The sequence below is a fragment of the Phalangium opilio genome, unplaced genomic scaffold, assembly GCF_054372755.1.
Source record: "Phalangium opilio isolate 3A_F unplaced genomic scaffold, DU_Popi_V2 ptg000013l_1, whole genome shotgun sequence".
NCBI lineage: Eukaryota > Metazoa > Arthropoda > Arachnida > Opiliones > Phalangiidae > Phalangium > Phalangium opilio.
In genome coordinates this window covers 12,143,580-12,250,000 of record NW_028324148.1, presented here as the reverse complement: position 1 = coordinate 12,250,000, position 106,421 = coordinate 12,143,580, and the positions used below count along the sequence as shown (strand labels likewise).

Below are 106,421 nucleotides of genomic sequence, written 5' to 3'. Positions count from 1 at the left end.
TTATTATTAAGACCAGAGTTGTTTCGAAAGTAAAAATGCGAAAACGAACCAAAAAACAGTATATTTACCAGGTATCGTACATGGCCTTTCGAATCGATTGATACATTTACCTTCTCTAACTACCGCGGATCATGCACTACCGAATTGCATCATTAACACACCATGTTGATTTACTCTTGATAAAAGTAATTTAAGAAATATAAGATAAAAATTCCTGAGCTAGGAGTCGACAGACTTTCCATTTCTGTAGTTTATTATTTTTATCATGCAATGAGCCTTAGAGTGAATGGCTAGATTAGGAACAGTGTAATTAAGAACTCATTAAAGCCCACGACCAAAACTGAGAGTTCAAATGAAGTTAAACGGTTAAATTAATTTTAATAAAATGTTTAAGACTACACTGTTGATGGTCCTGTGAATATTTACAACTCTTGACCGGTTAGTATAATAATCCACTTAATATTAATATGAAAATGTAAAGTGCTTATAATAGTGAATAATTATTCAAAATGTAAAGTGTTTATAATAGTGAATAATTACTCAAAATATAAAGTGCTTATAATAGTGAATAATTATTCAAAATGTAAAGTGTTTATAATAGTGAATAATTACTCAAAATATAAAGTGCTTATAATAGTGAATAATTACTCAAAATGTAAAGTGCTTATAATAGTGAATAATTACTCAAAATGTAAAGTGCTTATAATAGTGAATAATTACTCAAATTGTAAGTGCTTTTCGTGTGCCTTGATATTTAAAGTTACTATTATATCTTAATTCGTATAAATTGATTAAACCAATTGTATGTCAGCATTATCATTTCGACAAGGGTTAACATCATCCAAATATATCTGTTTAAGTTAAAATCCGCTTCTTAAATATGAATCGAAGATATTAAGTTAAGGGTTAATTTAATTTTAATAAAAAGTTGAAGGTTAAAGTATTGATGGTCTCGTGAATATTTACGACTGTTGATCAGTTAGTATAATTGGATTAAACATTATTAGATTCCGTTGAATTTTTTTAAACTGTTCTTTATAATTAAAAGGACAAACAATGATGATACAATTACGAAAAATTTTGATTATGTTACACAATCCTTGGGCATAATATATGTATCTGATTTTCGTTGGATGTGATATTTTCAGCAATTACAATCATGGTTAAATTACGGATATTCGCAGTGAAAGTTCAATAAGTTAAAAAAATCTTTTCTAAAAATTGCTTATGGAGTTTTATAGTGTTCAATTTCTTCGAAATAGAATTTTACCATTTATTGTATTTGTAAGTCAGTCTACGTATCCAATAAGAAACATCTGTCGGTGACATGTGTTGTGACAAAACTATTGGAACAAAAAATGGCTTCTAGAGATAACACCCATATTAAAACCTTACTCTAATTCATATTAGGCATTTTTTTAGCCACATCGTATGATGAACATCTACGACGTGGGTCTTATTTTGACCTGGGACCCTATTCTGTAATTTTCTCGATCCTTCCCGTAAACATTACGGTTCCCGTTAAGTTTACAGTTTTCCGTTTTTGGCATAACGGCCAAATGAAAATTCGAGAAAAATGCTATTCTATAACTTTTCCGTTAAGTAAAAACATTTTTCCCGTTAATTTTTAAATTCCCGTTGAAATTTCATCATACCGTTTTCGTTAGGCTTAAGTTGAACTATTGACAGATTGTTGGCTTGGTATTTCTTCACTATTTAATTATTTATAAATTGTCAACTTAATTAAATTAACTTTTATTTATCACGGAAAACGCGTTGACACGCAAAGCATTGCCTTCTTTCTTGCACAGCAACGCGAAGAATTTCCATTTGTATTTATCGGTAGGCCCATTTAAATATCACTCTCGAAACGTAATTGAAATTATTGCCAAAAATGAACACATATGTAAACAATTAAGTTTATACCACTATAATGGTGTTTTTGAAATAGGCTTAACAATGCTTTTTTAAACCGTAAAATCCCTAACGGATGCCTTCGAGCTCACGAAAAGTTAACGTTTACCGTTACCGTTAAGTTTTCGTCCAAAAAGTTACAGAATAGACTTTTTCACCAAACGGTTTTTGCCGACCGTAATCTTTACGGTTCACGAAAACTTTACGGGCAAAAACGCTTACAGAATAGGTTCCCGGGCCTGTTGTTGTTGTCGGGGGTGGGGGCCGCGGCGTCGTTGTCGTGAAAGAGTGCCGCATTTAGCAGTATAAAATTTTTCATTCGTCATTGGAGGGAGAGTGAATGGGAGTTGAGTTTTACGTTTGTTCGATATATTTAAAGCGAGAGAGAGCATTATTTTATTGCCTTAATTTAAATGGGAGGTTTCCTACCCTTAAATTTTCTGTCACCCGTCGACAATAAGGATTGAACGCTTTCAATCACGCTCCCCTATCCCCTATTTCAACATTCAAAGAAATCGAGGGAAATTTTAAAAGCAAAAGCAAGTATATACTGATGCTATTTTTAGAATGGTTTTAAGGCACCGTGATATTTCAATTATTGGGTGTTTTACCGAATTATTTCTCTTTCAAGCGCTTCTGGCCATAAGTTCATGTTAGAAATTTATAGGATGCGAAAATTATGCGTCGGCATAAGTCTATGTTGTAAACTAAAACTTTCCGTACGTTTAGTAATTGAGCGATAAGTACGTAATCATTTTAGCACTGTTAATGGTAACTCGATCATCGAGGGGTAATCACTAAAACTTTCTCTCCTTCAATAAACGGTTACTTGTGTGTAATCATTATAGCATTGTTGTTTTTAGAATGGTCTTACGGGAAATCATTTTAGCAATGTTAAGGGTAGCGCGTTGAGGGGCTACTCACTCAAAATTTCTCTTTGTGTAGCACTATTACAATTATAACATAAATAAATTTATTGAATCATTTTAGCACAGTTAAAAGTAGCGCATCGAGGGGCTTTTCACATAAACTTTATGTACGCCTGTTAATTAGGGTACGATCTGGCTACAATTACGAGCCCTTGGGTCGTCTTGTTCTATTGAAAACCATGCGTAATTCATCCGATTTTTATCTAGCGAAAAAAAGAGCCCATACTTGAAATATTTACTGTATAAATCAAATACTGCGACACGGAACAGAAAGTATTAGTGAATAGCCCCTCGATAGTTTTAGAAAGTAAATCCCGTCACCCAGATCAAACTATTAATATTTTTAGTGACAAACTGTTGAACTAAGAACGAGTGAATTCTTTCTATTTCTAGGTAAGAAGCGTAATTCGATTTCACTGTTAAGTTTGAAAAGGGGAATCGAAAGGTAAGTTCCTTAAGAAAGTGTTTTAGATCTAATATTTCTCAACACAATGAATATTTAAACGGATTTTTAAAGGCCATATACTAACAGCGGGAATAGATTTAATTTTAGAAGTAGGAATGGAGAACAGAGGAATCTGGGGCCTCTGGGCGCGCGTCAAAGTCCCGGACCCCCTTCCACGGGACGGATGGGTATGAAGAAAGAGGCGGGTCATAGCGACAGAGGTAAAAAGGAATTACGTATTTTTCGCCGTTCCGTCAGCAACGTCATCAAATATTTTTCTTTACGTGTTGGAGGGAGGGACTCTATACTGGGCTATGAGTCGGACTAACTAAATATACTAACCGTTCTCCATTCCTACTTCTAAAATTAAATCTATCCCTGCTAACAGATATTGTAAACAGCTAGCGTTAGTTAACCTGACTACATAATAAACTGATCATTCAGATTTCAGAGTGCTTGGGTTAATTTTCTTCTTTTCCTTTCCATTGATCATGCACGCTGACAAAATCTCCAATGCCACGACGACACAAGAGACGACTAAACCCTTGACCCAGAATTCGAAAGGCAGAGACACGGTGCTGAGGTTTAACGGCTTGACTTTTGGTTCTGGTTTTTTCCAAGTAACGAGGTCCAACAGCGCCTTCGATTCAGGGGTAGTCCAACGAACAAATTGATGTTCCGTGTCGAATAACACACTGAAAATTGGATAATTCAATTTCTAAAACTGAATAAATTTAGAATAACGGAACTAACACTTTTCTGAGAAGTTCAATCTTTACGGTGTCGTTCATGTGACTCGAAAGCGGCATGTATCTGAATTCGGAGTACGGCGGTTCTTGTTTAACGTGAACCGACTCGGGGTAAAACCATTTGTTTGTTGTTTTGATAGAGTTCATGTTATCTTTAAAGTCGTCTTCTTTGATGAGATAGGCTCCTCGCCCTTCGTTCAATAATTTCACAATACATTTGCTTTTATTAGGAATTGGTATCACATGCGGAACCCCCTTAGGCAAGGGGTTTTTCTCTACCTGTCCAATAAGCGAACATTGAAAAAAGAGTAAAGAGGGAATCGAAACAACATAAAACTTTACCCATTGCCGGTAAAAAGCGTGTTCAAATGATCCGTCAGTAACATAGCCTTGTAGCTTCGGTCCAGTGCCATCTTTAGCAAAAATATCCGTAAACTTATCCTGGGTTTTGTACTTTATTTCAGAAAATTGACCTCGCATGGTGGCGCCAACACAGGCAAGGATCACCGTAGAAGCTAATAACCAAGCTGCCAGAATTATTTCTTCAAATGGTTTCCCTTGTTTTTTCCTCGGATAAGCTGAAAAATATTGTGAAGTGGGGTGTACAAAATGGTAATTTCTTTTTTATTTATTTAGAGAAAAGTTAAAAATCTTCATTAAAACAATTATATTTTTTTCACGGGAATACGGAAACATTTCTTGAAGTGAGAGACGTTTGGAGGAAACGAGTTTCTATGTTATATTTTCTTGCCTAGATCTTACTCGGCTTCGAGGAAAGAACGGGAAAAAGTTGTTTTTCTTTCCAGACAATGACGGGAGTCAGTCTCAAAAACATTCTTATTCGAATGATCTCTTATCATCGCTTAAAAAGTTCCTAATTGAAGGATTGTCAAAAACCTTCGATCTCGTTTCAATTTTCACATATTTAAATAACACATAAAATATCGCTATATTTTGAGTTTGGTGGCGAAGTCCAAGATGCTATACCAAAATTTACCTTCATAGAATAATGTTGAGATCAAGTTCCAGATATTTTCGAAAGAATTTCTGAGGATTTTCGTGATAACAATTGACAACTTTGGTTTTCTACGTTTTGAGTTATCCAAATACAAGTGGACAGATTTTCTTAGCGACAAACAAGAAGATACGATGAAAAAGGAAACCACCAAAATAAAAACTGTCTACAGTGAAATTAAAAATTGTGACAGAATCAATTAATTGAAATACAGTCATCCAATTTGTCTATAAGCTTACATTGCCATCCATTTCTAAAAGTTGAGATACTTTTTTAATTTCCTGTTCGGGTTTTGAAGAAGCTGTGACGATCTTTTCGAAATGGTAATAACTTGGGTAAAACTTCGATGTAAAATCTTTGTAATGGTAACGCGCATCTTTCATCATCCAATACATATCCGTGACCTGAAATTGATTTGAGCTATGTAGACCGAAACAAGCATGATGTTTGATAATAGACCCAACCAACAATTCTTTTGAATTTTTATAACGGCTCAGATCTCGTTCGCGGGTTTTGAGACGAGAAAGGGATAACCTGATTGGCTTGGTTTTGCCATGCGCAGAATCTGTTTTACCCCAACAGTCAGACTAATCCAATCAGAATAATAAGAGATTTATTTTCGTCACTCAACGACAGGTGGTACTACAGTGAATTTCGTTAGTCACGTGATCCTATCCCTTAGATGGAGACGAGTCCAAGCCAACTTGTTTATTTGTTGGATAGACCCAACCAACAATTCTTTTGAATTTTTATAACGGCTCAGATCTCGTTCGCGGGTTTTGAGACGAGAAAGGGATAACCTGATTGGCTTGGTTTTGCCATGCGCAGAATCTGTTTTACCCCAACAGTCAGACTCTAATCCAATCAGAATAATAACTTAACAAGAGATTTATTTTCGTAACTCAACGACAGGTGGTACTACAGTGAATTTCGTTAGTCACGTGATCCTATCCCTTAGATGGAGACGAGTCCAAGCCAACTTGTTTATTTGTTGGTTGGGTCTATTTGATTAAAATAAAACCTTTGATTCATTCAAAAATAAGTTTTCAGCTGTTCAAAAGTACCTTTCCGTGTCCCATTATTTATAAATTTGAAATTTGGTAGAATAGTTTTATAGAAATTTAAATTTGGTCGAATTTTTGAACTTCACACTATTTGGTCAAATTATTTGGTCATTTTCCTATTCCGAGCCGAGAGATGGCTCCCAAAAACACTGCTATTTGGTATTCGACGAATACCTTAAAAAGTACTATTCGCGCAGCCCTAATAATAAGAGATTTATTTTCGTAACTCAACGACAGGTGGTACTACAGTGAATTTCGTTAGTCACGTGATCCTATCCCTTAGATGGAGACGAGTCCACGCCAACTTGTTTATTTGTTGGTTGGGTCTATTGCTAAATTTCAACTTTTCTAATTTAAAATATAAACATCCACTGAGATTTTAAACATACATTGGCCCAAAAAACGTAAAGTTTGTTGGTAATTTCGCACAACCTTATGACGAAATTTCTGAAAATAAAATGGAATATTTTTATAGAAGTAGTAACACTTCGTACTTTATAAATTGTCTGCCGATATCAAAATATTAAAGATAAGATGGTCAAAAACTCCTGATATTAGTGTCATAGACAAAGACCAGATGATGGTGGTGCTTGAATTGAATACAGATTTATAGTCGAAGACCTGTAGATGGTTGTGTTTAAAGTCAATAAGCTCAGATTGGTTCATAGCAGAGATCGTATTTTGAAAACCGATTGGGGACGGGTTGCCAATTTTGAAGTCAGTTTCTTTTTTTTTAAGTCAGGTTTTGTAATTTGGATAAATTTATATGTAATACAAATTTTCTTTTTAAAATATTTTTTCCAAAGTTTGAATTTGGAATTAAAGAATTAAATTATAAAACGTTAATAGCAATTTTTGGCTTCTACTCCCATTGTTAGGATTAAGAAGTACGCGGCGATCGGTTAGGGTTACGAGAAACGTCCAGCCTCCCAAGGGCAGGGCTTCCACCAAAGGTTCACGCAATTACGGGTTTTCTTATCATTCAATGTGACCCAATCGCCTTATAAACCCTAAATTTCCAAAAATTGTTAAAGAGGCATACGCTTGAATTATAAAGTCAACAATATCTATGTTTAAAATGATTTTATGAATAAAGTTTCTTGAAACGATTTAACTAGAATTAAGTTAAGTTAATGACGATTAAAATAATTATACCTATTTAATTATTTAAGAAAAACCTCTTAATTGCGTCTCGGGCTATAGTAGATTTAATCATCCTGCCACCGCGAGAATTATCCCCGTCGCTTCAAAGTTTTCAAGTACATTGCCATGTTAATTTGGATTTGAATTAAATATTCTAAACGTTCATACGCCTATACTATAAACATAGAATATTGAAACCAAAACCCAAACGCCGTGGAAACGTATCTTAAGAACTCGCGGACAGTATGGTTAACAAATACCTTCATCTTTTAATCCTATTTGTATATAATGACAATTGTATTTTACTTTTTGGTTACGTAGTCAAATGTCTCGTCTCTTCCGCCCCAAACTTCATTAATTCCGTTCTGAAATATTTAGATTTTTATAATAATGATCGCATACCGATATTCTTATTAAAGCTTCGCTAATGGTGGAAAACGGGTTTCGGGTTTATATGACATCTTTTGGGGGAATTTATGTTTAACTTGAAATAATAAACGGCCAAATAGATGCTTACATTGTAAGTGAACACCGTAATTAAGGACCCATTTAACCCATCATTTCTGGTACAAAGAAACAAAACAATAAATATGGTTTTCATAAATTTAAAATTAGTATTGGTACTTAAAGGCCGACTTCCAACGAAAAGGGTTCTTACAAACTGAAAACCGAGCATCGAGACTAACAATGGGGCGACCGTGCCGATTTTCCAGTTCATGCTGAGACCAAATTTTGAAGCGTTCTTACTAACTGAAAACCTTGCAAGGAGGGTTCTAGCGAACTGAAGATAAACAATAGAGGGTCTCTTAATATTTTTCCCCCAAATTTTCGCTAGAACCCTCCTTGCAAGGTTTTCAGTTAGTATGGACGCTTCTTTACCCCATCGTCACCCCATTGTTAGTTTCGATGCTCGGTTTTCAGTTCGTACGAACCCTTTTCGTTGGAAGTCGGCCTTTAATGGAGATCTTAAAAGATTTTATTTTAATTGAAACTTTAACACTGAAGCTTTCAGACCGTGGTTCCGCTTCAGACGTTATACTTTTCACATAATGATTAACTGAAGTTAATTATTGTTAATGGATTATTTTAAATACTTTTTAATAAAACCACGGATCGGTATTTTAATATTTATGTAATCATGAAATAAGTGGCCGGAATTCACAATGAATACAGTACCTATCGTTGGAGTAATTGAAACAAGGGAGTGAGATGTTTTCGAGATCCTAAAACGTTAAAAGCGTTACTTATTATCTTAGGAAACTAATTATTATTTGTCTTTAACTTGCCAAAGTGTATGGTGCACTGATAAGCATTTCGAATTAATTTTGTCTTGAAAACTGCTCTAAAATAAATTAGTAGTAAAATTCCACATGCAAAATGTGATAATTTAGAAAGAAATTCAGTTCAGTAATTTTAAGCCTTACTTAAATAAATCAGTCTTACTGTTTGGATTCTCTACTAAAGTTATATCTAGAAACTATCAAGTTCAATACAGTTTTTTCTTATATCGCCCTTTCTACAGAAAATATGGGAAACTGTTTTCCACTCTGACCAAGCGCACTCGCGTTTCCAACTCATTTCTTTGTAACGTAACGAAACTAAGTATGACAATCAAATAATTTAATGCAGCCCTGTTTCCAAATAGAACTCGACCAATTGCGAAGTTAGCCAACAGTTATAAACACCAATGAGTAATATTGCTTTATATTTGCACTTTCCTCTTGATATTTTGGCAAAACTCCCATATCTCCAAGAGAGACAGTTGGGAAGTAAGCTTGCTTAAGTGATCCTCAGTCTTGGAAAAATTCTATTGAAAGGGTCATACTTACTGTTTTTATGATAAGGGAGGTTTCTCATATTACTTCTGTTGCGTGTGTATGAACGTTACGCTCATTACTTTCATTATATTCTTAAATTTTTCATCATGATCTGAATTAAAGTTTAATGCTGTTTCCCACTTCTACGAAAAATAAAAGTTAATTAACACATTCTAAAGGCAGGTTTTCACTGACCAAAGTTTCACGGAACCGTAAAAACATCATGTATATTTTTGCGGAAAATTCCTCCAAATAAAAACTGACACTTGTAATATTAAAGAGCACGAGACCTATTGTGGAAGCCAGAATTACCTTTAATTTTGAAAATACACCAGTAGCTTAGCATTACTGTCTTTCTAAAAACATTCAGTTTTATCATATGAGTAAGACTAACTTCTTCATGAAATTCATCGGGATTTAACCCAAACGCTTTGACATGGCGTCGAAAAAAACTTCTCTCGAGCTAACCTAAACCACGCCTATGACGTCACGTATTTGTCGCTTCCTATTGGCCACCGCTTTCCTTTCCGTAAAAGTTTGTGGAATAATGGAAAATCAATTTTTGCTTGAAACCTAGATAATTTGCGGCAAGGTACCTCTGAAAAACGGCATGTTACGTCTAATTCCCTGCGTTTTGAGCCAGTGAAAACTAACCTTAACCATGTAGGAATCACAGGAACCCTATCGTGTGATATAGGGCAAACGAGGTGTTACCTGGCTATTTTCATTAAGGACATATTCGTTTCGAAAGTGAATAAGCGAGAGCGAATCAAGAAGCAGTACAATTCCAAAAAATCGAACATCGATTAAGAGTTTCACCTTCAAACCGCCGCTATCAACCTGTACTCCGAATAGCCTCTTTAACACTCTATGTTGATTTACTCTTGATAAAAGTAATTTAAGAAATATAATTTTATCCAGTATTGGCTTTTTTGAATAGAAACATTTGTGGAATATATAGCACGCTCATTATTTATAAATGATTTTACCCTTAAATATAGTCCATATTTATATAATCAAGACGAGACCAAGCCGCTTTTCCGCTGAAACTATAGTTTTCCGCAAACGTTACTCTTAAATAGCAGGAACACATTTAGGAAGGTTTTTGGAATGCGAACAGCATTGAAAAATGGCTTTTAAGAATGCAAGAAGCGATTCCTGCATAATAATGGACAATTTTAGCATAGTTTATTCCCTAAACTAAAGTGCGCAACTCGCACCTTGTACCATTTAAGATACGTTGCATAAATATAACAGCACTTATCCTTTGTAATGCTAGAGACTGCTTAGAGCTAGTTCGAAAACGACGCGAGAATTGACTTCAGTCTGTTTTGCAGTTCATCTTCCTATTTATTTTCAAGTAATTTCGTGTTGATAGCATATAATAACCGGTTGGGTAAATGAACTAATGTAGTACGAAGGGCAGTTGCAAATACATATCTATTTATTTCTCAAGACAGGAAAACGATAGTTCTTTTTTGTTCAGATGGAGAGAAGGCATGAACGTCGAACAGGTGTAATGGGGTAAGGCCAGCTTATATACAGAAGTCGAGATGTTCTGTGTAGTGACACCTAGGTGACACCATGGTCGAAGAGCTCGAATCATCCTGGGGGAGAGGTTCTAGTGGGCCTGTTTTACCCTAAGAGTCAGATTCTAATCCAATCAGAAAAATAAGATATTTATTTTCGTCGCTCAAGGACAGATGGTACTACAGTCAACTTTGTATGGTCACGTGACCTTAGATGGAGACGAGACCAATACAACTTGTTTAAGTTGTTTATTTGTTGGTTGGGTCTATTCGTAACTACCTCTACCTCCCTTGCCTGAAGGAGAAATACTTAAACATTAGTGAATAATAAAATCGTATTTAAGTGCTTCAGATTTATTCAATGGAATTTGTGGTATTTACAAGAACTTCCGCGTATAGTCATGTAAATTTTTATGACTGGGAAAGTAAACGGAAAGATCAGTAATTTAAATAATAATTTGTCCTCCGATGATACCAGCGTGAGCCAATGGGATACCGGCAGCACCAATTGGTACAATACCACGGTGAGCGATGTTGTTGATTTGGGCTTGAGCGGCAGCTACACGTCCCAAGTAGGCGTCACGGTTTCCTTGAGCGATGCCGATGGCTCCATTCAAGTCGGTGACGGTGATTCCGTTAGGCCCAGCGACGGCAACGCGACTGGCGATGTTAGCGGCTTGGGCTTGAGCGGCGGCAACGCGACCTAAGTAAGCGTCACGTTGACCTTGAGCGATACCGATGGCGCCAGTCAAATCGGTGGTGCCGACAGCAATTGGGGCGCCAGCGTAACTGATAACAGTAGCGCTAGTGTAAGCGGCCAAGCCGAGGAAAGCGATTACGACCTGAAAATACACAAATAATAATAAATTAGAATAGTCCAAGATAATCGGGTAGGTATCGATTTGAAAGATATCGTACAACGATGATCGGAATTGAAATTATGTAACCGTTGATCGGGGTGTGAAAATTGATTGAGGGAAGGAAATATTGTATAGTTTGATATGGGGTAAAATGTGTAGTTTTGATCGGATTATTATTAAAAAAAGATAGTGTTAATATGGTTCCAAAATTATATAGCTTTCGTAATTCTGTTATAAACTGTCAGTTCAAATGATGTTAAAGGGTTGAATTTATTTTAATGAAATGTTGAAACAATTATCTGTTAGCGTTCTTATTTTGATTAGGCTTAACATCATCCTAATATATCTATTTTAACTTTTATTAAAGTATAAACTACGCCTTTTAAATCTTAAATTTCTATGAACGTGTCTCCTTGATATTATTATTGGGCGTTTCCACTCTCTCATTTTGATGTAAAAACTTTTCAAGGGCACAAAGCCCAAGGCGTTTGAAACAAATTACGGTGTTTTAGCACCTGGCCATGGATTCCAAAACCATTTTAAATTCGATAGTCCTTGAGAGAAAGCGGATTTTACCGCTTTTATCTACCTCTAGTTATTTTAAATAATTCAAAAAACTTGTTTTATAGTTGAAATCAATCATAATTTTTATCCGAGATTGTTTTAATTACAGTCTTTGCAATTTGCAGAGAGATATTGGTTTTAGGACTAATGTAAAAATTCAATGCATATACATCTATTATTTCTAACTGTACCGCTGAATTACGTAATAAATAGTTCTGAACTCGCCCTGTATGTCAAATAGTTTTATTCATATTATATGGCCGATGTCGATAACGGTTTTGCCGATATCGAATTTTTACTGGAAACGATACCAATTTTAACCGATTGTTTAAAGTCGGTAAGGTAACCGATTATTTAATCGACCGATTTTACCGAATATAAACCGATGTTTATAGATTATTAATCAAATAAAAATCAGTAAATTAAGCTCGAACCGATTAATCTGGTAAATTAAGCTTGAACCGATTAATCTGGTAAATTAAGATCGAACCGATTAATCTGGTAAATTAAGATCGAACCGATTAATCTGGTAAATTAAGCTTGAACCGATTAATCTGGTAAATTAAGCTTGAACCGATTAATCTGGTAAATTAAGATCGAACCGATTAATCTGGTAAATTAAGCTCGAACCGATTAATCTGGTAAATTAAGCTCGAACCGATACATCGGTTAAAGTGGCATATCGGTCACCGATACCGATATCATAGCGGTTTGAGCCCTTCACTAATATTTTACATTCTGAAAACATAGAGCCTTTTCAATATTTTTCCACCCAAACAAAAAATGTGTGGTAAAAAAAGGCAATCAAGCTACACTTGGAAAATATTTTGGTCGTGGGATGGTTAACTGAATTTCCGGGATATGCCTTCAATGGAGCTACCTATCCTTATTTACACTAAAATGACGTTCATGTTCTAAACTATCATTTGTTACTGAAAATATTCACAAACCCACACCCCCAGTAACCATTAGAAACACTTACTCAAATCCCCGTTACCACGTCGTTACGTAATTTGTAAATAGTCATTTGGTCGAAGTTTTATCAAAATAAGGTTGCAACACAAATTAAAAATTTATATTTTCCAAATTATAAGTAATTTTGCAGTTTCTGAGGTCTATCTTGAACTGTCAGATATTTCGAAGCTATGCAGAAAGAACATTACTAAATTCTGCTACAGAAAGTCGAAGACATCGGTTACGGGTTACGCTAAAAACATTTTGCCCTGTCTAATGCAGAACTGGGTAAATTTAACCTTAGAGAGATGGAAAAACTTCATAGTAAAGAAAAACCTAATTGGAGCCAATAATAAACAATTTAACTATGAAATTAACTGCTAACAGGGTTCCGTGGTTCTCAAATCACAAATGCCGAATGTAGCTGTATTAAATAGCCGTTATTCTTAACAGTTACTCTCACATGCTTTTTTTAGTAAAAGTTAGAAAGTAAAAAGAAAATATATCTTACCAAGGAGTTCATGACGACGAGTGTTGTTGAGCTGAAGATATATCGCTTCAAAAACAAGAATACGAATGTTTTCGGTTATCCGAGAGAGGTCCTTTTTATACCGACGATCTTCAGTCAAGATCTCCAAATATTTTAATCAGGGTGGGGTGGTGAAACCCAGCCCTTTAACGGAATGTTGAACGATCGCAACCTTGATAATCATAAAAGCCCAATCTAATCTTTCCATATTTTCATTCATACAAGTTTGCTAATGACGTACTTTAGAAATTAAATTTCATTTTAAAAGGTCTTTGTTTCCAAATGTCAATTAGTTTTACAAGCGAGTAATAAAGACAAATTATTTATGATAGCGATAGCGATAGTAACGTAATAACAATAAGTATTCTAATAAACTTCTAAATTAAAATTATTTTTGGTAGTTTATATTTAAAGGACAAGTCTCATTTCAGCCGTAAAATTTTAAACATGCCAAAAGTTACTGGCAACCACAGAGGCTGAAGCCAATATAATGTGGTTTCACATTCTACGTCACAGGAAACTAAAGATGTGAAATTACCTTAATTTTTAATAATGGTAATTTACCATTTAACCAAATTAACGTTAAATTATACCAGAAGGGGATAATAGAAGAAGGATGACACTCTATATCCTCTTAATGCTTTAGTTATGTAACGTCATTCTTCCCAAGCTCACCCTTTTAGTTTGCTTTCCCGTAAGGTGAATTCTATAGTTGTTTGGTACTAAATCCCCAACAATCATCCCACAAACCTCGTCTTGACGTGGGACAAAAATGCACAAGCGCGTCTTGCCAAATATTTAAATGCTAATAGAGTAATGATGAGGGAACTATTTATCGTGTATGTGATTCGGTTTAGTAACCTTGCTCCAAATGATCCGATGTTGGGAAGAGTGACGTTACACTTACCCCGCCTTGTGCTTGTACACTTCTCTCGAAGAGAAGTATTATATACTTCTGATTATACGTAACTAGCAAAACAACCGAACTAAATACAGGGTGTTTCTGGAAAGTCTGGCACAAATTAACAGGCATGTTCCTTGGGTCAAAAGGAGTCCGAAAGGTCCTATGAAGTTTTGGGGTAAAGCGCTCCGTTGCGACGTTATGGGCTCTCAAAGGTAGGCCGAAAAACAAGGAGATTTTGCTGAATTATAGCACTAGTATTGTGGTTTTGACCCAATTGTTTTCGATTATTGAGCATAAGGCAATGATCGAAATAAATTCAAACCTAGTGGAAGACCGTGAACGTGTTAAACGGCCAAAAGCGTTAATCCCTTTGTTTTTATTAATGATTGTAATTAAAGGTAAGGAAAGTAGCTCAGATATCGGTTACTTGTTTGTTCAGATGTACTGGTAACTGACCAGTCTTTTATTCTTTATTTGAATTAGACACATTACTTTTACAATAATTCGAATGATCCCCATTACTTTTACAATATTAATTCGAATGAACCCCTTAACTTTTACAATAATTCGAATGAACCCCATTACTTTTACAATATTAATTCGAATGAACCCCTTAACCTTTACAATAATTCGAATGAACCCCTTATCTACATAATAAAAAGCCAGTCGTCGTCGTCGTCGTTCGTCGTCGTCGTCTCATCGCGCCTTTCAGAACGCGTTTTCACACCTTCTTTTCACAGCGTTAGGATCGCGTGACAGTTTCGAAAATTATTCTCCGGAAAGAATGCCTTTCCGTCTCAATCGCGCATTTCGATTTACACCCGTACCTCAATTAACCTTTTAATTAACATTAAATGAAAACCCTTTACAGACGCGTTTTTTCACGTTTTTCCTTTCTGAACGCGTTTTAACACCTTCTTTTCACAGCGTTACGATCGAGGGACGGTTTCGAACATTTTCGTCCGGAAAGAACACCTTTCCCTGTGAATCGCTGATTTCGATTTACACCCGTAACTCCATTAACTTTTTAATTAACTTTAAATGAAAACCCTTTACAGACGCGTTTTTCTCCCTCGCGATTTTATTCGTTTTCTCTCTGACTCTCCACGTTGAGGCTTTTGGGGGCAAGATATTGGGGGTCGTTTTCTCTCTTCCTCTCCGCGCGCCCTACGCTCTGACTCTCCACGTTGACGCTTTTGGGGGCAAGATATTGGGGGCAGAAACAAGTCAAGACAGTGATGATGTCCCATTAGCTTTATACATGTTTTCCGATAAAAGCATTCATTGTTAATTAGTTTCACTTTTTAGTAGCAACTAGCTGAGGCAGCCCGCCCGTAGGGCGGGCAACTCAGCTAGTGTTTTACAATAATTCGAATGAACCCCTTAAATTTTACAATAATTTGAATCGAACCCATTAATTTTACAATAATTCGAATTTCCCCTGCTGTGTTGGTCTAAACATTAGGGTAGTTTTCAACGTCAGAAGTTAGTAGGTTTTTTACAGACGGCTTAAATGTGTGTATTTTAACGTGCTTCATGGCGTACGTGCGCAAGTTTGCTTAAACGTTGATGGTGCCCATTTTGAACAATTTTTGTAGAACAATGTAATTGGGTTTCATTCGAATTATTGTAAAAGTAATAGGGTTCGATTCGAATTATTGTAAAAGTAATGGGGTTCATTAGAATTATTGTAAATGTAATGGGGTTCATTAGAATTGTAGTAAATGTATGGGGTTCATTAGAATTATTGTAAATGTATGGGGTTCATTAGAATTATTGTAAATGTAATGGGTTCATTCGAATTATTGTAAAATTAATGGATTCGATTCGATTTATTGTAAAATTTAAGGGGTTCATTCGAATAATTGTAAAATTAATGGATTCGATTCGATTTATTGTAAAATTTAAGGGGTTCATTCGAATTATTGTAAAACTTAAGGGGTTCATTCGAATTAATATTGTAAAAGTAATGGGGTTCATTCGAATTATTGTAAAAGTAATGTGTCTAATTCAAATAAAGAATAAAAGACTGGTCAGTTACCAGTACATCTGAACAAACAAGTAACCGATATCTGAGCTACTTTCTTTACCTTTAATTACAATCATTAATAAAATCAAAGGGATTAACGCTTTTGGCCGTTTAACACGTTCACGGTCTTCCACTAGCTTTGAACTTATTTCGATCATTGCCTTATGCTCAATAATCGAAAACCATTGGGTCAAAACCACAATACTAGTGCTATAATTCAGCAAAATCTCCTTGTTTTTCGGCCTACTTTTGAGAGCCCATAACGTCGCAACGGAGCGCTTTACCCCAAAACGTCATAGGACCTTTCGGACTCCTTTTGACCCAAGGAACATGCCTGTTAATTTGTGCCAGACTTTCCAGAAACACCCTGTATAAATAAGCATAAGTAACGCAATAATAATAAGTATGACAGATTCCATTGCTGTAATTATATCTTAGTGAAGGTTAGATTAGTCATGTGATCGGAAAGTAACCTGGCCCAAAAAATCGAGACGCCCTGGCTCGTTTGAGGCCACTACATGGTGTTTTCAAATGTGGATGAGAGGGAAAGTATGACAATGGCCATAGAGCATGTGTTAAAAAACGCGGACATCAAAGTTTCACCAATAACTATTTAGTTTACTAGTGACTGAAGGACTTACAAACTTGCGACTGAAAGTAGTTCAGACATTTATGCTCCTTGGTTTAACCATAGCCCACTCGATCACGCGCATCGCGACGCAAGCTGCTCGCGCTATAGCTAAATTACCGAGATTTGTTCTAAAAGTAACTAGTTTTATGTGCTCTTCTATTGCTTCGATAACATTACTTAAATCCGTATTATACCTTCAAATACCTTTTAAAACATTACCAGCTACTCTGTCCTGACTAGAAACACAAATCGAGGAAGTTCTAGCATACACAATAGCAGACGACGGTAGCCGCGTAACCGTGAATTAACACAAGACCTACTTTTTGGGAGTGAACAGGCCCAGTACAGCTACGCCAATAAAACGGTCAACTACGGCGAAACTCTGATGACTCGCGACTTTTGGCCATTTTCATACTTTTCCCCTCATCCACTTTTGGTGTTTTGCATTGAAAAATACGATTCCCTGTGTAGAGTCTCCCTACAGGTTTCAAATATTTTGACTGAAGGACCGTTATTATCGAAAATAATTTAAAAGAACTTATAGACATTGGACTGAGTTTTCAAGTGTAAGGAATTGGGAAACCTTTTAGAATAAAGATAATAACAACAAAATATTTAATTCATTCTAGGAATTTTATTAAAATCATATATACAATTTACATATATAATTAAGACACTGATTACATACAGATACTAAAAAATGTTAATTACATTAAAATTAGTATCTTAATGGTGTTCAATTATTACACCTTTACAATTTCGTTTAAGTAAAAAATATGCTGGGCTTTTGGATACTTAATTGTTAGGTTTAATATGGTTTAAGAGTATTCGCATTTGTGACCACAGCCAGTTGGACACAAGGAGTGAGTTTCCAGCCACTCCATTATGTGTTGAATATGACCTCCGTGGCAACAGCCTTGGCACCAAACATACAAGCCGCGCACCACCTCGTGACTTTAAAAGAAAGTAAATATCGAAACCATAAGTTTCAAAATAAAACTATTTTTACACGAAAACGAGAACATTAGAACATTGCAACTCTTAAAACTATACTACTCCTTGGTATTTATATCTACTGACACAGGGGGTTGACTACTTCTTCGAAAGCTATTTTTAAAGGGCTCCTTCGGACCCTTAGACACATAAATAAAATAAATAAATAAATAAATGCTTTATTTAGGATATCCTTTTAAGATAATATCTTGTTTACGAAAGGGTCCTATGATTAAGTTAAAAAATTTTTCATGACAAAATTAAAAATTTTTCACAAACGTATTGCGTTATTCGTTAAAGAGAGATAAGTTTTAAGTTCATTTTTAAAGATAGTAATATTATCCAATATTTTGATAGCCCTAGGTAGTTCGTTCCATAATTTAATTCCATTTTGCATAACACTCTTGGTCCTGAATTTAGATGGGAAAACTTCCACCACAAAATCGGTGTCACTAGCTCTAGTATTTTTATGATGGTCATGTGGAGGGAACCGTTCGACAATATATTGGGGCACCATTTTATGTTTAATTTTAAACATCAGTATTAATAAGTTTTTCATATAAATTGAATTTAACTCAATGATATTTGCACTTTTCCTCGCTAATGAGGCGGACGATTTCTTTGGCTGTTTCATAACTAACCTAGCACAATTATTTTGCATGATCTGCAATCTTTTTAAATTAGAGTTAGAAGCGTTATTATAGAAAATGTCGCCATACTCAAAAATAGGTCTAATAATTGAGTTATATAATAATGTTAATGTATCGTAATTAAGGTTTGTCTGAAGTGGCTTTAAAAGCCAGATACGCGTTTGAATTTTCTTAATTACATAGTCTATGTGGTAATTCCACGTTAACATTTCATCCAAGCAAATCCCTAAATATTTAAATGTAGATACTCTTTCTATTTTTCCTTCACATATAGTTTGGATAGTCAAGGCTTGCTTATTTACATTTTTGTTTGGACTAAAGATCATAAATTTTGTTTTAGATTCATTTAATATAAGGCCCTTAGAGAGTAATGAGTTTTTGATGTTTTTAATATCAGATTCCATATGGTCAATAGCCTCCAATAGATTTTCACTTGATAATAATAATGCAGAGTCATCGGCATATTCGTTTGAAGTGGTATGTTTCAGAGATTTATGTATTTTAGCCGTATAGACATTAAAAAGTAAAGGTCCCAGGACGCTGCCCTGGGGTACGCCTGTTTTAACATTCTTAGTTGAAGAGTATTGACCATTACAGTAAACCTTTTGTTGTCGATTTGTTAGATACGAACGGAACCAATCGAGTGCTTTAGAGCTTATTCCAGCTATTTCGAGATCGCGTATTAGAGTCTCGTGTTTAACCGTATCGAAAGCTTTCGAGAGGTCTATAAACGTCACAATGACAAATAGACCCCGGTTAAGACCATTTAGGATACCTTCATACAAATTAAAAATACAGGTGTTTGTCGAGTAACCTTTGCGGAAACCAGATTGTAATATATATAAGGAGTTACTTTCATTTAAGAATTGGTATGCTGATTTATAGACAACTTTTTCACAGATAGTTGCTAGGGTGGGTGTAACCGATATTGGTCTATAATTTTGTGGTTCTTGCGGATTACCCGCTTTATGTGCTGGCGTAACCTTTGCAACTTTCCACTGATTTGGGAAAAGTCCAAGAATCAAGGATTGGTTTATAATTAATGCAACTGTTTTTGCTATTACTGCAGCTAGTGACCGAAATATGGCAGGGGATAGGTCATCTATTCCAGCAGCCTTATTTTGTTTAAGTTTCTTAAGTAGGGTAAATACTTCATGTTCTGTAGTAAGTTCAAATGTGTCCAACCGATTAATGTCATTTGGGGTTTTCGTTAAGCTATTTTCATATCGAGGAAATTGTTTCCCTTTAGTCAATTCTTCAGCAACACCAATAAAATAGTTATTAAAACTTTCGGCAATATGTTTTGGATCATCTATTATGCCATCACTAGTTTTTAAAATTTTAGGCACTGTCTTGACACATGGCCCCGCGGATTTCCGAACCCCCCTACCTAGCCAGAGAGAGGGAGAGTACTGAGGAAGATCGTCTATGAAGAGGGGATGGAAATCCGCGGGGCCATGTGTCTAAGGGTCCGAAGGAGCCCTTTAATTGGCAAATACTAAGTTGGTCAGTGGAAATTGCGTTTTATTCAGAAAGACCTCCATTATCGCGTTTCTTCACTGTCATACTTATTGTTGTTCTGTTATCTATAATAACACCTAGAACCCATATAAGACCTGAGAAAGTAAATAATAGGTTTCCATTCGTTCCAAAAGAGCTATCTCATAAGCTTTAGTGTGACGTCACACATGCTATTTGCCCTTAAAACGAAAGCGGTACCAAACATGGCCGCCCACTGCCAAAGCTATATAACCACGTGTCTACCTTTCGTAATTTTTAAGTCCCAATCTCTTCATAAACTTTACTGAAATATTTGACATTTCTATTCAATCACTTCTTAACTATAATTTGGGTCAAACTCCCCCGAGGGGGCAGACACTTGAGAACTCAGCTGTACAATATGTCTTGGACTCAATGTACTGTCAAAGCTGAATTGTGAGTTCCGAAGGCTTTGAACTCAATACACTGTCAAAGCTGAACTCAGAGTTCCGAAGGCTTTGAACTCAATACACTGTCAAAGCTGAACTCAGAGTTCCGAAGGCTTTGAACTCAATACACTGTCAAAGCTGAACTCTTTTGAACTCAGGTGTACACAGAGATCCCGAGCGTCTACCCCCTCGACTCCCCTAGAAGCATCGACATCGACACTGAGGTTAATAGGATATTAACATCAATATTATCGTTTGAAACTTGAAAAGAAAACACCTCAAAAGGATTTAAATTTGTTAAGAGGGTTTTTTCATTGAGAAAAGCCTCTGTCATCTAAATTGGACTGGATCATTCCTACCTACCACTGGCAACAGGGTGTATAGAAGATTAGCAATCATGTTAGGGGCGCCACAGGAGCCGACAGTTGATTTAAAGTGAGGGTGAAAAGTAAAATAAGAAACAAACTCCATGCTTTAAGCGAGCTGGGCAAAAGTGATGGTGCCCAGAGGAAAAAACCATGGAAGAAAGTATGGAAGGCCAACTCCCCCTTTGAGATGTGAAAGGTGGTTTAAAAATAGCGACGGGTTCGCCCTCTGTCCGTCATACTGAAAGCGACCGTTTCCAGGCCGTCATCAAAAACTCATTACTCTCTAAGGGCCTTTTATTAAATGAATCTAAAACAAAATTTATGATCTTTAGTCCAAACAAAAATGTAAATAAGCAAGCCTTGACTATCCAAACTATATGTGAAGGAAAAATAGAAAGAGTATCTACATTTAAATATTTAGGGATTTGCTTGGATGAAATGTTAACGTGGAATTACCACATAGACTATGTAATTAAGAAAATTCAAACGCGTATCTGGCTTTTAAAGCCACTTCAGACAAACCTTAATTACGATACATTAACATTATTATATAACTCAATTATTAGACCTATTTTTGAGTATGGCGACATTTTCTATAATAACGCTTCTAACTCTAATTTAAAAAGATTGCAGATCATGCAAAATAATTGTGCTAGGTTAGTTATGAAACAGCCAAAGAAATCGTCCGCCTCATTAGCGAGGAAAAGTGCAAATATCATTGAGTTAAATTCAATTTATATGAAAAACTTATTAATACTGATGTTTAAAATTAAACATAAAATGGTGCCCCAATATATTGTCGAACGGTTCCCTCCACATGACCATCATAAAAATACTAGAGCTAGTGACACCGATTTTGTGGTGGAAGTTTTCCCATCTAAATTCAGGACCAAGAGTGTTATGCAAAATGGAATTAAATTATGGAACGAACTACCTAGGGCTATCAAAATATTGGATAATATTACTATCTTTAAAAATGAACTTAAAACTTATCTCTCTTTAACGAATAACGCAATACGTTTGTGAAAAATTTTTAATTTTGTCATGAAAAATTTTTTAACTTAATCATAGGACCCTTTCGTAAACAAGATATTATCTTAAAAGGATATCCTAAATAAAGCATTTATTTATTTATTTATTATTTATTTAAAAAAGGCGGGATTTTTAAAATTTCAAATTTCCCGCCATCCCGTTAATAAACCCACCCTTTTCACCAAAAGAAATAAGGAGGCCGCCATGTTTGTTTTCAGTATGACAGCTAGGGGCGCTGTAGTATGCAGGGCTACCGGTCACCTTTCAAAAAAAGGGCTGAGTTGGCCTTCCATACTTTCTTCCATGAAAAAACTATCTCTAAAGGAGAGTTACCTCTTGCTTTTGAATTACACGGACTCAAGGCAACCTACAGACTAGGAGAATTCATACCATTTACAAAAGAAGGCCTCCTTGTGCAAATGGTGTAAATCCTCCTAGTCTGTAAACTATGCTTCGCATTGGGGGTGTTTCTGAGAGCAGCTCGATGGAACCGAAAATTGTGAATCAACACGAACATGGTGTTTCAGCTGCTCTCAAGAACATTTTTCACTACAAGTCCTACCTGAACTTTGGTTTTAACAAGCTTTTACAGCCAAAAATTACAATGGTATTAAGCATTACAATTAGGTATTTCTAGAACAGATTTATTAAGGTGGAATTCATAAACGTCGGACGCAACGCAATTTAATACAGGCGAAGGCAGGGCGTCGCGCGCAAAAGGCAGGACGTTTTGCCCTGCCTTCGCCTGTACTAAATTTCGTCGCGTCCGACGTTTATGAATTCCACCAATAGTCTTCTGTTTTCACTAATAAGAAAAACTGCAACTATTACTCACCAAACGCTACACTGAGCAGGAAACATCTTGCAATTATGGCAGAATAGACTTCTAGTGAGGGCTTTTTTACACGAGGCACATTGAGTTTGTATCACGGTCGATTGCTGGTTCAGGCTATTCACGACTGATATACTGCTTAGCTGAATAACAGTGTTCGCTACGTTCCACAATTTGTACTGGTGTAACAGATCTGAAATATTAATTAGAAATATCGTTGCGCCAAGCATTAATTAGGAATAATAAGAATGGCATACAATCAAATTAACACCATGGCTTTAGGCTTGTGTACAACGGGTGTGGTTTTTTTATTGTAGAAGCAACCCCTTCAGGGCAAACTTACTAAAATCACACAAATTTCCATGAATTCTACTATGAATTCTAAATTTCCATGAATTTTACTATAAATTCTAAATTTCCATGAATTTTACTATAAATTCTAAATTTCCATGAATTTTACTATAAATTCTAAATATCCATGAATTTTAATATAAATTCTAAATATCCATGAATTTTACTATGAATTCTAAATTTCCCTGAATTTTACTATAAATTCTAAATTTCCCTGAATTTTACTATAAATTCTAAATTTCCCTGAATTTTACTATGAATTCTAAATTTCCCTGAATTTTACTATAAATTCTAAATTTCCATGAATTTTACTATAAATTCCAAATTTCCCTGAATTTTACTATAAATTCTAAATTTCCATGAATTTTACTATAAATTCTAAATTTCCATGAATTTTACTATAAATTCTAAATTTCCATGAATTTTACTATAAATTCTAAATTTCCATGAATTTTACTATAAATTCTAAATTTCCCTGAATTTCACTATAAATTCTAAATTTCCCTGAATTTCACTATAAATTCTAAATTTCCCTGAGTTTCACTATGAATTCTAAATTACCCTGAGTTTCTTTGTACACTATTTATTTCCCTGAGTTTTCCAGGTTTGTATGAACCCTGAATAACGTCTGATTTCACTAGTATTTAGTACACTGTTTCCCTGCATTCAATAGATGGGCTTTACAGCTTTTGGGCTTCGATTTGCCGCCATCTTTAAAAATGGCGACCCGACAGCAATAAAAATGTCTCAACAGGCTGATATAGGCAACTCCGGATGCCTTTTTACAAGTTTAATATAACAAACCAATGGAAATTATCGTACTTACTGTCACTATTTCACATATGAACTTACCAATATAGGAAGTGAACCAATGTTCTTGAATTAGATCATCAATATTTTTAGTTATGCGATCTCCCAGAATTATAAGCATCGAAACCGCAGTTTGAACATCACCCTTAAACCATTGCAAATTGGAATTAAATTAAATGCTTCATAACTAAAATTAAAACTCCGCCTTACTCTATTGGACAGAAAATGAAGTAGATCTTTAACACTGTCCGAACAATTCCAACTTGGAACTGTCGGTTCGGTTAGTATGGAGGCTTGAGTTAGGAACTTGGCATGGTCATCGATGTCACTTAAATTGCCATTCATTTCGACTTCATATTCATCGTCTTCGAAACTAGTTGGAGAGCTTGGAATATTACCCACGTCATCAGGTGGGGAACAATCGTCTCGAATTTGGTGACGTGGTTGAAAGGCTTCGGTCGGAAGATCGTATTCTTGGTTATTGTCCATCGGTGGTAGTAACGAATTGAATTCGAAGACAGCTAGATTATCCGTATCTCCGTCGCCAAAGAAGAAATCACCTTGAACCGTGTTCGAACCCATTCCTAAATCGATTAATAAATGTGTGGTGTTTGAGGTGTTAATTAATCACACAAATACCTTGCACCTTTTTCCTTAGAAAACAATTTTGTTAATTAACTTATGTTTATGTATACAAATATAAGCTTAAATTTAACAAATTCATTAAGTATAATGTTGGAGCTGATTGGTAGTACAGAATGACAAGGCATATAATCAGTCTGTCCCTACTCTTTAATAGCTAACTATATTAGAGCATTGGGACTAGACCGTAAACCAAATTTCACAGAGCTTCATTAATTTTGAATACTTAAAGCAAGTCTTAGCAGAAGCCGATTAAGCTTTACACATGAAGTACGTAATATGTGCCTGGGGAGCTACACGATATTCTGTAAGCTCCTAGGAGAGAACCTCCACTTACGCGGAGAAAAATAATTCGGTAACGCGGCTCATTCTTATCTATCCTATCCTTCCCCCTAAAGGACCGATTTACCAGGTACATAAATTAAGGAACTACTATAAAGACTGAGTAGGGTGTCTAAAATATTCTTTAGATAAAACTATTCACGATACCAAAGATTATTTGGGAGTAAGGCACGAAAATCTTATAAATCTGGGTAGCTTTTGCTTGGACTATAATAAGACTCCGTGCATCTGTTTTTAACGAGGTATTTTTTCTGTTCTAGCCGTTACGGCAAGCCCGGCCGCCGGCGGCTCGAGATGCGCCGCTAGGCCTCGGCCGCTGATACCAAGCCAAGGCTTAGTGTAGTTTTCGAGTCTAAATTTATTTGCAGAGCTATTTTTCCGTTGAAATTTTAAAAAAATCTTATAATATTTAGTTGAAGACTTAAATGTCTCGAAAAATTTCGAAACTTGAGCTTTAAAACGTTGAATATTTTATAACGACTACCGAACGATACCGCAAATTCGCCTTCCGAGCTTCCCAGTTAGGTCGACGGCGAGGTCGAGTCGGGGTTCGATGCAAGAAAATAGTACTGTAGCCGTCGCCGATTGGTCTGGCATTAAAGAGGTTGTGTACAGAAAAGTGCTTATGATTGGTTGAGAGCTTTTTTTGTTCGTCTGCTTAGTCTTTACTTCGGGAATGTCATGAAATCAATGGCCAAAGCTATGGAAAACAGGAAAAGTGGGACTTACGTACTTAGTGTGTAAAGCATAATCCGCTTTTGGTCTTAGTTACTAAACCAATAGCGTCGCAGTAGTCCTCTTTTTAAAGCTAATTAACTGGTAATTATTTTATAATTAGAGATCATTTATTTATTTTTTAATATTTTTCCTATTATATTTTGAAAACGGCCGTTATGTTTGCTGAAATTTTCATTTAAAAACCAAACTTACAAAAGACTATGTTACCTATGATTTCACGAAGTACTTAATTTAAAAAGACCAAAAATAAAAAGCGCATTGTAGAAAAAAGAAGAAAAAAAAAACCACAACAAGCAAAATTGTTTCGGGGTGAAAGCAAAATGAACAAAAGCCAAAAAAATGGGAATGCGTATGGGGCACGGGCAGGGGCAGGGAGCGCATCGAAAAATAATTAAAAACTTGCCCGTATTGACTCGTCCAATACTAAACAGGCTAGAAGTGGTAGCCTGATAGGGACCCTGAGACCGCCGCTCTAAAAGGCAAAATCGCTTAAAGTTAAGAAAACAAATCTCTGCAGAAAAACGTTACCACCTATTACTTTTAAAATTATAAATATAATTGAAAACATTCAAAGAAACATTAAAAACGAAATGAAGAATAATCATGTTAATTGCATGTGAAAGTGTCTGCATTTTGTGTAGGTTGGGAGCAAGCGCGATAAATAATACCAATAAGTTCGTAAGATATGTTCCATAAGTTTGTTAATGGTTACAAACTGGAGCTTGTCATGAAGTGACGTAGGTCATAGATTCGAGGTAAAGCGACATCTGGTGAGGCGCTGTCAAAGGCTTAAAGGGACTGCAAAGAAGGCATCGACGGGTGGGTAAAAATTATTTGAAATACGTCACAGACATCACGTGATGCCAAGATACAAAGACTCCTCATGGAGTGGAACTGGGCATCTAGTCCTTGTTTTTCGCGAGATTGGAGCGCCAATTCCATGAAGTGGTGGTTTTCGAAATAAAACGAACTAAGCTTCTTTGAACCACGCCTCTCCTTGGTCACGTGCCTCTGACGTATTTCAAATAATTTTTACCCACCCGCCGATGCCTTCTTTACAGTCCCTTTAAAGCAAAGGGCGGCTCCGTTGATGCCCCTGAAAGATGCCTTTTCTGCTACACGTTGGCTAAGCTTGGCAAAGGCAAGTTAAACCAAAGGCAGGAACCAATGGGACCTAGTGCATTAGGTCTGATTGGTTCTTGCCTTTGGCAAGGTAAAATCCGTGTCCAGAAGATTAGCCAGCATGCTAGGGGTGATCATGGAGCCGCCTGTTACTTTAATACAGACTAAGTAGGAAAATGGACTGTGAAACCGAGTGTAGCCATTCAATTCTCGCTTGTCGTTCTTGAACTAGCTCGAGCTGTAAGTCTCTAGCATTACGAAGTGTCACATTTATGGAACATATCTTATGAACTTTTGATCACCTTACTTCTTCATGTCTAGATGTGTTAGTTCATGACCCGGGGGGGGGGGGGGTTTCAATTACTATCCTCTAATCTTACCTAACCTATGATGACTAAAGTCAGGAATCCATAAGCTAATAGAAATCATAATGCCCCCATATCTTCCATGTTAATTTCTATACTGGCTTTGTGGACGGGCTTTGAGTGCTCTCCATCACGCGTCATAAATCTGACGTCTTTCTTATCAAACCGTGATTTCATAGGTTGGTCGTCTGCTTACATTCCTTGGGCAATAAAAGCCGCGAGCCCGATGACTGTGAAATAGCAACCCGAGGTCAGGACATATATTGATCTATCTCAGTTGTGACGTCAGTGCCTAGGTAAAACGTAACGGGCTTAGCTACGGCAGTGGGCGGCCATGTTTGGTAACACTATGGTAATTCTATGGGCAAATAGCATGGGTGACGTCATACTAAGGCTTCTGAGATAGCTCTATTATTCTGGACGCAAAATTTATCATACATAATGATTAGACTATCTCTTCTCTCAAAGCTCGCCTAGATAAGTTTAGAAAATGGCTACACAATGAAACCTATTAGCTTATGAATTCCTGGCAAACTCTAATTCATGACCGTATCCCATGATACTACTTGGTTGAATATGTTCTCAAAATAAAACAATACTCACCACTGACAATATTGGTTAGAGTTCTGTCATGTTCCTCATCAGTGACATCAGAATCGGCATCGCTTCCAACGCCGCTTCCCCCATGCATAGTAGGTTGTCGGTCATTACTACTAGGGGCTCCGCTCACGTGACGACTTCCCCTGTGCATTGTGTTCCCGCTATTATGACGACTAGAATGATGATTACTTCCGTCATGAGAGGCATCCATGCCTATTTAAAACAAATACAAGAGCCAAAGATCAAGCAACCATTCAATTAAAGCTAATGCATCGGCTCCTGTGGCACTCCTAACATTCTTGCTTTTACCTTGCTAAAGGCAGGAGCCAATCAAAACTCGTTAATATCAAGGGGGCGGAGCTTAAACTAGCATTTGCTAAGCTTGATTTTAAAATTCACCTTTATCAGCGTTGCTGGATGACCAAAGAGTATCGGCTAAGGTTGAGCTTCCATTCGTGACCCCAACTACATCCGGAAGTTCGTAATGCGCTTTAAGCAATTTCCAAAATTGAGATAAATCAACCCTGTTGAGGTCTAGCGCTACACTCGCATTGATATCGCAAAGTTCTCCAAATGTTTTGCCGCGTAAGTTGTAGCCCTCCGCCATTTTCACAAAGGAATCCTGTCATAGTAAGAGAAAATTCAGATAGATGGCTTGGTTTTTCTCTAACAGCGTATTCCTGCTCCGAGATATGTCACAATTTGCTTAGCCATGCAATTTTGTCACAAAATTTATTAGAGACCACCAAATCTCAATGTGTTCAAATTAGCACCAAAAGGTTTAGACATGTTAAAGCATAGCGAGGCTACAGTGGATCCCCTACAAGGGGACTTTCCTCCGGAATTCCGGGTTTGGCTTGGCAAAGGCTAGTGGGCGGGATTTATACATGCACGTATAAATCCCGCCCACAAATGCTTCCTGCCTTTGCCAAGCCAAAACTGGAGTTCCGGAGGAAAGTCAACTTGTAGGGGAATCACGTGACCCGCGCTATGCTTTAAAGTAAATGCCGCCTCCTGTGGCATTCCTAACATTCTGCCTAATCTTCTACCCTCCAATAGAGTAATATCGGTTACGGGGAGGGTGACATTAAACTCCGCCCATTCGCCCTTTTGGAGGCAGAATTTAACATGAGCTCTATAGCCACCAGAAGGTGACTCCATCTGTTGGCTTGTTAATTTCATTGGCTGAAAAACCAATGACGTCTCACCCCCCTCAGCAAATATAACTCTATTTTCCCTTGGTAAAGGCAGGAACCAATCAGAACTCGTTAATGTCGAGGGCGGAGCTAAAACTAGCCTTTGCTAAGCCCAGAAGGCCAGTCAACTCCACCCCTCGTCTATGGGAACATCTAGTGGCATTTGTTTAAACTTAACCACAACCGAGACTTGCTTTAAACAAGAAATAGTCTGTACTGATCTGTCTTTTCTATATAGTGATCAGATGCAAGCAAATCTTGGGTCACGTGCTTGGTTAATGGAACTTAATAATAATCCGAGCACGAGCTGATCTAGATCTCCAAATGGAACACGCAAAATTTTACAGAGCATTCTGAGAATCCCCAGAGCAAAGAGTACATGGAATACACTATAAAGTTTCCCGGCTTTCTTTTCCTTAATACTCACGCTATCAATTTCACATTGGGAGAAGGTCATAACGAAACTCATGGCACTGCTAAACTGCTCAACCAAGGTTGCTGACTTCCGAAAGTAAATTGGGAATCGAGTGGAAGAATAATTTGGAGTTTTGTGTGGTGGCATGTTATCAGCCAGAATTCGATCCGAAACGGAGTAACCAATGTCACTACCACGATTCAAACTGAGTCCAACTGGTGGAGCGTGATCAGCAGGTCGTCCCGCATCGCGGAAGACGTGTTGGTAAAGGGTGCAATCCTTGCTTGTTGATAACAGGACATGTGGATCATTTCTCCAAGCAAAGCCTATATTCGAAGTTAAAGAAATTAAAGACATCGGCAGCAGGCTTTTGGAAATACTCCAAAGACCATTGAACACAGATGAACAGGAATGATAAGCTATAGAGAGCTTTCAGTTGAAGGAGGAGCTGAATCTCGTGACATAATTTACGCTGCCATATTGGTGGGTTTAAAGCAGAAATGAAGCCAAGACCACCCCCCAATATGGCTACCAGAACAGCCTCGGTAAGACTTGGGAGGGTGTGGCGTAATACTATCCCATCGGAAAGCTCTCTTTAAAGGGACTGCAAAGAAGGCATCGGCGGGTGGGTAAAAATTATTTGAAATACGTCAGAGGCACGTGACCAAGGAGAGGCGTGGTCCAAAGAAGCTTAGTTCGTTTCATTCCGAAAACTACCACTTCATGGAATTGGCGCTGCAATCTCGCGAAAAACAAGGACTAGATGTTAACTAGTCCCACTTCATGAGGAGTCTTTGCATCTTGGGATCACGTGATGTCTGTGACGTATTTCAAATAATTTTTACCCACCCGCCGATGCCTTCTTTGCAGTCCCTTTAACACCAGTTCTTCTAATGGCATCGCCTGTTGTCGCCCCTAGCGGGAGAGTCCCGAAATGTTTCGACTCAGATCATGTTCATGGCCGCAAATAATCACAGGACACTGGACATTGTCCAATAAAATTTTAAAGTGTCCCATAATTTTTCTAGAAACTATGGGGATCACCGGACATTTCGACCAAGAAATTTTCCGTGGTTTTGATGGTTTAACTTATGAAGATGCGACAGTATTTTTGCACACTCCAGTGGACAATGTCCGATAAATTTTCCCCCAGTCAAAGGGGAAGTCCCTGGACACATGTCCTATAAGAATTTTTCCTTATTTCCAGTCCAGGATCATGTTATGGCTGTGGTTTGAGTCGAAAAGTTTTAACATTGGTCGCCCTTAAAGAACCACAAGCCATATCTCCATTCCAACCAATCCATCTGTGTTTAAAGGTCTTAGGTCTAAATCACCTGTGGCGACATCTTTATGTTCATTGAAAGCTGCAAAAGGTATGTAAGGTCTTCGAATATCCCAGGTGTTTATACTGAAATCGACGACGAGTGAGCTGCTTGCAATGTTGTACTTTCTTTTGGGTCGCCACTTAATATGGGCTACAGAAGCAATGGTTTGAATGCAGTGTTCCAATACCGGTTTGGCGCTAACGTCCCAAACCTGATTAAATAATCATACCTCAGTATTATTACCCGGAATTCATAAGCTAATAGAGCTATATCAGTTATGACGTCAGTGTCTAGGTAAAACCAAAGAGAATATACCAAGAGGAGCAGAAACTTTGTAAATAGGGACCGGCCCTGAATTTGGAGAAACTAGTTCCGGTTGGACACGTGATCTTGTCATCAGCTTAAAAATTACCTTTTGTACGTCAGCTGTCAACCCAGAGATCAACCCTTTGCCATCAACAAAATTAAGCAGCCGACAAAATGTAACCAATAAAAGGCGTCGCTGCTAAGCCAATCAACAAAAACCGGATCTAGTTACTCCAAAACCGTGGCCGGGAGTTTCAAAAGCCTTGTGAAAGGCTAAACCTTCTGCTCCTCTTGGTATATTCTCTTTGGTAAAACGTCACAGGATTTTCTTTGGCAGTGGCCGCCATGTTTTGTACTACTTTGATTCTATCGAGAGCTTTCAGTTGGAGGAGGAGCTGAGTCTCGTAACCATATTGGTGGGTTTAACGCAGGAATGTAGGTGAGACCATCCAATATGGCTACCAGAACAGCCTCGGTAAGACTTGGGAGGGTATGACGTACTGCTATCCCATTTGAAAGCTATCTATAGGGAGCAGTGGTGGCTTAAAATGGCTCCTCCCATTTCCACCATAATGGCGGCAAACTTCACAGAGTGAAAGGCTAGTGGGGGAAGGCATGATTGGCTAAGTGAGGGTCTGAAAGCTCTCTGTAGGGAGCAGCCAGAGAGGTCTCGCTTAAAATGGCTCATCCCATTTCCACCATAATGGCGGCAAACTTCACAGAGTGAAAGGCTAGTGGGGGAAGGCTCCTGATTGGCTAAGTGAGGGTCTGAAAGCTCTCTGTAGGGAGCAGCCAGAGAGGTGTGGCTTAAAATGGCTCCTCCCCTTTCCACCAAAATGGCGGCAAACTTCACAGAGTGAAAGGCTAGTGGGGGAAGGCTGCTGATTGGCTAAGTGAGGGTCTGAAAGCTCTCTGTAGGGAGTAGCCAGAGAGGTGTGGCTTAAAATGGCTTGAAAGGCTAGTAGGGGAAGGCTCCTGAAAGCTCTATGGGAAAATAGCATGGATGACGTCACACTAAGGCTTCTGAGATAGCTCAATACCATTGCTACGTCACAGTCACATGGGCTAGGAATATAAGCAGACGAGCAACCAAAGTAATCACAGTCAGAATTATGACACGTGATGGATGGAAATAACTCAAGCCCCGCCCACAAAGCCTGAATTCATAGAAATTAACGTGGAAGATATGGGAGTACAATGATTCCCATTAGATTCCTGGTAACATACTTTGACGGATTTGTCTCTTCCGGCAGTAGCCAGCCATTTTTTATCTTCAGGATGCCAATTACAGCTAAAGACAGGTCCATTGTGGGCGGTGAATTGTCTCTCGTGTCTATCTGGTCTTCGTATATCCCATAATTGGACATTGCCATTTTCTTGCACAGCCGCAAATACAAAGTATTGGTGTGGTGAGAATTGAACATCTCGTACACTTTCCGACAAACTAGAATTGAACAAAAAACATTGTCATGTGTTACAACTGTTTCAAATAGGTAATAGAGCTATCTCAGTTGTGACGTCAGTGTCTAGGTAAAGCGTCACGGGCTTAGCTTTGGCAGTGGGCGGCCATGTTTGGTTCTATGGGCAAATAGCACGGGTGACGTCACTCTAAGGCTTCTGAGATAGCTCTATTAGGACGTTGCAACGTGGCTCATGTATTGATACACAAGCACAATTTAAGATAAAGATATGAATCTGTACAGAGAGCTTTCAGTTGGGAGAGGAGCTGAGTCTTGTGACATAATTTACTCTGCCATATTGGTGTGAATGAAGCTGAGACCACCCAATATGGCTACCAGAACAGCGGTAAGACTTGGGAGGATGTGACGTACTACTATCCCATCCGAAAGCTCTCTGTAGGGAGCAGCCAGAGAGGTGTGGCGTAAAATGGCTCCTCCCCTTTCCACCAAAATGGCGGCAAACTTCACACAGTGAAAAGCTAGTGGGGGAAGGCTCCTGATTGACTAATTGAGGGTCTGAAAGCTCGAGCAGGTGTGGCTTAAAATGGCTCCTCCCCTTACCACCAAAATGGCGGTAAAATTCACAGAGTGAAAGGCTAGTGGGGGAAAGCTCCTGATTGGCTAAGTGAGGGTCTGAAAGCTCCCTATAGGGAGCAGCCAGAGAGGTGTGGCTTAAAATGGCGACAAACTTCACAGAGTGAAAGGCTAGCGGGGGAAGGCTCCTGATTGGATAGTGAGGCTCTGAAAGCTCTCTATAGGGAGCAGCCAGAGAGGTGTGGCTTAAAATGGCTCCTCCTCTTTCCACCAAAATGGCGGTAAACTTCACAGAGTGAAAAGCTAGTGGGAGAAGGCTCCTGATTGGGTAAGTGAGGGTCTGAAAGCTCTCTATAGGGAGCAGCCAGAGGTGTGGCTTAAAATGGCTCCTCCCCTTTCCACCAAAATGGCGACAAACTTCACAGAAAGAAAGGCTAGTGGGGGAAGGCTCCTGATTGGCTAAGTGAAGGTCTGAAATTTCTCTATAGGGAGCAGCCAGAGAGGTGTGGCTTGAAATGGCTCCTCCCCTTTCCACCAAACTCTTCTTAAATTCTAAAGTATACCTGTGAAAAGTATTGGCAGCTTCTCTCTTCCGCAGATCAAAGCATTTCATGGTGCCATCTTGAGATCCACTGAGCAGCAAATGAGGCTCGGTTGAATGAAAGGAAACTTTATTAACGGTACGATTATGATCCTGAAAGATCATATCTTGCTTTGATCGCGATGATTTATTTATGTTCCATGTTAAAACGGTGCCGTTTGTGGCCGCGGTAGCCAATATATGATCTGCAAATTTAAATCAGATCATTATTAATTAAGCATTTTAAAAGGATGTAAGTAGCTATTAAGAATTAATTAAAAACATCAACATACCTTCTACAGCATTCCAAACAACATCCGCGCAACTGTAGTTAAAATTCAAATTCTTCGCTACCCTTAAATTCAATTTTTCGACAAACTCATCTTCTTCAATACTAAAGATCTTAAAAACTGGAAAAAGAAACGTAAATTATTTAAATTAAATTTAATTTAACTAATAGACATTATTTTTAATTAAACTATAACAATTAATAATCAATAAATACCATTTCTTCCAGCAACAACAACTTGATTGGCTTCTCGGTTAGTAGCCAATGCATTAGCTGGACCTTCCAGAGTGCAAAACATCGTCTTGTTTGCCATGACGTCCTCCGATATTTAACTTAATTCTAATTGTAAATGAATAATTACCCAAGTAATTAAGTATTAATTAGCAACAAATAACTTTAGAATGATTCTTTAAGTACTAGAAGATACAAAGTTCGCCCCAAAACTCAGCTCAGTACTTGAGAAAATTTTTTTTTTTTTAGATAAGATATAGAGGATTTTAACTAAATACTTATTTTAGTTTATTTTAATTTACATTAATAGATTGGGCATTAGTCAGTACTTCTAAAGTTCGCAAACGCCTTGTCAGATTACATTTCAAAGTTCAGTTACGGAACTTTGAAGGAAAACAAACGCAGGGATGCCAGATTAAAAACTTTCAACCCGCCAATTGATTGGAAGAAGCTCAAAAAACCGCCAGTCGAACTGGAAATGGAGCAAAAAACCAAGCAAACATTTAATCGTGAAAAGAGGAAGGAACTAGTTTTTATATTCTTGGCAGTTTCTGTGGCTCTTGACGGTATTTTAAGTATGGAACCCTTTTATTTCCAGCCAATATTTTATAACAGAAGCCCAAAGAGTCTGCATCCCGCCCAATAAAATGAAGCTTTGTACTGTACATGGCCAAGGCCTGTGGCGCGCCGAAGGCCCAGAGCAGACGACTTAGCAGACTACTAGTAACTACTCACTCCCGACCAGGCTGGGAAATAAGGATATTTTTTAAACTAGTCCTTTGGACCAGTGACCCCCTAGTGTCTGAAATTATTTACTGGTCTCCGGACTGGTCCCAGCCTTTGCTCTCCAATAGATTTGCAATTAATAAACTGGTCCCGAGGACCAGTAACCCCCACTTCTTTAATTAAAAAACTAGTCCAAGCAATTAATAAACTGGTTTTGGACCAGAGGAAGTGTGCTATTTCCCAGCCTGCGAGTCCATAGATATAGTAAAACTATAGCCTGCTCCCGACTCCCTTGGCCATGTACCAGGGTGGGAAATAAGGATTTTTTTAAACTGGACATTGGGCCAGCCAAGGATGATAGCCCTTGATTTTATTGGGCAGGAAAGCAGACTATTTGGGCTTCTGCTATAAAATATTGGCCATGGAACTAAAAGGGTTCCATAGCCCATACCGTCAAGAGCAGGCTGAGAAAAAAGTTTTTTTAAACTGGCCAGGAAAGTCCAAGAACTTTAATTAAATAAACTGGACATTGGCCACTTGAAATGGTGATAGTTTTTAATTAATTAAGTGGTCACAGGGCCAGTAGACCCCAAAGCATTTAATTTTTAAACTGGCCCAGTTAATTTTTAAAATGGACATTTGTCCAGGGTCACCGCCTTATTTCTCAGTCCGATCCTCATTGGTCCCGAGAACTACTTTAAAAAATTCCAATTTGAATACGTAGGGTAAAGGGAACGGGTTCTTTGGACCAGTTTAATTATTCAAGAAACCAGGGGAAACAAGTCTGAAGGACCCGTTTGAAAAAAAAAATCTTATTTGGAAGCCTACTCAAAGAAACTAAACTCCCAGCATCCTCAGCGTTTCGGTAGTTACTAGTTCGTAATTCGTATGGTAGAAATACGTCGATAATGTCCCCTGTCCAAAATATAAATGCGAATTCACGAGAACTTGGTTTAATTTTTAAATTGCGCGCAAGATACTCTGAGAGTCTTTCATTGCCGCAGATGGCCCACCATCATTCCTACTCAATCTCACCTCTTTCTTCTAAGGTCAGACAGTCTGTGAGATCAGCACTATTCAAGGCCAAACAACTGGTTATTGTTTATAACTTTCAATTAGATGGGTGGGACCTTGGATTTCATAACAAGACGGGAAATAATATACATAATTGGTTACACTTTATGAACAGAGAAAAAAATACGCATGATATGATTTAACAATTGGAACTTATTAAATCCAGTAATTACTTTAGAAGTTTCTATGAATGTTCTATATATTTATTGGAGAACACTTCTGTAAATATCACAACCGGCATTATTTATTTATATTATTAAGTTACTTATTTCCAGTACGATGACGAAATAAAAAAAATAGACCCCGAATTTGCCTAAAGAATAATAATAACAAGTTGGGAAACCAAAATCAACCTCTCCGAATCGAGACGCAATTTAGAAGTTTCTCTTAAATAATTAAACATATATAATTGATAATAATTATTTTAATCGTCATTAATTTACCTTAATTCTAGTTAAATCGTTTTAAGTAACTTTATCCCTAAGATCATTTTAAACATAGCTATTGTTGACGTTTGAATTCTAGCGTATGGAAAATGATAAGAAAACCCGCAATTACATGAACCTTTGGTGGAAGCCCTGCCATCATAGATGGGCACTATCATATCATTTGATAGTTTTACCACTTGATACGATAGAAAACTAAATCTGCCCCTATCAAAGTATCAATTTTGATAGTTATTTTCGAGAAAAATTTGAATTATAATGATCGATTGAGTTTGATAGCTTAGAAAGTGCACTCGAAGTTGATATGATTCATTGATTCGTTGAAATCTTCTAGAGAAAAATATCGATTCTCAACGTGATCTGGCTACTAACCCCATCTTTTAGAAATCATAAAAAATGATAGGCATTATTCCTTGAGAAATAAATTGATTCTTTGAGTGAGTTTATTTGGCGACATCTGTTTTCTGATTTCATTTTAAAAAATTATGTGCTAATCTTTGATAGGCAATTTTGATAGTTATGAAAATTTCTGGAAAGATAAGTCGTTTTTTGAATGATATCGAAGTTTTTAATATATTTGAACGTTAGCAAGTGTAGGTTTATTCTATAAGAAGATTCTGTACTTGGTGGTCGTTATAACCCTCTCAAACAAATAAATAAAAATAAAATAAACGATGGTTCAACAGTTCAAACTGTGAAGACGGAGCTTCTTGTATATAGAAGCTCCGTGCTGTCACTGATGTGAACGACTACTCGAGGAGGAAGAACGATTCCACGAAATCATCCAAACGTAGAATTAGATAAATTAAAGTGTAGATTTTCTGATTTTTATTACCCACAGTTTTAATTGCAATTTTTGCCTTTAATTATTATTAGTTAACCGTTTATAGTAGATGGTTTAGATTAAATCAAGGGCGAATAATTTGAAAAAGTTTGGATAGTAGCTTTTGAACTATAGACAGTTAAAAGTCAAACTTGAGAAATGAGATTATGGAAATTATATGAATATATGAAAATATTAGAAATTCTACAAAATCAGGAAATATCAGGAATCGATTAAACAGAGTAAAAGTAGGTAGAGCCCAAATCAGTTTGATCGAAAACAATCAAATTTAAAGTCCGGAAATTAAATAATCGATTAATTTAGTCGTTCCTAAAGATTTCAATTTGATTTGATAGGCAAAAAATCTATCTAACAATGAGAGCCAATCTAACATATTGAAGGAAGATTTGATAGTTTCACCATCTATGATTTGTTGAGAGGGAAAAAATCTATCTAACAAATAATGCCCGTCTAAAATATAGCTAGAAGAATTGATAGTTTCGCCAAATATGATAGTTTGAGAGGAAAAATATCTATCTAACCAGCAGTGTCAGTCTAAAATATAGTCAGAAGAGTTGATAGTTTCGCCATCTATGATAGTTTGAGAGGAAAAATATCTATCTAACCAGCAATGTCAGTCTAAAATATAGTCAGAAGAGTTGATAGTTCCGCCATCTATGATAGTTTGAGAGGAAAAAAATCTATCTAAGAAGGAGTTCCACTCTAAAATATAGCCAGAAGAATTGATAGTTCCGCCATCTATGATAGTTTGATAGGAAAAAAATCTATCTAAGGAGGAGTGCCCAACTCTGCCTGCCATTGGGAAGCTAGACGTTTCTCGTAACCCTAGCCGATCGCCGCGTACATCTTAAGCCTAACGATGGGAGTAGATTAGTAGAAGCCAAAAATTGCTTTCTGCGGATAAGTTTACTCCGATTTGCCAACTGCGAACGCGGTGACAGACACACACACAGACACGTCCAGTGTAATACTTCTCCGTAACGTCATCGTCACTCGGAAAGGTAAAAAAGATAATAAGACCAAAAACAGTTCAGTCTTGTTAAATATCGTAATAAGCCTTATTCTAATTTGACTCAAAGGAAAGTTAACATGTTAGAGTGTTAAATTTACTACACTACCAACATATTGGCTCTCACGTTCAAAAATAATGCTAGATGCGAACGTGAACATCGAAAGCCCTTTCCGATAATCGCGTTTAATCTAAATGACACATTAATTATCGTAAAAAATTATACATATAACTTTATAATTAAAATGTTTCTCTCTAATATAAAAGTCGCTATGGCCCTGAAATTAGATATTCAAGTCCACGCTTGATGTGAATTTTAAATTTTGTAACGGTTACTTAAATTAAATGAGAAGAAAATTAGTTTAATATGTTATTGAGACTATCTATAATGAAAAAAAACCCTTGCTTTTAAAGAACGTTTTATTTAATGAAACAAAAACCAAAACCGGTATTTGAAGGTTTTAGATTTTTTGGCAAGGACAATTTAGAAGGGACTGCAGTTTTGCATTCTGGAGCCTAAACTTGGAGGTGAAATTACAACAGCCCTACGTATGATTTTTACAACGGGAAGTCTCGCTTAGCTTCAGTATCTTTGGTCTACTAACATCGTCTCAACACTCCTTACTATTGCTCTCTCTGTTTGTTTCTAATTACCTTGGCCAAAAGTGGTTTTGAAAGTCTATTGTTCACATCTAAAACCTGAATTGAAAGTAACGTTTGGACTCTTGCCAGCGCCTTCTTAAATATCCTGTTTTGTAATAAATTACACTATAACCGCGAGGTGGATAAAAGCGTATTATTTTCTTTCGGTTAAGGCCAAATTTCAAAAATGATAAGTTAAATCACAAGTTCCAAAATTTGTTAAAGAAATTTTTCGTGTCAGTTTCGTTCCTCAAATTAAGAAGTAAAGTTTAAATTTTAATATGGTGGTTGTTGCGCGTAACGTTTCATTTGCTTATTCCAAAAACAAAGTGTTAAATAATGTTAATCTACATATTCCAAGAGGAGCCATGTAAGTATGAATATCGATATTTTCTTATATTTTAAATATGGAAATCGTGTCTGGAAATAGGGAGGTGTCGGATTAATGGTATTATCGTTTAAAAATCGCGAGGTGTTGGACGATTACGATTATCGATTAAAAATCGCGAGGTGTTGGACGATAATGATTATCGTTTAAATATCGTGATGTGTCGGACGATTGGGATTATCGTTTTGAAGATCGTGTTGCGTTGCGCGATTGGGATTATCAGTTTGATGATGGTGTTGTGTTGCGCGATTGGGATTATCGTTTTGAAGATCGCGATGTGTAGCGCGATTGGGATTATCGTTTTGAAGATCATCATGTGTAGCGCGAATGGGATTATAGTTTCCAAGATCGCGTTGTGTTGCGCGATTGAGATTATCGATTAAATATCGCGATGTGTCGGACGATTGAGATTATCGATTAAATATCGCGATGTGTCGGACGATTGAGATTATCGATTAAATATCGCGATGTGTCGGACGATTGAGATTATCAATTGAATATCGCGATGTGTCGGACGATTGGGATAATCGATTAAATATCGCGATGTGTCGGACGATCTTGATTTTTGCTTGAAGATCGCGATGTGTATTGCAATTGGGAAAAATCGTTTCAAAATCGCGAGGTATTCAGCGATTGCGATGATCGTTTGAAGATGGTTAGGTGTCGAGCGATTTTTTATTTTTTGTTCATTATCTTGTAAGAATTGCGATGTGTCGGGCGATTGGTATTATCATATCTATTTGGTAAAATAGATCGTGAGAAATTACCGCTACGTGCATGAGTTAGCTATTTGAGTGGTAGCATACTTTCTAGAGGGCCACGTAAAACAATATTTACTAAAAACAGATGTTAATATTTATTGTTCATACAGATACGCTCTTCTTGGACCAAGTGGTTGTGGTAAAACTACTTTTTTAAGAGTCATAACTGGTCAATTGTCCTTGAAGAAAAACAATGGTGAAGTGCTAATTTTTGGAAAGAAACCATTTTCCGCGACATCTCTTGTTCCAGGACCGGACATTGGATTTATGTCACAAGTATGTCTTAATTTCTGACACTAAATGGATATAGATTAGTGACCCTAGCACTTTTACTATCATTATGTCTAATCGTACGTTTTCAAGTGCAGTTTAAAATGCTCTTATTTTGTTTTTAGGATCTAGCACTACATGAGCTGTTAACAATCGAAGAAACGCTATGTTTTTTCGGAATGTTGTGTGGCATGAAAAGACATACTGTATCAGAGAGAATAGAAGAGTTGTGCCAAATGCTTGAACTTCCAAAAAGAAACCGACTGGTTAACACCTTGAGGTAAGTTAATTAATATACAAATTTTTATAGTTGTATTAAATGGGTAAGGCTTAATCTTTAAAAGACAATTCTAGGATTAGCCCCTTGCATTGCAGTTATTTTATTTCACATTCATAGTTTTAATTTGTAGAAAGTCGATAAATTCAAAATAACACACATTTTAGGATTAACTTCTGAAACTCTCACCGTTGGAATATTAGATTGTCATTTTCCTAGACACTGTTATTAAAAACGTATTAAGGATATTCGAATTTGTTTAATCCTTACTATATTATTGCGTAAGCTGAGTTTTGCACACGCGATATGTCACTGTCATTCAGACTAAAATTACACGGTTGACTGTTCATTTGGGCAAGGAGCCTGATATCTCGAAGGTCAACCAATGGATTATAGCAAGTTAAAAATTATCGAACGATACGAGACATATTTTCAAATAAATAAGTGTTACTAGAAGAGAATGTGCTATTTTTTTTTTAAAAAAAAAGTCAGAAATATGTTTATTTGAAACAAGCAGGAATGAATAGACTATTCCATTAAATACTTGCCAAGAAACCAACGCACAGGGGCGGGACCCCCATCAGAGGCTATTTCACTCGCGCCTCATGAGGCAACACCGGACAAAGCCCGTGTTCACTACACGTTGGAGGCTAGCCAAGTTGCACTGCCTCTTGCGGTTCTTCTTGGCGCCAGTGAAATAGTCTCCGAGGGCGGTCCCGCCTCTATGGTGTTTGCTTCACTTATCTGATCAAACAGTTAACTTTTTCTTCAGTTCGAGTCATTACTTAATGTGGCGTTACACAAAATATTTTAATTATCTTAATGGATTTGCATTTTGTTGATGTTGATGATGGGGATAGCAAAAATACTTATATCTTGTTTGCCTCGGTATAACCTTGGAAAAAATATTCTTCGTCTCGTGGAAGGGGGTGGCGGACTGTTATTCATTCTTGCTACTTTCAAATAAATAGTTTCCGCATGGTCGTAAGAGCATTGGTAGGGTTAGGTTTCTTTGATGAATTTATATAAAATTGTGGTTAAATTGTAACCGAGCCCAAGGTTAGAAATCATTGGGTTAATTAACATTTTAAGGTCTGAAAAAAATCATTCTATCTTGGTTTAGGTTTTTGTGTTTATGATATGATATTTTTACATGTCCGTTCATAGTGGTGGCCAGCAAAGAAGAGTTTCATTGGCCGTTACACTAATGCATCAACCACCATTGTTAATTCTGGACGAACCGACAGTCGGTGTTGACCCCATGTTAAGAAAAATAATTTGGTCTTATCTCGTTAGAATTACAGCCACTTTGAACACAACCGTTGTCATCACAACGCATTACATAGACGAAGCGAAAGACGCTAATTTGGTAAGAAATTCTATTTGTATTTCACTACGCAGGATGTACACTGAAAATAATCTTTCTGCACTGCGAACGTTGTACTTTTCTTATAGATTGGTGCCATGAGAAATGGAGAATTATTAGTGGAAGCAAATCCCGTATTGCTAATGAACACACTAAATTGTGATAATTTAGAGACTTGTTTCGCCATCATTTGCAGACTGAACACTGGTAACGACGAATTGCAGAGTCTAAAGGTAAGACCATTTACTAATACTTTCTTATTAATAATGCAACTTCAAGGGCATGGTCTATAATTCTGAAAGTTGTGTCGCAATCGCAGAAGAGAGAGTACATTTTCTAAAAGCTCAGCCATGACCAAGACACATTTGTTTTTCAATTAAAGGGATGCTCCGGGCAAAAAATATGTTCTATTTAATCGAAAGAACTTATTTATGAATTGGAACCATGTTTCTATCTACAATCTTAAAAGATACCAACAATTAAGTTTCCATAACGGGCACTAAAAATTACTCATTTTAAAATTATAAACCAAAACTTAAAAACTCAGCTAAGGAAAAGAAGTGTTACAGATGTGATGGTAAAACGTTGTGTGCTTATTTTCTTGAATAGGACAAACTTCCCGAGCCGTCGTTTCCTGAAATGAGACCGGAGTCTGAACGACGCCTAGAACCACCTGATTTCAAATCACGCCAGAAAGCTTTGATCAAACGAAACTTAATCTTGTCAAAAAGAAACCTCTATCATTTAGCCTTTGAAATTTTTCTTCCTTTTATCGAAATGATATTTCTTTGCTTCACTCTGGCTGGAGGATTGACTGATTTGCCCATTGCAGTCGTCAACGAAGAAGGATCAAACGCATTAGCACAAAAATTCGTCAATCATTTGGACAGCAGAGTCTTATTGCAAGTAAGTTAAAAAGATGAACCCGAGCGAACCGATAATGTCGAAAATTCCATTCATTTGTGTTTTAAACTTTCTAGCAAAACCTGAGTTACAACGATGCCATAGAGTCAGTGCGGAATGGAGAAAATTATGCATTAATTCGACTTCGAAAAGATTTCACCGAATGCTTTGATAGAAAGATTGAACTGAATCTTGACGTTGATAATGAGACGCTTTTATGCGGGTCAGTTTTATCTCAGTTTGATTTAACAAGTAAGACCATTTCTGCTTAATTGACTTAAATAATTGAACAGACAGATCTGGATATCAGATACTGAATGTCACAAGATAATAATACAACTGCAAGGGACCATGTTTCTTCCATTCGACATACTATAGTTCTTGAAGTTATGACGTACAACTCGCATAAAGATTCTTAAAGCTCAGTGACGACCGAGAGGTAGCTTTTTCAATAAAGCTTACCAGCGGTGGGGAAGTGTAGAAATGTAAGGGGGAACAGTTGGCCTAGTGCTTCGCGTCTAATAGTCACTATTATAAAAATGTCATAATTTAAACCAAAAAGTAAAAGATAAGGAATAGGGAATGAAATTACATAAGAGAATCCCAGCTCTCCGTGTCATAGGCTAGATGGCGCAGAGGAAAGGGTTGTAGCGAGGAAGGTTTGAGGTGTTTAGACTTTGCTTATCCTCTCATTGCGGCTCATAAATTGGTATAAACACTTATGAGACCATCGAATGAGAGAACCAGATCGGCACAAAACTCTAACATAGCAAGTTGGTCCCTCGGAGTTGTATTATTACCATGTGCTAATTTAAACTGAAATTTTTACTTTTCAGATCAACAAATTTACTATGTCGCTTATTCCTCGTTGCTAAATTCTTACCAAACGTTTAATAAGGAAGTTTTATCGGAGAAAAATATATCGACGCATTATGGGAGTATTCCATTAGATGTAAGTAATATAGAAGTATCTATTTTTCTTTTGCACATGGGGTTTTCAAACCGAATAACCAAACCGTCGATTTCGTTATGACGTTTGAATGAAGTGGGGAAATTGTAACGTGAATCTTACCAACATCAGTGGTTTAAAACCAGCAAATTCAAAATAACCTAAGTAAAATTCACGTTACTGACCTAAAGACAATTGGTACTTCTCTGATTTCCTTAATTTATTTTTATAAAGATGTCAAAACCTCTGTTCGGTTCGGCTAATGGCAACAGTGGTGAACATTTCATTGGTGCATTTATACCTTTCCTGATATACTATTTCGCCTCGGTTATCTCTGTTCTTAAGCTTATGGAAGACAAAAAAAATGGCGTCGAAGGAAGACTTTGGATAAGCAGGGTCTCCAAATCAGACTTGCTAATATCTCATTTTCTTGCGAACTTATTTAAAGTCGTCCTTCAATCTATCATAGTCCTGATTTACTGTTACGTTATTCACGGACTTTCCTTGAAAGGATCCTTTTGGCCGTTGGGCTTATTAGCAATTTCTCAAAGCATATCCGGATTTTCTCAAGGTAAGAAAATTTTCGCACGTCCATTGGCGTCATGTAATCTAGTATTGGTCCTTCTATTATCGTAATGTGGTCGAGTACTCGTCCATCTATTATCGTAATGTGGTCGAGTACTCGTCCATCTATTATCGTAATGTGGTCGAGTACTCGTCCATCTATTATCGTAATGTGGTCGAGTACTCGTCCATCTATTATCGTAATGCGGTCGAGTACTCGTCCATCTATTATCGTAATGCGGTCGAGTACTCGTCCATCTATTATCGTAATGCGGTCGAGTACTCGTCCATCTATTATCGTAATGCGGTCGAGTACTCGTCCATCTATTATCGTAATGCGGTCGAGTACTCGTCCATCTATTATCGTAATGCGGTCGAGTACTCGTCCATCTATTATCGTAATGCGGTCGAGTACTCGTCCATCTATGGGCGTAATGCGGTCGAGTACTCGTCCATCTATGGGCGTAATGCGGTCGAGTACTCGTCCATCTATGGGCGTAATGCGGTCGAGTACTCGTCCATCTATGGGCGTAATGCGGTCGAGTACTCGTCCATCTATGGGCGTAATGCGGTCTAGTACTCGTCCATCTTTGCTCGTAATCTGGTCGAGTACTCGTCCATCTTTGCTCGTAATCTGGTCGAGTACTCGTCCATCTTTGCTCGTAATCTGGTCGAATACTCGTCCATCTTTGCTCGTAATCTGGTCGAGTACTCGTCCATCTTTGCTCGTAATCTGGTCGAGTACTCGTCCATCTTTGCGCGTAATCTGGTCGAGTACTCGTCCATCTTTGCGCGTAATCTGGTCGAGTACTCGTCCATCTTTGGGCGTAATCTGGTCGAGTACTCGTCCATCTTTGGGCGTAATCTGGTCGAGTACTCGTCCATCTATGGGCGTAATCTGGTCGAGTACTCGTCCATCTATGGGCGTAATCTGGTCGAGTACTCGTCCATCTATGGGCGTAATCTGGTCGAGTACTCGTCCATCTATGGGCGTAATCTGGTCGAGTACTCGTCCATCTATGGGCGTAATCTGGTCTAGTACTCGCGCATCTGTATATATATGATATGCTCAATCGAAAATATTCTACATAGCATTCGAGTTACATTATATTTTTATTTTGCAGGCTTTTTCTTGTCCAGTTTATTTGAACGTGAAGCAGCCGCGTGGATAACGGGAAACGCCATCATGATCGCTAATCTATTCGTCAGTGGTAAGAATAAATATACCAATGAATAAAGAAAGTTAATTGCTCAAAAGAGGTTTAACCAATGATTCGTTTTAGGTGTGTTTTGGCCCATCGAAGCGATGTCAATATTCTTTAGATCTTTAACCAAATTCTTCATACTAACCATGCCAATTCTGGCCTTCAGAGACATCGCCATTAAAGGTTCGGGATTTCAAGATACGACAGTGCAATTGGCTTTCTTGTCCACATACGTTTGGTTCTTTATATTTGTCGCGTTAGCTTTGTTGAAAGCAAGGTTTTCTAGATGATGATATAACATTAGATCAGATACATCTTCAGTTCAAAATTATACTCGACAAAAAACGCACAGAGATGTCAAGCTAAATAAATGCTTCAAAAATGTAATATATTAACCTTAAAACAAAGCCTTTACACATAAAATCGACTTTGCCATTACGCTAACATTCTGGTAATGTAACTCCGTTTTTCCATGGAGTAATTTGATCGGATAGAGAAAACAAGATGGCCCCGGCCATATTAACGTTTTGCCTTGGCTAGCTAAATTTATTGTAAGGTGACCCCGGCCTATATACTTTACGGTTATTTTTTCTTTTAATTATCAAATATCATTCCAATTATGAACAAAAATAATCTAGCTTGATTTTGGGTTATAGATTATGAAACAAGTAAATAACCAACTTCTGTCCTATGAAATGGAACAATTTTCTTGATATTTTTGTTGCAAACCTAATATTTGTGGGATAATTGATGCGTTTGGGTACTAAAATTATTCATTGATTGCACGCTTATGCAATATGCAATATGCAACAAGCGCTTAGAATTAGCCCCGAGTCATGTTCTCTTGAAACTTGAAGCAATAGAAATGAAGTAATTTGCATAAGCCCTAAAGAACAACGCTAGACGGGACACGGAAACGGATGGTGGAGATAAAGATCCTTTTTGTTTATGATGTACTAAGCGTTAATTAATCAGAGAAGCTGGAACCGAAAAAACTTACAAAAATCTCATAATATTTGTGCCAAAAAAGTTAATTTAAAAACAATTTTATATATTTTAATTTAGTATAAAACAATTTTAGAACTAAAAATGGGGTTGACGGGACGCCCAGCCTGCCAGCCAGGGTCGGACCAATACTTTTCCGAACCTCTAAAACGCGCGAAACTAAAAACTTAGTAAGGAAATAATTTATAAATAAAAATGTGGTAGAAGGTACGCCCAGCCTGCCAGGCAGGGTCGGACCAATACTTTTCCGAACCTCTAAAACTCGCGAAAGTAAAAACTTAGTGAGGAAATTTTTCTCAGATTCCGCGCCTAGAACGAAAAGTTTCACTAGTGCCATCGTCCGGAGAAAACGCGAAGCTTGATCTAGGTGAAACAAAAATGGCAGGCCTGAGACCTGTAGCATCAACGGCAGTGTATGTGACGTTTAAACTTATAATTAAGTGCCTAATGAAAATTAGTACTCGAAATTTTTTGCAATGAATGAACCACAATTTTCAGAAGAGAATATTTTCAAAAATGGTAAGTGTTGAAAACCTAATCACCCTAATATTAACCAGATTAGTTATGTAAACTCTTAAGCCTTGGTCATAACACGAGTATAAAATTGGTCATACTGTTTTGTTTTGTTTAGTACCTGTTGCTCTCTCTCTCTTGTGAAAATTGCTACGAGTATTACACATATTTTCCAAAAGATCCTACTGAAAAAATTCGAAAAGCTCTTCAGTCAAACTTTAAGGGAAATGAATTCACACAGTATGGAATTATAAACGAAAAAAACTCTTGTTGCTTTAAAAAAGAGTCTAATTTAAAAGTAACGAAGATTGGTTTGAAGTCAACCCTTCTTATCGATTCTTGGGGTGTTCCCCTGACGGTCTAGTCAACGATAATTTGGTCGAAATGAAGTGTCCAGTCATTGGTGAAAAAGGACACTTAGAAACAGTCCTCAAGAAAACTCCTTACGTAATCAAGAAGGACAGAACATTTTCTTTGAAACCCAAACAAATGTATTATGGGCAAGTGCAACTTAGTTTGGCCCTTTTAGGACTTCAAAGTTGTCATTATGTAATTTATTCAAACTGGAAGATGATTGTTTTGTTATATGTGCCTAAAGACCAAAAATTTATTAACAATCAATTAACCAAGATTACAAATTACTTATTTCAAAAGGTTTTTTTGCTTATTTTAATTACTACATTCCAAATTATTTGAAATGGAAAAATAATGGAGCAAATAAGGCTGAAGTGATATTTTTAAGTTCCTTAAAATGTGATAGAATCTTACAAATTTATTAAATAAAATTGTTTTACAAAATTTCACGAGTCTTGGGTGCATTATTCATTTGCATTTTTTTTCACGGGTTTTAGCAAGCTTGGGAACTGCGTAAGAGTTAATTTAAAATGATTTGAGGTCTGAACTTTACTTATTCCAAACAAAGCTGATAGAGCGGTGAATGAAATGCCAAGTTTTAGTTTCATGAGTGTCAAAAATACCCTATCTCGAGACTCGTAGTTTCCCCCATTCTTGGCCCTCTCTACCTTATTTGTCCATGAAAAAGGGGTATGAATTTACTGTTAATATTTTTAATGATTGCATCAAATAGACCAGTACTCTTTAATCCTGTTAATGAAATTATAGAGGGGGCATTCAATATTCCATTAGAAGCATTAACATAACATGTATGATTTTCCAAGGTGTTGACCATAATGCATTTACAGGGTTGCCACGGAATATTCAAAACCAAATTCCCTGACTTTTCCAGGTTTTCCCTGACCTTTTTCTGAGATTTTCCCTGACCTTTTCGGCCGAAAGTGTAAATGTTTACAGCACGTTTTAAGTGGTGCTTATAATTAAATAAAGTCTCTACATTTAAGTTTTCCAATGTATTTTTCACACCAAAAAGATTAAGAACCATTTTCACCTAAATGATTAAGAAAAATTTTATCTAGGATATAAATAACAGTCTGAGAGATTTCTTTAGAGAGCATTAACTTTACAAAAACAATTCTAGACATTTTTTAGGATTGCTCTAGAGTTCACTCTGTGTTAAGAGAGGATGAGAAGAAACTTTCATTACTCTTTCAATAAAGACTTATCCCCAGAAATTTTACCTACTAAAATAAAATTCCCTGACTTTTCCCTGACTTTGCTGAAATTTTTCAAATTCCCTGACTTTTCCCTGACCTTTTTGGCCCATTTTCAAATTCCCTGACCCGTGGCAACCCTGATTTATCATTGGGGTTTGGAGTGGTGCATTTGTCGGTCGTAGTTTCCTCGGTAGTTTGTTGAACAGCATCAATCCCCAATCTTTCAGCTAGAATTTCTGCGTCTGCTGGTCCATTTATTTCAGCTGTTTCACTTGCATGCAAAGTTGGAGATTGTGAGAGCTGATTCCTTTTTTTTTCAGTCTTTCCAATCTCCCATTAGCCTTGAACTATTGTTGTTGATCATGTTTCCTTAACGGGAGTTTTTTGGAAGGAACAGCCAAAGGTCCAAGTCTGGGAGGGTAACTTAACTTATCTACAATAATAACTCTAATTATAATTGGTTTTAAATTAATATTATACGCTTAAAACATACCTGAATGTTCATATTTCGGAATGAAGGGAGCAGACAACCATGGACTTGGTGTGTGGTTTACCCATTTTTAAAGCTATATCCCATTGTTTCGACAATTTAACGTCGCGCGGAAATTGGTGAAAGCGGACACCTCTCATTATTTATACACCCATACACGCTGCAGTATTTAACCATTGTTTAATTACGTTTAAATAAACAGCAAATCTGACAAAAACTAGCCAAATTATCGTTGAGCAGATAGTTGAGTTGTTGATTTAATTTTATAATTATCTTTGAGCAATTCAATTTAATTAACTTTAATTAAACCATGAGTATGTTGATTGCGTTTGTCATTAATGGTATCGCCGGAATCAAGTTACATTTAAACACCTGATTAAACTAATCATCGATCATCCACCTTGCAATAGGCAGACTAGACGGAGTTCGCAAACTTCGCAGTCTATTTATGACATCTCATGTTGCCCTCTATTGAATCTCTCAACAACTATCGTTAAATTTATTACTTAAATAATATAATTTTTTTTAAATATAATAATCATATTAGCTAATTATAATTATTTAACTTTAAATGAGTATGTTTCATTGATTTAAATCGCATTGCTAAAAATTATTGGCGGGCGCTAGGCAGTCATTCTCTCTACTCTCTCTCCTCTCCCACTTACAAAATCCAGCCGCAGCTGGTTGCCGCGCGTCGGGAAGGGGAGGGTGGGTGGGGATCCACAAACTTCTACCTCTCTCTACTCTACAGTCTAACTTAACTCGGGTTTTGTACTAAGCAAGCGTGGCTTCGTGGTAACGCGCTCGCTCGGCCGTCTTCACTGACGTCTCGTATGGATTAGGACATGGCAGGTTCAAACCCCGGCACCGACGGGAAAAATAATTTCAATTGAAATTAAATACGTTACGCCACCTATGAGGTGTAAGGTGAACTACGGATGAATTTCGAGTCGAAAATTCGCGGGAAATTTGAAATTTAAAAAGTTTATTTATGAAGAATCTTATTATGCGGTTACACCAAATCCAGCCAGCCGTCCAGCCAACAGAGGGCGGAACAATAGTTTTCCAGCTCTAAAGAGCGGCAAAACTAAAAAGCTTTATTTAAAATGTATATATCACCGTTGTGTATTATCAACTATTACTCCATGGTGCCAGATTGATAGTAATTTGGATTTGGCGCTGTCAGAAACTTGCCCATGTGGTTTTCGCGCACCCAAAACTCTTAGCCTTGAGAAATTTATTATTTTGGCAATGGAACGTCTCATACTTATTGCAATATTACTACTAATGTAAATACTTATATTGAACTTAAATAAATGTAAATTTATTAATGAAAAGAGCTCCATGAATTGAACCTTAGTTTCATCTAACAAAAACAATTTGATATAATTCTTATCTTACTTTTATTTCAGAAAGAGGTTTGTTTGTTTGTTTGTTTGTATGTTTGTTCGTTATGCAAGGCACAATTCGTTACCAAGTCTGATAAAACTCCTGTCTGCTAATATCAGTAACACCAGGGAAAGGTTTAAGAAGTGGTTTGACGAGTTCCTCAAGGTTAGGACTGTAAAGGAGGTCCTATTCTAGACTCATAACATCTAATTTTTTTGAACAACCTCTAATTAAACATCATTTAACTGTTTTTAATAACTGTAAAAAAATACATCGTGCAGATATTTCATAAGGCTGGGGAAATACATTTTATCATTTAGTGTCTACGTGGATAGGAAACTCTTCATTATGTTCAGTCCCTGAAAAAAACACGGGATACTTATCTAGTTGTATGAGTGTTGAATAGCATTTAATTTATGAAAATTTTATCCATCCACTATCATTTATCTGTATCATAATATACTGTAAAACCATCAAGTTAATCATCTCACCAAGACCGAAACCTTTCATTAGATATAATGAAACATAATTTATAAAAAATTATAAAGGACCTTTAAATTTTTCAAGGTTTTACCTTAGTCAAAATTACATGCATTACAAAATTTTGATGAGGTGCATTTTCTAATTGAAGTATGCCTAATTGTTACCGTTAAAGAATTTTTATCACTCACTAGAAGACACATTAAATTGGTTCAACCAGGAATGCCTACAGTTCATAGGAATAATTTTGTAGCCATTTTCCCCAAACGTATCTAGGCGGAATTTGTGGGAGGAGCTAAATTTATCTTGTGCATTGCACCTTGCGCGTGCCTAGGAACCTACGAAATTATAGTTAGTAAGACGTCAGAATTATGAGGTGTGAAAGAGTACTCAAACCCGGCCCACAAAACCCACATAAAAATAACCATGGGAGATATGGGGCATATTTGCTGAGTGAATTCTGCGTTCAACAAATATTTTTACTTTTTATGTGGTCAAATCAAATTATTTCTAATTAAATAAGCTCCGTGCACAGTGAGCTTAAGGTAATGTATTTTATTTTAGTTCCCAGGTGCGCATTTAAACAGTGTTTTGATATTAATATTAATTATAATAATATTAACAGTCTATGTAATACTAACTACACCAAACCTGTGTCTTACTTGGTATCTTTAACAAGCAATATTCCGAGCCTTTCTGCTTGAATTCAAGGGGTGGAGGTGTTGAATTCTTCACCTCTGACGTCATGCATAATGTATTTTAACTTAGAACCACGTGACATTGAGGTAGATAGCGACGTAAGCACGCCAAACCCGAATGAAGTTCTCTCTTCGTGTTCTGAACGAGTAGACCTACATGTGTGAATAGCCAATGAAAGGAGTGGGCTGTGTAACAAATTTTAAGCCCCTCCCCTTACCTTCAATGAAGCCTGTTGCCGCTTAAAGATTCCAAGTAAAAGATCTGTGTATTGCTGCCGTTAAACACAGCAAGGTTTTGATGGAAATAAAAAACCGAGTACTTAGCGAGCGGACGAAAACTCATTTTACAAAAGGCGAAAAAAACTTGCAAAACAATACGAAGAAGGGTTTGTTCGAGTAACCTTGAAATGCTTTGCCATGAGTTGGAGCAAAATTATAGGGGAAGACGGGAGTTCTTGAAATCTACTATTTATAAATTCGTACTTATGTTTACAGACTATTTTAAAAAGTTAAATTTGTTAACCACCATTGGTTTGTGCTACGTGAAATAATAATGGTATTCACACCTAAGTTAACTTAAAAACTGTCCTATAGGCCTAATTGAAATTAAAGAAAATTACGCAATTTAAAAGAAAAGTGGCTTAAATTTAATTTTAAACTAGGCTTTTTTCTTGGCAAAATTTACGAGATAAAAGTAATGTGGTTTAACCAGTTTCTTTAAAGGGAGAATTAAATTATTTATGTTGATAAAATAACATCAAAATCATTATTAAAACTTATTATTAATATTTAATTTTGTAAAAATTCAAAAGTTGGCTTTTGGTTTCTCATAGCCCTCTCGAATATTACGCTCACGTACCAGAGCTGCTCATGTTATTTGTAAGCCGAGCGGAATATGTCCGTGAGCGCAGTATTCGAATTGGCTATGCTAAAACTAAAGTAAGAGGCGACTTAGGGTTAGTTATCCACTTATGCTATTATTAAACAGATTCATGGTTTTAATAACGATTTTGATGTTATTTTATGAATATAAATCGATAAATCGATAAATAAAATGGTTGCGAGACAACTTCATTCTCCCTTTAAAACAAAATTTTAATTACGAGGTTTTTTATTTTCAATTTTTGTCGAAAATTGTCAATGCCTAGAGGGATTTACAAAAATTAACATACCAAAAACAACTACAAGTTTAAGGCAACTCCACGAATATTTGATAGTACTCGCCTCGAGAAGTCGGTCGTTCAAATTAAATTTTATGGGATTTCTTAAATGGGTTCGAATTCTGGTTTTTCACTTTCGTTACTCAAAAACTCAGTATAATATTTGTAAAATTCCTACAATTTATAAAGACATAAAATTTTGCAGACCTTATTTTATTAAGTTAAGCGATTCCGTGATTCCGAAAAGAAATCCCATAATTTTCGATACCCGGTGATTCCTGATCATTATGTAATTCACCCACCATGTTCACCTGTATAACTCTATCAGGTTTCCAACCGCTCGGTTAAATGAACCTTTGCCAGGATCAATTTATACCACTAAGCACGTATAAATGTGTTCAATGTTTATACCAAGGAGACGGGTATTCGTTCATCACAATAAAAGACCTCTTACGGGAACCGGTGGAAAAACGAGTCAAGGAAGTATTTGTTTTTAAATAGAAGTCATTATCAAACTCTATTAACTTTGAGCATTTCGTTTAAATCATTACCGCCAAGGAGTTACTTTGAAACGAGACATGGTTGTGATTGCGCGAAACGTTTCGTTCTCTTACTCGAATACCAAAGTGTTGGATAATGTCAATTTGCACATTCCCCAAGGCATTATGTAAGTAAATACTTCTTTCAATTGTAAATAACATATCAGACGAGTACTTTTATAAATTTAAAAAAAAAATTATTAACAAGAAATAAAGCTACTTGACTTGGTGGTATAATTCCTGGTGAAATTTTACTTCGTGAAAGCATAAGTTAATAAGATATGGTCTATAAGTTACAAACTGGAGCCTGTCATGAAGTGACGTAGGTCATAGATTTGAGGTATAGCGACGCCAGGTGAGGCGTTGTCAAAGGTTTAGTACAGACTAGGTACGAATCTGGACTGCAGAACCGAGTGTAGTCAATTTTCGCTTGTCATTCTCGAACTGGGTCTCAGTAAGTCTCTAGTTTTACGAAGGATAGGAAGTTTGATACTTATGGAACATGTCTTATGAACTTACGCGAGTTTTGTCCTAGCAAAACCGAACCCCGGGTGAGGGCGCAGTGAACATTTTTCTTGTTGTCTGAGAGTAATTTTGAATCCGTTATTGAATCGCAAGTCAACCTACAGCCTTACTTTTCAAAATTTCAATTTGTCTTTGATTTTAGTAACTCAACTGGCTGCCATTATCCAAGGTGGTAGCGGTTTAAAGAACTGTTTTTATAGCGATCCTTAATACATTAGATCAAGGTAGATTAGGTCAAGATATTAATTAAATATTTTTTCCTCATGTAGTTACGCTCTTTTGGGACCAAGTGGTTGTGGTAAAACAACTTTGCTGAGAACCATAACAGGTCGATTACCATTGAAAGACGATGGAGAAGTTTTCGTTTTCGGACAAAAGCCCTTTACTTCAAAATCCTTGGTTCCCGGACCAGATATTGGATGTATGGCTCAGGTAAGATTAGTAACTAAGCTATTTTAGAAGTAAATGGCCTTTATCCTGTGAAATATGGGACTAAGGCTTTCCCTTCTACCATAAGTTCAATAGAGATGTTCCATAAGTTTGTCACTGGTTTCTGAGAGCATGTCATGAAGTGACGTAGGTGAAACGTCATAAAATCTTGTAATGCGACGCTTGGTGAGGCACTGTCAACGGCTTTGTACAGACTAAATAGATAGATGGACTACAAAACCGATTGTAATCCATTCTCGCGTGTCGTTCTAGAACTAGATCTCAGTAAATCTCTAGCATTACGAAGTATAGGTAGTGTCACAGTTATGGAACATATCTTATAAACGTATGGTTCTACCCATCCCTTTAGAGCAATGCGCGACTTCATTGGTACCCCAAGCATGGTGGCTAACCTTACACACACCAATTTTACATTGCCATGGTCTCTGTATGAAACCAATCTTTAAAGGCGGCCAAGCCGTCAACAGAGCCACGCTATACTCTAAGTCAAACGTTGCTTTTTGCTTACTTAAGTCACAGACCATGCCTGAAGGTTTTGAAAGTACCTTCCTATCAGGACTCCAGCTCTAATATTACAAATATTGCACGTTTGCAAACGGAGTTGGTTTCGAAAAGGCTCCCGATTTTTACAGTTCTCAGGATAGAGGTTTTGGCGATCAATACGTCACACTTGATGGATTTCCTTATGTAGTTTTAGTTCAACAAGATTAAGATTTAAAAAAATAATCATATGCTAGATGAAGAAATTATACATTTGCATCAAAAGTAATAGCAGTTATTAAAATGAAATTATTCAGTTATTAAAATATTTCCAAGGTTACAATTTAAATAATTCCTATAGGGCATTTTACGGGATTTTTAAAGACAACTCTCGTTAGCAGGCTATGCCTACTAATTCTGTTTGGCACTTAACGGTTAGGAGATGGTGACATGACCACCCATTTCACCAAGTCTAGTCGCCCCGTTATAAAGGGGTTGTAAAAATGTCTTCCATTAAATCCTAAATCCTAACTCAAAGAAATCTAACCTTAATGTTAAAAAACTAAGCTTAATTATTAGTGCACAATGTCTTTCAATCAATTAAAGGCAAAACTATAACCCTGTCAGAATTATTACCAACTAAACAAAACCCTGATTATGACTACTAGCCATGGTATAAGTAACGTAACAATAATAAGTATACCCTAATATGTGATTAGAAATAAGAAACAATTTGCTTCTAAGAATGTTTTGGCAAATGGTTTTCACCATTTGCCAAAACATTCTTAGAAGCAACCCCTGGTATGGCAGAGCCAATAAGTATCGACACCCTGGAGTAAGACAGTTTAGTGTTGCTTAGAAAGTGCTAATGCATCAGTTTTCATGGGACAATAACATTGGAACCAGTCAGGAAAAATCGATATTTTCAAAATTGTCCTATTTGGGACCAGTCACCCTCCTAATGTCCTAGATAAAAAACTAGTCCCAGGACTGGTCCCCCTTAGTTCCCCTATAGATTTGCAACTAATAAACTGGTCCCGAATACCAGTAACCCCCACCAATTGAATTCAAAAACTGGTCCAACCAATCAGTAAACTGCTTTTGGATCAGACGAACAAACCTTAATTTCTCAATAAACTTATGGCAATATGAAGTGTCATAATTGAACTGGTCCCGCTTAGTTTCCTGCACATTGCAACTAACAAACTGGTCCCGAATACCAGTAACCTCCACTTATTGAATTTAAAACCTGGTCCAAGCTTTTAGACCAGACAAGGAGTGTTATTATCCACACTGATTGGAACAAACCTTAATTTCGTACGAAACGTATTGCTATAAGAAGTGTCAAAATTGATCTGGTCCCCTTTAGTTCTCCTGTAGATTTGCAACTAATATACTGGTCCCGAATACCGGTAACCCCCACTTATTGAATTAAAAAACTGGTCCAAACTCTTGGACCAGACGAAGCAAACCTTAATTTCTTATGAAACTTATGGCAATATGAAGTGTCATAATTGAACTGGTCCCCCTTAGTTCTCCTGTAGATTTGCAACTAATAAACTGGTCCCGAATACCAGTAACCCCCAGTAATTGAATTTAAAAACTGGTCCAAGCTCTTGGACCAGACGAAGGGTGCTATTTCCCAGATGAATTGGAACAAACCTTTATTTCTCAAGAACCTTATGGCAATATTAAGTCTCATAATTATTCTTTTGTTGCAGGATATCGCACTTGATGGGCAGTTAACAATAAGCGAAACGCTATGTTTATACGGAAAGCTGTGCGGAATGACACAACGTAATATATTAAATAGAATTCAAGAGCTGATAAAAGTACTTGAGCTTCCTAACAGCAATAAATTCATAAACACCCTAAGGTAAAGTAGAGCTTTGAAAAATGCGCATAAATGTCCTTGGTTTGTTTTACTTTTATTTACTAAACTAATTGGTATCATAAAAATAATTAAGAAAGAGTGATTTGAAATATAACTTACAAATCAAGTTATCTTCATTCGTTTTATGATCGTTAAACAAGGCTCAGAAAAAATAATTAAACTTCACAAAAATGATTGTGATATCAAGGATTTTGCCACGTGATTATGTAGCTTATTTTTATTCTACACACGTATTAAGTTTTTTATTCGTAACGACAGATATACCTGTTTAAAATATCAAATTTTGGTAAAATAATTTTTCTAAACTTTCCTAAATACCTTTTAACCTGGTTTAATTCACATTTGCATCATAGCTACCTGTAGTGTGAGCTTCATAATTAAGTTTTTTATATTTTTTTATAAGGGTACTTTAAGGTAGAAGAATTCATTCTAATAAGTAAGATAGTTATTTCAAAATCGAAAATATTTCTAAAACGGGGATAAAAATACACACCACTTTTAAACACTTCTGTTAGATAAAGGCTTATTAACGTTCTTAGATTGGAGGCTATTGAAATTGTCTAAACAAGATGGGCACTCTGATTTATCTAGCTCCACATTTGTGCCAATTTCCTTGTTTTAGGGGCCAATGTTTGGGAGCTCGTAAATCCAAAACTATTTGTTTTAGAACCCATGCTCTTTGACACTTTTCACTCAGTTTGACCCAAAGAACACACCCTCTAATTTATTGCAGACTTGTCAGAAACACCCTGTAGAGGTTTCGGATTAAATGTTTGAACCCAAAATATTTCGCGTGTCTATGTTTTGTTTATAACTTTCAATAGTGGTGGTCAACAAAGAAGAGTTTCATTGGCCGTAGCACTAATTCATCAACCTCCATTGATAATACTGGACGAACCGACAGTCGGTGTTGATCCCATGTTAAGAAAGAAAATTTGGTCTCATCTAGTTAACATTACAACCTCTATGAACACGACCGTTATCATCACAACGCATTATATTGACGAAGCGAAAGACGCAAACATGGTATAAGAAATTACGAAACATTCACTTACTAGCAATGAATTTGCAACTGCTTTTGTTGTCGTTTCAAAAACATTTTTTGTTGAAAGATTGCCGCAATGAGAAACGGACGAATATTGATAGAAGCTAACCCGGTATCTTTAATGAAAACGCTAAATTGTGATGATTTAGAATCTTGTTTCGTAAGAATTTGTGAATTCGATACCGGAAACGATGAATTGAAAATGATAAAAGTAAGAAAACGTTTGAGAAAACGATTTCGATGAGGTTAGAACAACAATTATTTTGACTGGAAATCAGAATACTAAACAGAAAACTCAGGGCATGTTTATTCATTCATCCAAATGGTGGGAATTTGCACAAATATATAGAGTCGAATGGAGTAGCCTCATGATTCACATTGAAATATAGTTTCCATGCAGTGTACTTCATTACCCGGAGTCTGTTATGCTGTTATGCACTGAGAAGACATACGAAAAGAGCTATGGACTACACGTTGTTCTTCTAAACGGAATTTTTACGTCCAATTTCACAAATCTGCAATTTATTATAGATATTTTTTCCATCGGCAGTATTTCGATTTCCATACAAAATAAGGGTTGTGTGATCTCTCTGTATAAGAATAATAAGAGAAGGGAGGCATACGGGTGAAGGATTGTAACGCAAGTCCGACCAACCTCAAAATACCATGAAATTTAGCGCATTTAGACAGCAAAAAACCAAATTGCACAAAATATAGTCCCTATATTTTACGCGACTTTAAATATCCCCTGGGGCCCTGGCGTTGTCTGCTACAGTGCAAATAGCTTGATACCGTTTCCCAGCACTAACTTTAGCAAATTTCATTTAAATAATGCAGATTACAGCTTCAAATAATATTTGGTTCTCGACGCGCCCCCTCACAACATTAAACGTAAGATCTCGTGCATGCGTTCAAATCTCCTTGCTAGCCTAACCTCATGAGCTTGTTCATAATTTTGAATGTCTCTCGTTTCCAACAACGATCACGTGACATGCGCCACTGCATGCCATATCTGCCTCAATTTTTTACCTCCCCCTTCCAGAGCATTCCCCCCTTTCATACATCCTCTTAGTACGGATATATCAAGTTCCATCCTTCTCTATTATTCCCTTGTGCTAAAGTCCATACCAACAAAATCAGTTTTGCGCAAATAGGACAAACTTCTATCGGTATCGAATGGAAATTCAATCGACCTGAGCAATCATTCATTGAAGACATACGTTGCACCGCCCAGCTTTACTTCACGTCAGAAAACTCTTTGCAAACGAAACTTAATTATCATCAAGAGGAATCTCTTTTTTATGGCTTTTAACGTTTTACTGCCTTTCATCGAAATGATATTCTTTTGCCTAACATTGTCTAAAGGCTTGTACGATTTGCCAGTGGCCGTTGTCAACGAAGACGGACCCACCGGATTAGGACAACAATATATTAGTCATTTGGATAACAATGTTCTACTACCAGTAAGTGTTCAATTGACAAATAAGTGAAGAACTTAGTCTGCAAGCATTAACGTTCTATTTTTTTTTTTGCCAGGAAAGCTTGGATTATAACAACGCCATTGATTCAGTTGCAAGAGGAAGAAATTACGCGTACGTTCGAATAGGCAAAAATTTCACCGAATGTTTCAATAGAAAACTGAGTTTAGGACTTGACGTTGGTAATGACACGTATTTATGCGGTTCGGTTTTATCTCAGTTTGACCTTTCAAGTAAGATATGCAATTCCAAAAAGACCCTTTCATTAAAGCTATGTACAATCCGTTATGTCAAGAACTATATTTTGAACTAGTAGTGGTACTATTTCCTGGAGTAGTAATTAGGCCACAACACGTGACTGTAAGCGTGGACTGTTTGATAGAAGATAATCATGATAAAAGCCCCGCCCCTACATAACGGATTGTACATCCCATTCAATCTAGCACTAGCAGAGACGCAAACACCACAGGTGAGATGCTGCCTTCTTATGTTATTTTCCTCGTGCCAAAAAACACCGCTAGAGGCAGTGCGAGTCGGCTAGCCTCTCGCCTATAGTGAACTCGGGCTCCGTCTGGCGTTCCTTCTGGGCACAAGGGAAATAACCTAAGATGGAAGGTTTCTTATCAAGTGTTTAATCTATAGTACCCGCCCACAACACGAAGATTCATCCTCACACAGTAACAAAAATTGGCACTTTTCAGATCAGCAAATTTTCTACGTCGTTTATGCCACATTTGTCAGCTCATATCAGGCGTTCTTCAAGGAAGTAATAATGGATCGAGGGATATCGCCCCTTGTAGCAAGATGGCCAATTGATGTTAGTGTATTATCAGGGATAGATGTAATTTTAAAAGCAGGAATTTAGAGCAGAGTAATCTGGGCGCGTCAAAGTCCTGGACCCCCTTCTCTGGGACGGAGGGATATGAAAGAAGAGGCGTGTCGTAACGACAGAGGTAAAAAGGAACTATGTATTTTTCACCGTCCCCGTCAGCAACGTTTGTAGTTTAAGTGAGCCAATAATTCGTTACGTGTTGGAGGGGGAGCTTTATACTAGGCTACGAGTCGGACTGAAGTAAATTCTAACCGTTCTCCATTCCTGCCTCTAAAATTACATCTATCACTGGTATTATAAGTACATAATAACAAGAAGTATACGTGTGGGAGGGGGGGCTTTATACTGGGCTATGAGTCGGACTGAAGTATTTTTCTAACCGTTCTCCATTCCTGCCTCTAAAATTACATCTATCCCTGGTATTATAAGTACATAATAACAAGAAGTATGACGCTTCACAGTTTGACTCTAAGAACATACCCTTTATGTTATGGCAGACTTATCAGAAATATAATTATGGAATTTATTGTGTTTCCAGATGTCCGACCCTATCTTTGGTTCCTTAACGCCAAATGGTGAACACTTTCTGTGCGCCATAGTAGTCTTTATCTTATTTTACATCGGTTCAATCATCTCCTTACTTAAAACAATGGAAGAAAAAGGCTACGGTGTAGTTGAAACACTCTGGATTAGCAGAGTGTCTAAAACTGACTTGTTCATTTCTCATTACCTTTGTAATATCGTGGTGGCTTTGGCTCAAGCGTCCATATGCCTACTTTACGTCTACGCTATATTTGGACTTCCGGTGCGGGGCTCTGTTTGGGCTATGATTCTCATGGGCTTGTCCCAAAGTATCTCCGGATTAGCGTGCGGTAAGAACACGTTTAACAATGAATATAAAAATAACTGAAAGGCAGGCAGTAATTAGAGCGAAGACGACATGTGACGACAGTGATTCCAGGTGTATCTGAGCACACAAAAATATTTACTAACTACAATCAGGAATACCAGAAGGGGATAATAGAAGAAGGATGCTACTCTGTATTATCTTAATACATTAGTTATGCAACGTCATTCTCCCCAGGCTCACCCTTTTAGTTTGCTTTCCCGCTCATCAAACTACAAATGGGCATCGCACCGTAAGGTGAATTCTATAGTTGTTTGACACTAAATCGCCAGAAATCATCCCACAAACCTCGTCTTGACGTGGGACAAAATTGCACAAACGCAAATAGAGTAATGATAAGGGAACTATTTATCGTGTATATGATTCGGTTTAGTAACCTTGCTCTAAATGTTCCGATGTTGGGAAGAGTGACGTTACACTTACCCCGCTTTGTGGTACACTTCTCTCGAAGAGAAGTATTATATACTTCTGGGAATACATAGATTTCACAAACTTGGAATCTTCAACTTCCCATTTTAAGGGGCTTTCTGCTTGAATTAAAGTAGAGGAGATGTAGAAATCGTCATCCCTGACGTCACATCTAATGTATTTGAACTTAGAAGACCAGGGACATTGACGTAGCTATCGACCTATCAGCGAAGAACCCGATTGTAAAAAGGTTATCTTTGCGTTGTGCGAACAAGTAAACCTAAGGTCAATAGCCAATGTAACGCGAGAAAGGAGGAGCAGGTGGATTAACAAAGTTTTAAGCCCTTCCCCTTACCTTCATTCAGAAAGGTTAATCACATGTCGCCTACGGTTTGCATTCTGCCTCACTTTCGAGAAATTTTCTTTATATTTTGGTAACGCCATCCTGGTTTTTTAATATTAATTATTCGCTGCTTAGGATTTCTGATATCATCGTTATTTGATAACTCAAGTACTGCCTTGATGTGTGGAAACTTTATTATGATAGCGAACCTTTTCCTTAGTGGTAAATATCTTCAAATATTAAGTAAGGCATTGTTAATTACATAAACTGAAGTAATATTTCAATTAGGTGTGTTCTGGCCAATCGAAGCAATGCCAAGTTACTTTAAAGTCGTAAGCAGATATATCCCCGTCACCATGCCGATTTTAGCTTTTAGGGCCATTGTTATTAAAGGACAAGGATTTGATCATCATGAAGTTTTATTGGGTTTTTTGTCTTCTTACGTTTGGTTCGCTATTTTTGTAATTATATCTATTCTAAGAGTTAAATTTTCACGGTAAATTGTAGATTTTCTTGAAATGTTATTAAAAAAAATATATCAACTATTTTAGAAACTCATTCATATTATTACTAAGAATAGCACCTGGTAATTTTGTAAAATCTTTGTTTGAGCCTTGCTTCTCGGTAATTCCTAAAAATCGTTTGCAGCTCAGGGGACTACAATCAAGGAAAAAGGTAGAAGGAAGAAATTCAGGTAGCCAGTAAACTGAGTAGAGGGCACTAGTAAATTCATCTTCATATTTGAAAGTATAGCTTCCGCCAGGTGGCGCCAGCCTTACCTTGTTTCGACCCCGAAATGCGAGACGAAAGGCAAAGTTTTACCATCCTGCCCTGTCTTTCCCTCTTATGTCTTAGCTTTATCGAAGTGGCTTATTTTTATTTCCAACTGGTATCGGAGTATACTGACAACAAACCTTTCTATACAGGGTGTTTGTGAAAGGTCCATCAATAATGAAAGGGCGTATTTATTGGGCCATTTTGAGTCGAAAATGTTCTATGACATTTTTCCGTTCGGGCCACTGTTTTCAAGTTATGATTGGAGTAATTTACGGATGACCCCTTAAATTTAATTAAGAAATTGAAAGACAGCGCTAATTTAATGAAGGGGTCATCCCTAAAATATTCAAATCATAACTCGAAAACCGTGGCTCGGACGGAAAAATGTCATAGAACATTTTCGACTCAAAATGGCCCAATAAATACGCCCTTTCATTATTGATGGACTTTTCACAAACACCCTGTATAGAGTATTTCGGAAATTACATACAGAGAAACTTACACACAGGGGCGAGGCTTCTATAGAGAGCTTTCAGTTGGAGGAGGAGCTGAGCCTCGTGACATAATTTACGCTGCCATATTGGTGGGTTTAAAGCAGAAATGAAGCTGAGACTACCCAATATGGATACCAGAACGGCGGTAAGACTTGGGAAGGTGTGACGTACTACTATCCCATCTGATAGCTCTAATGCGGTGTTCTGTCTTGCCAAGGAGCAACGAAAGATGGAGCCCGAGTTCACTACACGCGGGAAGCTACACTACCTTTTGCGATGCTTCCTGGCGGCTTGGCGCGAGGGAGAGTAAAACAACCCCAATAGAGTTTAGAGACCATTTCTATGTAACTAGAGGGAAAGACACGGGGGTAAAACTTTGCCTTCCTTCCATCTCGCTTTTTGGCACATGCGCTGTAGTCTTGGAGGATAACGAGAGTGCACAGAGAAGGCAAGGGATCAACAACCTTTTATGCCCCGATACCATGAATTTATTTATTAACATGAATATATATCTGCATTGACTAGTTAAACTACATATTCAGGGATGGGAGGGGCTTAGTTTGCGTGACGTCAGAGAATTTCCGCCGCTTTGTTTTAAAAGCTAATGCTCTTGTCATGCGAAAGGTTAATTATGCTTGTAAATTGATCAACTACTGCATTTAATTTACCTCCAACAGCAAAAAAAACCAGCATCATCAATTCTCACGATTTCAAATGTTAGTAGTTTATTTTCAACCGTTACGTTACATTAATTTTCTTAATGGCCAAGGCTTAACACTTTACCAACAGTTTTTAGTTTCAGGAAAAACATTGCAGGCACTTTTTACCTCTCCGAGTGACGTATGTCACGGAGAGGTTCTAATTTCGACGTGTCTGTGTGTCTGTGTGTCTGTGTGTCTGTCTGTGTGTCTGTGTGTCTGTCTGTCCGTTGTTACACCCACGTGACCGCGTTCGCAGTTTGCAAATCGGAGCAAACGTATATTCAATTTCCAGACCGCATTTACAGTCCCGGAAATTGTATTCGACTTACAGGCTATTACTCCATTGCCTGTTTAACAACTCTGTTCATTTGTCCACCCCACATGGACACTAGTCTGAACTTATTGGCTTCTAAACACCACCATCTTCTAGTTTTTCGCCCATTCCACATGGACGGACACCAGTCTGTACTTACTGGCTTCTAAACACCACCACCTTCTCGTCTTTGTCCATTCCACATGGACACCAGTCTGTACTTACTGGCTTCTAAACACCACCATCTTCTATTCTTTGTCCATCCCACATGGACACCAGTCTGTACTTACTGGCTTCTAAACACCACCATCTTCAATTCTTTGTCCATCCCACATGGACACCAGTCTGCACACCTGGCTTCTAACACCACCATCATCCTTAAGGTTAAGACATACGCGGCGATCGGCTAGGGTTACGAGAAACGTCTAGCCTTCCATTGACGGGGTCTTCCGCCAAGGTTCACGCAATTGCGATGTTCTTATCCATAGCTGCGATTCGAAACCCTTATATACTACCTATTTGAGTAAGGCGACGCAACGGGCGTATGCTTCATTTCAAACGCCAATATTAGTCAGGTCTCTCAAGAATGTTTAATTGTTCTTTTTTAAAACGATGTAACGTTCAATAAGGCGAATAACTAACGAAGAAAATATTAAATATTAATTATATTTATTTTAATATTTAAGATAATCTTGTTTCTCAATTCAAAATTAATACGGAAAGAGTTAAAAAGCAGTCTATGTTATTGTCTGTGTGTGTCCGTCCGTTATTACACTAGTGCCGCAGTGCGCTGCGTTAGAAGTTCGTTTTGTTTTGATGTGTAAAGAAATCCTACAGAACCATAATATTCCCTTTATCCTTAATATAAAGTGAATATGATGAAATATTTTTCGTAATTATGATGCATTTAGTGCTTTTGTAGCTTTAAAGCTCTGTTTCATTTTAATATTCCAAAGAGTTTTACTAATATTATTATTTGAAATGGCTGTTTATAAATTACTAAAGCTATACTACATCTGTATATAGAATAATCCTTGGTTTAGTAATTTTATGAAGAAAGCTAAGAACTAGACTCCGGCGGGTATATCTAGTACTATTTGCAATAAGCTTAGTGAAATATAGAGTAAATAATTGAGGCCTGAGGTGATGTAAACTTTGGGTTTTGATTTTCGTGTCTGAAATGAAGAGACATGAACGGTTCAGAGTGAGCCGAAAGTTAAATACACTCTTAAATAATCAGGTTAAGATTTTATAATAGAAGAAAAGATCATGTTGGCAATTAGATTAGTAGGGCTAAGCTACAGAGTTTTTATTCTCTTTATGGTGCGCATTGACTATCAGTGCGTCTAGCTACAATTTAGCTTTGGTATTATCATAAGTTAATTATTTAACGTTAACACTCATGTTGGCAAACTAAGAATATTGTTTAGGTGAGACGAGACGATAGTGTTTACACTGCTAACCAGTTGTGAATGTAGCTATCAGAATATAGGGTAAACAGCTGAAGCGTAGACTTCATTTCCTGTTCTTTTTGCCATTAACTGATTTCCATGGGTCCAAGATTTATCCTTATTGGATGTAAAATGTCGTCTGCTTTACTGTATATTCTTTATGCTTGGAATACTGCTTCAATATTTCGAAAATTTTTACTTCAAAAAAGAGAAATAATTCCATATCTAGGTAAATAACTTTGTAGTAGTAGACCTCTTGACTCGGAGAGGTAATATTTTGGTTTTCCCAACTTGTTATAATTTCCTTTAAAAGATCAATATCACTTTCGGATATCGTGTTGATATATTTTTTTTTTTTTTTTTTTTTTTAAGCTTTGCCTATGAAGGGATTTCCACACTAAGCCTGTGGCTTGTTTACAGGTGGGTCCCTTTACAATGCATAGAGGGGTGGTGGCTAGCCCCTATGCCACAGCTAACCGACAGCGCCCTATACTAACTATTACCGTTAACCTCTGCAAGTTTTGGTGGAAAGGAGAAACCGGGTTAGACCGCGGAGGAAAACTCCTTTAACAAGCGTATCGGTGATCATTTTTAATATTCAGTTGACGCAGTTTGATAAACCTAACCGAAAAATGTATCCCTCATACAATTTTGTTAAACTGGTCGTCTGCTGTTCGAACTTCCAGGTGTCTCGATTTTGATTGGCTACCGCGATGACGTTAAACGCGTTTGTAATAGAAAGGTCCCTCCCATCCCTGAATAACATGATAGAAAGGCTAATGATACACATGTATATTCATGTTAATAAATAAATTCATGCCGATACTGAAGGTTGCCTGCCCCCGTTTTTAACATCTAAAAGGTCTGTTGCGGCCTAGTGTGTGTTACATTCTTTGTATGTAATTCCCGAGATGGTCTATTGAAAAGTTCTTTAAGATATACCTTAAAGAACGTGATTTATGGGAAGATAAAAGGGCCTAGGTTAGCATAAGTAACAAAATTAAATAAGTATGACGCTAGAAAAACACACGTTAATGTGTAGTTTCCAAATGAAACAATTTACACCAGTAAACTTGTTATTTGTCATTATTTGAAACGACCCCTGTAGAGGCAGAACCAAAATGTATAACACTAATGAGTGATATGGTAACTTTGGTTTCAGATTTCCCTTAACTTACCAATGTAGTAATGTTCCGTTTTCACGGCAAAACCCAAGGCATAACACACTTATCGTTATTATGTCTACTATGGTTTTAGTCATTTCAATCACCATGGGGTATCTGTGAATTTCTTCTTCTTGGTAGGACTAGGAATTTTTTTCCTAGCCAGGTTCGTCCACTTATCAAGGGGAGTACCTTAAGATGGGACTCAAAAGGACAAAATAGGATAAGGTAACATTGGACAAATTAGTTTAGGAGGGTTTTACCTAGAAAGTCAGTCAATTGTTTACATATTCTATAAGCGTGTTAAATTAGAGAATATGATACACGCACTGTTAAGAATTTCTTTTAACAGATGACGATCATGTTCTGACATCATGCTGAGAATATTTTTAATGGTTTTCGAATATTTTTTTAAGTTCAATCTTTAAATGTTTCCCACCTTAGTACCCAACCGTCTTACTCCTATCTAACCAAAAATAGATGTTCTCAGTTTCTTACTCTCTCTCTCTCTTAAACATGTCCTCTGCTATTTGGACTTCCAGGTGTTTTGAGTCTGATTGGCTACCACGATGACGTAAACCGCTTGCAGTCTAGAAAAGAACCATCATCCCTAACCAACATGATAGAAATATGTTCCATAAGCCTGATACTACCTATACTTCGTAATGCTAAAGACTTACCTGAGAGCTAGTTTCATAACCACGCCAGAATTGAATGCATGAGTAGTCCATCTTCTTATTTAGTCTGTACAGCGCCTCACCAGGCATCACTTTGAGAGAATTTATGACGTTTCACCTACGTCACTTCATGACAAGCTCTCAGTATCCAGTGACAAACTTATGGAACATATCTTATGAAAATATGAACTTATTATGTAATTAATAGATGGGCAATGCCGGGACATTTTCCAAGTATTATGTGTTAATATGTCCTTATTTAATACATCCACGGAATACGTCTACGGCTTAGTGCTTACTGGCTTACTATCACCATTGTGAAGGTGCACTCTATTCATAGCCTTAGGATCAACAAATAATACAAAAGAAAAGCGAGGTAGCGTGGCTGTAGAAAAACCTTCAGGAATTTTGTTTTTCTCGCGAAATTTGGGTAAATTTTCAAACCGGGCGGTTTTGAAATCTCCCACCTATCCAATGGCATTCCACTAAATTTTAAATGTATCTCCTAGTTCTTCCAAATTACAATGGCCTAATATAAGAATCTACGTTCTTGTTCGTATCAATTGATGAAAAATAAGCTCTGACTGATAAAAGTAATTGAAAAACATTCCATAGTCAACATGAAGCGAATACCTAACAGTTTATTAAGAAATTCTTTATAGACGCTCCCTCAACTTCAATTCAAAAACGAGTATTTTCTATATTCTTACAACAGATTTCAATCTTGTCTCCGGCATTGTTGTATTTAAAGGTATTTCTTGTTTTTATACAGGGTTGAAACCTTCGCTGGGGACCAGTCTAGATACCTCTACTAACGCGTTGGTGTTATGCAAGGCTAAATTTTACGGAACATTAAATAGTATCAATACCGTTAATAGACCATTTCGTTAATTCCGTGATGAGAAACTTAAATCAAGTGGAGGTTATATCTCTCATGCCAAGAGGCAACGCCAGATGGAGCCCAAGTTCACTACAGGCGGGAGGTCAGCCAACTCGAACTGCCTCTAGCGGAGCATCTTCCTCTGCAGGAATTAATGGAGTGGTCTATACATAGTTTACATGCATGGAGGATTCCTACCATTAACACAAGGAGAACAAGCGACCCAGAGTCGTCATTCTGGGCTCATAGTAGAAGCTGTTTGAGCTCCTTTTCCAACCGCCCCCTTTTCTAACATGGGTGGAAGCAAAGAGAATATACGGTGGGAGCTAGAGTATGTCTGCATGACGTAGTACTGCCAAGTATCTATAGATTAGTGTCGGTAGAGAGGGGAGTAGACTGTGTATCCCTCCTTCTGGGCGCACTCTTGTAGGAAGGCAGTGGCGTCGCTAGGCCTTTTTTGGGGGGGCTATAGCCCCCCCAAATTCCAAACTTAGCCCCCCCAAAATAATCCGTAAACCCTACCAAAAAATTGCTGTTAGCAACCTAAAATTCTGAAGCAATATATAAAAAATTTTCAATGTCAAACAGTAAAATTTTGAAGAAAAAAACAGATGGAGACAAGTAAAGTGTTTCGTGTTCTTTAGTGTGGACTAAAAGCTAACCAAAACTAAAAATAAACCTAAGACGAGTGAAAGTCCTTCATAATCGGTTCCGTAGTCCTTATCAATAAAAGGTTGTACATCTTTAAAATACGAATAATTTCACGTTGACACAAATTTACGGATAGTTTTAAAAGTCAACACATTTTCCAAAGAACCCATTATGCAATTTTTAGCCACATCGTAGTATACGATAGGCTCTTAGTTTGACCCGAGCCGTAGTAGTACTGGCCGGGGTTTTCGCTTTCGTTATCGTCAGATTTTAGCTTAAATGGAACCAATAGTGGTAGCTGAGCTCAGTTAGAGATTTTATTTTAATGAAAAAATTTTTCACACCGCACCCGGGAATTGAACCCTGCGGGCTGGCGCAGCAGTAAGACACCCTACCACTGTGGGATTGGACACTTCTGATTTTTTGTTTAGGGTCTTTGAATTTTTTTCTTTTTATTTATGTGCTAATTAAATAGATAACGTTGTGGCTACTATTAAGTCCCAGCCCTTGGGCCATTTTGTTTATATTAAGTTCTTATAATAACTTTAAAATAGTTTGCCCAGATTTAGCCCCCCCAAATTTCAAACCCTAGCGACGCTACTGTAGGAAGGGGATACTGTACGCACCTAAAAGGGGCATGACACTGATCTAAGACAAAGAAGGGTATGACCTTTGCGTATGTAGTATTGACAATACCCTATAATACCTGCATAACACGTTAAAAGTACCTAGACTGGTCGCATGCAAATGTTTCCACCCTGTATTTAAAGAAAGGGCTTTTGGTACAGTTGTGTTATCAGATGACCAACTATTTAACAGCAGAGAGGAGGTGCTCTCTTCTGCAGTGTCAATATTTGCAAATAGATGGACGTCACGTGACGTATCATCATCCACAATGGAATGCCTATGGAATTTTTGAAATTGCTTTCTAGTGCAAGGCACGCTGATGTACTTGTTTATGCTTTCAAAGGCTCTTTCATAAGAAAAGGTGGGGAAAGCCAACCTTACCCCATTTTCGAATGAATAGAAAAGCAGACAAGCAGTTAGAACCTTGTAACTCTCGAAATGTGTTGGCTTGTTGTATGGTAAAGGCAATTTATGTTAGTAACAAGACGCTAACAATGTTAACGTTTTCTTGGAGAAATTTTCGTGGAATTACAAACATGATTTCATCTTCAAGGTATACTAAAATGACAAAAAAACTGATAAGCTTACCTAACGTTTCAGTAACTGTTAAACGTCTTAGATTCAAGGCCGTAAGTTAGACAAAATCAGGAAACATATGATGGAATGTTTTTTCTAGATTAATTATTAAATATAATTGTGTGGCACCTACAATTAAGAAAATATGCATATATTTTACATTTTCAAATAAGCTGTTTGAAACTTCCTTATTAATTTGCATTAATATAGCAATTATCATCGGGGTAAATTTTTCAACCAAATTTTGGCCCTTATTCAAAATAATTATGAAATATATAATAATAATAATAATCTAAGCTTTGCCTTTAACGCTTTTAAATTTTTAATTAATTAAATTCTCCATGAGAGGAAAAATAAATTTGATTAATTAATTTAATTATTAAATAGTTTTCAACTAATGGAAGTTGAGATCATTTTTTTATTGTTTATGTGTTTTTAATGAATCATTACAACAAACCTTTTATTGTTAAGCAAACTTTCTCAAGCCTCACGAAGTTTCCTGATATCCCTTAGCAGGGATAGATTTAATTTTAGAAGTAGGAATGGAGAACTGTGTAATGCGGGCGTGCATCAAAGCCGTGGACCACCCTCCACGAGAAGCATGGGTACGAAAGAAGAGGCGGGTCATAGCGATAGAGATAAAAAGGAATTACGTAACTTTCGCCGTCCCCGTCAGCAACGCCATCAAAACGAAGTTTAAGTGAGCCAATAAGATAATTTAAACTTTTCGTTACGTGTTGGAGGGAGGGGCTCTTACTAACCGTTCTCCATTCTTACTTCTATAATTAAATCTATCCCTGACCTTAGTTTATCTAAAAATTGGAAATTTCCGTGGATTTTTGGTCAACAACTTATTTCCCTGACATTTCCAGGTTTTCCAGATTTGAATGAACCACATTGACTTTGTATGTAATTTCCGAAATGGTACATTGATTTAAAGGGAGTATGAAACAAACGCTAGAGATAAGTGTGCTTCTTAAAAATATTGCAGAAAACTGCAGATATAAAGGGAATATAAAGAAAACTGTAGGGATAAAAAGTATGTGTTTATAAATGTTTCGAAAAACGGGAGATTTTGCCTAAATAAATATTAAACAAACTGTAGGGATAACAATGTATGTTTAAAAATATTGCACAAAAATGCCAGGTTTAAAGTGAATATAAAGCAAACGGTAAAGATAAGTCAGTTGACCTTTCAAAGATATTGTATTAAAGTGCAATTTTCTACCGTGTACATACTTTCAAGTGAAATAAATGAATACTTGAAATTTGACCCTATTGCGCTGTCTGCTACCGACCGTCACACGTTTCATTTCGAGACGCGAAACTACAATCGAAACGTCGCTATGAAATCAATGTATGCATATTAAAATTGAAACGAAATATCAGTATTTTATACAAAGTGGGGATTTTTATTAGAAAACACTTGAAGGCTCTCTCGGCTTTTACTTTCGAAACTTATAGAAACTTAAAAAAAGTAAAAAAAAAAAAAAAAGAAAAACCAGTTGGCCTTAGAATTACTCTCGGAAGGGAAATTTGAGGGAAAGTAAGTGTGGGGGAAGACACCGCTGGAAATCTTCAAAATTTCATGGTTGCTGGGTGAAACCCTCACGCGGTTTGTAAAGAGAAGTGAACCACAACGGAACGGATGTTTCCGTTGCATTGTGATTTATAAATCGGAATTCAGAATCAAAATGGATATCGCGGTGAAACTACGAAATGTGACTTATTCCTACGAGAAAGGAGCTAATGCCAAGAAAGTTTTGGATGGAGTTGATGTTACAGTGCCTTGCGGTGGAATGTAAGTTCAATTAATTTTTATTGTTTAATGTATTTTGGGCGTTTAAATTATCAAAGTGTTTAACAATGATCGTCAGTGCCTTGCTGTGGAATTTAGGTTCAGTTAGATTCATTATTTAATGTATTGTGGGGGTTTCAATTATCCGTGTGGTTATTAATGATCGACAGTGCCTTGCGGTGGAATTGGAGCTCAGTTAGTATTTATTATTTAATGTATTGTGGGGTTTGAATTATTAAAGGGTTTTAAAATTATCGTGAGTGCCTCGCGGTGGAATTGGAGTTCAGTTAGATTTTATTATTTAATGTATTGTGGGGGTGGCAATTATCCATGTGCTTTAAAATGATCGACACTGCCTTGCGGTGGAATGTAAGTTTAACTAGTTTTTATTATTTAATGGATTTATGGGATTTAAATTATCAGTGTGTTTAAAAACTGTCGACTCTTGGATAATTGAATAATGCTATCAAAGTATTGGATGGTGTTGACTTCAGAGTTTCTTGCGATGGAGTGTAGTTAAATTAATTATTATAATATTAATATGATAATGTGCGGGAAAGTATTTCCAGTCATTTGTGAGTGCAATTCAACCGCTATCTACAACAGACTGGAAAGCTTGTAAAATCCCTTCGATTCAGTGATCATATAAACCCCAAACCTACCTGAAATGCTCTTACAAAATACTGGCAACCCTGAAGAAGCGCAGTTAAGGAACGGGGGGAGGGGGTTCATTAACCCCTTAAGTGCACAGGGTGGTAGGACTGAAGTACAGTGGGTTATATGGGCGATTTTGAGTCGAAAATGTTCTATGACCTTTTTCCCTAAGGGTCAACCGCAACGGGTCAACGTTTTCAAAACAAGTTATTTTTAGTGTTTCTTTAAATTTTAGTTATAGTTTAAACGGTATTCCTCGTGGCAAAATGTCATAGATCATTTTCGACTCCAAATTTCCCGTAAAACCCACTGAACTTAGGCCCTACCACCCTTTATGGTGAACACTGTATTTTAATTTTTTTAATTGCACGAGAGTTGAAAATTTATTGGTTAAGGAATTTATAGTGTTATCAGATAGCTAAGTTAAATATAGTTTATCTGTTACTATCTCAAGAGTTTTATCAAGGAGATAATCATGTTTGAGATTCCTGACACTGATTTTTCCTAGCTCTCTCAAGGGTATAGACTTAATGGGATTGCGTGTAACAGCGTGTTACTTGTAATCATATAGTACTGCAAATTCTGACACAGGCATTGATGCACCGATTACGCAGATTTAGTTTTATCCTAGAGCTCAGAGGTCCTATAATTGATATAAAATCTTAAAAACGTACTCTTTATTATACTATAATTTCATGAATCAAATTTATCCTATCAATAAATATATTATGCATCAAAATTCCCCAATTTTAATTAATTAATTAATTATAAAATTCCCCAAGAAAACTGAGTTTTAGGAGAATTTTTGATCTCGGTTGAAGTTTGGGACTGAGTAACCGTAAAATTATGATTATTTGGAACCAATGTTTTCAAGATATTTTCCTGTTTATTCAAAGGCATAGTTCTAAAGAATAGAGTTCAAGCATCCAAATAAACAATTGAGCGACCGAACCCCTTTTCAAGAACTCCTGTTGGTCAATATATTCAGGGTTTCTAGCTTACTAACAGCCGTGCAATGCGAGATAACAATAGGAACTTTGAAACTGGGCTTATCCCCACCCCCAACGCCATCATGGTACTTTTTTTTACAGAATGAAAGCTGAGCCCCTCAATATTGGGAGCTACGGTGACGTTGCATTGTCCCTATTGTAGAATTATGTTGAATGGATGGAAAAATTTCGGCCTTAAAAAATTAAGACACCAGCGGGGACTCGAAAATCTGTAAAGTCGTCCCATTCTTGACCTTTAGTAGGTCATTCCCTTACATACTTGAAGAGAAACCAACGCACAGGGGGGCTGCCATCGGAGGCTATTTCCCTAGCTCCAAGAGTCAAATAAAACGGACCACGTGTTTACTACACTAAGACCATTGAATACAGTGTTTAATGGTCTTAGGGCCAACTATCACTGCCTGTTGAGGCACTTCTTGACGCGAGGGAAACAGCCTTGGATGGTGGCCCCGCCCCTGCGGTGTAATTGTTTGCACCTCGTATGGCATTATAATTGAATGGTCTATAAACAGGAAAATTTTATGAAAACATTGGTTCCAAATAATCATAATTTCACAGCGAGTCCAGCTGCGTTCAACATTACGAGACAAAACCATTCTTCTAAAAACTCTGGTTTCTAGGGGAATTTTGTTCTTTAGTTTGTTTGCAATCTACATATATTTTAATTGATTAGACATATCTATCGCACGATATCAAACATTTCTTAGAAATAAATTAACCTGTTGCTAGCATAAGAAATGAATTATGAATTTCAAGGTTGGGTTTAGTTTAAAATATTTAAATCTATTTGGTATGCACGTTGCTTAAACTTCGAAATTTTGGTCGGTTTTTTTAAGAAAAATTTTATTCATTACCATATATATATTTGCACCATAGGGGGCGTTGTCGTTTCTCTATACAGGGTGTTTACTGTCAATTCTGCCATAAATTAAGGGTTGTGTTCTTTTGGTAAACTTTTAATTGAATGTGTCAAAAACATAAGGTCTACAACATTTAGTTAACGGAGATATTGACTTCCAAACATTGGCCCCAAAAACAACGGAAAGAGTCACCACATGTGTAGTAAGACATCTGCTTTCAATAGTCTTCAATCTTAAGAACGTGATTGAACCTTTTTATCTATTAAATGTGTAGAAGTGTTCAGGGGCCAATGTTTGGGAGCCCATATCTCCATAACTAAACGTTCTCGACCTCATGTTCTTTTAACACTTTCAACTCAGTTTGACCCAAAATACACTCTTTATGATAAGCTTATCGGAAACACCCTTTAAAGTGAATCCACAAAAAGAAAATTTAACATTGTGTTCAAGATTAAATCTGAACAATAATACCATGAGGTTAAACCTCTCAGCTATTTTGATTAAATTGAAATTTCGCCACCAACACACGCATATACCCAATGTCACCCAAAACGCCAGTCTTATAAGCTAATTATCAATTCAATTATTTTAATTTGATTTGATTTCACAACAAACAAAGCAATTAAAGTAATTAGCCAATGGTAAAAATTTAATAGTTTCATTTCCTACGTCAATTCTTAAGAACTATAACGAATGGACAAAAAACACTTGTCTGTTTGTCTGTAAACAAATTAACACGAACAGTAATTAATTTATCAATACAGGAAAATGATAGTGTAATTATTTCCAATGATTCTTAAACCGATAAGGAAAACACAAAATTATTTGCCAAAATTTTAAAAGTTGGTTTATTAGTAAGTCAACATGTTGTTGGTTCTTTAATTGAACCAGTTTTTTGGGCAGTTTTAATTATATAAAGTATTAGTTCATTCAGGGTTCATACAAACCTGGAAAACCTGAAAATGTCAGGAAATAAAATGTTCATTAAAAGTCAGGGAAATAAAATGTTCATTAAAAGTCAGGGAAATAAAATGATCATTAAAAGTCAGGGAAATAAAATGATCATGAAAACTCAAGGAAATAAAATGTTAACTAAAAATTTAGGGAAAATTCGTGAAATCCGGAGGCTTAAGCAGGGATTTCTCCAACTAAAAAAAACCACTCCCGTACTTATTACTCCGAAAAAAAAAAACCACACCAGCAATTACTTAGTTGCACTTAGAAATAGCAGGGAATTTCATTAGAAAAATCCTGGTAGTGTAAGGGAAATCGGTTTTCTAAAAGTTGTATGAACCCTGTCATTGCAATAAACCCTTTTCAAAAGTCGGGGTGCCAAATAGTCTGGTCTTTGAGCACCATGCTTGCTTAAGACAAAAAATTCGGTACGTGGATATCAAAGACGTATGGCATCAAAGAGAGGACTTTGGTGGACTGGTAACTTTGAAGCCTTACGTATCGTCTTTGGACCCAAATACCGGAAATTCCGTGTTAATATTTAAACCCATGAATTACTTTTTTCAAATATTTTCATTGAGAAAGAAACCCATCGAACTTGAAACTTAACAAAAGCGCAAATATAAAAATGTAAGAGGTTTATCCCTATTGTTATATCTGTGTATTTAAACAAGCGTTAAATATGAAATTCTACTGATAATTAACATTTCGAAAAATGATCTTATTGACACTATTAACAAACCCTTCTGTCAATAACCAAAAATTAGATTCGCGTCTGGCTCTGCTACACCAAAAAAATAATTGTTTCATATATATCGTTTGTTTGTATTAACCAGAAATAAACTAATATTGGTTATCAGACACGAGAAATGTGTTTATCCTTACACTCATGTTCTATTTGCTCACGAACAACTAAAAAACCCTATCGTATATTAAAAGTAAATAAATGACAAACGAAAACCGATTTTCTTTTAGAGATAAGCATTTGGGATACATCTAGTTATCTGACTAGGAGAATACATACGATTATACACCAGGAGGCCACGCTGTACCAAGTAGCCTGGCCTCCTGGTGTAAATGGTATCAATCCTCCTAGCGTGAAAACAATGTATAAAATTAGTAATTATTAAGCAGGGTTCATACAAACCTGGAAAACCTGGAAAAATCAGGGAAATAAATAGTTGACAAAAAAACTCAGGGAAAAATCAGGGAAATTTATAATTTTTTAGTAAAATTCAGGGAAATCAGGGAACTTTGCGTCAAACAGGAGCCTAGTAATTAAGGAAAATATTCATCAACATACCCTCCATAGGATTAACATTACACAATACTTTGGAGAATCATAACTCTGGTTATATTAGAGATACGGGTATGTCCTTTGATTATTTAATAGTCCTATTTACCCCTCCTCCTTCGTTAATTTCTGCTCCATACGATACTCCATGTACGGGAAAAACCTGGAAATCTCAGGGAAATTTTTTTCCAAAAGTTGTATGAACCCTGTTAAAGGCCGACTTCCAGCGAAAAGGGTTCTAGCTAACTGAAAACCGAGCATCGAGACTAACAATGGAGCGACCGTGCCGATTTTCGAATCCCCACTGGGGCAAAAGTTGGAAGGGTTCTAGCTAACTGAAAATGAACAAATGAAATCCTTTAAAATTTATTTCCTCTCGAATTTTTGCTTTCCCCTAAAGGAAATTCTCTATTGTGTAGCTTTAGTTCTCTAGAACCACATTGCACGACTTTCAGTTAGCGAGAACTCTTCCATCATTTACCCCAGCGCGGATTCGAAAATCGGCACGGTCGCTCCATTGTTAGTCTCGATGCTCGGTTTTCAGTTCGCTAGAACCCTTTTCGATGGAAGTCGGCCTTTAAGGGAATGAAAACTATGAATAGTTTCGTATTTACGCAGGCACTAGGAACTTATTTTTAACAACTTTTAAATTTAATTTATGTAGGAGTTAAAGTGTTACGGTCTAGAGTAGGACACTATTAACATGCTAAGGGTTCTTGGACCCAACCTTTCGGAACTCAACCAAAACCACTTCTTAAAGCTTTCCTTAATGTTTCTGACAGTTGGTGAAATTCGCTAACCGTTTAAATATTGTGTGTACCTCTATCAGGCATTATATCAATGATGATTAAGCATGTAATTGATGTAAGATACCATAATATTAAAATCAAGCATAATTAGTAAAGCTTGGGAATTACACTGTGACTTTCTCAGAAATTAAAGTTTAAAAAGAAAATATGTCATCGTACTAACTAACGACTAATTCAATACTAACTTGCAATTCTATCATTATTATTTTATAACCGCAGTTGTTATTTTTCATTTTAATTAGTTTCAATTCTAAAATATAAATTTTTGGATTATTTTTTAATTTCAAAAGACATTGTAAATATCCTTAATACCGAATATTTCCTTCGTAATATCGATTCCAATCTAATCTACTTTCAATCGAAAATTGTGTCAGGGTCAGTTTAATAATATTTGTAATTCAAATAAAAAATGCACTTTTAGATTCACCCTGTCCTTAGCTTGGTATAGAATGTGAAATAATATTATCCGGTCATGGACCTACGTGGTCGTTTTACTAAATTTCATATCACCATATAAGTAACGGAACTACAATAAGTACGGTATTCACGGTGATACGTTGGAGGAAGTATGTTTGTACCAAGCACCGTCTTAACCTTTCGGCCAGAAGGGGACTTTTCAAGGGGCCCTATGTTGGGGCCAATGATTTACATGTATTTATTTGAATAAGGGGCCCAGTGCTCTACGCTGCTTGGGGACCTTTAATGATTTACATGTAATTATTTGAATAAGGGGCCCAGTGCTCTACGCTGCTTGGGGGCCTTTAATGATTTACATGTAATTATTTGAATAAGGGGCCCAGTGCTCTACGCTGCTTGGGGGCCAATGATTTACATGTAATTATTTGAATAAGGGGCCCAGTGCTCTACGCTGCTTGGGGGGGCCTTTAATGATCTTCAGATGACCCTGCAGCCAAGCAACTTATTTGTCAAAACATATGTAAATGCATAAGTTTATATCTTCCATAAGTATGACACTTCCTATACTTCGTAATGCCAGAGGCTTACTGAGAGCTAGTTGGAGAACGACAAGCGAGAATTGACTACACGCAGTTTTGCAATCCATCTTCCTATTTGGTGTCTCGCTTTAAGAGAATCTATGACGTTTCACCTACGTCATTTCATGACCAGCTCTCAGTAACCAGTGACAAACTTATGTAACGTATGGTAAAAGCAATCCCTGGCTAGGCACAGGTATAAAATGGTTTTTAAGTTACTTGGAACTTGTTACGCTAAATCCAATGGGAAATTAAGCCCTGCAGCAATGGAAAGTACCATGCTTATCGTATATATGTTACTTTTAATACAGCCTACTCCATTGCTGCATAGAAATATATTTAATTTTTGGGTCAAAAAAATAGAGTCTCGGAACTGGCTTCGAACATATTAGGTAACTTGATCTTGACTCGCACGATCTTCCGCGAAATGCGGGCGTTTAACTTTGAAAACGTGTCTGGTTTCATTGTACATTAATACGTGATAGCTTCCGTCATTTAGTTTTCAACGCACGTTTTGTCTGCTGCTCGGTTATGAGGTAGAAAGGAAAATTAATGTGTCAATGCCGAAGAAACTGGTTTAAACTTTCATTCGGATTTTATACGAAAGTGAAAACTAGTGACCTTGAAAAACACTCATCGATTGCGACTGCGTTAGATCCGGTACTAATAACTTAGCAACATAGGAAAGGAATTCAAGGATTAGCGACGGGAAACAACCGAGTTAAACCGAAACTAAAATGGTTGATTTTATGATACCGAAGATAATAAATTTGTCATCATATGCGAAAATTACACTTAATAGTGAAACATACGTTTAAAGTTCACGTTAATTCGGAATATTTTGATAATTCGGCTTAAGCTGTTTCCAATTGCGCACTTAAAGGCTCTCATATGCCTACGCGCGACAAAATGCGCACAAAAATTTAAAGAGTGTTGCATTTAATTTATGTCATATTTCCGTTATTTCTTTTCCGAAAAAGTTTCAGGCTACAGGACAAATGTCTATTAAAGCAATTTGCTTATTTTCGTCATTGGTATTGGCGCTTAGAACTTGTAGCTAGCGATTGAATTGCACTCACAAATACCTGGCAACACTTATCTGCACACATTGATTGAAAATTAGTGTTTTGATGACAAAACTGTTAATTTTTATATATTTAAATGTACTCAAATAGTAATTCTGTCATCGAATTAAATCTTTTATATACATTTAGGAAATGTATGCCTTTTGAAAATCAATTCTGTTTGCAATGTTAGCAAGATTAAATAATAATTTGCAATTAGTTCAACATTGTGTTCAAAGCAGGATTAGAAATAATTTTAGTCCACTTTGCCACATGGTCTAGAGACCGGCGCATCTAAACACGTCTCGAAACATTTTCTGTCGATAATCCTTTACTATATGCGCCCATTAATTATAAATTAAAAATAACCTTCTTCAGGTGCCAAGTTCTTTGAAGGTTGAGAAATATAATTTGATGACTGAAGAAGTTGCAAGTTTGTAATGATTGAGAGAAGAAGTGCTTTTGCCATGCGCATAATCTTTTAAAACGGGTTATTTACTTAGATTTTGATAATATTGAAGGTCATTGTAAGGGCGTTATTGAATTTTATGCAATAAATTCCCAAATAAAACACTGACGAAATTAATGGCTATATTAAATAAATAACGTGACTAGTACAACTTGTAACCAATGTAACATGTGGCCACATGTGGTGTAGTTGAAAGGTTTATCATGATGTGAGCTTAATCACGAAAAGAAGTCATAAATATATTTGACTCATCTGGTTGAGTCAAAAGTTGTATGGTATGAAAAGGACTTAACAAGATCCTTTATAAAGAATATCCGAATTTCCTGTTTTTATTTATAATACTATATTCTGTTGTTGTGGCTTCCCTTTCTTATCTACATTTGCATATAAATGAAAAATTTAAATTTTACTCTGCAGCTTAGTGTGTCTGTCTATATGTCTCGAAGAATTTTAGGAGGAAATGGGTGGGTCTATGAAAATTAAATTTTCGTTTACCATCTTATAGATACGCATTGCTCGGACCAAGTGGATGCGGCAAAACAACTCTACTGAAAATAATAACGGGCAAGAAGAGATTAAAGGGTAACAACGAACTGGTTGTATTGGGATCAAGACCCGGATCTCCTTTCTCTCAAGTACCTGGACCCGGAATCGGGTACATGCCACAAGTAAGTCAATTACGCATTATACGAAGCGATCCTATTCTGCAGGCGTAATAATCTGTCATGCCTCTGACCTGATACCTTAATGAATCAGGAATGAAACAAACTCCTCAATTTTTCCTAAAATAAATTAAATTTTGAAATTATAGGAATTAGCTTTGTACGAGTCCTTAACAACAGAAGAAACAATATGGCTATTTGGGCAGTTAAATCTCGTAAAGCCGTCTGTCATAAAAGAAAGAATGATCAAGATTGCTGGAGTCTTAGAATTGGGACTCAGAAACAAGCTAGTTGGAAACTTAAGGTAAGTGCGCCTCCCATGGTCTAAATCCTATTGCGTAGATGACACCAGAGTTTATAATACTTCTCTTCGAGAGAAGTGTACACCACAAAGTGGGGTAATTGTAACATGATTCTGCTCAACATCAGAACATTTGGGGCAAGGTTACTAAACCGAATCATATACGCGATAAATAGTTCCCTCATCATTACTCTATTAGCCCTTAAAGGGAGGGTGAAGAAGAAAATCAAGTGATTTTTATCAATCCTTCTACCAATTTTAAGACCAGTCTGCACAGTGAAACATTCAGGAAATATCACCGAATGATTTTAAAATTCAAATTAGGTTCAGATTTAAAGGATAATTTTAAACAAGGACTGCTGACCAATCGCGTAACGCCCTGCCTTTTTGTTAACAAAATTCTCGTGGCACGCTCCATGTCTCGCGCCACGATTGTCACGTCGCGCGCCTAATTTTATCAAATCTCGTGATAAATTTCATTCAACACGGAACGTGCCACGAGAATTTTGTTAATGAAAAGGCAGGGCGTTACGTGATTGGCCGGAGGACCTTCTTTAAAATTATCCTTAAAATGTGAACCTAATTTGAATTTTAAAATCATTCGGAAGTATTTCCGGAATGTTTGACTATGCAGACTGGTCTTATAATTAGTCGAAGAATTGATAAAAAATCATTTGATTTTCCACTTCACCCTCCCTTTAAAACTATTTCGCAAGGTTAGCTTGAAGACGAGGTTTGTGGGTTCATTGCTGTTGATTTAGTATCACACAGTTATAGAATTCACCTCACGGTGCGATGAACATGAGAGCATGGGAAGAATAATTTTACATAACTAAAGTATTACGAGGAGACACTATCTCCTTCTGACGATACTTAGCTTGTAATTTGTCCTCAGAGCAATTAAGATGTTCCACTGGTTTCCCAGTAACCTGACAACTTAATTTTATTTCATTTAACTATAGCGGAGGGCAACAAAGACGAGTGTCTCTTGCAACGGCACTAATTCACGACCCGCCACTATTAATCCTTGATGAACCAACAGTCGGTGTTGATCCACTACTCCGAAAACAAATTTGGTCGCATCTTCTCAGTCTGACAGCTACGAGAAACACGACAATCATGATTACGACGCATTACATCGAAGAAGCTAGAGAAGCGAACATTGTACGATGAGTGCTGCAGTGATTATTGTTATATATGTTAATGAACCATTTTGTTTAGATTGGAGCTATGAGACAAGGAAGAGTATTAGTCGAAGCCGATCCAGCACAGATTATGCGAACCTTCAACGATAATAATCTCGAATCCTGCTTTTCAAAAATATGCTATTTCGATTCAAGCGAAAACGATGCGGTAAGCAATGTGAAGAATTTCAAACTCATCAAATCAATAAATGATAAAAAAAATTAGAGAGCAATTAAAAACTTTTATAGTAGCATGTTTAAGCGACCTCAGCATAGCAGAGCTACAAGAAAATCGTTCGAAAAATGCATTTTGTAAAACATATTATTTATATCAAACATATTATAATATTTATGAACATATTTAATTTAAAATCATGTCTGCACTCTGCTTGGTACTAGTCCTTCAAATCATCAAGGTCGTGAAAACATGAAACTATAGCTTTAATTTTTTTCTTATTAACCGTTTCTGTATCTTTGTCGAACGATTTTGTTGTATCTTATTCTTCGAATTTATGTTTGAAAGACAATGAACAAGTTAACTAACCTTTAAAATTTTTCATATTTGTAATTTTAGTCTGAAGAGAATAAGAAGACGGCAGCGGCTTTGGCTGTCCTAACAAATCAAAAGAACGAGTACACGGAACAATCGGCTTACCGAGCTAGTATTCTGATACAGTCCATGCCAAAAGTGCCACATGCTTTATTCAGAGCGAAGGTTTTGCTTAAACGAAACATCACCTTGAGACGAAGACAAATTCCATCCATGATTTTCCAAGTCTTTGTTCCTTTGGTTACAATCGTCTTGTATTGTCTTTGCATTGGAAGTGAACTGTTTGATGTTCCAGTAGCTGTTGTGAATGATGAAGGTACAGGTGGCTTGGGAGAGAAATTCATTAATAAGATTGACCGAAGCATCGTTGAAATTGTAAGTAAAATCTTGAATTTTTATCGGTTTAAAACATCAAAGATTGATAGTAAACAGTCAAAACGCTTTATAAAGAAAAATTTAATTCATAATGGTATCTTTGAAAATCATTCTGCTACGTTCATGACATTAACAATTAAGCACGCAACTCTTCAATATTATTGGATTGACCACTTCGATGTAACTAAGAGGGAAATACACGAGGGTAAAACTCGAGGGGGTAGACGCTTTGGATCTCTGTGCACACCTGAGTTCAAAAGAGTTCACCTTTGACAGTGCATTGAGTTCAAAGCCTTCGGAACTCACAGTTCAGCTTTGACAGTACATTAAGTTCAAGAAATATTGTACACCTGTGTTCTCAAGTGTCTACCCCCTCGATAAAACTTCCCCTTCCATAGCGCTTTTCGCGCCTGCGCCATAGGGTTTTAGGATCATGGGACTAGTGTGTAGAGACGGCAAGGGATCAACCTCTTTCATGTCCCGATTGCCTAACCCCTTTTTTTACATCGAAATGGTCTATTATAGTTGATAGTGAATGGTACTAATACTAGTACTTATGTGGTTTCTTACATTTCACAGAAACCTTACGATTTTGAAAGTGGTATACAGTCAGTCGTTTCTGGAACGAATCCAGTCGTACTTCACGTCGGGAAGAACTTCACCAATTGTTTCAAGAGAAGATTGGAGGACGGACTGGATGCTGACAACGAAACTCTTCTCTGTAGCTCCGTTTCGACACATTTTGATTATTCTAGTAAGTCTAACTTCTTATTTCTTATCCTTTTAGATAGAGGTTATGTTGTATACTAATTTACAAAATCTCTCTTAGATCAACAGATATTCTACATACTCTACAGGTCTTTTCTAAAGTCCTACGTAAACTTTTTTGAAGACTACTTAATTTCGATTAATAAAACACCAAGACAGGCAAGCATTCCTGTAGAGGTAAGAGGACTTATGTTTCTCACCAAACATTTAGTCAATGGGGTTAATAACTGTCAGACTCCCTGTACACCCATCACGGATTACGTGAAATCTTTTTATCTCTGTCAAGGGCAGGGCTATTAAAGATTACTTGTTATCAATTTAGTTCAGTCAAAGGCACAGCCATGTACACAGATTACATTGAGTGGCCGGCCCCTTGCGTTTAGCACAACTAGTTAATTCTAAAAGGAAGACTTCCATCACTCTGCTTAACGTCAGCAAGATTTCTTTTAGCCTACTATACATTTTTTGTTCGTTATTACAGATGGCACAGCCAATTTACGGAAGTCTTTATGGCAGTTCAGGGGAATTTATGGTCCCAGGAATTATCCTAATCATATCTCACTTCATGGCAACTGGCGCATCTATCATCATTTTAATCAAAGAACGAGAAAATGGATTGGAAGAAAAATTATGGATGAGTGGTGTCACGAGAATCGATATTTTAATATCGCATCTGGCTGTGGAATTTGCCATAAATATCATACAAACGATACTTTTACTGATTTTCGTTTTCCACGTCTTCCAATTACACCTCGAAGGTTCCATCGCCTTACTTGGAGTTATTACGTCCATTCAAGGATTAGTTGGCATGTCTTTAGGTAAGTACACCAGAAATGTATAAAAAATTACTTGAAACAAACCATTTTTGAAAAGTAAATTTTAACATTTCCCTGAAACTACATTTGAGGTGCCCGTTGTTTAAAACTAACTAAACAATGTACTTTCTTCCAAATAGGTTTTATGATATCATCATATGTGGATAATGGAGCCTTCGCTATAATTGGATGTGTGGGATTCATGTTTGCTAACCTTTTCACATGTGGTAAATATGATTTATTACTAACGCATCGTGAGATTTTATTTTTTTCAAGTTAACTTGACATTATATTCATTGAAGTTATCTTTACGTTTACATTCTCATTCAAGTTATCTTAAAATTATTATGTTCGTTCATCCAGGAATTAATAAGCTAACTTATAGATTCCTGGTTCAACTTACCTTCCCACTGTACCATTAAGGCTTACACAACATCGCGTAATGCGAAGTGGTTGTTGACGAGATTTGAGAAACACTTAGTTTAGTTTATCTGTTAATGCTTGATAACTTAGATGATAGTTGCGAAGATTTAGTGTAGTTCGAAGTAACATTTACAAATATAAATGAAATATTTATTAAAGTTTGGCGTGTGTTATAATAATGTATAGAAACAAAGATGGACGAAGGTTTAACTTTAACATGTGTATTAACAAAGACCAGTCATTAGACTACTATATTATAATTATTGGTTTCTGAATATTTTAAAAAATTATAGAAAATATCGAAGTTGTTGTACAGTACAAAGCGAAACCTGAATTATTTGAACCTTTTTTAACATAAAATTAAATTTCATTCTAGGTGTTCTTTGGCCAATTGAAGGCATGCCTTACGCATTGCGTCAAGCGAGTTACTACTTTCCAATCATGTTGCCAAACGAAGCCTTCAAAGCGATCATGTTTAAAGGATGGGGATTGCAGTATTTGACCGTGATTTTGGGATTTGTATCGTCGTTCGTATGGCTTGCAATTTATATGGTTTTAACAGTTATTGGGTTGAAATACATGAACAATTAAAACTAATCGAAACTAATCCTAATATTCGCTTCATACTCAAACAAAACCATTTATTTAAAATATATTCCCTTTTTGGTGGAATGAAAGTGTGCTATTTTTTAAGTTGATAAATCGTAATAAAACTTTGTAATAAAAATAAAAATAATTCCTATTTCTGTATTTTGTTGAAATTTGTATAAGGACAAATAAGTTCCTTCGGCGGATAGGCCGGAAAACCTGAAACATAAGGCAGAGAAAATGTGGTTTTAGTCATGGTTTCGCTTTTACTGGTTAAATATAATAAATGTTTTATGAGAGGCGTATTGAAAGGTTTGTTAACAAGAATTTTGAGCGAAATTTGCCATGAATTCTGAAACGCGAACTTTGAAGTGAAATAAAATTACTTTCAATGAAGTTTTCTAAACTTACAGAAGACATACATAAAACAACAATACAGCACCTTTATGAATGTATGTCCACCATTCGCAGATCAAATTAAGATGCGAATTCACGAGGTTTAAATTTGAGTAGTATGTTTTTACTCGGCCCTCCAACTAAACGCCATTTTACGTGGTATTGATCCAACGAGCGTACCGCCGTGAAATCGTATTTCCTTATAATGGAGGCAATTATAATCTTGATTTCGTACAAAGCAAATGCACCACCTGAAAAATTTGTTATATATCAATGATACGTTTCATTAGAACAAAAAGAGTGAGTCAACCAGACGTATAGACCGTTTTTGAGGTACATTAGGGGTGATACATTGCAGCTCATATGACATTACAGGGATAAAACGAAATGGAAGGCACAGTTATACCTCGTATCCATCCCTCTTAAAAACCCCAAAATTTTCTATTGAACTCTAATACTGAGCAAAGCGAGTGTTCGAAATGACTAGAAGGTGGTCGAGGAATCTGAAGTCTTTGAACTAACTAGCAACTCCCGATCACCTTTCTAGTCGTTCAAGTTAGGATTTTGTCTGAATTACTCTCCATGGGATCACGATTGAAATGTCACGTTTTGGGTTTTACATAAACTTGAGATGAATAGAAATCAGTTTAACAAACCCAAGCAATTTCTTGGTCCAGCAGAGAAAGGGATGTATGAAAACGGATGCCTGTTCTCAGATTCAATTGTTGCAAACCTCTCTGGGATAAAGGCGTCTGGATTTTTCCAGTGAGCCGAATTACGGTGAACAGCGCTTATAAATACTAGTATGTCCGTTCCCTTAGGAATATTGCGTCCAGCTGTAACTCGTGAAAACATTTCACATGACATTAAGCATTAAAACATTGGATGATCTAACCCTGAATTGCTACAACCATAAGTTAAAAATACAAACCGATCATAGTATCACGTTCGAGAAGTCTACCAATAACCGGGGTTGGAGGGTACAACCTCAGTGATTCCTAATTATAAAAGTATTTCAAGTAAACCTTAACCTTCAGTTGCGTTAGACACACTTAGACTTACTTGGCAAACCATATTCAAGTAACTCATTTTGTTTAAATGTTCCACAGTAATGTCCCCTTTATAATCTTCACCAAGAACATCATCCAGTTCTTTTTGAATTTTTTTCTGAACATCTTTATGTTCACCAAGCAATTGAAGTGTCCAGTTAGTGCCAAAAACTATTGTTTCATAGGCCTGAAATATTCCATAAACAATTTCTCTTCGTTGATTCAAGTAACTCGAAAAAGAAGGCATTCTTACCCCGGTTGATAATGTTATCGTTTCAGTGACAATATCTTCGAAAGAGAAATTTTTATCGCTCGATTTCAGTTTCTCAAATACTTGGTTAATGAAGGTAACATTGGGCTCGTCTGATTCGTCCTCGCTTCGTTTCTTCATTTCTCTGATTGTCTGTAAATTCAATTCAGTACAAATTAAAATCTGATATTCAAAATTTTAACCAAATTTGATGAAACATACTTCGCGAAACGTATTAGTAATTTTTGTAATTTTGTCCATAATTTTGATTCCATTTGGAGCAAATTTCAGCCAATACTTATTATAAACCACCGGATTCAATGAAGCTATCATCCAAGTTTCACTGACTCTATTTGTACGTAATGCGGATAATTCTTAATAATTCAAATTCTGACTTTAATTATGACAAAAGGAAATTATTTATTAAAAAAAGAATGAATAACAGCTAAGTGTAAGGAGTAAGAGACCGTATGCATTGTCCATGGTAACTGAGGTAACTCAGGTATAGCTATCGTTTCGGTAGACCGAGCTAGCAACGTCACCAAAGGATAGAGCCAATAATATTTAAAAATATTTGTTAGGCTTTGACAGGTTTCTGTTCATTGTCCATTAGCACGGACATATTCTGGGTATTTCTGATAAGTTGTAGAACCTATGTTTTTTGACACTATTTTGACCCTAAGTACACACTCTTCAATTTATGGGAGACTTATCAGAAGCACAGTGTATAAATGTAATGTGTCATTCATTCCTGCTTCTTTAAATAAATAAATTCTCGGTCACATGTTGCGATATTTTTTTACTTTTTAAACCCATTTCTGATAAATTGTTTTTGGTCTTCACTTACGTCCTTATAATAGCATAGAAGTGTGTCTAAAAATGTGAATGATAAATTGAAGACTTCAGTAAATAAGCTATAACATCCTTGAGAGGATCGCTACGTGAACTTCTACTATTGACCTACATACCAATCAATATATTGAAAGTACAACATGACGTTAAATTTGTGATGTCAACTTCGCTGTCAATTTTCTCCTGAATTTTATGCAACAAGAGCTTAGAGTGATGGTTCATGTACGAGATAAAACTGACGGCACCCTTTTGACTAAAGGATGGTGAAACCATTCTGCGATGTAATTTCCAATAATCATTACTTCTGCAAGGAGTAAAGGAAAAATATGATTACCGTTGGACATCTGGTCAAATAAAAATTGTAAAAATTGTCGTACCGAGTCATGGCTAGGCCATTACCCATAGCGAGTAGTCCAAAATAATATGTATTTGACTTTGCGATCAAATGTTTCTCGTTCAATACTTCCTACAAAACCCAAAGGATATTTTATGCACTTAACAAGTTTGAGTGTTTTTGTTAATTTTTCGAGAGTAGTTTAAAGCAAATGTTGGCTCCTGTAGCACCCATAACATTCTGACTGATCTTCTACACACAAATTTTACCTTGCGAAAGGCAGGAGCCAATCAGAACTCGTCCATGAGGGAGGAGCTAAGACTGGCTAGAGAACGAAAGGATATAGGAGCTGTCCGATCTGTGCTTAGTGAGCTCCAAGAGAGAGAGAGTAGGGAATAGGGTATAGAAGCGGTATGAGCTGGCGAGGATTCTATAGAAGCGCGCTATGGTAATTTTGCCCATAAATCTTTTGGTTTCTTCTTAGCTACAAGGTATCGATGGGATTTATAGTTTTACCGCAGTAGCAGAAGTAAATTTACTTCTGGCAGTAGTAGTATTAGTAATCAAATTAGTAACGGCTACATGTGATTCACTTTGCAAAGCAGCCATTGAAAAATTATTCCCCCTGACCGGTATATTAGGGGATATTTCACTAGAAGTGTATTTATTGTAGTAGGGATAGCGAGAGTACGTAAACGATGTGGCTTAATTATGGGCTAGACCATCTTGTTTTAACTAAAACATAGCCTAGACTTGCTTTAAACCATATAAAAAGGCAGTATGCGTTTTTGGATTGAATCTAACATCATCTTTAAAAATGACGACTATTAAATAAGGAAAAAACAACCTGATATCAAGACGTCCCTCCATTTTAAAGGAGCACTAGAACCCTTGCTTGTACTTATTTATTAAGTGTAAATTCGAAAAAATAAGTTACTTACCGCGGCTCTTTCTGGGGAGCAAATGATCAAGATATTTGTGACACCTCGACGAATGGAAAATATTCCATCACCCTCGAATATTTTGCAAGCACCCAACAAACATTGATACACATCTGAAAAAGAAATGAATAAAAATGAGATTCTATACTACTATTTAACAATTTCGCTCCTTTCAACGTTTTAAATTAATTATTTGTCACTTCAATTCTAGTTTTCCTAAACCACGAATTTAATTAGTGGTTCCAACTTCTCGTTTTAATTACATGTAAATTGTAACTCATTCTAATTATTAGCCTTCCGGGTTTTTTTTGGTATTGTGAAAAATTTTAAATGGTGTTAATATTATATTAGTTAGAGATGGGCCGATACCAGTTTAAACCGATACCGATATGATCCGATACTTGGGAAACCGATACGTACCGATACCGATATTTTACCCGATCCTTCGATTAAACCGATATCAAACCGATACCGATATGGTATCGGTATCGGCCCATCTCTATTGATGATTCCCGATCCAATTTCGGTACTTGAAACTATAAAACTGGCTTATCATACGAAAAACCCATTTTAGACACTAGTTACGTTATCCAAAAATAGATGAAAAACTGTGCTGTCTCAGAGTTTAGGTCTTATGGCGTCATCTACTCTCAACATAAGTATTTATTTTCTTCAAAAAATATCGGGTAGAAATATCGGTTCATTTTTAACCGATACCGATATATCGGTTAAGGCCAAATATCGGTACCGATACCGATATGGGATCGGTATCGGCCCATCTCTAATATTAGTAGACAGCGACACCCAGTTTTTCATCGATATTTTCACCTACTTTAATTGTCTCCCTTACCAAAATAATATCGCTATTTGCAGCCTCTTATGTTTAGTAAAATTAGTTAAATATTTTTATCGCTGTTGATATAAATAAACTAAATAAAAATGTTGTCCATTTTAACATAATGTTTTGGAAAGCTACCGTTATTTTTAAAATATGTAAATAATAAAGAATTATGCGTTAAATTAAACTCGTTATAAATTTCTAAATGGATATTTTATTATTAACACATTTTACTTAATAGTTTAAGAATATAAAACTGATGTTCGAACAAACTGAATAAATTCTGATTCGATCAGCTAAACATCGATGTGATCGATCCCAATAAAACAATTGTTAGAACAAATTAGAAAACTGTTATAACTCACGAAACAAATAACGATTCGAACACCTAATTGTAAAAAATATTACTGATGTTCGTACACCAAAAAAGTTCCTTTGTCATACGCGTTCGACAAATAACAATTCGATGACCTAAACATCGATAAAACCGACAAAAATGTTACTGAAGTTCGAACAAAGGGCAAATCTTGTTGAACAGTAATAAAAAAATGGATTTGATCAGCTTAATTTCAGTCAACTAGACCCAAACCATTTCATACATCGATACTAAATTAAATTATCTTAAATACTACCAAACACAAAATCTAATTTGGTCTGAATGACAAGGAAAAACAGTTTGCGGTTTACTTACAAGAAGGAAAAGACATTGAAGCTAGTGTTGGCTTTGCTGTAACTTGTAAAGTCGAAAATATCGTACTCCAGCCCCATTTAGAATCGGGAAAATCAGTAAGGGCTAACCTTTCATTTACAACGAAAACCCAATACAGTATAACCGATGTTAAAATAACTAACGTAGAAATTAAGACAAATAGAAGCATGTTGAAGTTCAACTTTGGTGGCGAATGATTGATTCTCAAGTAAAACTGAAACCAATGACTAAGGATAGGGTATTATATTATTTGGAATTTAAATATAACCTTGAAATTTTACAAAATACTTTCATATTCTTATGATATTTTGAATATTATTTCCTGCTTCCAAGTTTCAATCCTACTTTGAAAAAGACTTCCTCTTGAAAACCGGGTTATTATGGGATTTTTTGATTCATTTAACATGGTAATTGAGTGATTATAAATCGTAAAATTATTCTTATCTTTACTGAATGCTTTCAAGAGTTCTACCTCTTAATTTGTGTTGTAAATAACTAGTAGTAATAACTACTTTCACTCAAATTACCCAGCTAATATTCTGATTGGATTAAAATGTGAGAACAACAGTCAAAAACTCAATGGTTAAAACAACAAAACGAATATTTTTGTCATTAGTGTATTGTAGGGCTGTTATAAATAACACATTAATCATTTCGACTCTGACAATTTAATCACCTGCCTTAACTAAGGTTTCGAAATCGGGGCATGCAGCTTAGTAGCCTCGCGCCATCGACGGTAAACTCAACAAAAAAAGGTCAACATCCGTTAGATCAATTAGCAACGACCAAATCGAACCAAAAGATAAATAACCTTTGATAGTATATTTTTGTAATTTATTTAATAAAATACAGAACTTAAAAAACCTAGTTTTCGTCTTGAATGACTGAATGAATCTGAATCAATTTTAGTGGTTTATACTTACAAGAAGATGAAGACATTGAAGCTGGTGGTATTGCCTTTGTAAGAACTTGCAAAAGATTCCATATAGAATTCCAACCCCATTTTGAATCGGGAAAATCAGTAATGGTCAACTTTTGCATTAAATCGAAAATATAATACGATATAATAGATGTTAAAAGAGCCAAAATAAATAAGGCAAAGTAAATCATGATGATATTCAACTTAGGTATTGAGTGGCTGATTCTCAACTGAACTATGAAAAATCGGTGACTAAGGTACTAAGGTAATGTAATAAAAACTTTATCTCATTTCGAAGCATTTAACGAAAAAGGGTTTCTAACTTCGCAAGACTTTCAATTAGCCTACATCATCTAATAATTGACACACATTGTTAGTTCAATGCTCGGTTTTCTGTTAGCTTAGAATCCTTTTCGTTGAATCTTGGTCTTGCGTGAACTCTAACTCTTTTTAATATTTATGAAGGATTATGAAACGTAAATCGCGCACCTAGGAAACACTAGCTCCAGTCACATGCAGAAATTTTATTACAAAATAAATTTGAGTAAAACCTGTTATAATTATAAACAAGTTGGGAAAACCAAAATATTACCTCTCCGAGTCAAGACGACTACTTACAAACTTATTTACCCAGATATGGAAATGTTTCTTAAGTTAAAATTTATGAAATATTTAAGCAGTATACAAAGCATAGCAAATATACTGTAAATCAGACGACATTTTACATCCAATAATGATATACTTGTACACATTAAAATCATCCGATGGGGGAGAAACGGGAAATGAAGAGAGGGATACTACCTTTACGTGTTTGTAAAGGCCCAATTTTCTACTCCTCAACTGTATGCCCTCTATGTTCAAAGCCATATTCACAACAGGGTTGCCATATAAACACTATCCTCTCGTTTCACCTCAACGATTTTCTTAGTTTGTCAACATGACTGTTAACGTTACATAACACCAAAGCTTATTTGTGGCTACACACACTGAAAGTAAATGCGTACCATAAAAAGCATGAAAACACGAAGCTATTATTCGATTACGATCAGACCTTTCACTGGTCTGGGCTGCGTTCAGCAGAGCTCACCAAAAAAGACAGCGGATTTTGGAAATGTTTACCGGTGAGCTCTGTCGTCATAGCTTTTCTCCGGTCATCGGCGTTTTATAAATGACGCTAGCGCAATAAAGCGTGCAAGGTACCAAGGCTTAACAAAAATTGTATGATAACATATTTATAGAGATAGATAACAACTTTTATAATTAAAATTAGAAACTAGCATATCTCTCAAAATTCTCGCGTGATCAACTGGTTTCACGCCAATTAAATAGCTATAGTCCCATAGAGCTATTTGTATTAATTCATTCATGGTTTTTTCGCCAAGCTGAGAACTACACGTTTTACGTCACGTTATCCAAAAAGCCGACTATTTTCTTTGAACACCGCGCTAGCTCAGCGCTAAGCACCGTGACGTCAAAATTCTAAAACAAAATCCCGTTATGTAGGACACTGCTAACAGCGCTGGGCTCTGCTGAACGCGGCCCAGATTTCCAACATGATTACAATATCTAAGCCTAAAGTGTACTTAACTTTCGGCTCACTCTGAACCGTTAATGTCTCTGCATTACAGAAACGAAATCCAAACCCAAGCGTTTACTTTTTGTTTCACTAGGCCTATTGACAAATAAAAGTTCATTTGACCAACATAGTAGCGTTGTGCTTGTATTCACTTTAGAAAGGATTATGCTATAAACAGATGTAGTATAGCTTAGGTAATATATAAACATCCATTTTAAATAATAATATTAAAAAAACTTTTTGGAATATCAAAATGAAATAGAGCTTTAAAGCTACAAAAGTACTAAATGCATCATAATTACGAAAAGTATTTCCACATATTCACTTTATATTAAGGATAAAGGGAATATTATGGTTCTGTAGGATTCCTGTACACATCAAAACAAAACGAACTTCTAACGCAGCACACTACTGTAACAACGGACGGACACACACAGACAAAACCATAGACTGCTTTTTAACTCTTTCCGTATTAATTTTGAATTGAGAAACAAGATTATCTTAAATATTAAAATGAACATAATTAATATTTAATATTTTCTTCGTTAGTTATTCGCCTTATTGAACGTTACATCGTTTTAAAAAAGAACAATTAAACATTCTTGAGAGACTTGACTAATATTGGCGTTTGAAATGAAGCATACGCCGTTTGCTTCGCCTCACTGAAATAGGTAGTATATAAGGGTGTCGAACTACAGCTAAAAGCAAGAACAACCGCAATTGCGAAAACCTTTGGTGGTGATCCCACCTTAGGGAGGCTAGACGTTTCTCGTAACCCTAGCTGATCGCCGCGAATGTCTTAAACCCAACGATGACGATGGAGTAGAAGCCAGGTGTACAGACTGGTGTCCAAGTGGAATGGACGAAGACCAGAAGATGGTGGTGATTAGAAGCCAGTATGTACAGACTGGTGTCCAAGTGGGATGGACAAAGACCAGAAGATGGTGGTGATTAGAAGCCAGTATGTACAGACTGGTGTCCATGTGGAATGGACGAAGACCAGAGGATGGTGGTGATTAGAAGCCAGTATGTACAGACTGGTGTCCATGTGGAATGGACGAAGACCAGAGGATGGTGGTGATTAGAAGCCAGTATGTACAGACTGGTGTCCATGGGGGATGGACAAAAACAAAGACCAGAAGATGTTGGTGTTAGAAGCCAGTGTGTACAGACTGGTGTCCATGTGGAATGGACAATTGACTAGTCAGATGAAGTAATAGTGGTCAGTTGAATTGTGGATAGCCTCAAGTTTTGAATTTTCCGGGAACTGTGAATGCGGTCCGGAAATAGCGAACACATTTGCTTCGATTCGGAAACTGCGAACGCGGTCCCCTGGGGTGTAAGTCAATAACAACAGCCAGACAGACAGACAGACAGACAGACACACACGTCGAAATTAGAACCTCTCCGTGACATACGTCACTCGGAGAGGTAAAAATTCTAGAACGTAAAAAATCAGATAAGAATTTAATGAGGGCAATACAAAAGAACACGACCCTGACGGTGTTTTTTTGGTTAGGTTTCTTTCCGTACTCAAAGACAAGTTGAGCAAGCACAATGCCACTAGATGCTTTGAAACCGTTTCGGAAAAGTCGGAATGTAATGCTACTATATTTTTAAATGACTTTGGCTTTACCTCAGATTAATAGGCCTTACTGAAACAATTGAAAACCTTAGTAAGTTTCTTACAACTAGTGAGGTATACGGACTAATACCCGGTCATAATAACGAAAGAGTGTATAAAGAGTGGGAGTAGAAATCTTGGATGGAGTGTTCTTGCTTCGAAAGTTTTCCTCTAAACTTCCAGTGTGCGGGCGCATCTATCTCCGCGCTCTTATTGGTTGAAATACAGTGAACCGGATATAAGGAAGGAAAATACAAAAATAAATAAAAAAGAGAAGGGAGAACTCGCAAAATGTTTTGCCAAATATGCTAGCTGATAACTCAATAGAGGAAAGGTCTCGGGAAAGGTACACAATCCCTCCAATCGCGATAAAAACATTCCCCGGCACACTCCGGACAAATTTTCCAAACACGTTCAGGACAAAATCCCCTGCCATACTTCTCCGTCATAGAGAGATAAAAGGGTGTATATAATGCAACATAAAAGTAAATTAAAATAGTGAAATGAACGAGGAATAGACCCAACCAACAAATAAACAAGGTGGGTTGGTCTAGCTTCCATCTAAGGGAGAGGATCACGTGACTAACAAAGTTGACTGAAGTACCATCTGTCGTTGAGCGACGAAAATAAATGATTGGTTTAGAGTCTGACTCTTGGGGTAAAAGGGGTTCTGCGCATGGCAAAATCAAGCCAATCAGGTTATCCCTTTCTACACCTGATTTGTTGGTTGGGTTTATTGAACTGCATAATGAATGATAGAATTAATGGAATTTGAATTAAATTTTCCTAATTTCTATTACCTGTAATCCTTACTTCAATAAATATATTTATATTTTAATTGTAATGTCCCGGGGTAACAAGCTAGTATATACTTTATTTTGCTTCTAAAATTCTTCTCTAGTTCAGGGTAAATACATGTAACTTCTGGGATGGTAATAAACACCGCCTAAATAAAACGTCAGTGTATATTTGCTTTTGCTTTAAAAATTCCCCTCGATTTCTTTGAATGTTTAAATAGGGGAGCGGGATTGAAAGCGTGAAATTCTTATTGTTGACGGCTGACAAAAATTTTAAAGGGAGTAATAAACATCCCATTTAATTTCAGGTAATACCATAATTCTCTTTCTCGCCTTAAATACATCGCGAAAACGTTAAACCAGGGATAGATAGACTTTTTTAAGACGGAATGGGTAACAGGGTTATTCGGGTGCGCGTCCAGGTCCACGACCCCCTTACCCGCGACAGAGGGATATAAAAGAAAAGGCGGGTCTAATTTTCGTTATGGCGCTGTAACTTGTATGTATATCCGGGTCAAATAAACGTCGTCTGCCCCTTCGTCTGCCAAGTTGGAATGGGCTCGGATTGCAATTTTTGAAATAACATTGTTTAAAAATGGAAGTTACATAAGACATAGGGCTTGCAACTGACAAAAAATGGGGAAGACCCAAGAAGATTAAAAGTGAGTTAGAATTGAGTAAAAGTCTTCATAGATATTACAGCACGAACAGGTTTTAACCAAACACTAAGCTCACAAAACTCCTGCCCATTCACTAAGCCTTGGTTAACTTCATCAAATTCGTTTTCAAAATTATGAGGATAGTAGACATGATTGGCTTAAGAAAGAATTAGCGAACACTTTTCACCTTTACAGATGTACTCCAAATCCAAAACACCGGCACCAAATTCACTAACTACCTTCTTAATTGCTATTAAAAACAATTCCCGAATAATTACCGGACCCTCGCATTTAGACGGCTCCATTTTGGGCCCCTGTGAAGACGCTTATCTGTACAACCATAGCCCACTCGATCCGCGCTCCCGCTATAGCGCGAGCAGCTTGCGTCGTGACGCGCGTGATCGAGTGGGCTATGGTACAACGCAAGAGGGGTCGTAGTCATAGCGACAGAGGTAAACAGGAATGACGTATTTTTGGCCCTCCTTGTCAGCAACGTCACCAATACGTAGTTTTAGTGAGCCAATAAGATAATTTAATTTTTTGGTTACGTGTTGAACGAAGGGGCTATATACTCGTCTATGAGTCGGACTGAAGTAAAGGCCAAACATTGTTTATTCCGTCTTAAAAAAGTCTATCTATCCCTGGTACAATTAAATGCAATGCTTAAACTTACTATTATAATTTCCTTCCTTTTAAAATACACGAACGAAAAAGATCAATTCCCCACAACCCTCTCCCATTCACTCTCCCTTCAATAAGGGGGTAGTCTGACACGACGGGGACTACAACAGGGCAGGCCAAACTAATACCCTCATCGTAGATGTACATCATACGATGTGGGTAAAAATGGTTTCGATCAGCTTAATTTCAGTTAACTAGAGCTCGGCATTTTCGATCAATTATCCACTTTATTTTATCTTTATCCATAACCGAAAATTATCCACAGAACTAGCATGTTAAATCGTATTATAACCCACAAATAAATAATCGGTTATCCACCAATTTGTGGATAATTTATCGAAAATGCCGAGCTCCAGTAGCGTCGCTAGGGTTTGAAATTTGGGGGGGGGGGCTAAATCTGGGCAAACTAGTTATTATAAGAAATTAATAAAAAAAATTGCGTAATGGGCTCATTAGAAAATGTGTAGACCTTTAAAACTATCAGTAAGTTTGTTTCAACGTGAAATTATTCGTATTTTAAAGATATGCAACCTTTTATTGATAAAAACTACGGAACCGATCATGAAGGATTTTCACTCGTCTTAAGTTTATTTTTAGTTTTGGTGAGCTTTTAGCAAGGAAGATGGAGATAGGCAAGTTTCGTGTAACGCTATAACTCCGGTCTCCCAAAAATCCCGTTTTCGGCTTGGATGTGCATGTGCGCACTTTTCTCGCGCATCGTGCTGAGCGTAGGCGGCACAACACTAGAGACTGCGCAGTTCAAACTAACGCCGAATATAAGTCATGTGACCTGCTACATTTCGTGAAGAGAGATTCCTATACTGACCAAACTTCCCTATCTCCATCTTCCTTGCTTTTAGTCCACACTATTGGGACTCCCTTCGAAAGAATATGAAACATTTTACTTCTCTTCATCTGTTCTTTACTTCAAAATTGTATTGCTTGATATTGAAATTCATCTCTGCAGAGATGAAAGTTAACGAATCTATCATTATAATTTTTTTTATATATTGCTGTAGAATATTAGGTTGCGAACCGCAATTTTTGGTAGGGTTTACGGATTATTTTGGGGGGGGGGCTAAGTTTGGAATTTGGGGGGGCTATAGCCCCCCAAAAAAGGCCTAGCGACGCCACTGCCGAGCTCTACAGTCAACTAGACAAAAACTATATAATATATCGATACTAAATGCAATTATCTTAAATACCACCAAAAACAAAATCTAATTTGGTCTAAAGGAAAGGGCAAAACAGATTGCGGTTTACTTACAGGATGGAAAATACATTGAAACTGGTATTGGCTTAGCAACAACTTGTATAGTCGACAATATTGTAGTCCAACTCCATTTGTTATCGGGAAAATCAGTAGCGGCTAACCTTTGTTTTACAGCGAAGACCGAATACAATATAACCGATGTTAAAATAACTAACGATGTAATTAAGACCGGAGGCTCCGTTAAGACCAATGGAAGCATGTTGAAGACAAAGTTCAGCTTATGTAGCGAGTGACTGCTGCTCGCGTACTATAAAAATGAAACCAGTGACTATAAGGGCAAGATATTATATTATTTGAATTTAGCCTTGAATACGTTCTTATAATTATGGTATTTTAGTATAATTTCCTGATTCAAAGAGATACGTTTCAATCTTACCTCAAACAAAGTTTCCACTAGAAAACCGGGTTTTTCTCGGAGATTTTGTCTCGTATAAGATTGTAATTAAGTCGTTATAGAACGTGAAACTATTTCTATATAGAATCAATGCTTTCACTTTATAATAACTCTAAGAATGAAGTTATGTTATAAACTTGCTAGTAGTAATGACTACTTTCATGCAAATTTTGATTGGATTAAAATGTTGAGAACAACAATCAAACAACTCAATGGGTAGTTTCCAATGTCTCGAAAGATAATTGAACACTGTAGGCAATATTCAAAAGAAAAATAAAATGTTGTAAGAGGAAAAGCTAGTATTGTAGGTCTGATATTAAAAACATATTTATCATTTTGACTCCCGTCTTCAGTCTAATCACCTGTCCTGGCAAGGATTCGAAATCATAGACAGTGAACAGAAAACTTCGATGTAACTATGAGAGAATGACACGAGGGTAAAGGTTTCCCTTAAATCTAGCTTTTTGGCGCCTGCGCTGTAGTCTTTTGTATCATGACTCACGAGAGTGCGCAGAGGAGGCATTATATTTACCCCTTGCATGTCCCGATACTGAGTGTTGCCTACCCTTTTTTACATCGAATTAGCGTTTTATTTTCCGTCAAATCGACATTACGATCCGAATTTCCCTCCCATTTCCACATTCATACAATGTTAACCTTTAAACGAAATGATAAGGTAACATAATATTATGCCTCATAACAACGGCATTTTTCTAATTATAAAAAGAAAAGTGTTAATAAAAATGAATAAATGATCTCTTGTAACAAAATAATTAGAATTTAATTAGTCTTAAAAACGACCACCTCCGCGCCGCCATTGCTTTAGTGGCGTCTGCTAAATTAAACCACTTACACCTACGGGATTGGTTGAATTCTCACGGGCTGAGATTGGTAAGTGTAAGGTAAGAGGTTCTGGCTAGCAGAAGCCACAAAAACAATGGCGGAACAGTAGTCCTTTTTTAAGATTAATTAAATGCTAATTGTTTTGTAATAAGAGAACATTTATTTTTTAATATTTAATTCCTTTTATAATTAGAAAAAGGCCGTTCTTTTAATGTATAATGTTATGTTACTTGAACTTTTCCTTTAAACTGATCCAACCTGAAAAGTGTTGAAATATTGCTTACGTTGTCTTAACATCCCTGACCTAACAATAAACTCAATTATTAAGCGTTGATTAAAAAGAGAAAATCCAAGCAGAAATGAAACCTAAAATAGTAGTAGAGTTGTCGAATATTTAATTCGCACAGTCATAAGTTGGTTCAACGTTATTTAAAAGACATTACGATCAACTGAACAAACGAGAAATATGGTCAAAATCCTTTCAATCAATTCAGTCGATCACCTAAACATCGATCAAATCGAACCAAACGATAAATATCCTTTGATAGTATATTTTTGGAAATTATTTTATACCACACAAAATCCTAGTTTTCTTTGAATGACTGTATGAATCTGAATCAATTTTTTAGTGGTTTACTTACAAGAAGGTAAACACATTGAAGCTGGTATTGCCTTTGAAAGAAATTGCAAAACAATCCATATAGAATTCCAACTCCATTTTGAATCGGGAAAATCAGTAATGTTCAACTTTTGCATTAAATCGAAAATATAATACGATATTATAGATGTTAAAAGAGCCAAAATAAATAAGGCTAAGTAAATCATGTTGATATTCAATTTAGGTATAAAGTGGCTGATTCTCAACTGCACTATGAAACATCTGTGGCTAAAGTAATGTAATAAAAACTTTATCTCATTTCAAACATTTAAAGGTCGAGATCCAACGAAAAAGGTTCCGTATGAGCCTGAAACCGAGCATCTAACTATAGCTTGCCGTGCCGATAGCGGATCTCACGATCTGTACACCTTTGAGGAGTTCTAGACAACAATAATGCGAACATTGCACGACTTTCAATTAGCCTACAACATCTAATAATTGACACCCAAATTTTGTTAGTTCAATGCTGTTGAAAATAAGTGTTTCGGATTTGAATTAATGTGCATTTTTGTATGAGTATTTCTTAAAGTAACAGGCGGCTCCATTATCACCCCTAGCATGCTGGCTAATCTTCTGGACACGAATTTTACCTTGCCAAAGGCAGGAACCAATCAGACCTAATGCACTAGGTCCCATTGGTTCCTGCCTTTGGTTTAACTAGCCTTTGCCAAGCTTAGCCAACGTGTAGCAGAAAAGGCATCTTTCAGGGGTATCAACGGAGCCGCCCTTTGCTTTAAGAATTAAGTCTAATTAACGCGCGCGAGCAAAATATTCATGTTTTTTGTTTTGTATTCATTTTTGTAAACTTTGGATTATTATCGTTCCTAGAAAAAACAGCATAGACAGCTTTAGTCGGATATTAGATGTAAGAAAAATAAGTTTAACTGCTTGAAATAGAATCTTTGACCGAAAAAAAGAGCAATAAAATTTGTTAGCTTGGATAGGATTCAATTTTAAATATGGGGGTGGAAAATAGAAAATTGAACTTTGAGACCTAGCAAAAAGCTAGGAGTCCTCATTTGGACATAAGAGAAAAATTAGTTGCAACAGGGCTAGCGAAGAAGCTAGAAGTCCTTAGTTGGACATAGGAAAATAATAGAAATAGAGCTCAGTACAAGGAGCTATAGTATTAGGATATAATGATTAAAGAATGGAAATAAGAAATTTGGAAAGTTAGTCTTCATAGAAAATAACAAGGATAGATATGGAAACGTTTTAGAACCACCATACCACGGAAAGAATAATGCGAAAGAAAACTTAAAGTAAAGCAACAATAAAATAAATTGAGTTGATTGGAAATTAAATAAAGCGTTGAATTCGTCTAAAGCAAAAAACTGAGTGACTTTGTTTTTGATTGGAGTGATTCTTTTAAGTTACGCGACGTACGGATGCTTATGGTTTCGGTTTTTCAGTCTGTCAGAACACTTACAAAAATTTGAGCTCTCCCAAAATATAAAGGTAACGGATTAAGAGAATAAAGCTATGAAAGCAACAAATGCTCGGTTTTCTGTTAGCTTAGAATCCTTTTCGTTGAATCATGGTGAAATCTAACTCTTTTTTATGATTATGAAGGTAAACCTGAAACGTAAATTGCGCACTTAGGAAACACTAGCCCCAGTTACACGCTGAAATTTTATTACAAAAAAATTTAAGTAAAACCTGTTATAATTATAAAAAATTCTAGTTTATGCCACTACGTAAAAAATCAGATAAGAATTAATGAGGGTAATAAAAAAACACGACCCGGACGGCGGTTTTTTCGGTTAGGTTTCTTTCCGTACTCGAAGACAAGTTGGGCAAGCAACTAAATGCTTTGAAACCGTTTTGGAAAAATCGGAATGTAAAGCTACTATTTTTTAAATGGATTTGGCCTTACTGAAAAAATTGGAAAACGTTAGAAATTTCTTACAATTAGTGAGGTATACGGATTAATACCAAAAAGACAAAAGACTACCCGGTCATAATAACGAAAGAGTGTATAGAGAGGGGGAGTTAAAAGAAGTCTTGGATTGAGTGTTCTTGCTTTGAAAGTTTCCCTCTAAACTTCCAGTGTGTGCGCGCGCACCTTTCTCCGCGATCTTATTGGTTGAAATATGGTGAACCGGATATAAGGAGGAAGATATAATAATAAATAAAATATAAATGCGAGAACTCGCAAAATGTCTTGCTAAACGTGCTATCTTCAACTCCCCCTCTTTATGATAACCCAATAGAAAAAAGGCACACAATCCCCCCATTTCCTATAAAAAAATTCCCCGCACGCTCCGGACTAATTTTCCAAACACGTTCAGGGCAAAATCGCCCGCCATAATTCTCCGTCATAGAGAGATAAAAGGGTGTATGTAACGCAACATTAAAATAAGCTAAATTGGTAAAATGAACGAGGAATTGATATGCATAATGAATGATAGTATTAATAGAATTTGGATTAAGTTTGCCTAATTTCTAATTTAATCGTTCCATTTCTTTAACTTCAAGTGGAATAAATAGGTTAAAATTATAATAAGAAGTAATTAACTCAAATAATGAAAAAAAATTCTCAAATATCAATCAGTTTTTGTTCAGTAATTTGCATTTACGTTTATTATTGCGGTCAGGTTGTGTTAGGTTAGACGAGAATAAACTCTGTGTACACTGGGAAATAAAGTTAATAATTCTACATGTGTGGCTAGCTATTTCCTTGTTTTAGGGGCCAGTGTTTGGGAGCCCATATCTCCGAAACTAAATGTTACGGAGATCCCATGTTCCACTCAGTTTGACCTAAAAACAGAGCCTTAATTTTTCGCAGATTTAATAAAAAAAACCCGTACTGCGTTATGGAAAATGCTATAATTTTAAATCCATAGATGAAAATTTTGGAAATCCTATGGAAAAGTGTCCAAAGTTCATAGAAAACTAAGAGAAAATCCTCAAAAATTCCAAACATCATTTCTTATAACTAGCTTTATCTATCTTTTAAAATTCGTCTCAAGTTCCGGAGAAATACACGTAACTTCTGGGATCGTAATATACACCGCATTAAGACCAATCTAAAAATAACGTCAGTATATACTTGCTTTTGCTTTAAAAATTCACCTCGATTTCTTTGAATGTTGAAATAGGGGAGCGGGATTGAAAGAGTGAAATTCTTATTGTCGACTGGTGACAGAAATTTTAAAAGGAGTAATAAACCTACCATTTAATTTAAGGCAGTACCATAATACTCTTTCTCGCCTTAAATACATCGAGAAAACGTTAAACATAATTCACAGTTCTTAATCTTACTAATACAATTAAATGCAATGCTTGAACTTACTATTATAATACCCTTACGAAAAATTATCACCTAAGCACAATCCTCTCCCATGCACTCTCCCTTCAATAACGACCGAAAAATTTTATACTGCCAAAGGCGGTAGTCTGACACTACGCCAACAACAACAACCGGGTAGGTCTAACTAATACCCTCATCGTGTTATGTGGGTAAAAATCTTCAGAATATTTTTATAATTAACTAACCATTTATCTACGAAAGGATATCCATATACTAAGCTTTTTTAACTGGTGGACCACTTTATAATATCGAAAACGTTTTGCGGTCCCGAATTGACAAATAGGTCTTGAACTTAGACTTTTAAAGACCTCGAATAAATCGAAGCGATTCAAAGACAATAAACTTTATCCATATTTTTTATGAACTTAAATATCGCGCAAAATTTATTCTTTACGAATGAAAAATTTTGGTTTACTTACAAGAAGGAAAAGTCATTGAAGCTGGTATTGTCTTTGTAAAAATTTGCAAAACAAACCATAACGAATTCCAACCCCATTTCGAATCGGGAAAATCAGTAACGGTTAACTTTTGTATCATAGCGAAAATAAAATACAATATTACCGAAGATAATATAGTTAACGAGAAAATTAAGGCGAAATAAGCCATGTTAAATTCAATTTTGGTAGTAAGTGTTCGATGCTCAACTGAACAATGAAAAATTTGTGGCTATTGCCGCTCTAAATATATAATAAAGGATTAAAGGACGAGATCCAATAAAAATGGTTATATAGTAGAACTGCAAACCGAGCATTGAAATAAAATTTGACTAACAGCAACAGGCGGCACCATTATCACCCCTATCATTCTGGCTAATCTTCTGGACACGAATTCAAAGGTAGGAACCAATCAGACCTAATGCACTAGGTCCCATTGGTTCCTGCCTTTGGATTAACTATCCTTTACTAAGCTTAGCCACTTTGTAGTAGGAAAACCTTCATTAAGGGGCACCAACGAAGCCGCCCTTTGCTTTAAGTGACGATTTCGAACTTCATTGTCAGAATTATGAAGAGTCCCTCTAAAGGGTTGCCCATAACAAAAAGTTATATCGAGCAGGTGATAGGGTGCCAGGTTATAACCGTTCCCCAATGTCCTCCCCCTATTAAGCCGTCCTACTTCGAGTCGCGGGACATGGAGACAATCACAAGAGCCACGCCTAGACTTATTAAGTGTACCTGCGGTTTCTGGTATTTCTAGAAAGTCATAATATAGTTCGCCGAATTGTAGTCAAAAAATGTTTTTTTTTTTTTATTTTTCAAATTGTGTAGTTAAAATTACCTTGAATTAATAGCGATGGACCACGGCCTTTAAACATTGCTTTTGTGTAACCATGAAGGTTACGTAAACTGCGCCCTAAGGAAACACATTTACTGTCAAAACGAGACATACCCCTTCGCGATGGATTATTGAAAAAAGTACTGTTTAAAAAAAGCGTCTATTGTAAAATCTAAATTACTACTCCACTGATACATTTTTTAGCTACAAAAATTACTAGTTGCGAAAAACAACCTTGAATATTTCTACTCTATACTCTATAGCCAAGGATGTAATAATCATAATCATGAATTTAAAATCAGATCTATCGTAACGCGGATTTCGTTATCACATTCTGTAACGCATTGTAATCCAATAGTTCGAAGGAGAAGGGTTCAGCTTCACTTTTCTTCGATCATGTTTAAAGGAATAGAAAAATTTAAAATGAAACACCCTAAAACAGCTCAAAAACTTAATCTTACCCTGATTCGCAAAATATAGATTTCAATAATACTTAGTACAATAGTTCCTTATATCCTATAGACGGCCTTTAGTGCAGGTAAGTTTTTGGCGTCATCTTTAAAACTTTGACCCGAAAAGAATAGAAAATGTCCGGATGGGCAGCGCGCAACGCCAGGTTCCTTTGCTTGTTAGCGAAGCCATTTGGGATCGTTTGTACACCGTTGAGATGCACCTTCCCTTTTATAAAATGTTTATGTTAGGGAAGTTTGGAACTTCTAACGGTAAAAACATGGCGTCAGTTGTGATAGCACTGTACTTTACGATTTGCAGCATAAATTTTATCATCGTAGAACACTGAAAATTTTGAATACACCATTCCATCAAATCCAGATGAGAAGCAAACAACACAGGGACGGGGCCACCTTCATGGGTTTATTCCCTCGTAACAAAATCCACCACTAGAGGCAGTGAGAGTCTGTTAGCCTTCCGCGTGTAGTGAAGTCTGGGTCCGTTTGGCGTTGCCTTTGGGGCGAGGGAATTAACCTAAAAGGAAGGCCTACCACCTGTGTGTTGGTTTCTCTGCAAGTATTTAATGAATTTTCTCCATACCACGAAACATTTTAGCCGCTTTATTTTCATTTTTATGAAAAAGGGAATTAGTGGAGGCGAAATGAATTTTTTTTAATTGATACGTGGAAATTCAAGATATGTATAAAAATGCTATTTATTTTTAATTTGTACTTTGACTCAAGGTTCATATTATAATACCACAAAGAGAATTATGCTTAATAACGAATTAGTTTTAATGTGCGGTGAAATGAATATTTTTTTTCGTTGTACAGAACATAATAATAAATTATAATGACGCTTCCCATTGCCCTACGGCCTACGCTAAATAGTTGC

At 36.5% G+C, this 106,421-nt stretch overlaps 6 protein-coding genes and 3 long non-coding RNA genes across 11 annotated transcripts; 4 read left to right on the top strand and 5 right to left on the bottom strand.

Annotated features, from left to right (window-relative positions):
• Positions 1–10,943: 10,943 nt before the first annotated feature.
• On the bottom strand, positions 10,944–13,650 carry LOC149709178 (uncharacterized). Its single transcript, XM_089864569.1, has 2 exons — positions 13,495–13,650; positions 10,944–11,447 (listed from the first exon to the last, which is right to left on the bottom strand). Exons 1-2 carry the CDS (start codon positions 13,504–13,506, stop codon positions 11,052–11,054), a joined length of 408 nt encoding a protein of 135 aa, XP_089720695.1. The 5' UTR covers positions 13,507–13,650; the 3' UTR covers positions 10,944–11,051.
• A 4,040-nt stretch (positions 13,651–17,690) lies between these two features.
• Positions 17,691–34,629, bottom strand: Wdr24 (WD repeat domain 24). 2 transcript variants are annotated; one of them, XM_089864566.1, is made up of 14 exons: positions 34,488–34,629; positions 34,171–34,293; positions 33,959–34,075; positions 33,649–33,871; positions 32,319–32,535; positions 30,795–30,996; positions 29,473–29,786; positions 28,249–28,471; positions 27,853–28,062; positions 26,166–26,234; positions 24,251–24,624; positions 24,083–24,185; positions 22,883–23,072; positions 17,691–18,030 (listed from the first exon to the last, which is right to left on the bottom strand). In XM_089864566.1, exons 2-14 carry the CDS (start codon positions 34,265–34,267, stop codon positions 17,895–17,897), a joined length of 2,475 nt encoding a protein of 824 aa, XP_089720692.1. In that variant the 5' UTR covers positions 34,268–34,293; positions 34,488–34,629; the 3' UTR covers positions 17,691–17,894. The 2 variants fall into 2 exon arrangements, with proteins under 2 accessions (XP_089720692.1, XP_089720693.1); XM_089864567.1 differs by lacking the exon at positions 26,166–26,234 and having other exon boundaries at positions 34,171–34,586.
• A 5,140-nt stretch (positions 34,630–39,769) lies between these two features.
• Positions 39,770–46,107, top strand: LOC149709176 (ABC transporter G family member 20-like). The gene is made up of 10 exons (XM_089864568.1): positions 39,770–40,351; positions 40,471–40,625; positions 41,790–41,991; positions 42,078–42,221; positions 42,598–42,894; positions 42,969–43,143; positions 43,728–43,843; positions 44,075–44,411; positions 45,529–45,615; positions 45,688–46,107. The coding sequence occupies exons 1-10, from the start codon at positions 40,343–40,345 to the stop codon at positions 45,897–45,899; spliced, it is 1,734 nt and encodes a 577-aa protein (XP_089720694.1). The 5' UTR covers positions 39,770–40,342; the 3' UTR covers positions 45,900–46,107.
• Positions 46,108–46,111: 4 nt separating this feature from the next.
• Positions 46,112–47,928, top strand: LOC149709175 (uncharacterized). Its single transcript, XR_016381320.1, has 2 exons — positions 46,112–47,133; positions 47,246–47,928. It is a non-coding gene; the product is annotated as an uncharacterized LOC149709175 (long non-coding RNA).
• Positions 47,880–50,280, bottom strand: LOC149709174 (uncharacterized). Its single transcript, XR_016381319.1, has 2 exons — positions 49,192–50,280; positions 47,880–49,131 (listed from the first exon to the last, which is right to left on the bottom strand). It is a non-coding gene; the product is annotated as an uncharacterized LOC149709174 (long non-coding RNA).
• Positions 50,281–53,307: 3,027 nt separating this feature from the next.
• Positions 53,308–61,068, top strand: LOC149709173 (ABC transporter G family member 23-like). Its single transcript, XM_089863928.1, has 10 exons — positions 53,308–53,398; positions 53,474–53,582; positions 54,249–54,411; positions 56,631–56,785; positions 57,628–57,829; positions 57,916–58,059; positions 59,063–59,311; positions 59,385–59,559; positions 60,028–60,143; positions 60,697–61,068. The coding sequence occupies exons 1-10, from the start codon at positions 53,308–53,310 to the stop codon at positions 61,066–61,068; spliced, it is 1,776 nt and encodes a 591-aa protein (XP_089720054.1).
• Positions 61,069–62,346: 1,278 nt separating this feature from the next.
• Positions 62,347–67,804, bottom strand: LOC149709172 (uncharacterized). Its single transcript, XR_016381318.1, has 3 exons — positions 63,096–67,804; positions 62,596–62,718; positions 62,347–62,522 (listed from the first exon to the last, which is right to left on the bottom strand). It is a non-coding gene; the product is annotated as an uncharacterized LOC149709172 (long non-coding RNA).
• Positions 67,805–71,718: 3,914 nt separating this feature from the next.
• On the top strand, positions 71,719–85,861 carry LOC149709171 (ABC transporter G family member 23-like). Of its 2 annotated transcripts, none has more exons than XM_089864563.1 (11): positions 71,719–71,927; positions 80,539–80,701; positions 80,845–80,999; positions 81,959–82,160; positions 82,218–82,349; positions 82,755–83,105; positions 83,685–83,859; positions 83,935–84,050; positions 84,355–84,691; positions 84,829–84,915; positions 85,488–85,861. In XM_089864563.1, the coding sequence occupies exons 1-11, from the start codon at positions 71,821–71,823 to the stop codon at positions 85,700–85,702; spliced, it is 2,040 nt and encodes a 679-aa protein (XP_089720689.1). In that variant the 5' UTR covers positions 71,719–71,820; the 3' UTR covers positions 85,703–85,861. The 2 variants fall into 2 exon arrangements, with proteins under 2 accessions (XP_089720689.1, XP_089720690.1); XM_089864564.1 differs by lacking the exon at positions 71,719–71,927 and adding an exon at positions 72,194–72,293.
• On the bottom strand, positions 85,240–89,612 carry LOC149709170 (cytochrome P450 4V2-like). Its single transcript, XM_089864565.1, has 11 exons — positions 89,522–89,612; positions 88,624–88,712; positions 88,363–88,550; positions 88,198–88,267; positions 87,617–87,743; positions 87,398–87,547; positions 87,158–87,331; positions 87,027–87,093; positions 86,752–86,931; positions 86,142–86,346; positions 85,240–85,918 (listed from the first exon to the last, which is right to left on the bottom strand). The coding sequence occupies exons 2-10, from the start codon at positions 88,647–88,649 to the stop codon at positions 86,177–86,179; spliced, it is 1,152 nt and encodes a 383-aa protein (XP_089720691.1). The 5' UTR covers positions 88,650–88,712; positions 89,522–89,612; the 3' UTR covers positions 85,240–85,918; positions 86,142–86,176.
• Between the last annotated feature and the right edge of the window lie 16,809 nt (positions 89,613–106,421).

Excerpts from the sequence above, each read along its gene's own strand:
- Wdr24 (XM_089864566.1), bottom strand. The coding sequence starts at position 34,267 with ATGGCAAACAAGACGATGTTTTGCACTCTGGAAGGTCCAGCTAATGCA. Across the intron at positions 26,235-27,852 it reads TCTAACCAATATTGTCAGTG|AGCGGCGGTCTCAGGGTCCC; the intron begins GTGAGTATTGTT and ends TTTGCCTTTTAG. Across the intron at positions 23,073-24,082 it reads TTGGTTCACTTCCTATATTG|ATCTGTTACACCAGTACAAA; the intron begins GTAAGTTCATAT and ends TTAATATTTCAG.
- LOC149709176 (XM_089864568.1), top strand. Across the intron at positions 42,222-42,597 it reads ACGAATTGCAGAGTCTAAAG|GACAAACTTCCCGAGCCGTC; the intron begins GTAAGACCATTT and ends TTTCTTGAATAG. Across the intron at positions 44,412-45,528 it reads CATATCCGGATTTTCTCAAG|GCTTTTTCTTGTCCAGTTTA; the intron begins GTAAGAAAATTT and ends TTTATTTTGCAG.
- LOC149709173 (XM_089863928.1), top strand. The coding sequence starts at position 53,308 with ATGTGTTCAATGTTTATACCAAGGAGACGGGTATTCGTTCATCACAAT. Across the intron at positions 53,583-54,248 it reads CACATTCCCCAAGGCATTAT|TTACGCTCTTTTGGGACCAA; the intron begins GTAAGTAAATAC and ends TTCCTCATGTAG. Across the intron at positions 56,786-57,627 it reads AAATTCATAAACACCCTAAG|TGGTGGTCAACAAAGAAGAG; the intron begins GTAAAGTAGAGC and ends AACTTTCAATAG.
- LOC149709171 (XM_089864563.1), top strand. The coding sequence starts at position 71,821 with ATGGATATCGCGGTGAAACTACGAAATGTGACTTATTCCTACGAGAAA. Across the intron at positions 71,928-80,538 it reads ACAGTGCCTTGCGGTGGAAT|ATACGCATTGCTCGGACCAA; the intron begins GTAAGTTCAATT and ends ACCATCTTATAG. Across the intron at positions 84,692-84,828 it reads ATTAGTTGGCATGTCTTTAG|GTTTTATGATATCATCATAT; the intron begins GTAAGTACACCA and ends TCTTCCAAATAG.
- LOC149709170 (XM_089864565.1), bottom strand. The coding sequence starts at position 88,649 with ATGGGTAATGGCCTAGCCATGACTCG. Across the intron at positions 88,268-88,362 it reads TACTTTCAATATATTGATTG|ACACACTTCTATGCTATTAT; the intron begins GTATGTAGGTCA and ends TCACATTTTTAG. Across the intron at positions 86,932-87,026 it reads CGAACGTGATACTATGATCG|CTGGACGCAATATTCCTAAG; the intron begins GTTTGTATTTTT and ends CACGAGTTACAG.